This window comes from Rhamphochromis longiceps, linkage group LG7, assembly GCF_057381845.1.
Source record: "Rhamphochromis longiceps isolate RC_006_pf linkage group LG7, R_longiceps_female_GT1.1, whole genome shotgun sequence".
Lineage (NCBI taxonomy): Eukaryota > Metazoa > Chordata > Actinopteri > Cichliformes > Cichlidae > Rhamphochromis > Rhamphochromis longiceps.
The window spans coordinates 48776754-48916604 of NC_140563.1; the positions used below are offsets into that span (position 1 = coordinate 48776754).

At 40.6% G+C, this 139851-nt stretch overlaps 5 protein-coding genes across 15 annotated transcripts; 4 read left to right on the plus strand and 1 right to left on the minus strand.

The window, feature by feature from the left end:
- The first annotated feature begins 24857 nt into the window (after positions 1–24857).
- On the plus strand, positions 24858–27240 carry tmem250 (transmembrane protein 250). Its single transcript, XM_085411314.1, has 2 exons — positions 24858–25064; positions 25319–27240. The coding sequence occupies exon 2, from the start codon at positions 25476–25478 to the stop codon at positions 25893–25895; it is 420 nt and encodes a 139-aa protein (XP_085267440.1). The 5' UTR covers positions 24858–25064; positions 25319–25475; the 3' UTR covers positions 25896–27240.
- A 4305-nt stretch (positions 27241–31545) lies between these two features.
- Positions 31546–59903, plus strand: nacc2 (NACC family member 2). Of its 2 annotated transcripts, none has more exons than XM_085414002.1 (7): positions 31546–32096; positions 53783–53964; positions 54072–54842; positions 56314–56490; positions 57839–57944; positions 58173–58270; positions 58365–59903. In XM_085414002.1, exons 2-7 carry the CDS (start codon positions 53853–53855, stop codon positions 58886–58888), a joined length of 1788 nt encoding a protein of 595 aa, XP_085270128.1. In that variant the 5' UTR covers positions 31546–32096; positions 53783–53852; the 3' UTR covers positions 58889–59903. The 2 variants fall into 2 exon arrangements, with proteins under 2 accessions (XP_085270128.1, XP_085270129.1); XM_085414003.1 differs by lacking the exon at positions 31546–32096 and adding an exon at positions 52265–52739.
- Positions 59904–64873: 4970 nt separating this feature from the next.
- nup214 (nucleoporin 214) lies at positions 64874–97821 on the plus strand. 8 transcript variants are annotated; one of them, XM_085414010.1, is made up of 37 exons: positions 64874–65046; positions 65738–65933; positions 66077–66231; positions 66361–66559; positions 66653–66723; positions 66817–66880; positions 67086–67189; positions 69525–69631; positions 69803–69869; positions 70349–70472; positions 73635–73793; positions 76695–77041; positions 77084–77211; positions 77302–77429; positions 77546–77634; positions 78085–78171; positions 79849–79998; positions 80244–80402; positions 80538–80641; positions 80756–80929; positions 81211–81293; positions 81398–81484; positions 81820–82128; positions 82299–82463; positions 82810–82921; positions 83492–83555; positions 84299–84368; positions 84470–84554; positions 85078–85130; positions 85225–86742; positions 87436–87503; positions 87621–87795; positions 87999–88151; positions 92622–92793; positions 94063–94241; positions 95127–95160; positions 96700–97821. In XM_085414010.1, the coding sequence occupies exons 1-37, from the start codon at positions 65005–65007 to the stop codon at positions 96734–96736; spliced, it is 6018 nt and encodes a 2005-aa protein (XP_085270136.1). In that variant the 5' UTR covers positions 64874–65004; the 3' UTR covers positions 96737–97821. The 8 variants fall into 8 exon arrangements, with proteins under 8 accessions (XP_085270136.1, XP_085270130.1, XP_085270131.1 ...); XM_085414004.1 differs by having other exon boundaries at positions 76695–77211; positions 96700–97819; XM_085414005.1 differs by having other exon boundaries at positions 76695–77211; positions 87624–87795; positions 96700–97819.
- A 12154-nt stretch (positions 97822–109975) lies between these two features.
- On the minus strand, positions 109976–128204 carry fam78ab (family with sequence similarity 78 member Ab). 3 transcript variants are annotated; one of them, XR_014912745.1, is made up of 3 exons: positions 119872–120960; positions 110909–114379; positions 109976–110487 (listed from the first exon to the last, which is right to left on the minus strand). XR_014912745.1 is itself a non-coding variant. In XM_085414014.1 (3 exons), exons 1-3 carry the CDS (start codon positions 125645–125647, stop codon positions 113854–113856), a joined length of 1107 nt encoding a protein of 368 aa, XP_085270140.1. In that variant the 5' UTR covers positions 125648–128204; the 3' UTR covers positions 109976–113853. The 3 variants fall into 3 exon arrangements, 2 of the variants coding, with proteins under 2 accessions (XP_085270140.1, XP_085270139.1); XM_085414014.1 differs by adding an exon at positions 125371–128204 and having other exon boundaries at positions 109976–114379; positions 119872–120175; XM_085414013.1 differs by adding an exon at positions 120979–121862 and having other exon boundaries at positions 109976–114379; positions 119872–120175.
- LOC146666165 (inactive phospholipid phosphatase 7-like) lies at positions 122236–129743 on the plus strand. The gene is made up of 3 exons (XM_085414012.1): positions 122236–122375; positions 122555–123294; positions 128203–129743. The coding sequence occupies exons 2-3, from the start codon at positions 122820–122822 to the stop codon at positions 128589–128591; spliced, it is 864 nt and encodes a 287-aa protein (XP_085270138.1). The 5' UTR covers positions 122236–122375; positions 122555–122819; the 3' UTR covers positions 128592–129743.
- Positions 129744–139851: the final 10108 nt, after the last annotated feature.

The following is a 139851-nucleotide window of genomic DNA, read 5'->3' on the forward strand; positions in this document are numbered from 1 at the left end:
GCAGACACACACACACACACATCCCGCTCTCCAACAAACAAAAAACCCTTTTACGTAATGAAATTACACAGAGCCATACGTTACATCATAGGCGAGAGTTATGGGTACGTTTTACATAAAATTCACATCTGGGGTTTTGTCCGGGATGCATGTGTGCATACGGATTTACATTTTAGAGGGTATTAAATAAATGAGCAGTGTGCAGTAAAGAACGGGTGGGGAAAAAAGGAGAAGGGGAAAAAAATTAAAAAGCAACCCAATTTCCAGTTCTATCATCTCAAATCCAGACAGCCATAAATAACATGAACACACGCACACTTTCTCTTTTAAAGACTTACACACCAACATAGAAACACACACACACGTGCAAGAGGAAAGAAATCAAAGACGCATCTGTCTGGTGTGTGTTGACTGTCTCCTTTTATTAATGACATGCATTTGTATTTTTTAGCTAAAATTATTTGCACATTTTTTGGCCCACAGGAGTTGAACTAAAATTAAAGAAATATTTAAAAGACTTTAAATTTGAAGACCTCACTGTCTATAAGTATTACACTTTCCACACTAGCCTCTCCATTCATCCAGGGGCATGATCACCAGGGGGGCACAGCCCAGGCCCTTCTTAATCCAACATGGCTCGCCAGATTCCAACAAGTAAATCTCATATTTCTAAACACAGGATTATTCTTTTTCTTTTATTACTGCTGAAGCTGAAGGAGAGTTTTGGGTTAGGGGGGTGAGGCCGAACTGATGGGATTACCAGAAAAGCCAGCGGACTTAAATTTGGAAGGGAGGGAATAGTAATAACAATAATAAAAATATATATATACGCGTTCATTAAGATGATGACTGTATGAAAAATCTGAACAAAAGAAAGATCAAAAATAGTGATGGAAGGTAAAAGTAGGTCTGGCACAATAATAATCCAAAGATAAGCTCAAAAGCAGTTCAGCGGCGACACAGAAGACAGCACCCACCAATGATTACACACACAGAGAGTGCAGATTTTGCACACACACATGTCGCGTGTATGTCTCCAGCACTGGACTGTGCATATCAGCTGAACCAAAGGAGGAAGGGGGGAGAATCCGACAAGTACACAAACACGGGCGCCCAGTTAAACCACTGCTCCAGATAACCTTGTCAATGTGCAGCCCTCTGCCATTGCTCCATGCGTATATTTTCCCCATGTTCACACCTTTATGGGTATAATAACAGCACCGTGCATCGCAGTTACCGTGTTAAGAACAGCAACAAGGGGACAGAGAGGGAGATAGACTGCAAAGATCGAGGGTTGCGGGCGGGGAAGGAGATAAAAATGACCTTGCTGGGAATAACAACAGCAGCCCTTAATGTGTTGCATTACAAGATATGTGATAAAACACTTTTATGTGGGGGGCTGTAAATGCTGTGGTCTCATCACACATGGTGCCCACTCAGTGGCCCATCTTGTGCTTCTGTGTGTATGTGAGTGTGCGTTTGTGTGTGTTGGACTGGAGAGGGGTTGGTGTCCAGTGCCAGAGCCAGTTATCCTAAGCGTGGGGGCAGCAGCACTAACTAATTGCCTTTTTTCTCACCTTGGTTGTGGATTTTTTGGGGGGGTGTTTTTTGTAAATAATGTTATTTCCTCTCCTGAGTTATGCAAACCATGCTGCCACATACTAGTCTGTGTGCTTTATATTGAAGGTTTCATGACAACAATGGGCTTTTAAAATTAGCTTAAGGAGGGTTTGTTATGTTGTTGTGTTCTTTCCTTTTTCTTTTCAGGACTGTGCGTGGAGAGCTGATGAGAAACAAAAAAGAATGTGCACTCAGCGCCACCCCCTAATGGATGAGTGACGGAACAACAGCGCCCATGGATTTGGCATAGACTGGAGGCTGTTTGGACAATTTAGTTATTCAGTGGGCGGATAAATTGAGGCAACAAAAATTAGATCAGATTATCACAATACACTGTTGGAGACACCATAGAGCACCTTTTTAGATTTACCCAACGCACCAAAACCTAAAGATATCAAATCTGCTGTCACAAAAGATAAAGAATGAAAACAAACTGGACCAAAATAAAAGGTTGATGACTTAGAAATCGTTTTATGATTAACTCATTTCGAACTTTTTTACCTCTTAACTAAAACAATCTGTTATATATTTGGTGTATTAGATCTTTCTCTAAATCTTTCTTTGCAAATAATCATACATTGCTCCTGCAGTTTTTGTGTTTTTCTCTTCTTTAGAAAATGCAGACTCAAAAGCTTCCCCCATCATAACAATTAAGTACACTTCTATGTGGTTGGTGTTTAATTTTTGCAGTTACTGGTATATCTTCTTATGTTCATGTGCAGATTAGTGATTATCTTTATTAACATTAATGATTTTGTTTGATGCCTCCTGGCCATATCAATAAATCTCTTCCATCAACAGGATGTTAAAATTCAAACAAGTTTTCCTTTGGTACTTCCTTTCTGATACACCAGACACTTCGCTTGAGCTGTCTGAGCTTGCAATTGTTATTTCTCTATTTTTATTTCTCCTTTGCAACATATATTGGATTGTCATTTACTTTATACTTTTAGTCTTTGAAAAAGAAGTCTATACTGCTTCTCACCGTGTTCTTCTTGTCTGGGAGTCTTTCCTTTTATTTTTTTCTTGAGCATTCACCTTTTCCCCCCGTTTGTGGAGCCTGACACCCCTTCCAGCCCTCATATCCAGGTAGTGGAGATGTTAGGCCAGGACTTATCGATCAGACTATAAATTATCCATGCATCACCTCTCCTCTCCTCATTGCGTGTCTCACAAGCCGTCCGAGGCCTTATAGAGAGAAAAAGAGAGGGGAGGGATGGGGAGTCAAGCGAGGAGGGAGAGAGAGTCTCCTGCAAATTGTTAATTAAATACGAATCAATCCTCTGCCATTTATCAGGACGCGCGTCCACTTCACCTTTAAGAGGGGGGCAGAGGAAAGTGTGGGAGGGTGGAGGGATAAGGAAAATCAATAAGGCAGACTGAGGGGAGGGATAAGTGTTTAATCCAACAATCAAACTATATCATGGCCATTATAGAGAGACAACTGGACATTATGGGGTGAACAGGGTGGGTTCGCAATCTTTCAACATCTTTTAGCCTGCTATGTTATGCTGGGCTGGGGCAGATAAAAGTACTTACAGTACATTTAGGCTTAAATGTTGTATTTTCATAAAACACTTTTTAAAGTTTATAGGCTAAAATCTCCAACCTAAACTGCTGAGCACATACAGAAAATAAGATTACAAGGCTTAGACCCAATAGTAAAGGACATGCTTGATGCAAGGCCTGAAATTGGTGGAAGGAGCCACCAGTCACATAATCACAGGTTCATCTTAGACGCAATGAATGCCAGATAACTGAGTTTATGATCATGCAGATTTAATTCAGAGAAATTTCATTAGGTAATTGTTAAAAAAGCACTATTACTAATACTTGTATATGAATACAAGCACTACTATTAGTGTGCATTCCTTCAGAACACGATCAGGAAGTGAAAACATAGGGATCTACCTGCTGTGGCGACCCCTTGTGGCAAGGAAGAGAAGCTTTAGCTTAAAATTTTAATGAGCACTAAAACACTGTGATTTTTACTTTCCACGATAATTAAATAATTAAATCTGATAATTTTTTTTTCATTTAAAGGTTTAAATACATACCATAAAAGAATTACAGTAAACATATACACAGGTGTATGACTGTGTGTGTTTCGCTAAATAAGCACATAAGTGTAACTTACTGTGGAATTTGCGTCTGTGTTTGTATGTGCCATGTGCCCAGTGATGTGTTAATTACACACTGATTGTAAATCTGTACAGACTTTGAATACCAAGGCATCTAAACCCCCACAATCTGGAGAAGAGTGCTAAAGATAGCAGAGGCAGGAAAACATCCCTGATAGGGTTAGCACATTTACATCGACTAAATGTTTTAACACAGTAGGTCATTCTGTAGTTTAAAAAACAGCCAAGCAGACGAAAAGAATGTTATCAGTTTTTCTGCTTCTCTGTTCTGCCCCTTACACAGATGCCTATATCACTTTTGTCCAGGGAATGTGATGAAATGCTTATCCTTTGACGTAACAGCTAACATTAGCATGCTAACGCCCCAAAACTACAAGCTATGTAGGCGCAAAATACTGAAATATCAACATGCTCTTTCTGTATGTCTTCAGTTTACATTTGATTAGGCTTTGTTAGCCTTTCTAACCTTTTGTCATACTTACATGTTTGACTGGCACAAAGCTATTTTCTTAAGTACCGCTAAACCATAGTCAGCTTTCGCTTCTCCTCTCCTAAGAACCCTGGGAGCTTAACAGTCATCCAACATCTGTCTGGAGCCCAGGGAAAGGCAGAGGCCCAGATGTCAGAGAGATTGGTCTTATGGGAGTAGGCTTCTTGGCCCCTTCACTAGGCAGCCGAGTTAGTGAACTAGGATTAGAGTTATCTTGGAGCCAAAGATAGATGAACTCTAACCTCAGATTTAGGGTATATAAATATAAGTAAACCTCAGCTGTTCTGTGATTCTTTACATCACTGGATTAAAAAAAAAAAAAAGATGATATACATATGTTTTGTCCTTTTCTGATTTTCACAAATAAACTCTGTTTTCATGGTTTTCAGTGATTCATTACTGAAGGTAAGATGACCAAAAACGGATTTATATCATTCCTAATCTGGTGTCTTTCTCTCAAAAGATTTTAGAATAAATTCTTTAAAGCAATTTAAAAACTACTACTTTTAAAGCATGTTTTAGTGTGAAGCTTGTATCTCCCAATATCTGTCTGTCTTTTCCTTGTTTTTCCCCGGGTGGGTGGCAGAGCTCGTCCCAGGCAGCTGGATTGTCCTCTATTAGTGCTGCTTCTGTTCCGCCACCGTAATCCTCTCCACCGAAGCCTCGCCTCACTCCTAATCTGAGCCACAATCTCTCCTGCAGATGGTTCTCTCCTTAAGCACAGAAAAAGAAGTGAGCTCATCCCTATCTCTCCGGTTATTCCCCCGTTATCGCTCGACTCCGTCATCCCTTTCTCCCAACATTACACTCTCATTCCTCATCCTGAACACTTTTTTTTTTTTTTACTAAATAACTACCAAGTTTAGAGCACTTTCAAACATTGCCCACCATCTGTTGGAATGTTTTGATTTGTTTTTAACATTTTTTTTTTGAATCCTTAAGAAATAAAAAATAAAGTCTTGTCCACACAGTATGTTGATATAGATTAAATTTCAATACTTTACTGACTACATCTTGTCATTATTATTATTTTTTATCTTTATTCTAAAATGTCACATTTGCAAACCACCTAAAGCAATTGCTTTAAGTCATATTTTAAGAAGTTTGTATTCAAGGATTCTGTATAGCATTGCTTTCCCAAACTCTGTGGTTCTTTTACCAACTCAATTAGAGAGTAATCTCTGTCTCTCTGGAGGACTTTTACTTTTTCTTTCATTCCCTCCCAGGAGCTGGAGCAATAGCTCACAACTGATAGCCCACTCTGATCGGTTGGTCTTAATGCTGAGCCAGGAGGGGCACAGCAAAAGAAAGGGGTAAAGGATGAGAGGTGTTGAACAATAAACTGAGGCAGGGTTTCTATGGCAACAAGGAAATGAAGGCCAGGTATGCAATGTGAGTGGAAAGCCAGGAAGCCGGGGCCGTGATCAGGTGCTGTCAGAATACTTGGAAACGAGGAGTGAAGCTCGGGGTGTTAGAAATGGATTGCAGGGCATGATTCACTGCAGAGGGAGAAGCCCAGAAGAACGAGAGAGAGAGAGAGACCAAAGAGGGTGGGGTGTGTGGCTGGGGGTGGGGTGGGCTTGGAGTGGAGTGGAGATGAGAGTTGCGGCACCATTTTTCACAGCAGACAAAAACATTTGCTGGGATATCAATTTGAAGCTGCAAAGCAGTCTTCCCCTCCTGCCCTGCCATCCATCATCTTTTCGTGCTAACCACCACTTGGGCACTCCACCCCACCTATACGCCGCCCCCCACCCACACACATGCACACTTAAACAGCCTTACCCTCCATCTACCAACAGAACACATTTCAGCACACTTTCTGCAAATTCAGGCAGTTGCACAAACCATGCATGTAGGAGCTTGGGGTGCATTTATGCGCAATACACATAAAAGTGTGACCCATAGATGCTGCATGAAAAGAAAATGCAAACTAGAGTAAAAACACAGCACCTTGCTGTAGCTGGGGCTGAAAAGGCGGAGCTGGGCGGCTGCTACAGCGGCCGTCTCTCCTAGTCTTCTCCCATTAACACCAGTAGGGGAAACCCCACCCTCTGGCTGCCCCCTTATTGGCACCTTTGCCTGCACCCCATCACTCATCTCCCAGCCATCATCCATCACCCATTGCGATCAATAGGAGGCCACGCATTCATCAGTCCCTGGGTGCTGATGGGAAAGAGGAGAGTCGGCGGGGGGAGGGGGAGGGGGTGCAGTGAGAGAGCACATGGCATAAAGGAGAGGCGAGAATACACGAAAGTGAGGAAAAACTGAGGTAAAAAATGAGAAATAAAAGAGGAGGAGGAGGAGTCACGTAGGAGAAAATTTGAGAAAAGACAGGGGCAGACTGTTATAGCACCGAGACAGCAAGAGAATTCTGAGGCATCAACAGGAAAGACATGAACATGGTTGGGTGAATAAGATCTAAAAATATAGAGCCACGCTGAAACGTACAAATAAAAACGCCGTCTTGAGAAAAGATGAGAGTCAACACTGCCGCAGTGAAGGTTTGTTTAATATGGCACAGTCACATTTTCAGGTGGCAGTAATGAAGGCATCATAATGATGAGTGGCAGTCTTTGCTCTTTGAAGACTGCAGGAAAAAAATTAAAAAGATCCTCTGGGGCAAAGGCAGAAATATAACTTTAATTACGGGAAAGCAAGCACACAAACGTAAGCACACACTCATATGCAGAGCGGAGATGATGGTGCAATGTCACTGTCAGTCATTCGGCGGTTGTCACTTTCCGGCAAGGCTCTGCACTTTGTGCTGACAGCCCATAAGTTGTGCCGGCACACATGTTGGCTCAGCGGTCCCCACCCCTTCACCTCGGCTGAAGGTGGACCGGAATAGATCGCACTTTAAGATGATGGATGCTCCCTCTGCCCATAAAGGTTAGGGACGGGGCAATAAGTTACTGAGCACCGCATTCAGGGCGAGTCGTAGATGTGGCCAACAAATATACAGTAATTCTGATTGCTTGACAGCTGGGACATGAACTTGTGTGAATGCTGAACCACAGCATGGCATACTTAGGTATAAAATGTTAAAAGGAGGTTTCATTTTGCAATTCCCCGTGAGGATTCATTGATTGTATATTTCATTAGGCCTCTTTTTTTTTAAGTTTGCTGCGTGAAGTAATTTTGGATGTCTGCACACTGCATAAGAAAAATATCAAGACGTTTCAACCAGAGCAGACACTTTCACTTCAACGCCAGGGGAGAGAATATGCTTATACCAACCACTACTTCTGCTCCATTTAGTCTTTAACATGGAAACCCAGCAGGGGTCAGGGAGAGTTGTGGGTTAGGTGACATGTCCAGAAGAAACGCCACGGCCACCAACCACCTGAAGACATTTAGTCCCCAGATCCCCTGTGTGTGTGTGTGTGTGTGTGTGTGTGTGTGTGTGTGTGTGTGTGTGTGTGTGTGTGTGTGTGTGTGCATGCGTCGAATGTCACTCTCAGGTTTCGATCCCTAGGTCCCCATCTGCCGGATGCTCTCATTATTCAGGAGAGGCTAAACGCTCTTTGTACCAAGCTGACTGAGACAAAACCCCACCTGGGTAGGATAAGTCACAACAAGCTCTGAAGTGCACTATAGTTGCATGAAAACATACAAGGAGAAAGACCTAATTGTCATGTTGGTAAACAGCTCTGAAAATGTGGCTTCTGGAGGCAAAAAATGTGTAGCTCTAACCTTTAATCACAGAGAAAGAGCTGGAGTCTGAGAGTTTTTTTAAGTTGTCTACGCTCAGGAAACTAAAAGTACAAGCTGATAAAATAATAAAATGAGAAAATTGATGTTCTTTTCATATTACAATATCTTAATTAGAACAAAACAGTCCAAACAACAGCATGCTTAAAACATGCTTAAAAAAGAGAAAGCAGTTTTCACAAGACTTGATCCAGTCCTGCGAAAAATAGCGAAAAGAAAATCAAATGAATTAAGAAGGTACGTAGCAGCAAGAAGCTGTGAATCAAATGCACTTGATTAATAGATCATCAGCAAGTGTGAGCGCCTCTATAGAAGCAGACGTTTTGGCAGTTTGCTGGCTGTAGTATATGTTAACACAATGCCAAAGTCTTCCAACGAGTGGTCATCCCAGCAAGGTCAGACTGTGTAATGCTCAGAGAAACTGCAAAAAAACCCAAACAGCTACATCTCACACTCTCCAGGCCTCAGTTAGCATAACAAATGCTAAAGTTCATGACAGAACAATTAGAAAAAGACTGATAAAGCGTGGTTTGTTTTGAAGCGGTGCCGGGATAAATTTTCTTCACTGTAAAAAGAACATGGCAGCAGAGCTTAGGTTTGCAATGTTACATCTGAACAAACCACAAGACTTCTGGAACAATTTCATTCGGACAGACAAGACCAAAGCAGAAATGCTTGGCCATTATCCACAGCACCGTGTTTGATGGAAACCAAACACCGCACATCAGCACAAAATCTCATACTAAATGCCAAGCACGGTGGTGGAGGGGTGATGCTTTGGGCTTGTTTTACAGCCATGTGACCTGGGTACCTTGCAGTCAATGAGTCAACCATTAACTTCTCTGTATACCAAAGTATTGTACAGTCAAACGTGGCCATATGTCCAGCAGCTAAAGCTTGGTCCAAATTGGACCATGTAACAGAACAATGAACCCAAGTGCAACTGCAAATCTACAACAGAGTAGTGTAAAAAGAATCCAGGTGTGGCAAGTCCAAATTTCAGCCTCAATAAAATGCTGTTGAGTGCCCTTAAGAGTGCTGTGCATAAATAAAACCTGCAAACTTCAGTGAACTTCACAATATAAAGTATTTTGAGGTGACTACAACTGTGATTTGACACTATGTGAGTAAAAATGAATTGAACTGAAGCAACATTGTTAAGAAGGGTGCTCCTGAGAGACTGTCATACAGAAATTGATTACTTCAAGTTAGGCTGAGGGTGGTTCCACAAGCTATTATAGCATCTTAGCACAGTTTTTAGATGCAACAAGTTGGTATTTTCTAGGATAAATAACTAAAACCTAATTGCATACAAGCAGTTACAGACCTAATTAGCTATGAACAATGTGATTTAGAAGCCAAAGACCAAGAGATTTTCCCAAAGGAGTGGGTGAAGATTTTGGATTAGGGACTACCGTGACAGAATTACCAAGGTGTACTCATAATTTATAGGCTTAAAGGGCTTCAAAAAATTTACTAACCTGAAAACCTCAACATTTAACTTCTTCGTCTTTTTTTTATTACAACATATGGAGTATATCCCACCTTTCACTAAAGTCTTCAAGCCCCTAACAGCATTGGATTTGTTTTAGCATATGAGGTTGCTGTGTGGCTTAAATGAAGTCTAGTCCAATACTGCATACAACTGGCTATCAACAGCTTAGCAAATTAACAAATTAACATAGAAGATGATGACTTCTCCGACTTTTTACTTTTAATTTCAGCTGCTTTCACGTGGGCCAAACAATTCAGAGGCTTAACCAAACCAAACTGGACGTCACATATGCTGTCAGACTGAAACAATCAGAAGATACTGAGAGCTGTGCAGGAGTCAGCTGCAAGATGAGTCAGGCTGCTGGGTGTACTGCTGGAGTCGTGCATGGACTGTTTGGTTTGGTTCCTCATGCTGTCCAGTTTAGTTGTCCATGATGGTGAGTAGCTATGGGCCTTTTTTTTTGGGGGGGGGGGGGGGGGGGGGGGGGGGGGGAATATTGAAATTATAAAAAGCTCAAAAATGTCCTAAAAGAGTGGTATACAGGAAACACAGAATTTGACAAATGTAATAAAGGGTCAGTGTGAATTCACTACAATTCAAACCACTGTCATCCACAATCAAGCCTAAATTTATTTACTAATAAATCATGTAGTTAAAAGCTGCTGTGAAGTGGGAATTCTCACAAATAAATGCTGCCTATTTTCCAGCATAACCACAAAATTCCACTTTACCTGCCTCATCTTTTTTCCTCCTCCTCTTCCTCCTGATGATGTTTACCGCAGGCACTTTACAGGCTATGTGTTTCTCTCCCCTAAATATTTTATTTTGAGCACATTCATTGTCTTTCGTTCACATGTACCTACACACATGCACATTGCATGACCAAAGAGAGCGCACATGCACATGTGAAGGCACATACTTGTGTGTGCGCACTTGCACGTGTATCTTGCATTATCTTGTATGTGTTCCTGTGTAAATGGAGACCAGTTACAGATAATAGATGTCTGTGTTTAATATTGGAGGAGTTTGAGGTAACCGCAAACCTGCAAACCTGGGGTCACCGTGTGTGAGGCTGGACACCTGATCTGCAGCGCTGCTGAACAGCTATTGTAAAAACAGCAGACTTGGTGACTGATATCCTTAACCTGATTTTTGTTTCATTTATACTTTTTATGTCTGTGTGTGTTTTATTACCAGTGAGTACTGCTTTTACTATGTGTCAGAATTTATTCCTTAGTATATGCTAAGGAATAAAATGCAACGCTGTACCTGTCTTTCAATAAATGGCATACACGTTTGCGGGAATCCCATAAACACCAACTGACTTTATGAGTCAGCAACTAAAGAAATATGAGGTGCTGCTTACATCTGGAGCAAAAGATGGAGATGGGTGGGAGGTGTGGACAGCTAAGAAGAAAATAAGCAGTTCCAGCCAGGTTGAGGGATTAGTATACACATATAGTATAAACATCTATATTAACAAGCAGCTGCAGCATTTGATTTTTAATGCTAAGCTTATAAGAACGTAAAGGTGCCATAGTCCATACTTGCATGCATGTTTTTTATCTCACTAGATTTGTTTTATGTTCATGTAGTTTTTACTCTAAACCTATATTATAAGTCTAACTGCAAACAGGAAACTGACCTTTAATAGTCAGTGAACCAGATATTTAAGAATGGGTGTAGACAACATGTAGATCAGACTTTGCAGTATTAGGTTGAGGTTAGCTTTGGGTTAGGTCACCTGGTTTCATGACCCTTAACTTTTTGACCCTGGCATCATGTCACTGGGAAAAAGGTTGAGGTATTTCTTTCTGATAGCCCAGGCTTTCTGGGTTTGGCCAGTTAAAGGAAGAGTGGTATCCGAGCTGGGGTACTTTTGTACTTGCTGTATCATTAATGGGCCGCAGATAAAGATACGCAGGACTCCTGGCACTTTGTTACAGGTTAGGAGACGGGCTTAGAAAACCGATGCGTTTATCTTGTCCTTTCTATCTAGGCTTCGTTTTGGTCCAATTCACATGTGGGCCTGGCAGTAACCGATACATCAGTGAAGTTAGAGATAGTTGTATGTTTTGTTTTGTTTCTTAAACCTATCTTAGAAAGCTCACACATAAAATATAATATTTCTTACTTACTGAGCCTGGTTTCAAAAATCCAGCACAAACACGCCATTTCAATGTCACATCTCATGCACTCGTATTTTTTCCACTGTGAAATGATTTGCGGCATAAATCTTCTTGCATTAAAATGTTTACACGAGCTGGTCAAGAGGCTTGACAAGGCAGCACAGTCCAAACGTAAATCAGCATAAGTGATCGGATAGATTTTTCTGCAGTAATGTATCGTAGCCTTGGTATGCACAATAACTCAAGCCAAGGGAGAAGGAGCAAGTGTATCCAGCACCCAGCCCTCTGTTTGCCAAGCCAATGTGGTTGGGTCATCAAATCGACAATGTGATTGACCCATCAATTGACCCCGATGACCTTTCAGGCCAATCAAGCTAATGGTGGCTAGTGGTCCGAGCATTACTTTACTAGTTTCCTTTCACTTGAATCATATATTTGTGAGTCTGTTTACACAAAAACATGCAAACACAGGCTGACATCCAGTCAGATCACACATCCTGGGTTTCTAACCCATCTCAGTTTGTCTGTATCGACACATCCCCAACTCAGGGGCTCTCATTAGTGCTGACCTTTTTCTCTTTGCAAGCCTGTTAAAATCAAGAAGCCTTATGGCAGTTTGCTTTATGACCAAAGACTGTTCCTCTGATTTGAAATCATAATGTTTTTTGGTCTTTTTAACAATTCCCAGGCATATGGGTGTTTGTTCATATTAATCATAACAATAATAATGACTCCCCACATACAATCCAAGCTACCTCATCTGGATCGATATGTCCCTGTAGACTAAATCTCCATAAATCAATTATATAGTAAAATTCTTAGACTGGGTGTGTCCAAATTTGCTGACTGGAAGTGGGAGCTGTATTGATCTGATCCAGTATGTGGTCACTGTATCAGGTTTCCAATTATTTGATGTAATGATAGTGTATGGATTCTTAATTGACAACAGTGTGTACATCAGAGATGCCGATGTGTGGTGGACAGGCTTGTTGACTCAAGTAGGGTAACAAATGGAGACAGTTCTAAAGAGTCAGTATAGATGGCCTGTAGCAAGAGTTTAAAATGACTGTCACCTCTTCACCACCGCCATATGACTATTTCTGACACTTCTACTTTCCATTCTGGTGCCAGGAAAGCTTCATTGTTGAAGTGCGATCCCCACAGATTAAATAACAGCCATATAGCACACAGTAAACAGAGTTAAACAGCAGGCAAGGAGGAGGTAGGAGACATGTGGCAGTTATACTACAGTCAAACTAGGGAAAACTAAAGCAATTAATTTCTATTAGTTCTGTGATAAATTGACAGAAATTGCAAATCTGTTGCCATCTACATACTAAGAAATTCAAATATCTACATTAATTACTTAGATTAAGAGTCCAGACAGAACCTCATAATTTTGAAAAAGAAATTCACACGCAAATAGTGACGTAGAGGCAACTACGTCACTGTGGAGGAATTTCATAGTGATTTAACTGCAATATGACATAGCTTCTCAGCACCTCTGCATTTATATAGGAATCTAGCTAGAATACAACCAGCTGGAAATCAGTTGAGCTGAGTCCCCTCCTATAAAGGGGTATGTTGTGGATGATTTTTGTTCATCATTGCAGATTGATACAGCAGTGTGTTGAGGATGTGTCTGTTTATAAATTCAATGACAGGCATTTTGATTTTGTTTTATCTGGACATGCACTTCTTGATTTTTGTAATCTGTCATGTTGTGCCACTGCTAGAGCAGCTGGATTGAAGACACAAGTGCATGGCTGTGTTAGGTTTTACAGCCCTTTTAATGATGTATCATTAGAGAAGCTTAGAGATTCACAGAGAAAGATGTTACAACAGATTGAAAACACGAGACTTTATGGAAAAAACTTTGAAATACAAACACTCTGCAACGTAATCCTGTTTTAACTTTTTCCTTTCATATATCAGTCCTCAAGTGGTGGTATTGTCTTAGTGGCAACACCTATCATTTAGGGGAGTTCTGCAGCAGCTTCCATCTGAGAGCATAAATATAAGTCATTGCGTGATGACGTTAAGGCAGCACGCAAAAAGACCAGTGCGAAATGTATAATGGTGTCCTAACAGCCTTAACCTTAACCTCAGTCTGCAGCCATACAACTCTAAGCATGTGTTGCCTGAAAAAAAAAAGCTGAAGATGGGTGTGGTAGACACACAGTGTGAAATCAAATCCAACCAGTTTTCTGGCTAATTTTAAAATTTTCGTTATTTCTTTCTTGTTTTAAACTGTTCTCCTGACTAAAAATCAATTATGACGTAAACAAAGGGACTCAACATATGCTCAAAATTACCAATCATTTATTTAAACCAGTCATTCTTATGTTATTTCTGCTTTGTCCACCTTCAGAAGCCAAGAGGGTTCACACAACCATTACAAGTCAACTGTTGGCTATAAAAATAGATACATTTCAGTAAAATAATGGCCATCACAAAATCATCAAGGATATTGTGGCGAATGTAAAAGCCTTGTGATAAGAAAAGCTCCCAGTTTAACTTGCTTTTAAGTAAAAGTAAAGTTCACCCTACATCAGCATCTCAGCCCTCACTGTCCATGCCAATCAATTCTGTCTCTCTCCCTCCCTCTCTCATATCAGCTGAAATGAACTGCACATCTTTTCCAAACAGAGCAATTTCTCTGCCATCTGTTCTCCAACATAAATCAGGGCTTGTTGATGTAAACCTCCTCCTTCCTCAAACTCTCCCAGTATGAAGTGAAGCGGGTCTAATCCCTCCAGTCTCCCCTGCTCTCTAAATCATCCATGCATATTTATGTCTGTGCATCACAAGCTAGATAGAAATGTCTCTATATGCTAAACACAAACCCCAAGGACGTGGTCTCATTGAAGGTTTGTGATGAGCGAGGACAAAAACAGATTTTTTAAAATAGATGTGTATGGTAGAAAACTGGTAATATAGTTTGATTTGTAATATGCAAAATTTCAACATTAAAACATCCTTTTTTTCACTTTGGCTCTTACAGTTATCCCGATGTTTCCAGAAATCTGTTAGTTCACACACTCTAAGAAATAAAATGTTGCATTTACTCCACCCAGTTATGTCAACCGGTTCCACATAACTGGGTTAGTGAAATATAAAATGTATGATACACTTAATTTGAACAACAAATTTTAAGTACATCTGTCAAGCTTTGGCTAATTAAATGCAAATCACAAGAATGGTGTTGTATTAACTAAATATCATAATGTTGATCTAACTAACATGTTGACTTAAATTGACAACACTAAATAAAATCTACTCAACCAAAACAAGCCCTACTTACTCTATAAAATAAGATGTTGCATTTACTCCACCCAGTTATGTCAACCGGTTCCACACAACTGGGTTAGTGAAATCTAAAATGTATGACACATTTAATTTGAACAACAAATTTTAAGTACATCTGATAAATTGACTAACCCTAAACGAGCTCTACTGAAACTATAGGATTAAATTACTTACTCTATTTAAAGTAAATTGAATAAATCAAACACAATTTTATTCAGTTAACCCAACTTTAATAACACTTGGTGTAAAATGTGCTGAAGCAAACTTTGAGCTGTTCAAAATTCTAGATCAATGCCTTTTTCCTAAACAAAAATATCTTCACATATATGCAAGTGCATATTAAGTACAGGAAGACATAATGCAGAATGTTAAAATCAAGTTATTAAAACTGGAAAGTGTTGTGATTCCAACATTTTTAACATTAACATGACTTAATTTAAACTTGCTTCGGGTACAATGGAAAACTCACAATTCAGTCCTATAAACAACAAGTAGAAATGACTTTAGTGGCATTTTTGTCCATATTTAAAAAACCTTTTTTTTCCCCAAAACTTAAAATGAAGTCCAAACTTAGGAGCAGTCTTGTTCAATGTAGCTGGATGGTGGTAAAAGTTCAACATGAACAAAGCATGCCAAAAAGTATGAGGCCTTGCAGAAGTTCTTGCGGAATTCAAACTGAACAGTTTATAAAGTGCAAGGAGATGGGTTTGAGAATCTTGTAACCAGTTCAGTGTCCTCTATAGTTCAGTGCAGGCTGTTTCACTCAAGCAGTTTGTTTTTCAGAACTTGCACATTCATGGATAGGTTGTTCCCATCCAACTCCATCAGCACCTTCTGAAGAAATTCAAATATGTATTTCAGGTGCTTTGGGTACCTCAGATTTAGACTGTAGATTAGTCCAAGCAGGAGGGCACACCCCTTTGCCACATCACTAAGAGCTTTCAGCACAGTGTATCCTTCTATGATGACACCAATGTCCTCAGGTGTATCTGCAGAGTCTGCTCCTTCATGTCTGACAACACAGACTCCTAAAGTCAGCTGCTCCGTTTCTCTTCTTGCACTAAGATCCATATCCTTAAAATGAAAACAAAGGGGGGAAAAAGTTACTTGCATATAGATACATATGAACAAATGAGCCCACCTTCAATTTACTATCCCAAATTAAAAAAACCAAACAAACAAACAAACAAACTGATCTTTCCCCTTTTCTAACTTACCAAGAATTCCTTGAACAGGTCATCTGGCTTTTTATTTAAGTAGACACAGATAGTTTTATAGGACGCATTCCCGTCGAACATCAATGCTGATATTCTGGTGGAGATAAGAACTCAATGTGAGACAAGATTTTGGTTCTTTTCCACCTCTTCCCAAACCAAAGTCAAAAATATTAACAGATGAGTGATTAGCGATGAGTAATTAAACAATGTTTGACAACTCACATTAGTGACATTCAGTGAGGTTAATGATTGGTTAGGCACTGATTCTTCTGAGTCAGATCAACAAATATATGAACACAAAACTAGAAGCTTTTCATTTTTGACAATACATGAAAGCTTTCACTTTTGCTTTAATCAATTCTAGACTGTTCAACAATATAATTATTAATTGTACCCCTAAAAATGTTAAAATGAAATAGAAGATTAGAACTCGGCAATATGGATTCAAAATCCTATCACAATATTTTCTGGTATTTATTACGATAACAAGAGTTACAATAAAAGATAACAGTAACCACAATCACATCTGAGCCACTTTTGTTGCATCTACTGACAGACAGAACTAGCTGACCAACATAAAATGAAGGGGGAACACACAAATTGTCACTTTGATAATCAATGGAACTGATACAAGGAGTTAAATGCATTACATATAGCTGTATTACACATAATGCTGCATTTTAATGACACAAGATAAATGCATGTCTTACACTTTAATCACTGATATTAACACTAAACCAGATATCAACACGGGGTAGAATTCCTTCAAACAATGTAGCAACTTATTTGATGCATGTTTCTAAAATACACTATACATATATTTCATTCTTCAAACGGATCGGATCGCTGGCGCTCCTGGTGCTCATTACTGACACCAGGGAGCATGCGCGGTAGATGTTGGGAGTAATTTTAAAGCTGCAGTTCTTAGTAGGCAAGTTGCAGCTTAACATGAATCGTAAAACATTTTGGGAAATTACACCAAAGTGGGCCCAATAATATTTGTTAAATGCCTGACTAATAACACCTGTGAGAGGCATACAAGCTAGAATGCTAAAAAAAAAAAAAATTACCAGACATCATTTGTTTTAAAATAAAACATACAGAAGTACTCCCGAAAATGTCGGATGTTTATCATTTAGTACACATTAACCAAATATGTCATCCTTAAATGGTTGTACTTACCAAATAATCCTCAAATGGCAATGGATTTTATCCAGGCTTCTGAGCATGATGCAAGTTTCGGTTGAAAATGGCAGTTGTTCAAACTTCCACACTGCACATGTGCAAATTGAGAAGTACGGAGAGCCTGTTAGGACAATCCTCTTCAAATTAAAGTGCTGTTCATTTTAAATGAACTTTTTACGTTGAATTTAATGTACTGCATTTTGTTGTATTGAAATATTGTGTTATTAATTAAAATCAAAACAATATCCTTGTGTTTAGAGTTAAAAATCAATTGTGACATTAATTTTAACATAAAACGTTTACATAATGCTAGCAACATCAATGTATCATTTCTTAGAGTGCACAGCAGCTGTTAGTTCACTCAGCATAACAACACTGGGCTACCACACCACTAAATTTATTTCATAATATCATCTAAACTAGCTGCTTATCTCATGACGAGATAACAGTTAACATCATGTTAGCTAACGATTCCTTTGTTTCAGCCATTTCATTAGAACTAGAGATGGACCGATCCGATATTACGTATCGGTATCGGTCCGATACTGACCTAAATTACTGGATCGGATATCGGAGAAAAATAAAAAATGTAATCCGATCCATTAAATATCACAAAAGCACCTCACAAAACTTGCAACACGCCGTAACTCGCCTCAGAACGTTAGCACGTCGGAGCAGTATGCCTCACGTGATAGAGAGGCTGTGGCATGCGGGACCTGTCGGTGGTCTGGATAGCATGTGGAGCTTCGCTAGCAACCCGGCATTTCATCTCCGACAAAGTTATCCCGAGAGAAGTAAAGCAAGTGTGTAAGTCCATCTCTGAATGTTTGTAAAGCATTCCTGCGTTAAGCTTAACAAACGATATATGGAGCGACTGCCTCTTCTTGCTGCTACTTCAATCATGAAACTGCTTAATGATCAGCTGATCGGCTTTTCTGCATTTTTTTTTCACACTGCATCAAATTAAGGTTGATTACGTCGATTAAGCATCATGAGGTGGAGCGTGAGGGGTGGTTCCCTATTTTTTATTTATTTATTTTTGTTGTTGCTGGGAGTTGGAACCCTATTAGTTAGGTTGCTTAATATTTACGCTAAGTACTCTTTAAAATACCAGAATAAGGAGGATGGTGTAGGTTTGAGTTTATTAGATTGATCAGTATTGTTGAACTATGAAATATTTTTTTTTGCATACAGGTATAACAGAATAGCTTTAGTGTAGTTGTTGTTTTAAACTTGAGTATGAACTTATACAAAATGCAGCAAGATATTTAAAAAAACAGTTTTGTTGATTAAAACACACTATATCGGATTCATATCGGTATCGGCAGATATCCAAATTTATGATATCGGTATCGGTATCGGACATAAAAAAAGTGGTATCGTGCTATCTCTAATTAGAACCAAATATTATTTATACTATACCTTGTACAGCTTGACTAAAACTTTAAAGCATTTGTGTATGTGAAATAGATTTTTTTCCTTCAATTAGACTCTCAGCTTGTGAATAAAGGCTGAATGTAGCCACAACAACCACTACACCAAGAATCCTTGATCCTACTTTTAGAGCAATGGCATCTAGTTATTTTAGAGTAAGAAGCATTGACAAAGTGTTGTTAACACAAAACCACAACAAGTATGCAAAATAGAAACAGTGGGAGGACAATCAAAACCATTTTTAGACTTGAGGATGCTAATTTATCAGCTAATGCTATCTTATTTGGTTAGCAAGATGCATCCACTGATAGCATGTTCATTACAAAGTTACAATATAAGAAAATGCAAGAATTATACTCATCAAAACTGTAAAACACACCTCCTTGTATGTGTTATTTGTATTTTCTAAAAGGTACCAACTTCACAAATATGGTGGAGTGGTCCAGACTACTTATCTGAATTAGCTGAGGTAATGCATGGGCTAGCAAACAGCTATTAGCTTAAAGTAGCCACCTAAAAAAACTACATGACTAATAATGCCAGTGTGTAGTGACTAGTGAGTTAAACTCTACTGTTATTACAAAGGTGGGAAATACTCATAGAGACAAAATCCATTTTTGTGCCAGTTGTAGACATGTTTATTGCTATTTAGAAAATGGATGCATGGATAATAACATGGACTCTGAACCTAGCCTTAGGTAGCTATTTAAGGAATTGCTGTTCTTTGCCCTTGCAGTCAGCTATATTTTTATCAGTTGTGGTGATCAACAACTCCTTCCTCATGGTACATTAGTTTTCATTCACGCTGTCATTTTTGTCCCAATAATTAATTAACACAGAAGCGATTCTACAATCTGATTCTCACTTTCCCTCCACACACACCTGACGTAACTTCTGGTGCTGTTTCACCATGCCCCCTGCAGGTCATCATACATGCAAGAGAGCCCTTTTTTTCTATGTCTGAGCCTCCTGACCCTCTCAGTCACCCATACAGATGTTTCCACATCCGCTCATAATCCAGCCTAGTACACACATGCCAAGGATTAACACCAGCCTGGACCAATCCAGCCACATGTGTCTGAGGACAGAGAGCAGGACAGGACAACAGAAAGGTGTCAAAGTTAACAAAAACACTGCTTCTGACACATTAACTTTTTAGTGGTTGCATTTTGGATGTTTGCTCCAGTGGTTACGAAACACAACTCACACAACTTTGAGATACAATAGTTCAAAGTAATATCTGGCCAAATAAATCTGTACCGCAACAGGAGCAGGTTTTAATGCTAACAGATGGTTTGACAGGATTATGAAAGACACAAAGGATGCATGCACTTAAGGGACACACATGCACAAGAGATGATGAAACACCGAACAGGCTTGTAGCTCCTTGCTTAATGGTAATAATTCATCTTTATATAGCAAAGCAACTTGGAAGCAGCCGTGTGACCCAGCTGCGTGTGTCATGTTTTATTTTAATTGGTTTAATTGGGTAGTTACTTTTCTCTCTCTCTCTCTCTCTCTCGCTGAAGCTTGGCATCCTGTACTGTCCTGGAAGTCGGTCGTTTGTTAGGGCCTTTTATCACATTTTCATTTATTACATTTATTTATTTATTTATTTATTTATGATTTGCATTTTTCTAGAACTAAATGATTACTCAACATAAACACATCCTCAGACCAAGGAACAACTGCACACACATTTTGTCTATAATATGTGGCCAAACTTTCATCTGACAGGCCCAATAGATCTTTCTATAGAAGATCCAATGAGCTTCTTCATAACACAGCACAGTGCAAAAAAATGGCTTTGATTAAACTTTCACTAATTAAAGTCTTCCTCATCTTATAAGCCCGACTAATTGATTTAATTTGTCTTAGCCCAAACTATTGGCTGTGACCTCTACTTAGTTAATGAATTAATTGATTTAGACCAAGAAGTCAAAGAGGATTTTTGACATGTTGCCCCTTTAATCTTGCTTACTCTGGACACTCTTTGGGTCATAGAGGCAGTGTATTGGTGGAAGGTTTTGAGGGTGGGAGGTGGAGGGCGGATAGCTTCAGCTGTGGATTATTTTTTCCACTCCACCAGGATGCAATTACAGAGTAGATTGGGCCTTCTGCAGTTTGTCAGTGGATGAAGGAGTAGCCAGAGCGAGGACATTTTAAAAGCACCATCCCTCAGGTACTTGTAAACTTAGAGGGGGGGAAGCAGAGAATATTACCCCTGACTAACCTCCCTCGTGAAGAAGAGGCAGCGCTCTACCTCTTCTTCGTGGTTTGGAAGAGAAAAATATGAGTCAGTAACATTGCCATAATGCAGCAAACATACATTACAGAGGCTTTTGAATGTCCTAAATCAGTAGCATCTACTTTATTGACATCATTTTTCTTGGTAATGGTAAGATACATCGGAGCTTCCTCAGCACATGGGAAGTTATTAACCAGATGCGGGGGGAAGCCAACATCTGAACTTGGCACCATTTGGTGGGTGGCATTTGCAGCTGTAATGGCACTAAATGTACTAATTTATGAAAGAAGGCAATAACATAGGAGGTGGGTTTGTTCAGAAGAGCCTCGAGGAGGAAAAGAAGAGATAGCTAAGTGCCGTGCCCTTTAGTCAGCCATGCGAGGGGAAACCTGGAGAAATAGCTCCCTCCAGTGGTGGTAAATTAAAATGTTTTCCTTCTTCGGCTGAAATCCAAGCTGAAAAGTCTCATCCAACAAGGAATAAATGTTTCAGAAAATAAAAGCAAAGGAATGAAAAGTGTGACACACATTTATGTAAAATGATCAAAAAAGGTTTCCAAACTAAAACTCTGCTTGCTCTGTTTAGTTTGATTTGTAGTTTAAGTGACTGATATCAATTAAAAATAAATGTAAATTGCATAAGAGTGAGCTGAATAAGATTTTGAGAGCTAGTGAATGTGTTTAAGATGCAGTATACTTGGTTTTCCACTAATGAAAGTTTTATTGTTTTCATATTTATCTTATTCTGCACTTTAGTTTTCACACGTGTCCCTTTCTACTGGGCCAGTATTATTTATACCCAAGAACAGGATATGTCTCTTTGCTTTCAAGACCTTTTTTTTTCTCTAAATGTTCACAATTTATCTTTTAACAAGAACCAGAGAACCAAAGCGCATTAAAAGTTTAAGTCTCAAGAGGAGTTAGGGAGAAAGATAGGCAGGAAAGTTTCTCACCAAGTGGAATCAGTCCAATAACCTGTGCTGCAGGTTTTGTCCCCAAAGAGATCCAAAGACCCATTTCAAAGCTTGGTAAAAAAAATAATAAATTTTTTTTTAAAAAGCGTGTACAGCTAAAGGCGAACTATTGGATACTTATATGACTGGGTTGTGATAAAATTGTCCATGAAGAAAAGTGTGGATTCAGCCTCTATCCCTAATGGGAATAACATGCAGATTTAAGGTTCACATTTCCAGGGGGTAACATTTTTTTTCTATTAAAAATGAGAATTATCCTTGTTTTTCACCTGAAGCTTGCACAGAAGTTGTCTCTCGCTAAGCCAAAGGTCACATTTATACATTAGCGCTAATGATTACATGAGCAAATGATGATGAAATGCAGCATTCAAAGCTTCGCTTCCAATAAGCGCTACGGCAACGACCCTGAGCTTTTAAGAGCTCTTTAAGAGAAAACGTTCTTGGTAAATATCTCACTGAAGGAAGCAATATAGGCATCTGTAGAATACAACAATACTGTCTGCAACATATAGAATATGAGTGGGTTTAAAGGCTGCACTAACTTATCTATGCCCACACACAGTTGTGATACAGACGGAGATTATACACAACAACTGAAATGCAGGTTTTGATAAGAACAGATTTTATTGTAATTACAGTGTAACTTTTATCAAATATGCGCACCATGGCACCTTGAAGAGTGTGCTGTAAAATGTATGGTGCCGTTTTAGATTTATTAAGTAATACAGAGAAAAATTGGGGGAAAGGGAGATCGGCGAGAGACATTTTTTGATTCAAGGAGTGAAGAGAACCACTACAAACTTATAATGGAAAGCGCTCCGATAACATTTTGTGCCAGTGAGCACAGAAAATACTAATTTTAATAAGTATACGGCCGTTAAATTTGTAAGGTCAGAGCTGACTTCAGACTTTGGCTACCACTCAAATTATTATGCTATGGATTTCATTACTAAAATCAATCATAATGCAAAAGAAAAGCACACAGATTCGTATATTCAGCCTCGGTGACAGCTTAATGTTTGTTTGATTAAATATTATAGGTTTGTTTTTCTAATGTTGCATAATACACCTTTAAATTCTTAGCAAAGTGACCCAGATCCCTATTAACAACTGTAATAAACGCCTTTAAAAAAATTTAAAAAATACCCCTGCATTTATTATGACTTATGGTCACCTGCTGCCATCTGGCTTGCTGACAGATACCAGAGATGTAATCCTTGGGCTGACCAATAAATCTGCCCAGTGAAGGTTACGTGATATACAGAGAGACTTGACCATGTTTATGTGGCACACAGCTTATGAGGACGTCCAAATGGACACGCATAGCAACAGTGTGTTTGGTTTGCAGACTGCCCTTTACAGCGTCTTTTTACTAAAACGGCCGAAAGTCACAGGACTCCAATTTGGCTTCTCTAACACACACGTAGGTTTAATAGGTCAAGGTAAACTAATGCAGTCTAATGCAACAGTCCTAAATGGTAGCTTTTATTGCATTTGGTGTGGTAAACAACACACCAATCAGATGTTATTGTGATTTTATATATATATATATTATTTAGCAGTATTCAGAAAGGCTGAAAATGCTTTTTTTAATGCACTAGCTGTGTTCTTGCAGTTTTATATTTTCATTGACATTACATTACTCACATTGTTATAACTTTGATTATAATAGGGGGGCATTTGTCAAGGGCAAGATTTAAGGAATTCAGAATATTTGTGAACGGATCTGATTAATGAGACATCCAGGTGACTGTGAACACACAATTAGATACAGCATTTCTTGCAGTTTTGCTCTATAAACCACCACAGTGGATTTCAAATCATACACTATGTGACTGTGATTGAAGTGCAGACTTTACGTGTTAATTCAAGGAGTTTTATGCAAAATTCTGCATGAACTTTTTAGAACTGCAACCAGTTTTATACACAGTCCTCCATTTTCAGATGCTCGAATTTAATCGGCCAAACTCACATCAATGTTTATCTCTTATGATCATTTTGGTGTTAGTTACTCTGGGTTTCATCTGTCCAAAGTTTGTTTGTTTGTTTTTCAGAACTGTGCTGACAACGTTTCCGACAAATACAATCTTACCTACTTCCTTCCTAGTCTTGAGTGTAACCAGTGGTTTGCACTTTGCTGCAAACCCTGTGTATTTCCATTCATGAAGGCATCTCTCGACTTTAGGCATTGACAATCATACGCCTACCTCCTTGTAGGAGTTCTTGACTTGTGCAGTTGTTTTCCTTAACCATGGAAAGAATTCTGTCATCATGCACTGTAGTTACCTTCTGTGATCTTTCACACCTTTAGGTATTGCTGACCACTTCTTGAGGATGTACTAAAAAAAATTTAAACTTGGCCACTCCATATATATATTTTATGTAAAAATAAAAAATAAAAAAACACCTTGAATTAAAACCAAAACACTGCACTTCAATCACATATTATCATTGCTAATTTACAATCCATTGTGATGGTGTACAGAGGCAAAACAACAACAAAAAAGAAAGAAAAACATAATAAAATGGTAATGTGATATTTCCTGGATCTTATTTGCACACTGTAAGGACTGAAACATATCCAGGAACTGTGTGCTGCTTTTCTAAATGTTATTCATGCTGAAGAAATGTGGTCTAAAGGCCAAATGGTTGTGAAACTCTGACCCTTGAAGTTAGCTTAAACTAATACTATTAGCCTTCGAGTTGTAGTAGGCCTACACACATATCTACAGTCGACATATTACGCAAACCATACGTAATACTTGCCTAATACGCGGTTGCTAAAATAACTGCAAAGCAGCTGAACGTTACATACGAGCAAACAAGCACAAATCTAAACCAAGCTCCTTTTCTTGAGGAGCACTTCCCCTTTAAGTCGGCTTCTGCCGTCACAGCAGGATGACTCGTATATTTTGCGACAGGACGTAAACGCGCCGGCTCGCTGCCGCCTTCACGGTTTATCTTGAGAAAGAAAAAAAAATAGGAAAATAAAGCTTGTATGCATGTTGCTGGAAATTTTAAATAATGTGACGCAATCCTCTGGACGTATGCGAGTCAAACAGCCTTGATATTTTGTTTCGTTGTGGAGGAAGACGTCTCGGTGTTTCATGTAAGATTCTGCACTGTTACTTAGCTCTAGACCACAATATGAAGAAAGGATGCTTTGGGGTTGCATATACTATGCTGTGGCTATGTTTTAATCACCCAAAAATGATCACTAGCTTAAGTTTTTTAAATATACATAGGTCTTTTTCAACGTGCATATCTATGGGTATTGTTTGCATAAGCTTGCCTTTCTTGTAGGTGTGTGTGCCGTTTGAATGTGCATTTAAAAGCATGTTAACCATCTTAATTTCTCCACAGAGCCTTGTTCCATTTTTAAAGAGAACCCCTGACTGACAGCAGAGGGAAGCGAGCACCCTGGATCCCCTCCCCATGAAGCTGACTGCCTCCCCTGAAGCAGCTTTCACATCTGGATCAAGGACTCCAGTGCACTTTGTTGGGCTCCTGTAGCCCATCCATGCCTGTGATCCCCATCCCACGGCGGGTGCGCAGTTTCCATGGCCCCCACACCACCTGCATGCACTCAGCCTGTGGGTCGGCACACACTTCCAAGCTAGTGCGGACTAAGTACAATAACTTTGACCTGTACCTGCGCTCACGCTGCATGTACAGCTTCCTCCGCTTCTTGCTCTACTTTGGCTGCAGCCTGCTGACCTCTCTGCTCTGGGTGTCGCTTTCTGCGCTCTTCTTCCTGCAGTACATCAGCGTGCGTGTGCTCCTGCGCCTGCAATACAAGCTGTCTGTCATCCTGCTTTTGCTGGGGCACCGGCGACTGGACTTGGGTGTGCTTAATGACCTGATTATATACAGCATGCAGATCACCATGTTTCTGGTGGGGGGACTCGGCTGGTGCTTAATGGTGTTCGTGGATATGTAGCTCTGTCATGAGAAACATGAGAAATGTGGCATGTGATAGGAATGTTTTGCACTCAAATACTCTGTTTTATATTTGACTCTGCTGTAGTCAGAAAGGCGCAAAATCTCATTTGGTTTATTGTAGATAAGGTTACAATCCAATAAGAAGCATCAGAAGCATTGATGCGATCTTTAAACCAGCCTGCGTGGCTTAAACAGTTAAATAGTTGTTCTTTTAAAAAATGTCAGTCCTGCATACTTCAGAGAAGTTAGAAATGTCAAAAATGAGAGTGAGACTTGTGACTTTATATAAGTTATTGTTGTATTTTGTGCCATTTGTAAACCGTCTTAATGGACTTTAAAGGACATCTCGTCTAGGAATGTGTTTGTTTAAAGTCTGTTGCATGGAGGAGTGACTTAACAGATGACTGATGTGCATCGTGACTGTGGATGCACGTCAGTGATCTGTGCCACAAAAAAGTCATGCTGGAGCACAAAGAGGATGTCATGATACTGTGTATGAATCAGTGCATTTAAATGATGTTGTGTATAAATAAAAATACAATGTAAAATAGAAAGCACAGTTTTTTAAAAAAAAAGAAGTTAAATGACTCCACCTGATGAATAAAAAAAAAAAAAAACTTCCCTGGATTCAAATTTGGCCACTGTCTGTTGATTTGGTGCTTGAAGCCTTTGCACACTCCTGTGATTTTTAGAATGCTCCCTGGAAGTCTTGTTCCCGCCCGAATCTGGGATGTGCACTGGATCTTCTTCACTGTGTCAAAACAGTGACGCTTTACTCTGAGTTAGAGTTTAAGGAAGTGTTCAAAGTAATAAAAATCCAAATCTGGTGAGGAGGGCAGATGGAAAGCCACAACTGTGTTGGTATGACCAAAAAAAAACCCCCAGCTTTGAGGTCGCTTGTGCTGAATGTCCTCCCTTAGACAGTCTGACTCCTGGGGGAGGGGAGAGGAGGCGAACTGATGGTGCACAACCTCGTGAGCGACAGGAAATAAGCAACACCTGTGCTCCTAGTTGCAACCAGCCTTCAGACTTGGTCTCATAGCTAGATGACAGATGATGACACAGGTATTGACGTTCCCTTTCTGCGCGAGTTTAAAGCCTGTGGAGGGGGCAAGTGTTTAAAACGTAGGACTTCCAGAGAGCAATCTGAAAATAGCAGAAGTCCTGTAAGTGATGGAGAGGTGAACAAGGAGATGGCAGTGGCCAAATTAAAATCAGGTAAGATGTTTTGGGAGTTTTTTTGCCTTGAATGTGCTGCATCAGAAAGTTTTTGTTGTGTTTTTTATATGTTTTGGGCAAAATAGGGCAAAGGGTATAGCCTGAGTCACAAACATTTTTTTTTTAAAGCTGTTTAATAAATTCTTTTTTTCCATGAGCTGGTTTGTGCTTTACAATGCATGGCCAAATGAATGTGTTTACTGTGTAGTCTAACACTCATGACGGCATGCCTCGAGCTGTGTCATAAGAGTGTGTGACAGTTCAAACTGAAAACAGCTTTGGGTCAAGTGTTCCATCAGTCGTTCTTCACATGGTCTTGGAGCTGCTCTGACAGACTTCTCTGTTTAGCTTCCTCCAGCACGCAAACACCAACCACAACTAGATCCTGCTGTTTGTGCCAAGCATAACAATGGAGATGGCTGTGCCCCAATCACCTTATATAGCCTCATTTTCACATACCGTGAAGTATGCCTTACTGGAACTAATGAAGGCACTGAAATGAGCACTTTAATTCTAAACCTGGGTTTGCTTTGAAGATTTTAACTATTTTTTGTTCTTGTCATGCACAAGCATCAGGTTGGATAGCTATGATTAGGAAAGCATGCAAAAGAGGCTGGAAGTACAGAGCGCCAACTTTAGATTTGAACTTTCAACACAGTGGCTGGTGGGCTGACTGAGACATGCTTCAGACCCACAAGGCCTATAAATGGCTAATCAGAGCAACAATAAGCTTTTGTTCATTGGATCAACACATCATATGCCTCATGTTCTGAGCCAGGTCAGTGTGACAGCCCGAATTACACAGAGAACTAGAGAATATGAATTGTCCCATGATGCCAACATACTCTTTAGGTGGGCTTGATGATTAAGTCATTCACTGTTCAGTTTCATTTCTTCATTCTGTATGAAAAGCTGATTTATTTATTTTTTTTGCTTAGACTGAATGACTTCTCAGTTTCGCCGACATTTGCATTTGTTTCTATTTTTTCAGCTCTTATCTTGAACTTTTAACCCGGCCTTTGTGAGAAACGATAATATGGAAATGCGTACGAAACACAAGATCGGGTTTTGTTGTCGGTGCAGAAAGTAAAATATCGTGTTTCAACATTCAGCTTTGCAAAATGACAGTTTACTGGAGCAAACAGCAAAAGCTGTCATTTAATTAGGCTACACTTAGGGCTTTTACTGGTTTGGCTGGGCAGAAAGCCACAACTGGGAAAAACAAAAGTCCTTGTAAAAATGAATGACAATAGGTGTGTGCTTAAATAACAAAAGATCATTATACCCCTAACCTTAGGAATATTAAAGTGCTACCACAGACTTTTATAACATATATAAACGTATATACCCTTATGCTGAAATAACACAGGACTAAGTTATTTGTCATCATGGAATAAGTTAGTGTATGTAGCAATGATTGTTAAGGAAACTAATTGAAATACGTTTAAATACTTACACTAACTGTCCTCTTTACTAGCTAAATCTTGCTAGTGCTAGGTTGGGCCCCGTTTTGCCACCAGAAAATGTAATTCTTCGCAGTACAGATTCAACAAGGTGCTGGAAACATTTCTCCAACTGTCATGAGTACAGTACAGCAGTCATGACTACTGCTCTATTGTGCTCATGAAAGTGAGTACAGTGAACTCATTGTCATGTTGAAGAAACCAGTTTGAGATGATCTGAGCTTTTGACAGCGCTGGAAGCTGCTTCCAGCAGAAAATGGATACACTGTGGACATCATGACCAATAATACTCATGCAGGGTGCATCATTTAAAGCATGCTCAACTGGTACTAAGTGGTCGGAAGATTGCCAAGAAAATAACCACTGCCCTGTTAAACCACCACAATTTATACATGATAGGATAGATCCATGCTTTCACGTTGTTCACGTCAAATTCTGACTCTTACATCTAAATTACAAAGCGAAATCGAGACTCATCAGACCAGGCAATATTTTTCCAATTTTCTGCTGTTTAGTCTATGCCTCTGTGCTTCAAGGTCTGATGTGTTGTGCATTCAGAGATGCTCCTCTGCAGAACTTTGTTGTGACAAGAGATTATTTGAGTTCCTGTTGCAGCTCCCTCAGCTCGAGGCAGTCTGTCCCACTCTCCTCTGACCTCTGGCATCAACAAGGCATTTTCACCTAGAAAGCTGCCGCTCGCAGGATATTTCCTCTTTTTCAGAACATTTGTGTAAACTCTTAGGAATGGTCATATGGAAAAATCCCAGCGGTTTCTGAAATACTTAGACTAGCCAACAACTACGCCATGTTCAGAGTCTCTTAAATCACCTTTCTTCCCTATTTTGATGCTCAGTTTTAATATGCCTAATTATACATGTCATGTGATTCGCTAATGACATTTGCATTAATGAGCGGTTGTACAGGAGTACCTAACAAATTGGTATATATATCTATATCTATATATAAATACATACAATACTATCCCGTAAGAAAGTGAAAATAAAAAGAAATATCAAATGTTAAATTTACAAAATGCCTGCATGGATAAACATAAAGAGTTGGGTTGATAGAGATGGGCAAAAAATGGGGAACGGGTAAGCTGATTTACACCTGTAGATATTTATACAGCTGGAAAAAAATGCCCAAGTGCTGACTAATTTAATTAAGTGTACGTTTTTGTTATATAAGTATAGTGTAAGATTTTACAATTAGTGGAATCTGGTCAAATGAAATGTGCCTGGTTGGTATTCTTTCAGGTTATAGCAAGCACATTTTCCTTAATGATTTATTATTGAAATAAATAAACCTTTGGTTTTCTATGTTTCAGGTGCATTTTACTCAAAATTATAGTTTAATGTTTATTAAAGTTGACAAATCCATTTTTGAGGGCAGCAGTTAGATATCTACACTCGTTCTATCCAGTTTCACAAAGACACGTACAACTACTGCATTAATATTTTCTGTTTTTCTGTCTTCTGACCTCTAAAGATAATCCAGCCAACCTATAAAATTAATTAACTGGTTGAAAAGGGAGAAGAACGACTGACTCATATGTATTTTGTAAGTAAATGTAAACTCATTTTACATCATACAGCCCTCTTTGAAGTGGACCAGATCAATAAAACTAAATGATGGTGGTTGAATTGAGGAAAGAGAATATGAAAAAGATAGTTCCAAGTAGTTTGAGATATTTATTCATGTGTGGGTTATCTCTCTCATGCTACAGAGGAAATACAAAAGACACAGCCTCTCCACATTTACATTTGTACCCGCTGTTGCTCCATAAATCTGGTACCACAAAAGGTTATCTCACAGAGAGCCTCCTCTTTGCTAGGATCCTCCTGACCTGTACTCTCCCAGTGATGCTGGTGCCATTACAGAAACAAATCTGTCATGTATGCTCACATACAATAACAGCTTTATTAGAAAAAACAGTACTATATGTTGACCCTGCAAACATGGCCAAAGATAGAAGCTCTTCATACGTCCATCGGTATGTGCTTGGCTCACATGTGTGTTCAGGCCTGTGTCTATGCTGTGTTTGCTGTGCCTGTGTGAGGTTATGTGTGTCATGTCTGTGGAGTGTATAGATGAGGTGCACGTCTCGGTGGCTGTGTGCTCATGCCTAGATGAGGTTATATATGTACCTGTGTGTGTGTGTGTGTTTATCTAAAAATAAAATGTGAAAGAAAACTCATCCTCATCCCTTTCCACATAAAGGGTTCTGGTAGATCACTGCACAGACTAATTATACTATCCTGTAATTATAAATTAATATATAAAGTTTTCATTAACTCACAGAAATGTCCTTGGCAATCGGTGTGGGGTCTTTATCATTAGGAAAAGCTGTAAAACTTGTGAAAATACAGTTAAAAGTTCAAAATCTATGCAGTCCTTTGCATTTTCTAAAGAAGTCTAGTGGGCCGGATTGTAGTCTGTGCCAGGCCAGTTCTAGCCCCTGTGCCTTATGTTTGACATCCCTGATATATGTGTGTATGTATAAACTACAGTTAAAATCACTAAAATGCCCGGTAAAATCACTGATTTTAATTGCTATTGCAGTGTGTAAATTTACAAGTGAAAAGTAAAAATGTGATTGGACGATCATAAAATAACTCAAATCAACAAGGTAAATATAGTATAACATTGTGAAAAAAATCTAAATAAACGAATATGGCGATTTCATGTGGTAGACTGGAGGCTCCTGCAGTGATTTATCGTGCTGTGACACCGTGATACAGGCCTGCAGTAAAGAAAAGTTGACTTGAGGTCACACCGCCAGCAGTTGGCGCTTATAATTTAGCAGAACGGCACACATGCGCATCATGTAGCCCGGACTGTCATCGCATAATGACACGTGAAGTAACCACACATGTAGACGACACCGAATGGGGTCTCACTGAGCCGTGCAACCCTCCCCTGCCCTACTTATAGCCCCCCAAATGTGCTCCCAAGTGTGTTGTCTTTTCAGGAACACGTTAGTGGCGGTGTGGAGGCGCGCGAACCTGTCCGGTGATCTCGTTAAAAAGTGTTCCGCAGCAGTCTACACCTTTAAAGCCCGCAGAGTGCAGCGAGTTCATGTGTCCGTAAAGGCGCACGATATGACCGACCGCTGCTGCCGACTGCCCGTTTGCCGCGTAGACTACAGTAGGACAGAGTACCTACAGTAACCTGGCGGGTCCAAAAATGTCTGTGTCTTTAAAAAGAACTATTTGCCGAGTGCTGCATGATGTCAGGCTGAATGCAGTCCGTATACTGTTCATGTGAGCTGCGTTTACTTCCTGCAAAGGGACAGAAGCGGGCAGAGAAAGAGAGAGTGGGATAGAGATGGGGAACGAGCGGCCGGAGATAAAGTGAAAGAGTGAGCCAGCGGACGAAAGGAACCGGGGCCTGCTTCTTCTTCTTCTTCTTTTTAAAAACAAAACAAAAAACAAACGCCTTCCAAACTTTATAGGCTATAAGAAGAAAAAGCCTGCCACATCTGGGCCAGCTGATTTTATGGAATAACGACGCATCGGGTAAATATACACCCCCCCCCCCCCCCCCCTTTCTGTGTGTGTGTGTGTGTCTCTCTCTCTCTCTCTCTCTCTCTCTCTTGGCTTTATATTTACTGAGCCTGATTCGTATGACGCATAGGTTTTACCATGCAGTACTCCCTCGTTTCCCCCTCTCTCTTCATAGCTACATTTAAAAAATATTTTATCTATTTATTTTTGCCAGTCGGAATTTCAGTTATTTCGGCCACCTAAAACTAAGTTAGCGCCTTAAACTTCAGTCGGAAAATGTGTAACCGTACCACGCGCCTCTGAAGGAATTTAATCAGGTTGATAGTAGTTGTTGTTTTTCACCCTAACCTCTTCTACACCCCCCCCCCCCTCCCTCCCCCCAAAAAAACCCACCCAAAATTTGCAGTCTAATGATAATTTTGGCCATTGCTTTTAACCACAGGAACTGGTGTTGTCATTAGTTTCAACTGTACTGAGTGGTGAAAGTGGCAAGCTATTATCGGTCTTGCGTCACGATGAGGTAAAAAAAAAAAAGGAAAAAAGATAAATCTCCACCCATAGTGCATCTATTGTAATGCTATAGATTTGAGAATCACAGGACGGATCGAGGTACTGGTGTTGCAGATATGATTTTATTGGTTGTAGTCGCTAAAGAAAAAATCTATAGGATATCAGCTTACATTTTCATGACTGTTGTTTCAAGGTTTTCTTTTTGGGGGTTTATTTTTCGGGTACAGTCTGGTTAACACTTGGCCTCTTTGGCTGACTGGCTAGCTTAGAAAAGTACATGGCTGTTAAAAAAAGGTGGGGATGAGGGGGCTCTGAAGTTTATGTTTGGCATATATGGATTGAAAAAAAATATATGTTTATATGTTATTTGTGCATGCTGTTGAATCAAATCTGTCAGCCGTGGTTCCATTTACCTTACTTGAACCCCCAGCAGGAGCCATCTGGCTATACATACAAAACAACACCACCCCCCTCTTCTCTCTCTTCTCCTTGTGTACATGGGTGCAGTGTGTGGCTACCCAGCATGTAGCTTGTGGTAGTTTTCTTCATTTCCTGTCACTTTTCCTCCCCCAGTACACACGCTTTCTCTCTGTCGCTGTAATTATTATTGTCTAGTCCACTGGTGAGTCAATTGTTTGTTTCTTAAGAAGACAAAATGCTTTTTTTCTTCTTTTAAAAAATCTTAGATACATTTTATCGTACTTTTATGGTAACGTGGCAACAAGTTAAGCAATGCAGCCTACTTCATATTAAGCTTCCATGTCCTCAACAGGTGACACTCAGGTGGGGTTATTAGGTGAATGAACCCTTTCAAACTGCAGTGTAACTTTATGTTTTAACACCCATCTGTTTCTGTGTATATATAAATATATAACCTGTGGATATAAGAAGGTGTGAAGGTGCATTGCACTAATTTTAAGCTGCCCTTTTAAATCATTATGCATCCATAGGTGTACCTGGTTGCCCTAAGACAACACAGAGACAGATTTTTATGAGGGCAGTTCATCATACCCTCCCTTCATTACGAGGAAATCGGTTCACAGTAATGTTAGCTCACGCTGACAAGTTTTTATGTCCAGCCTTTAAGATAACATACATGGAAAATGGGAGTCTCCCCCCCCCCCCTCGTTCTCTATTTCTCTGTGAACGGAGGCCCTCCGACACCAGTGGTCTTTGATTTGGGCATCTGCCAAAGGGTTCTGATGGCTCTCAACAGCTGTATTTGTCTGTGTGTGTGTGTGTATGTGTGCATGCATGTGTGTGTGTGTGAGAGAGAGAGAGAGTGTGTATGTATTTGCATGTGTCAGTGAGTGGGTTAGTGTATGTATGTGTGTGTGCCTCTGTGTGTGCTCTAGCTGTGTCCCGGGATGCCCTTCCTCCATAGGCCTCTCTCTATACAGCATTCCACAAGGGGGCCGGGGGCTGTGCGGGTAGGGAGTGTCAAGGAGACAGCGAGAGAGATTCAATAAATAAAACTGATGTGGACACGCTGGCAGAGAAAAGGCCGAAGGAGAGGGGAAACGGTGAGACTTTTTCCTCATCGCTTGTCAGACCTTTAAATTAAAAGGTCCTCTGCAGCAAAGTAGACGTTCCCAGTAAATTCTTCTGTAGATTTGCAAGAGATTTGGGGGTGGCGTTAACTTCATCACTTGATCAGTGTGTAAAGCAGTCGTAGAAAGCCACCTGGAGGTGATTTCCCCTGTTATTTCTTACACAGCAAATATTTAAGTAGGGTTAATCCCAAATGTAATTTACAGTAGCACGCTGGCTGGCTTTAAAGATCATCTTAACTGCAGATTTGTACCCTGGCTTTAATAAAGAAAAACTAAACAAGGGCACTGTCGACTACATGAAAAATCAGCAACCATCTCTAGTGCGGCTTCATTTACTGTGTGCGTGTGCGCGTGTTCACCCTCATGCTTGGCGCACTTTCCTCTGTATATGCGTGTAAACTTGTGTGGGGAGTGTGTTTATGTGTCTATGATTTTCCTTTCCTGAGACAAGCATGAGTCATTGCTGATGGTATGCGATACCAACAGTCATACATTGTATTCTCATAGGTTACTTCTGTGCTTTCTTGGTAACACACATGCTACTTGTTCGAGTTAAACCCTGATGGACGAAAAAAACCTGCTCCTACTGGTATGTTCAGGCATGTAGGCTGCTGTTCATGGAACTGAGGTTTAAACAGTTAAGAGTAACTGTGAAGACATGGCATTTCTAGTAAGCGTTCAGGAATTCTGGGTAAGATACGCATCGGGTGGTCACATATACATTTTTCCTTTAGCTGAATTTATCTACATACACCAGCACATGGTGACATGAATTAAATGTGGAGGTAAGCTTGTTTGTGCTCAGACTTTAACATTCATGCGTGTATTTGGATCTTTCTGGGGAACATGCAAATATTTTTGCCATGTAGTTTCTCCTTTTTGTGGTGTTTCTAAAGAATACTGGAGTAAAGTGACTCCTTCCTCCCTAACCCAGTACTGCTAACACTGTAAAATTGACTTTGGTGTTTCTTGCCAACTAGATGTGCATGTAGAGGGTAAGTGAGGAAAATAATGTCCTTATGCTAATAGTAAGTGCTTTAAAATAAGCAGTCCCTCACACTGATTCAGTAAGGGAAAGCAGTGGTCTATTTAGGGGCCGGTTAATCCCCCCCTTTTTTGGTTTTTGTTCAGATTCCCTATCTGTTTGGTAAGTTTTATCCATACTTGCTCAGGAAAGGAATCGCCTGTAAATTGTTGGTAGTTAGATGCATCTTATGTTAGACTGCACCCCTTCCTCATTGTCTGACTTAAGATTTCACCCTTGATGCTGGCGGACCTTAGCAGGCTCCTGCTTTCAAATGTAAAGCCTCAATTAACGTTGCACACTCCAAATGCAAATTATACCTCAGCTAGGATGACGGCATAAAATGTGCTGTACGGCTAAACAATTTAAATACAGTAGAGGAAACTTAGCATTCGCTGACTTCTGCAGAGGCAACTGCCACATGGTAACTCGCTCATTCAGTGTGCCATCCCTCTGGTTTTTAGCTCTGCCCTGATACAGCTGTCAAAAGCAGCATGGGTGATTAAGTCAAAGCAAATAATAAAAGTAAGCCTGTAAAAACAGGAATTGGGGAAAGACGTGGAAATTCTAAAAATACAGGCAGGGCATGTATGATTTGTAAAGCTACGTGTATACGTAGTGTGAACTTTGTTCAGACACGCCGGTGCGATCCGCCAAATGCACTGATTGTATTGCCACTCTGGATCAGATGACACCATAAGATGTGAAACTTCCATCAAAGACGTGTAACAGCCTAGCCCGTTTTGACATCACGACCGGCTGGAAAACAACACGGCTCATTCACAGGCACTCCTAATTTAAAGGAAAGAAGCACGAGGGACAGGATTTTTTTTTTCTTCTTCATAGCTTGTGGGTATGTAAACACATGTGTATGTGACAACTTATTTTTGCTAAAAAGAAAGCGGGTTATGTTCTCTTTTAGGGATTAAACAGAATGGCAGCAAGGCGATGGAGCCAGGGTTTATGTAATGTGCGCAACTAGCGCAGATAGTGAGAGTAAAATGTGCCGTCACAGTCAGCGCAGACTCGAATGACACAAATAAACACTAGAAGTATACATTCTGAGTTCACGAAAAGCAGGTAAATGCTAAGCAAATTTGTTGGCCCCAGTGACCAGGCTTTGTCCTCATACTTCCTCATCGGGGAGAGAGTGAAGTTGGGAGTTTCATACATTACGGTGTGTTTGCTGTTAGCTACAAAAGGCGTTTGCTTAAGTTGTTTTTCTCGTTATGTTCGCTCCCAGTGCATGTGAAGACCTTTAGACTTCATGCTAAAGTGGGCACAAGAAGGTTCACATTTCTTGTCTTGCTTCACCGCTGCTGTTTTACAGCTCAACTATTAGAGTGCCACACGTTTGCAGCACAAAAGGTATTTGCCAAACCCACTAAACAGGGTTGGGCAGTTCCTCGAATCTCCTGCTCATTTCATATGTAATGAGGCCAAGTTTTTTTCTTGGAAAACACCAGTAGGTTTGGCAACCTTCCTGCCTCTCTCTCGAGGAAAACAGATTGACGGATAATATATATCTTCTGGAGGTATGTGTGGCGTTTTTCTTTCTTTTGTTTTTCTTTTGTGCTCTATTACTGTACTAAATTTATTTTGTTATTCTCAAAGTGCACACAGAAGTAATAATGCAGCTGAGAACATTTTTCCACACCTATTGTCATTTCCTGTGAAATTACACAACATGCATGTTCGCACAGGGCGAAATAATGCGGGACCAAATGAGAGGGAGAGAGGATCAGCGAAAGCCATTAGGAATCTTGAAATGTTAGTGATTTGGGCTGCTCTGGCTCACTAACTGCTTTTCAGGAAGCCTTCCAAGAATTTAGACAATGAACAGTAAACATGGCATGTTCCTTAGAACAATTCCACATTAGATCTCAGAGATCACGTGTCTGGTTTTTTCTCAGAATCGACTGCCCCCACACCGCACTACACTTGCAGATAACTGTAGCAGCTAAATCTCCTGCTCCCTGTGTATGCACTGTACTTACACTTGACAAGGAGCTCTCACAAACTGACAAATGTGCACAATTTCTCCCTCTCTCCCTCTCTGTGTCTCAGAGATTTCTTGTAAGTGACATGTTTGGCCGTTGGCATAATGCCTAGCAAGATCACATGGCATGAATGTCGTGCTTGTGTTGTGTATATGTGTGTGTCTGTGTGTGTGTGTGACAGAGAGAGACTGTGCATGTGTGTGTGTGCATTTGTTCTTGAGTAGAGAAAAAAAAAAACCCGAAAGGGAGCATGTGCACATTTGATTGTTCCAAGTATTTTCAGCATGAATAGAAGCACGTAGCCATGGCAGAGAATTACGGAGTACCAAGAAGTATGACGAGGATGTGTTTCTGAAACGGTCATGGGATCACATTCTCAAATAGGATGGAGAATCTGATTTTTTTTCCTTGATGGTACTTCATAGTGGATGCACTTTTTCACTTCACTTGTGGCGCTGGGCCGTTCAAAATTCATTAAAGCTGCGTAGCCTTGTAGGGAGGCTTGTGTGGCGAGACCACTTGTATGTTTTCGCTTACAGTATCTCAAACTTTTTTTTGAGCCACCCCACCACCACCACCCCGAAAACCTCCGACCCTAAATTCTCTTTGAAAGTGCTTCATTATAACTGGAGACGGAGACAGTAGCAAAAAAAAGGATTGAAAAGGATTAGAGCAATTTTGTCAGATTCTCAGACTCCCACTGAGGGTACATTAGACTTGCTGTGAAAGTTGAACCTGTAATTCAGAGGGTGACGTGCGCGCGCACAGTCGCATGCATAAACCCAACAGAATCACACACTCGCACAGGAGTAGACCAGACTGAGAGAGGGAGAGCCAGCGAGAGAGCACCGTGGATGGCATTTATCCTCGCAGCCCCCCACCCTGCACACACACACACAATTTTCCATGCTCTTTCACTGTGTGCTGCGCATAATTAAATTGCTGCAAACTTCAAGCCTCTCTCAAGACTCCTGCCTGTAAACAAAGCTTGCTAATTAGAGCGCAAGGTAATAAGCGAGGGGGAAAGCACCCCCCTCCTCTGTAGTGATGACCTGTCCTGCATGTGCTCTTCATGTCTTAACAGTCGGGACCGAATCCTGGGAGGGGCCAGTGGAAAAAGACAGCAATCCGAGGCGGGTCGTTTTCACAACACAGCCCACCCTCACTCCCTCCCTTTTCCAAAGATAACATGTGCAAGCAATTACTGCTAAATCACAACTTGACTTACCTGATGATTTCACGACATTGGGCAAGATGTAGAAACCCACTTTTATTTCTTGACTTTTTTTTTTTTTAGGGTTTCAGCTCAATTCAGTTCAGTTGTATTTATATAGCACCAAATCGAAAAAGCAGTCACCTCAAGGTGCTTAATATTGTAAAGTAAAGATGCTGCAGTAGTACAGAGAAAACCCTAATAATCAAATTACCCCCTTTGAGCAAGCACTGGGAGACAGTAGGAAGGAAAAACTCCCTTTTAACAGGAAGAAACCTCCAGCAGAACCAGGCTTAGGGAGGGGCAGGCATCTGCTGGGACTGGTTGAGGGTGAGGGGAAGATTGTGTCAACTCTAGGAATTCCTCTTGGCTTGTGCTTACAATGACTGTAACGATTAGCCAGTGTTGGGAAACGGAGTGTTAGAAATAGCCGGCTTCATTTTAAAAGTCCAAAAGAAAAGGCCATCCCTTTGCATCCGTAAAGGCCAATCATCATCATGTTTAGCTTGTTTTCCGTTCATACAAAACATGGGACCATCATCCAGCACATTAGCTGAGATATATATAAGAGCTTGACTTTTTTTTTTTTTCAAATGTTCATTGAGTCAAGGTGACTATTTCCTCATCTTTGGCCTTGCCAAGCAAGACTCTGGCATGTATAGCCTCGACCTACCAGAGTGGTTTCACTGATTGTTATCTAAACCTCAGCAAAAAGCAAATGCTCTAAGCCCATTGGTTCTCACAGCGTGCTCTCTTAAAGCTGCTGCAGGTTGGCTGCAAGACATCATTTGCTGCAAATGGATAAAACGGTTTAAGATAAAAGTTACAATCAAATATAACTGATACAGTTGTTACTTTCAGAACTAATAAAACAAAGGCCTGGGGTTTTTGTTACACATTATCCGTCATTGCTCTTGTGTGATCTACAAGTGTGTGTGTGTGTGTGTGTGTGTGTGTGTGTGTGTGTGTGTGTGTGTGTGTGTGTGTGTGTGTGTGTGTGTGTGTGTATTTTGTGAGCATTGACAGGGAAAGAGCTAAAAATGGGGGCTATAATAAGGGGAGAGGAAAGATGCTAACGAAGAATCGCTCTCGACAAGCAAGCCAGTTAAAGATCAAACTAAAACTGCTAAAACGCAACTAGTCTGGTGGGTTTATTGAGATTTCTAACTGGGCTGCAGGATTGTGAAGTTTGAGAAAGGCTGATCTAAGGAGGAGAAACACTCTCTACTCATTAACAAGCCTCATGTCCATTAACATTGTGAATAACTGGGCAGACAGAGAAAAGTATTTTGAAGAAAAAAATTCCAGATATGATTTTTCTTTTTCTTAACGCTGTCTCGAGGAATTATATAACAGCATGGCAAAGGACCCATGCATCAAAAGGCAGATCAAACTGATCGGTTCCTGGAAACCTTACATGATGTAAGCGCATTTCCTATATCTGCGTGGCCAACACCTATGCTTCTACACACATTATGTAAACTCCAGGGGATTTTCATGATGCGAGATGGTTATTTCAACGTTCTTTACTCATTTCTTGCCTGAGACAGAGATAAACAAGCGTAGGATCAGCCACAGCCCACTTCAGTGCTTTACTAGTGCGATGAGGTTACCCAAGGTTACATGCTATTTGAGCACATGTGTGCTAGGCTTGGTATGGTGCTCACTGGAAGGTTCTTAGGTCACAGGAAAGTGTGTGTGTGTGTGTGTGTGAGAGAGAGAGAGAGATGTTTGGTTGGGGAAAGGGTGGATGGGGAGGGGGTTGCGTATAAGATCTCAAAATAAACGTGTGCTGCTGCTGCTAGACCAAACCATCTTTTGTGATACACTTTTTTTTTTGGCATGACCTGTGGCCTGTGCTTGGCTTTCCTGATTCTGTTATCAAATGCATTTCAGTCCCCTGCTGCTTTATATATTTATTTTTGCCTCTTGTTTGTTTTTTGGTTTTCTTGTTGTTGTTGTTTTTTTTTTAAAGTTATCATTTGGTCTGCTCTAATTGAAAAATGTACTTGGGGCACTCAGTCGTTGCAGGGACTGCTTTCTCTGTATGCCTTCGTCTGCGTGGGTGTGTTTGCGTGTGCATGTGTGAGTTTGTATACTCCTGTGTGTAGACAGTGGGGCACTGATGCTGAAAGATGCGTCCTCATTTTTGCATTGCACTGGGCTCCTCTGGCAGCCATGTTGGGCTTCTCTGATGTCACACATGTGCCACTGTAGTCAGTCAGCTCAGACACAGCAGAGCAGTGTGATCAAGAAGCTGTGTTTTGGGGTTTTTTGTTGTTGTTGTTTTTTTTGTTTTTTTTCTCCAACCCTCTGTCTACCTTTGTGTCACTCTCTTCCTGTCACTCTGTGACTCGCTGGTTTGCTGGGAACTTTTTTCTTTTTTTCTGCTATCGAAGATCCCTCGTAGATTACAATTTTTTATGAAATTGTTTTAAAAAAGTGGTGGTTTTACTAGGTAGGAGGTTTTTTCGTTTTTTTAAAAACAACCGCTTTTACACTTAAAGGTGTGAAGAGCCTTCCAGAGACCTGATCGCGTGTGTTTTAAATTTCTCTCACCTTGCATGCCCCTGTTTGATTGACACCCTTGACGCAGCTGTTATCCACAGTTTTTTTTTCTTAATATGTGCAGAACCTTTTCACTGAAATTGTCTTATGCAGTATGTCGCTTGTTTCCAGCAAGTTAAAAACCAGCCTGCTATAACCTCTGAAAAGAACATTTATTTAGACCCTTGCAGACAAGTTCATATTTGAAATCTGGAACTGGTCCTCAACCCTTAAATTAGAGTCTGGATAGCGAGTTGTAATGTCAATAGCAGACCCTAAATATGTCCACATTGCTTCTCATTTATCTTCAGATGATCTTGGTGTTCAGCAATGCTTGGATCAAAGATTCATTGATTCTGTTGCATCAGTTCAAACACTGTATTTGTATCTGCTACTGCGCTGAAGGCCAAAAAAAGGATCGTAGTCAGTAGAACCAAAAGGAGTTCCTTGAACTAAAACAACAAATACAACTCCTTTTTTAAACCATTTGGCTTTGCTGACTAAGAATATTTGGAGACAAAGATGATAATAATATATGTGGTTTTTTTATTTATTTAGTCAGTGAGATGTTGACTTTTATCTGAATTACTGTTAAAAACAAGATAAACGCCTACAGATTGAATATGAACAGACACCAAAAAATAACATCTGCAAGTGATGTACCCTCACCGGCCACTTTATTGGGTACACACTAACTCCTAATTAGGGATGGGTATCGTTTAGGTTTTATCCGATACCGGTGCCAAATCGGTACTTTTGAAACGGTGCCGGTGCTCAAACGGTGCTCAAACCGGTGCTTAAAGAATGGAGAACTCAAAATTGGTCCAAAAACCTCTCATGTTCAGCTGGTTTTTGTAAAAAGATAACAATGTTAGCCTTTTCTGCAGCTATGGGGCATATATGGTATCACTCTTGGCTGGAAGCAGTGCTTAAACAATGGAAAAAACACAAACTTTATCCAAAAACTTCTCATGTTTAGCTGTTTCCCACTTTTTCTTTGGTCATTTTAGCCTTTTTGGCCAGGGTGAAGGGAGTATCTGCCATCAAACAAGAAGACAGCCGCATGTAGCTATGATGATGTTTGCTAGTTCACCTTACATGCATTAATGTAATAACGTGGTTAGCCTACTCAACGTAAATTACACTCGAACAACATTAAGCGACTCACGCAGAGAAGAACGGCTGCTGCTGCATCATCCTCATCATTTCTGCTACACTGGCAGGGCTAGGGGCCAGGACTCTCCTCTTCGTGTTTTTGGGGATGTTGCTAACTCCGGGTCCGATAACAGGCAACCCACCCGCAGTAGATGTGCTCGGTGTAAGGTCTCGCAGCAAGCTATCAAATACAGCGCATTTCTTGGCTTTTAAAAAAAACGCTATGCGTCGCCAGGTGTTTCATCGGATTCGAGGTGTTACCTCCTTTGACAGTATCACGGTATCAGCTTAAAGCACTTGTTGCAGGCTGCTGAGTTTGCATATTTTGCTGTGAAGTACAGCCAGACTTTTGACCGCTTCGCCTTGAGCATTTTTAATCTGTAGCTCTGCTCTAAAAGAACATACGTACCTGGGCCCGCCTACTATCCTCGGAAACGTAAAATGATTGGCTAGAAGTGTATCACAGCTCAGGAAAAAAAAGCACCGAAATAAAGCACCGAAATGTGCGCTGCTTTTCGGTCTGGTTACTACCGTTTATGTCAGAACCGGTGCCATCATGGCACCGGACACCGGTACTCATCCCTACTCCTAATAATAGGTTGGACACCCCACCACCACCACCTCCCCACCTTTTTTGTCTACAGAACAACCTTAATTCTTTGTGTCATAGTTTCAGCAAGGTGCTGGAAACATTCCTCTGAGATTTTGGTCTGTGTTGACATGAAAGCATCACACAGTTACTTCAGATTTATCAGCTTTACTTCCTGTGAATTAGGGCTGGGCGATATGGCCTAAAATTCATATCGCGATATAATTTGAAGCATGTGCGGTAATGATATATATCGCGATATATTCTTTTCTTCTGTATAATGTATTTTCCACACTATAAAGCACACTTAAAATCCTTTAATTTCCTCATAAATCGAGAGTGTGCCTTATGTATGAATTCTGGTTGTGCTTACTGACCTTGAACCAATTTTGGCGTGCAGAAATCTGTTAAAAATGTTTTAGTACAACTTTAGTAAGCCGCACTGCTTGATGGATTGTCAGAGCATTACGGCTGCCGTAGTGAGGAGCTTCGCGGAGTAATCTGGGTCCAAAACTCCATCCATTTCTGGTCCCAAAGTCAAACGAACACTGAGAGTTAAAAACTGTCTAAATTCTTTAATCTTTAATAAAATCATCAAGATATTCACGGGATATTTTCTCTTTTTGGGGTAATTCTATTTAAACCTTATAAACTGTTGTGTCTTCTGTCCCGTCTCCCTATTGTTTTGCTTTTTGTTTCTTGTTTACCCTCACCTGCAACCGGTTGCGGCAGATAGCTGCCGCTCCCTCAGCCTTGTTCCGCTGGAAATTTCTGAGGTGACTTTTGTTGTGACTTTTTTGTCAAAATTTCTCTCTGAAATGAATTGTAAGAACAACCGTGTCGCATAAATGACATTTTCTTTCCCACTCTGATGCTCAGTCTGATCTTCAGCAGGTTGTCTTAACCATGTCTAATGCACTGAGTTGCTGCCACGTGACTAGCCGAATAAATAATTGTGTTAATGAGCAGTTAAAAAAGCGTACCTAATAAAGTGGCCAGTGTGTGTACATCAGAGTTGCACATGTATGCTAATTTTGTTTGCAGTATATGCAGTGAGTAAAGGAGTACCAATCAGTCATCTAAGAGATACTTTTTTAGCTACAGATACTTTTTTTTTTTTAAAGCATTATTGAGCAAAGAAAAAAGAAAAAAAAATTAGCATCATTACCTTTATTACAAAATGTGGAAACAAACCGGAAATAAAAATAATATCTCTCATCCCTTCATTCAGGATCTTTTTCAAAATGTTCAGGATCGCCAGTCATGATCTTTCATGTCCTGCTGTTTTCATTTCAGTATGGAAATCAAATCATGCCCTGGAACAAATGCATAGGCAAGATACGCATAGACTCACAACCATACAGACTTCCTGTGAAATCTAACCTAATAATAGAGCTTGTGTGACAGATGGTGACACTCAGCAGGACATCTTATGGCCAGTGTATCCCCAGACAATGGTCAAGCTAAAGAGAATATCCAAAGAGTATCTAAGGCAAGACAGCTGGCCAGGTGGGCAAAAGTGAATTATGCTGCTTCTTATATACAAGCTGGCATAATAGATTCCCTCTAAAAGGTCCTGAAAATGTCCTTAATATTAAGAACTGACAGGAGAAAACAAATATGTTAACATTTGATTTTGAAATGAGATATGTTTGATATTGATGATTGAATACTAAATGTGTATTGGCCTATAAAAATTGTTCCCATGCCACCTCTAAAGTAGAACTTTCGGAATTTCGGGATATATGAGGAAATACCGAAGCTATCCTCAGGCAGTATGTCAATAACCACCAGTGTACTCAATTATCTGGTGCCTTGTAGCCAGAAGTGCTAGCACAGCAACGGTGGCAAACCTGATTTGTAATTGCACTTGTAAGAATAAATTACGGTATCAAAGCGCTCTCGATGCAGGGATCAGCTATAAAACCAATTAGCTCCTTCAGCCAGTACACTCCCTGCCATGGCACAGTTATAGTTTGTAAATGAGCACATTAGAGATGCCACAAACGCTTGTCCCGAGAGTGAACTGATGTCCTTGTCAAAGCAGAGTCACATGGCAGGGCTACAACATCCCTATTGCGAGGCCAAGGACAAATTGTGTTTCTTTTATTTGGTATTCACTTCTGTGAGCTTGAGCAGCAACACACGCATCTACCTTGATACGCTGAAAAAAAAATGTATTTTTCAATCTGCTGCTTCACTGATAAAGCCAGACTAAGCCATCCACAGATATTGCAAGTTTTAGGAATACTTAGCTAAAAGTAATTGTGTTTTTACTCACTCGTAGACCTTTGTGGACCTCGGTGTGGTAGCTGCCCAGCAACAGGTCCTCCCTTCATGTGAAAACTAACTTTAGAGTTATAACTTTATAAACTTAGACTTATTGCTTCCCCAAAAAGTCAGATTACCCTTCCTTCAATCAAAGAAAAAAAACTGTTTTTCTGAGCAGTAATTGTCCGATTGTCTCTAATGGCGTTTTTAAGCTGTAATTGGAGATGATTTGCATTCCACGGTTGACACCAAAGTCACTTTGTTCTCTGTCCATTGACATTTTTCCTGCAACGTCTTGGCAATCGATGAAATCACCAAACAAGACAGGAGAAGGAAAAAAAAAATCTGCCTGAGCCCATCAAAACAGACACTTTGTTGGCAGGAGATCAGTCTGTGCCAGTGTGACATGACGTCCCTCGGGCTCATAGAAAACAGTCCCAACAGTCACACACTGCAGCTGCAAACCACTCCCAATGTAAAGGGTTTCTATCCCAAAGACAGAGATATCACATGATAGTCATAAGCGCAGTATACTCTATCCTAGCGTTTACACATTCAAGTGTTGTGACTTAACAATCTCACACTGAATCATTTCTTGCTTTGTCGCGCCCTCACTGTCTCTCTCTCTTCCCTACTTTCTTCCTGTGCTGCTTACGTAGCTTCCTTTTAAGTTGGAAATTGGGGGAATTTTTGGTCTTGTGTCAGTATTTGGTCAAAATATCTCCGTCTTGCGTGAATATAGTTTCCTTAGCACACTAACGTCACACTTATATGTTGCTCTAAACTGGAACGGCCCGCGGGCTCCTGTGGTTGTCTAATATGAGTTTATTCTAACTGGAAAAAAATCCAACCTGCCTCTTTTTCTTCCCTTTCTTTGTCATTTAAGGATTTACCTTGCTAGAAAATGACAGTCTGGGAAGCTTATACCGTGAAGCTGACATTTTAGAGTGAGTAATGTTGAGCGAAGGTCGGATCTCTTTGGATTGGAACAAAGTGACAGTTTATCCATATGGCCTGGCTTTGTCTGTTGCCCTGCTTGGAAAAATTGGGGACCAAAGCGCATGAAATGAGATTACACAATATGCTAAGTCTGCTTTATGGCTGTCACAGTTTAAATGGGAATATTAATATTACAGATGATCAAGTCTGCTGCTTTTTTTCCAACTTTTAACTTTTCGTATGCCTTTTCAAGTATTCTGCAGTTTTCTTGTCAACTCGAACACATTCTCTTTTCAAGCTTTACATTTCTGTCAGTTTAGCTCATTTCCCTATTCCTCTCTTTCCCTGTGACTGTGCTTTGTCAACTTCTCTCTTGTTCTTTTCTATTTGCATCTTTCACACACTCGCTCTATCTCTCCCTCTCTCTCTCTTTCCTCTCCCCTTTTATTCATTTATCCCCTCACCCCCCGGCCTTTTATCATCTCTTAACCTAAAACGCCGTTATGTACCCGTCAGTCTGCCATATTTATCTTTCAAGCACTCCTTTATATATCTATAAGCAGTCCATGCAGTCATGTATATTCAAGGGTATGTGGGTTGATGTTTGGTATACACAGCCGGTCTAGTGTGCTAGTCACCAGAGTTTGGTGTGATGTAGTAGCCACTGCTACTGTTTGTTTGTTTACCTCCCACAGCCACTTGGAGTCCATTAGCAATGCCTTTGCCTCAGGAGGATTACACACACACACACACACACAGATACTGTATATTCTCTCTCTGTCTTTCTTTCCCTCAGTCTGTCTGGTTATCACAGCGACTACAGGCTAAACTTACAGGTATCCCCCCCCTGTTACAGGAGTTATTTGTCAAAGCTTTTTCCTTAATACTGTGCTCAACCACTGGGAAATGTAAGCATTAACTTCATTCATCGCTGGCATCTTCCCCTGAAGCGGTGCACATGATTAAGATATGTACATTTCTGCGAAGGTGTGTCCGTGTTCGTGTTTACCTCCCTTGATGAGAGTCGATTATAATGGATGGAGTTGTACTTATCATAATTGACCCTTTAGCTGTTAGACTCTGGAAGAGAGTAAACAGTATCTACTAAATACAGTAGCAGCCGGGAATGCAGTTGGCAGGCTTGATCCGTAGATGCTTTCATTTTGTCTCTCTTACCGATTTTACCCGTACTTAATTTTTCAACAAATGCTAGCCACAACAACCCTTTGGGCAGTATGTTTTTTTCTAAAACCTCTAGTCTAAACAACTGACAGTTAGACCCATATGTGAAAATTTTTGAACACACCTCATTACCTAGAACTCCTGTTGTTCAGTCCAGCTCCAGCTGCTTTGCATTGGCTCTGATCTTTTTGACAGCAGTTGTCAGCATATATTTGTGTTTCCAAAACCCCAGAAGATTCAGAATAGTCTCACCTTTTTGCTTTGAATTTGGTCTCTACCATCCCATTAAATGTCTGCATTGTGGTGGAAAGATGGCGGAAAGATTTTAGCTAATTAAGGCCTCACTTACACAGGCTTAGAAACTGGTTGGCAACTCTCTGGCAACCTCCAGGTGCAGGGGAAAAATGTGTAAAATGTACCAACCAGTTGCTGAAAGTTGCTGGCTGTTGCTAGATGAAATCGAAAACTGGGTGCTGGACCAAAGACCTGGTTTTGACTGCTAAGATCATTAGCAGATTGCCGTTTGCATGGAAGACATCGATTTGTCTGCAGACACTTGCTAACTACTAGATGAGCAGCAGTGCAACTTTAAAGTGCGATGTGGATTTTCGAAAGGCACAACTTTTAATTTGAAGGAAAATGTTTCTTTGCCACTTGGAGAGTAGTTGCAGAGTGTTTACTGACATGTCGGCATCTTTCACTGGCAACCGCAGCAGTGTGCTAGCAAATAAAATAATTATAAGCAGCACCATGTACCACAACAACCAGCAACTGGTCAAGAAATACACATTGTTCCCAGTGACATATCTCTTGGCATCACTGGGGCTTTAGCAATAAGTTTCAGAGCAACTACCATCAAATTCCAGCAACCACCCACCAACTGGTTGGAGAGTACACATATCTCCCTCATGACCAGTTGGCAGATGGTTGCCAACTGGTCTCTAGGCCTTTAGCAGACCAAAATAAATGACTGCTTTTGTCAAAGCAATGCTGTGAGTAGGGATAGGGGACCAAATGAATAGTCTGTCTGTCACTAAATCTAGTAATGATAACAGTTATTAGATTTATTTTTCTCTTTTTAGACACATTAGTGCATCTTTACTGTAAGTGACAAAATGTGTGTATACTTCAAATTCTTCCCGTCATGGTAGTGTTCAGCAAATCCAGTGTAAAAGGGACTTTACTTTGAATACAAAATCATCCAACCAAAAAACAAAACAATGATTATTAAAAAGCAAAGTGCGAAAAAGTACTTTTTAATATTTAATTTGACCAAACAATTGTGATATGTTATATTTGGTTACATCATCCCACCCTCATATGGCTTGTTCTGTGGGACTTTTTGCTTCACACTATCATTTCTGTGCAGACAACATTGCAGTTAAAAACTGGAATTCACTGCTATTTTCTCCTTCGTCAGACCACAAGTTACGTTATTAGTGCATATTGAGTGAGTACAAGTGGAAAGATACCAGACAATATTCAGCCCACAACAAATCATTTCATATTTGTCTCTTTGTTACGTAACTACATGAATCATGGGGAGATTTTCTTTTCTTCTTCTTTTTAAGAAAAGATGATTTTGATCCTGACTATGTGCAGACAACTTCACCCAGCGGGGTCTGTACACAGAGAATGATGTTGCATTATAAGCAGTGATAAGCAGCCTCTCTCTTCCTCTCTCTATTTCTCTCGACATCCCATAATGATACTCAGACAGACTCAGGCAGACACCCGCTCATTCCCGATTGGTAGAACTGTTGCCAGGGAGCGTTGCTGTCTCAACGTGGATAGAATCTGTTGTCTGGTACACTTTAAACATGAGAACAACTGCAGGATCTGAATATTTATAACGAGGGGACTGTTCATATTGAGATTGTATAGTGGCAACATAAGCAATGGAGGACGGATGTGCTCCTCCTCGGCTCGTTTCAAATTTTTGATTTGAGTTTCCTTTTTTTTTTTTTTTTTTAATGAATTTCTTTACTTCCAAAAACATGTTTAGCAATGGTATTACTTCTCTGTGCCTTGACGATGATGCCGGCTAACGTATTTAAGTGAGGATTTTTGTGACTTGCATCATGTGAACCAACTTCACTTTAAGCTTAAACTGTTCCACAAAGTAATAAAGGGTTAGTGCATTCAGGGTTGTTTGTGACTTTGATGGTTTAAGGTTTGAATCTTACAGCATTGTCATTTGGTAGAGAGCTCTAGTATAAGTAGTAGTTAAAATCGGCGTGTGTGTGTGTGTTTGTTTGCCATCTGGCGAATCGTCTCATTTCTTCATATTATTCAAATATGCCTGGACCTGCTGCTACAGTTAATAACACTGTGCGTAGGTATGAATTCTTGATTAAAATGGATGTAACACATTCCAACAAAAAACAGACAAGCGCCATCAGAACAGCATTCGAATCTCATATCTAAACTCACAAACTGTGCCTCACACGCACACACACAGACACACACATGCGCCTGATATGAAGTGCCAAAAGTCACAGTCGGATATATTATGATGACTATAAAAACACGCCTTGGTATGCAGGAAACTTTGACATGGAAATGCAAACATACGGTAGCAAATGAGGACACAATGTACGGAGAAACACACACACACACATAGTGACTCGTTTGGCAAACAAGTTGAGGGAGTCGGTGCCTTATATTTTTTTCATCAGTGATGTGCAAAGTCTATATATAAAGCAGCCATAAGGAGGTTGGAATTTGCATGCATGTTTGTGTGCGAGTGCGTGTGTGTGCGTGTGCGCATTTGCATTTCTGCATACTTTTGGGCTGTCATGATGCACATGTATGTGTGCCGTGCCTTTTGTTTCATATTCATTCGTGCATACATTTTCACAGACATGCGGCTGTGTATATGTGCAGTGTGGCACTCCACCGTCCTGTCTGCCTGACTCAACATATTCTCCGCTCACTCTCTCGCCCCCCTCCCCATACTCACCCACCCACTTACCCGCCCTCCCTCTTCCTCTTTTCCCTCACTCTCACCCCCTCCTCTCCATCCCGCTCTGCCTGGCTGGCACGTACATGCATGTCTGTAGACTCTGTACTGTGCTTGCTGCCGTGGCACGCGCCAACCTCACTGCAATGCAGCCCTGTGTGCATTAATTGGCAGAGAGACAGTGGGTACGTGGTATGCAGGGCGGGAAGGATAGAGAAGAGAAAGAAGGGCGGTGGGGATGCGGGGGGGACGCAAGAGGCGATGTAAGGACACAGTAGTTACAATAACCGGTGGATGGATGGGCCGGTGGACAAGCAGTCTGGCAGGTTCACAGAGGGACAGACAGACAAACAAACAGAATGTGTATTGCTGAGTGTGCACAGGGAGATTACCTGTGTGTGTGTGTGTGTGTGTGTGTGTGTGTGTGTGTGTGTGTGTGTGTGTGTGTGTGTGTGTGTGTGTGTGTGTGTGTGTGTGTGTGTGTGTAAGAAAGCAGGAGAGTGTTTGCAGATTTGTTTCTCCTGCGTTTCACTGTGCTTTTTTTGTGTGTGCTCACTCATGTGTGCCTATATGTGCCGTGCAGATATCGCACTGCTGGGCCAAAGCTCTGTAAACCAAAGTCTGACTCACTGCATTCAACGCTTTGTGATATCCTCCCTTTCATATTTCCGCTGCAACTGAAGAGTAAAAGTTTGCTCAGTTTAGCACAACTTTCTCCACTTGAGGTTTCTTTGGCAAAGAATTGAGCACAATGTGCCTTGATAGTTTTTGTAGGGGGGGAGAGAGACGTGCTCACTTTCAGAAAACCTCAGCATCAGCTTGATGTTTTTTTGTTTTGTTTTTTTCTTTAAGATAAGCGACATGCGCTGAAAGGATGTCTTCATGTCTCGTCACCTATAACACAGCACGGCACTCCGAGAAAGCTGTCTCCTTAGTGTTATTTGTTGTTTTTATAATTTTTTACTCTGACATGTAAAAATTACACAGCATTCGTTCGTGTGCGTGTGTTTATATGCACACACATACTGTAAAAAAACAACAACCCATTTTCCTACTCATCCGTTATGCATTTATACCCTCCCACACACATCTTTCTGGAACTTATCCTCTCTGGTAGCTGTTGTCCTTCTTTTAGCGGTTGTCCTGTCGCAGGCAGTGACATCTGGCTCCTGTCCTCCTTCATCCGGATCAAGTAACATTTAGGGAAGCGTTCTATGGGCTGGCCAAAAAAAGTACCCAAGAGAAAGCAGAGAAATGTCACCTGAACAAGCCGAGCCACCGAAGCGGAGGCGTAAATTAATCATTTAATTCATCAATTCATGTAGAAATACAAAATAGTCTTGCGTGAAGACAGCACTTCTCTCTGTTTATGTGTAGGTGTTTGGCAGAGATGTCCTTGCATGATTCAGAGAAAATACACAACACTTGCTCAAAAGTAAAGCCTCTCTTTTCTTTTCCTTTTTTTTTTAAACTATTGTCTTACAAAGATGGTACGAATAATGGGAAATACCCTGACACTGGTGATTGTTTTTCGATCAATCTTTTCAGTTCTACATTTAGAAGGATTTAAGGTTCACTGCATTGTGCACGCTATAGTTCGAGTTTAATAAAGCTCTGCTTTACTGAGATGTGACGCATTCTTTCCAGACTTGCGTCAAACTGGGCGCTCACAAGTTTCGCTATTCGATGTCTCCTTAATTAATGGTGGATGTGACCCCTGTATGTGCTTCTCATTTCTCTTTTTTTTTCGTCTTAGTCATTCTCCCCCTCATTCTGTTAGACTGTATATACATGTCTGTGTCCAAGTAGCAGAAGTTGCTTCAACCTAATTGTCTTTCTCTACTCGTACTGTCCTCAAATGACTTTCTCTCTGTCTCAACTCTCCCTTCCCGCCCTCCCTCCCTTGATTCTCTTTAGCTCTGCCCAGTCTCTGTCTCCGTCTGTAACTGTAGCCTGTGTTTTTCTCTCCCTCCCACTCCCTGCGACGTATAGATACTGCATTGATCAGACACACGCGCGCAGACACATGCACGGGCGTGCGCTTGCGCACACACTGAGCCTCCCACTCCTTTCATCATTGATTCGCTCTGCTCTGCTCTGCTCGGTTCTGCTCTGCTCTGGCCTCTCTTTCTCTCCCCCCCCATTGTCTTTCTCACTCCCCCCCTCTCTCTCTCTCTCTCACTCACACACTCCCCCTATCTACAGCGGCACTTGTTGAATTCAACCCTTGGAGAACAGGGAGAGGGGGAGAGAAACACAGAGAGAGAGCGAGATAATGACGAGGCAGAGGGAGGCTTTGAGACAGTGCTAGAGCAGACAGTTAGCAGGGAGAATAGGGCTTTGGAGGGTATAGAGATTGTAGATAGGCCGAGAGAAAACAGACAGAGAAAAGTCAGTCAGCAGAGAGAATCATCTTTGAGTCACTAGGAATGACACTTTAAGTGAGAGAAAGAGTCGACCAGACGGAGTACATCTGAGTGCTCTCCCTCCGTCTCTTAACTGCTCCTCTTCTGTCCTGGTCCTGACTGCTGCTGGCGTGTTTTGTGTGTGTGTGTATGTGTGTGTCAAGGCTCCATGGTGTGCTTTAACCAGAAGACTGGCTTACTCAGGTCAGAACTGTCTGGGATAACAGAGTGAGCACTCTTTTTGTGCATTTGTGCATGTGTGAGAGACTGTTAGCAGAGGAAAAGGCATGTTCTTGTTTCTCCAGGTGAGTGCTTGCGTGCCAGAGTACACAGTAATTTCCCTGTGCAGCTTTTACTGCATGTGCGTGTGTGTCTTCATGCATGCAGGCTTTTATGTAAGTAAGCCACAGTGCATGCCTTTCTGTATGGAGTGCATGAAGTGGGAGAGTGTGTGTGTGTGTGAGAGAGAGAGAGAGAGAGAGAGAGGCGGTGACATCTTTTTCAGTTTGTATTCCTGGAAACTGTTCTGCAGCATTGCTCAATAATGAAACTAGTGCGTATATGTATGTATGTGTGGGTTGGTGGGAAGACAAAGGCAATTCTAAAAGGTTCAGGGCTGGAATGAAGGTGCAAATATATCTGGAGAGTGTTACTGAAAAGGACTTTTTATTTGTTTTGTTTTTTAAAGTTGTCTTTCTTTGGATTGTTGTCTAGCTAGATCTGAGAAAGAGAACAACTGCCACGGTGTCAGCGAAATCCAGGAAAATCTATGACATGAAAAACAGGTTGCATTCAGTGTGGGGTTTATTTCTGAGAAAAGTTAAGGCGTACAGGCTGTCAAAGTCCATGCTGTGGGTAAATTGTTCTGGATGCATTAAGAGCAATACATGGAAGGAGTGCAAGGTTCTTGGAATTTAAGTAATGTAAAACAACATAGCCTAAAGGTATTTCACAACCTTCTATGCACAGTAGGCGCAGCATTGTGTTCGTGTTTTTTTTTCTTTTTTTCTGTGGAGTGACTCCTCCTTTCTCTCTCCTGCCTCGACTCTCTCACCCACTATCTCTGCATATCCATCTTTCTTTCGCACACCTCTCACTTCTCCCTCAACTGTATGCGTGTTCTCACTTCATCACAACTCTATTTTCATTCTTACTCTTTGCTTTTTCTAAGAGAGAGAAACAACCTGAGAGGATCTATCTCTCTCTTCTCGCCCCTCTGCCTCCCTCTGGCATGTCTTTTCATCTTTCACGCGTTTGCTTTTTGCTCCTTCATTTGTCAGTGCCTTTCTCCTCTCCAACGCATTTACCATACCTTTTTTTTTGGATTCCTTCCGCTTTGTTATTACAGATGCCTCTCTCGGCGGCAGAGTCTGCAGTGAATATCTGAAGCCCCATCTTCCTTCCACTCTGTGGCCATCATGTCCCAGCTGCTCCATGTGGAGATCCCAAACTTTGGAGCTACGGTTCTGGGTTCCCTTAATGAGCAGCGCTTGCTGGGACACTACTGTGATGTATCCATACTGGTTAAAGGTCAGTTGGCAGAAAAATGTTAATGTTGCTCTGTTAATCACAGATTAACTTGTACAAAGTGCTAACTGTCTTCGTCAATGTTCTCAACTTCTTTTTCCCTCAACCAGGCCAGGCTTTCAAAGCCCACCGGGCTGTTTTGGCCGCCAGCAGCCTCTACTTTCGTGACCTCTTCAGCAGCTCCACCAAGACCCAGTTTGAGTTGCCTTCCTCAGTCACACCTGCTTGCTTTGAGCAGATCCTCACTTTCTGCTACACAGGGAAGCTAACAATGGCAGCTAGTGAACAGCTGGTGGTCATGTACACAGCTGGCTACCTCCAAATTCAGCATATAGTTGAAAAAGGCATGGACCTAATGTTTAAGGCAAACTCACCTCACTGTGACTCGCAGACAATGGGGTCCTTAGAAGAAACGGTATCTGAGCCACAGAGTCCTTGTAATAATGGCAACGGCCTGGCAGTGGCTGCCCTTCTAGGGACCCCGGGATGGTCTTCGACTCTGCTCATACCGCAGCGTAAGATTAAAATTGAAGGAGGTGAGCCCTTGCCCCTGACTGTACCTTCAACGCCAAGTAAGACTTCGCCTTCAGAGCTTGGAAGTAGACTGGGGAGGGCCGGGCCGCTGTTCTACACAACAGCTGGAGGGACCCCTATCCCTGGTATGCCTGCTTTCAGCCTCCAGGGGACTAGTGGCAGTGGAGCTGGAGGAGGAGGAGCAGCCGGCGGTGACAGGTCCAGCCCCGGAGCTTCCAGTCTGCCCACAACCGACAGTCCCACGTCCTACCAGAACGAGGATGAGGAGTTTGAGGAGGAGCCCTACGATGGGATCACAGAGGAGACCTACAGTCATCTTTATGGACGTTCAGCCAATCCCTACGGGAGTGAGTATTGTGTTAGATGTTTCTAAAGTCCTTAACAATGCTTATTAGTATATGAAACAACAGTGGCATGCCATAAGGAGCTGTGCTTACAACACACCCCCTGATTTTACAGCACTTCGATCCTTAAAGCACATACTATCAAAGTCCAGGACTCTGATAAAGTCTCAATGGCAACTTTAAATTTGTAGTCATGTCAAGTCTGATTTGGTGCATTACTTTCTCAGCTGCCCTCGGCTCATATGGAGGAAATTAATTTGATAACAGAGCGATCTCAAAGTAAAACTTGAGAGGAATTGGAGAAACTAAATGTGGGGTTTATCCAGACCTCTTATCTGTTACAGGTTGTGCAAAAAATTAAAAAAACAAAACAAAAAAACTAGAACCTGATGCACATTCATTTCATCCCAATTACCTTATTTAATCTTTTATGCATCGTGTGTCCTGTGCATCTTTGAAAAGCAGGTTGTTGTACTTCCAGTGTGTGTGTTTGTGTGTGTGCATGTGTGTGTGGGGGGGTTCTTTCAGCTTAAAGATAGCTTTATGGAGTTATGATTGAAGTGCTTCGTGACCAACAACATCTTCCTTATCGCAGCTACAGCAGCCGGACCGTACCGCTTTTCATTATGGCTTTCTGCCACATTTTTTACACTGGTGTAGATTTTTTCAATACATGCAGGTGTAAATGGTTTGCATTCACATAAACACACCGACGGGGTACCTATGGATAGTGATAAACTCACACATGAGTACACATACACACAGATTTCGCTCTCCTTCATTCTTCACATCCTGCAGCTCAAAGGGAGGTTTGTCAAATTCTAGGGTTTCACATATTTATGAAATCCATTCTATCTGCAATCAGTCAGAGCACCCCAGGGTGACATTGTAGGATATTTGAGAACCATGCACATCTTTCCTCTGTGTGTGTGTGTGTGTGTGTGTGTGTGTGTGTGTGTGCGCACGCGCGCAGATGTGTCTGCACATACAAATTGATTAATCTACACCTTTCGCTATGTGCATGCGTGTGGCAGTTATTGGATTAATTTCTTTTTGTTTCATGTGTGTGTGCGTGCAGGACGAGTATGCATGTGTATACACTCACAAGCTGTCTTAGAGGTTTTGGGGTGAAAAAAAGAGTTTTTGAATAAGAACCCAACACTCAGCTCTGGATATGTCCCCCCCCCCTCCAAAACTAAAGATGCTGATGCTGCACAGTGACTTGTCTAGGATGCATCTGCAATGCTCTAAAACACTCAAGAAACACAACAAACTTGTATGAGATTACTCCAACCTGCTTTACTAATTAAATTTCATAGCTTCTATTTTGGTGTGGATACACAGGGGTAGGCGTGGAAAACAACTTTGTTTAGGGTGTTTTTATTCCAGTAAAGTGACGGATACCAATGTGTTTTTGTGATGTGAGATTTTAAATAAAGTTTGCATTTCGGTTCTTTATCTCTTTTTTTTTTAGTCCAAGACAAGCCGGAGATGGCGTCGATGCCCTTGTCCTTGGAGAACCGCAACTGCGTGCTGATCCGCAGGGACCTTGTGGCGCTGCCTGCAAGCCTCATAAGCCAGATAGGCTACCGCTGCCATCCTAAGCTCTATACTGAGGGGGACCCTGGAGAGAAGCTGGAGCTGGTGGCGGGTAGGCACGCACAAAGCAATCACAAGTCACTCACAGCACATTTAGATGCTAACATCTTACCCCTGCAGAATTTCCAAGGATTCGCTTACACACCAAGTGAGTTTGGAAGATATCGAAATTGGATTTAAAAATGAATTTAACTAAATGAATTGAAAGTCATAAATTCAGAAGGATGGAGAGCTCATTGTCAAAGTTTAAAGTTACCGAAATCTTTTTAATGAGACTTGGGCAAAGAGCACCATCTATTAGAGAATTTACCCACAGCCCTGTGACCTTCATTCATAGTGAATGTAAGGGTCAACTGCATGTAATCAGCCCTCTTTGTCCGATATGAGACTCCTACCAGAGAATTACTGCTCATTCACAGCAACTTGACTATGCATAAGTGCTAAAAACATTTGATTAAGACTGTTTAGTTAAATTATGTTTACAACTCAGTGCCGTTTAATTGAATTCATATTCCTAATTAAAAGGCTGTTTGGGAAAACATAGTCTGACCCATGTTAATCCACGGATCAGGCAAGGGTCAGGAAGCCGGCGCCACGTCTCTGTCTGTCAGACTGAAAGTGCTAAAATAAAGCTGCAAGTTTCTTTGCAGAGATTTAAGGCTGAGACAGAAGGACCATCTCTGCACCCATCCAACCATCTCTGCAGATATCATCAGTCTTTATGGAAGAGTAGCTAGACAGAAGTCACTCTGGAGTAAAAAGCATATGACTGCCTGCCGGGAGTTTGCCAAATGGTCCTTACAGAGCTCTGAGAGTATGAGGGAAAAGTTCTTTTATTTATTTTTTATTTTTTGGTACAATGAGACAAAAATTGAACTCTTTGGTCTGGCTCCCACATCACGCTCTTGGCACTTCAAAGAGAACAGGTACAACTCACCGTGTAGGCAATACAGCTTCCACAAAGGAACGTGACAGAAAACCTTAAATCGATTTGGTGCCGAATCTCTCCAGACAAAAGAACGACATCTGAGTACTTCCCAGCGTAATTCACAGAGAGCTGAGCACAATAATGCGCAAGTCGTGGTGAATAATCCAAAACTCGATTGGTGTAAGGGCTCATGCACTGCTGAGGAAGGGATGACGCTGGAAAGAAAGCAAAACGGAGTCATTTAATAGTGTGCTGCTTTTGTCACCGTCTGTTCCTCTTCTCTAATTTCTGACTCCATTTTGTTTAAGTCCATTAAAGATCTCCTTAAACTTTGACTTCAAATGTAGAAAAAGGCCTCAAAGTGGAGTAAAAGGTAAAAGAAGCAGAGAGGAGGGCCTTCAAAGATAAAGGAAAATGCTGTAATGTCAGCGTGTTTCACACAAGATTTTTTTTTTCTTTGTTTCCCACACAGGTACACAAGTGTTCATGACTCGAGGCCAGCTGATGAATTGTCATCTATGTGCCGGCATCAAACACAAAGTCTTGCTCCGCCGTCTCTTAGCCACATTCTTTGACAGGTGAGCAGAGAAATGTGCAAATAATGAACAAACTGTTTAAGTATTTCGACTCTTAGGCTTGACTTCTGTGTATGACTCCAACACTACTGCTGTTGTCACAAACCAACTTTCACACTCCATCTGTGGCCATGTTGTGCAATGCGGTTTGTTATGTGTGCTCCCATGTTTATCTACTGTATGTGCCTGTTGCTGACTCTGCCCCCTGGTGTTGACTTTGCATCCCTGCAGAAACACTTTAGCCAATAGCTGTGGGACGGGCATTCGCTCTTCTACTAGTGATCCCAGCAGGAAACCCCTGGACAGCAGGGTCCTCAACGCTGTCAAACGTAGGTCATACTTGATAGAAGTAATGGAAGTTTCAAAGAGGGGCAGTTTGTGCCACGCTGACTTTTGCTGTATTCTTTCTTTCTTTTTTTACAGTCTACTGTCAAAATTTCAACCCTAACTTCAAGGAGAGTGAAATGAATGTGATTGCTGCTGACATGTGCACAAACGCGAGGCGGGTCCGCAAGCGATGGTTGCCCAAGATTAAGTCCATGCTGCCCGATGGCATGGATGTGTACCGTGCAGGAATGGGCATGAGCGCTGCTATAGGTCTGGGTCTGACGCTGGGTGCCCCTCAGTCAGGGTTACCCCTCACTTTTGAGGCCGACTTCAAGACCTTAGAGCAAAGGTTGTATCCTGATCGTAAGGACCCTCTCAGGACTCACCCACCCCTGACAGAAGGCAGCCCCGGGTCTGGGGCGGCTGGAGCAGAAGCTGAAGATGAAGGCGAAGGAGCAGTCCAAGAGGAACAGGAGGAAGACGAGGATGAAGCTAGGTTAGAGGGTGTAAACAGATCACTGGGGGCGATCCCAGGAGCCGAGGCAGGCAACTGTGGCGACACGCCGGCTGAGCAGGAAGCAGAAAATTTTGGACACGGTGCGAGGGTGAACGGACAGTGAATGTCCTTTTTAGGCTGTCTCTTACATTGTGAGAGACAGCCTCTTCTCTTTGCTTGCTCTTTTACAACAGCTCGTCCGCCACTCTTCCTCCTCTGTGCTTCCTCAACGGGAATTTCGCTCAGCACAAGAAGCCGCACTCACTGATCTTACTATACAGGAATCTGTCGCACATGCATGCGCACACGTGTGCTTGCGTGCTCCCATAATTGCCGCTAGTGGAAGCAGAACACTGTTCTTAGAAGTAGACACAGGCATGGCATTAGCACTTTGAGAAAGTCGACTCTTTCTGCTCCGCCCGTTTCTTGGTACACTCAGTATGTACTCAGTGTTTTGGCATCCGCAGCATTATTACAAAGGCCTGGTAGCAGAACAAATGGCTGAAATGATTCATCATTCAAGTGCAATACAAAAGCAACAGCTGCTTTGCCGGTGTGGTACACTGATTTGTAAAATGATTCCATTTTCTTGGAAAGCTGCATCAGAAACTAACCCGCGTAACCTTGGGGAAAACAGATCTGGAAAGAGCAATGTTGACCTTTATGTTAGTTTACTGTATTTTGAACGTGTATGAATGTATAACAACAACAGTTTTGCAATTTAAGGCCATGTACTGTGGTAGCTCCATTAAACAAAACGGTTTTCTCCCTATTAAATAGGCCCATCATTTAGATGATCAAATTTTTTTAAGCACTCATGTCTATAGTCCACAGTCTAAAAACAACTCTATCACATGGAGTTGTTTATTCGCGCATATTTGCCCATGACATGTTGAATTAGGTTGTCAATGTGATGCCTGTGTCTGCTCCAGACCACTCCTCCCCAACCACACATGCATACAGATAAGACATATTTCCTAACCCGTGGATAATAGCCTTGAATATCTGCGCCAATGTATTCAGAATACATGGTCTATAAAAACAGTGCTTTTTAACTCTGGGTAAAAATCATTCTCTTGTGGAGATACAGAGAGAGACTTGAACATGAACATGCACTAAAAAAAAGAGAGAGAGAGAGAGAAAGAAAAAATCCGAGCTTGCATGCATTCATACAAACAGTGGATACAAAGAATTCTCGGAAAAAAAAACACCAACAAAGCCACAAACCTGCATTGAAATAAGATAACAGCTGCCGTTGCCTGGAGATACGCTATTAATGCTCAAAGAGGACTCTCTCCGTTTTCCGCTGGACCTGACCGCAGTCTGACGCATGTTAGAACTGATCCGGCTGTGACCCAGGATTTACACAGTAACAGTTGGAATTTCTTGTTGTTGTTGTTTTATTTGTTTTTTGTTTGTTTGTTTTAAACTAAAGAGTGTGCTGTGCCCATGAGCAGAGGAGACTGGATATATGGAGTAGTAAAGAAGTGCACTACACTGGGCAGTAGAAGAACGAATGTTAGAGAGAAGCACTGTTCCACCTCGGTAATGTTGTGGTGGTGGTGTGATATGCACCGATACTACGCAGTCCTGCTTCCTACCTGGCTGTTTGTTTGTTTGTTTTATTGTTTGTTCTTTTTTTCTTTGGGAGGGTGGGTAAATTATTGAATCAAACTTATACGAGCAATTTATGCTGGCTTATTGCATTTGCACTCAAAAGAAGGTAAAGAGCCGAGATGCTGAGGGAGGTAACGTGGACCTTTTTAATTGAGAGGCTGTAACGACAACACCTGAAACGAGTCTCTCTGACAATGACTGTTTCTACGTTTTGGAAGGGGGGTGGGGGGAGCAAAGCAATGTCCAACAGGGACTTTAAACCTGCATTCGTCATACCTGATTTCTTCTTTTGATATCTGTTTTTTGCCACACAGCCTTTCTTCATTGTGCAATGCATAGATCTTCCCTGTATCTTTTTTTCCCCCCTATCAGCAAACGAAAGCACAGAAAAGACCGTTCATTTAAGTAAAAGAGAAGCCACCAACATTTGGGGGAAAGTGGGTTGTGATAGGTTAATTTAAGAACTGCCGGGCTTAGTACTAATACTATTCTCAAAATATATGCTATGCCACTTCATGAGCGGGGCCAGAGTAGTCTCTGTTTCTGCTCTTGTTTCAGCGTCTGTTAGGGGAAGTTTTAAGATGGCCCTGCACAAGAAACACAGGGTTACGATTGCACTAGGTAGTAACAAAAAGGTTCATAGCGCGTTTATTTTCATTGGGAATAAGTGCGATCTGCCGTAGATAAAACAAGACTGTGACACGATGGCTGGGATGATGGATGAATGTAATCTGTAGCACTGCTGTGGTGAGGGTCCAAGCTTTGATTTGAGTATAGTAAATTCTTCAAAATATGCCATAATATAAAATTAATACCGACTGTGAGGCTGGGTGGTGTTTAAACCTAAAGCTTTATTGATATAGTGATTTTTTTTATTTTTTTTATTTATTTATTTTTCAAACTGCGAACAGGTCTTCCAGTGTAGTGAACATCGTTATGTGCAAAACTGAGCAAGGTTCACATGCAGTGCAGGCTTTTTTTCCCTCTGTTTGATGTTTTTTTAACACAGAGATTTTGTAAATTGTACCTTCATATCATATGTTTATTATTCTTACAGGTTTTTCTCGCAGTAAAAAACAAACAATATTCAGTTGTCTATTTGAGCCACTTAAATGTCTGATCACTTCTAGTTATGCCAGTCAGAGTAACAGACTTGAGAAATGAATATGTGTAGCCTTTATTTTGGAAAATATAGAAAGTAGCTGTTATAGCTTCAGAAAAAAAAAGAGAGAGAGAAACCTTTCTACTCAGTTAGTAAACTGGGCAATGAGTGTGATATTCTTTGTATTTAATATTTCTCTCTGTGTGTTTTTGTGTAAAATAAATCTTTGATCCTTTTGAATAGGAGGACTTTTGCAGAGATACTAAATACATGGGGAATATGAAATCAGCTGCAATTAAAATAAAGCAGTAAATAATAACGGGTGGGAAACATGGATGTGTTCCACTGTAGTATTAAAGGGGTGTGGAGCAGTGCCTTAGACTGTGAATGTGTGGGTGTGGATGTGTGCCATTACTTTGTGTTCAGAAGCAAACAGGACCAAGGATCTACTAAATATAGCCAGATAACACTTTTTTTGGCCATTTTTGAGTTTAAAATTAAAAACTAGTAATCTTTTATTCTAATAAATGATATTAATGACATAGTCATTTATTCACCTTACATTCTTGCTTTATGTTTTCCATCATGTTGGCTCACCAGCCCAGTATTACATATTTACAGCACAGCTCTTAAGGAATCTGGTTGAACACCCTTGGAAGAAATTCAAATGAAATCTCATTCGTAGTATAGTCAAGTATAGTCAAATCTGTTCATCAGTTAGTCACATTTAAGGTGTGGCGGGCTTTTGTTGTTGTTGTTTGGGGGGGGGGGGGATCTTTCTTTTTTTACGCACGATTTCCTTATCACGCGCTGGTTTTGACCAGCTCATTCACTTTTTCTGCCCCGCTGCAAAACAAAGCCATCAAAAAAACCCAAAACAGAACAATAATCCTTTAAGACCGCTTGGGGTTTGATCCTTTTCTTGTGCAGGGTAAATGAACGATGTTGCACTATAAACGGAGAATGTCATGGCTAACCCTTGGGAAGATTGACGTGGCTAAAAGAGAAAAGTCCAGTTACATGTATGTCATGTATCGGACGTGTTTCTCATTTATATCATACTTTTTGTTTTTCTTGGATGGTTATTGAATAGAAGGTATTTTGTTGCAAATAACTTCTTCCTCACTTTGCATCGGGCTCTGCTCACCCCCACACGGACACTGTAGTTTTTTGTTCCAGTGACTGGCTCATCATGAAAAACAATACATTTATATGCAAAGAGACACTTGTACCATAAAATGCATGCCATTCGCACACTCACCGCAACCCAATGAAACCTCTGATCTTTATGCACCATGTATTTTATGCTGAATAACTCTTGTCAACTGTTAGTAAACAAAGATCGAGGTGTCCTGTGGTGAGCAGGGCTGGATTTTTTTATTATACAACCTGGCCTTTCGCTGAATGTTTGCATAAAGCTGAATTTCTTGTATTAATGACAGCAAAGTAGTGACAAAGAGTGGAATACAGAGACTAAGTACACAGTTCAGTATGTTCACAGCTCAGCACACTCAGAAGAAAATGCACTGAAGGTTTGTTTGTGTATTTACGTGTCCTTGTACATAACGCCAGCACTTTAGAACTACTTGGAAAGGTGAAAGGAAAAACACTGAGAGCAACCGGGTGTTAGGCAAATGAGGAGTAAATGCAACTTTTAAAGCCATGTGTTCAGAGCGCTGACAATCAGAATAGGAACGAGACCCAAAGTGCACTACGGGACATATGGTATGACTTGCTATGTGCTCTTGCTGTTTGCTTTGTCTTTCTTCAGCTTGCTTCGGTCTGTGCTAGCTTCCTTTCCAGAGTGGAGGGACATGGTGATGTTATCTCCAGCCTTCTTGGTTATAAGTGTGTGTCTTTAAAACCAGGACTGAGTCAAACTTTGGTGCTTTGCAAACAGAGCTGGACACGGACCATATCTGTCATGCTCTGGTAAGCATGTTCTGGACGTGGTCCTGAGCCCAGGTTTTGTTGATAACCCCCTTTGATGGACAACAACCCTACACCGATCATGGTAATGTTCTTCACTATCAGCTGGGTTTGGATCAGGCAAACTGGGATGGGACAATTTCAGTGTTGATGCCGCTTTATGTTTCAAACGAAAAAGATGTTTATGCGCCTTCTGACTCAAGCATCAATAATATATACAACAGAAATGCAAGTTGCCACTTTTGATGTAATCTACCTTTCATTCCCATCATATTTGCCATCCCCAGTTTTAAGTTGTATAGTCCAAGAGTACCCAATTTCTTTAAATGCAATACAGAAAAATCTGCTTTCTAATAAAAGTCCTTACTTCACCATATACTGTCTTTTGTCTCTCTTTGCATTTGCCAAAGTACCTACAAAAGGATGCACTTGAAATATATTTTTCTCTGGAAGTTGCGATTTATTGTAGATCTGCATGGCTTCAAACATGTAAGTAATGAGATTCCAGCAGAAAGAAGACAAATTAGTGACAATAATAATTCTCACTGTCTGTGCCACCGAGCTGTGAAATTCTTGTGTCATTAAAATGGTGTTAAATTTTGCTGGATGAGTCACTGGAGTTCCTTCAAAGATGAATGTAACATACAGTATACAGCCAGTTTTATTTCATGAAGGCACAGGTTTAGAATTGCAGGCAACACTGGATCGATCCAAATCAACCATATTAACCTAAGCATTTCATCTATGATATATAAATATGTGTATGGGGGGACTCTTATTAAGCTACCCCTCATTCTTTCAATTTTTTAAAATTTATTTTGCTATGAAAATGAGAAAGACTGAAGATGCAGCAGTTTATTGAAACACGCATGATTATATGGTATGTGAGGTGAAAGAATGTGTTCAACTCTAACAAGATTGAAAGTCAGTATTTGGTATAACTACTTTTATCCTCGAACACAGCCTGAACTCTTGTAAATTCTTGAACTAGTCTTCAAGGATAGCTCTCCAGGATCCTCAAAGGACAATCAGAGCTCTCCTTTGCTGGCTTTTATTCCATTCCCTGATAGCCACCAGTCCATTTAGATAATTTATGCTGAAGCTTCGAACAGTAGAATTATAGATTAACTATTAGCCAACACTTATAAGTTTGGGTTAATGGCTCATGGAAATCACTTTGTTGGTGGAAAAAATGTTATTCTATTACTGTAAAAAGTGGGACCTTTTTAATAGTAAGTAAAAAAATGCATAAAAGTTATGTTTTTGTATACACACACACACAAAAACACAACTTTTATGCATTTTTTTTACTTACTATTAAAAGGGTAAAATATATACCTTTAATTATATCTAGATAATTCAACCTTTAATTGCAACTCTTAAACATACTCGACTGTATGAGCTCGTGTTCTCTCAAGCTGCTCTGGTATCTACTCGTCATCCTAGCTGGTTTTTGTTTTTTCAACGGAGAAATCGCGCGGCGTGTGTTTAGTTGTCCTGATGTAGCTAACCTAAACTTTCTGTGGTACATACTAGCAAGAAATAAACGAACACAGCAGGTCTTTTGGAAGAAAAACCCTCAAAATTTCACAATGAGTGACGATGCGGACTCCCCTCCTGAGAGGGAAATGAAGGTATGTCTCTGGTAAAGTTGACTTCACAGGTTAGCATGTGTAAGTTACCGTGTCAGTTCACCCTTAATGTAGTGGCTAGTTTAGCTAGCTGGCTAGCTAAACAAGCCACTTGTCGTGGGTTATGTTTTCTGGTTTAGGTATCCTTATCCTCACGATATTTACTGAACTGTAATGACTATTTTGATACGATAAAACATTAAAGACTTTCACAGCGGTTTAAAAGCGTTTCAATTAAAAGTAGTTACTGCAGTTTTATTCATGCCTTATTTTAGCCCGCTACTTAGGGTTAGCACCGTAGCCGGTGTGATGTTGTGCTTGTAAAGTTAAACGCCGCTGTGTTTGGTGGATTCGTCCTATTAAATTATGCATTTGTAAAATAACGTGTTCTAACACACATTGCATTTTTTTTGTTTAAGTTTTATATATTGCTGTAACATTACAACAAGCCTTGCACCGATTGCTAACACGATATGGTAACGTGTTAGCATAGTTCTAATTGAGAGGCATTACAAACATTTTGGCTTTGAGATCACCCTTCAGGCTCACCAGCTGTCTTGTCAACAATGTTTATTTAAAGTGTGTATTATTCTGTCTCGAAGACGCTGCGTTTGCATTTACCGAAGTGGACCCACAGTTGTTAACAGTTCATAACAGGTCACCATGAAATGAAAGTGTTTGCCTTTCGTTTTAGGATTTTCAGTTTCGTCAGATGAAGAAAGTCAGAGTGTTTGACCCCACCGAAGATTTGCCAAAAGACAGATCCAGCCTCCTTGCCATCTCAAATAAATATGGCTTAACTTTTGTGGGGCTTGACAGAACTCTCAAGGTGTACTTAACTCGAGATATTCTGGCTGCTGATAAAGGTGATGGCAACTCCAACGAAATAGGTATGAATACACATGCAGTTTTAAATAGTGCAATGATGACAGGTTAAAAACACAATGTTGTCATGACAGATACACCACATGTTTCATGTCATTAATAATTTTTGCTGTTTCACTGTCCACTAACATCTTCCTCCCTATTTTAGTCAAAGGAATACCAGCACTGACTGAAGTGACCGTGGAACTAATTTTGCACCACGTGGCTCTCAGTTGTGATGAGCTCACACTGTCCATGTGTGGCATGTCTGAGGAAGCTGGCTTGTTGCTCACATTCTATGATGTCCGCACGTTCATGAACAAGGTAGTTATTTCAGTCTGTCTACCTAATGTGTTAACACAGTCGAACACCGGTTGCCAAATTTCACCTTGTCTGGTAAATGTAATCATGTTGTCTGATATTTGTTTTAATTTGCATTCCTTGCTTTTCCAGGGAAAACTACAGAAGCTACCATTTGCATCGCACCAGCCAGCTGTAGCACCTGACGTCTTAGTGCAGGACCTGAAGTGGAATCCTGCGCAGGTGTCTGTGTTGGCTGTCTGCCTCTCTGATGGCACTATAATGATTTTGGATGTTACTGACAGTGTCAATGTGCAGGCCAGGCTGCCTTCTTCAAGTGGAATTACCTGCAGTGAGTGACACTCTTGACATAATTGGTAAATTTATCTGCAGTCCATATCGCTGATGTGGTTCAGTAGTTGTTTACTTGCTTTGTTTACCACAGTTTGCTGGAGTCCAAAGGGAAAGCAAGTTGCAGCTGGAAAAATGGATGGTACAGTCACACAATATACACCAGTAAGTTATAATAAGAAGAATTTTGAATTAAAAGCAAATTGCTTAACAGTCTTTGGAAGCTACAGGAACAGATTTTTCTCCTCTGTTCTAAAGGGACTGGAGGAAAAGAAAGTTATCCCATGTCCACAGTTCTTCACCCCTGGCGAAACTGTAAAAGGTAAGGTAGCCATACCTATGTATATAAAATTAAACTATGAAAATGGTCCGTACACTAAGGTTTTTATCTTGGTGGTGATAGATTAGTAATAGATTGCAGTGATTCCATAAAATATTTCAAGTTGTATAGGAAAAGGAGGAGCTGAGTCTTGCTGTTTTGTTGATGTTCCAATGTCTTGTCTCTCTTTCCTATTTGTCTCTCACAGCTGTGGATGTGCTGTGGCTGAAAACCTATGTGTTTGCAGTAGCATATGCTGCTGGAGATGGCTCACTTGAGACCCCCCCTGAGCTAGTGTTGATCTCACTCCCTGTAAGTATGCCTGGCATCGTTTTATGATTGATTTTTATCTGGGTTTATCAGGTTTAACAGACTGGTTCTACGGTCGAACTGCTGATCATAGTATGAAGCTCAGTTAAGACCATTCATGGGTATCGGGGGGAAAAAAATCATCACTGCAGCTCAGTTATGGAGAGTTAAATTTATTATCCACATTTTCATCTTGAATTTTCCTTGCTTTCGTTTCTAAGTTTTATCACGTAAATTTTAAAATTTATTTATTTATCAGTAACTTGAAAGTGATAACAATGCAAGTAACAGAGTTAAACACATGTATCTAGCAGATTAGTTATTGATCTGTGAAGTGTGTGAAAAAGATGATCCAGGTTCAAACTGTAACAATTCAACTTATACTTAAAATATAAATGCACAGCAGTTTTTAAACATTGTTTACAAATATATTTGTGTATTTATGCTTGGAGTAAATACATTTAGATTATGGTTAGGAATTCATTAGAGCTGCTTTTAAGTCTGAAAATCTACAAGTCGTTTGATCACAGTCATCTTTATTCATAAATATTCACATCATCCCCACATGAAGTGAAAGAGAGCAGGAATGATCCAGCAAACTGATCATCAGAACATCTAATTGTTCATCATTAGTGTTTTATGCCTCCAGAGCTTTATACAGGTTTTAATAATTAAACAGGGATTAATACAGAAATGTTTCAGTGCAGAGAAAATGACCAGAGAAAAAAAGCAAAGAATAACAGTGTCGATTGTTTTCAATGGTTGCCATTGGCAGCCATGAGTACCAAAAGAAACTTCACAGCATTTTTGCATACAGTATTCCTGTATGCCTGGCACAACCAGTCTGGAGGCATGTCAGTGCAAGCAGGTCAGTCAGTGGAGACATTTCTATGACACATCTGTGAAGGAACATAGATTTCCAGATGGTAGAAACAAAGATTTAAAACAAAAAACTTGCTTATTCCTATGAATCTGTGATATATTTATTTATTTACTTCTTAGGCTTCCCTTGGGTTTCAGTGCATGTAGTTCTGGTGCTCTGATGACATCACAGCTGTGCATGCAGTGACCAGTGCTTTGACCATAATTGGGCTTTTGTGCTTTCTTTTCATATTTACACTACTGTGCAAAAGTATTGAGTCACCAGTCATTTCTTCATATTTTGCTCCCAGTCAGCTACACTTGTAGTTTTTTTTTTTTTTTTTTTTAATGACAGAGAAAGCGTTATGCAGGCTCTCTGAAGGTATTTCAAGGTTTTTCTTTGGACATTGGCTGCTTTTCCACAATTTTTTTTTTCCTGTCCAGTCCTTGTATCTGACCATTTTCAGAGGAATGTTTGTTTGTGTAAATTGAAAAAGGCAACACTGTATCAGTCATGGATTGACCTCCTCAGTGCCCATTAACAGTGTGGAATCATCTTAACAGACAATTTAACAAAACGCAACCAACATCCAAAGAAGAGCTTTAAATGGCCTTTAAGCGACTACTTAACCTCCTAAGACCCGAACTCTTCCATGGCATGCATTTTTAATTTCTCTTTGATATTTGGGATGATTGGCACCTGATGAATGTAAAAACAAAGAATTACCAGATTCTTTTTTTTTTTTTTTTTTTTTTTTTTAAATTTTTATTTTTTTACTTTTTGTTTCTGAGAAAAATGAGATCCACATATGAGCATATTTGTTTAAAAATTCAATAGAACAGTGGCAGTATAATGTCCTCGTAAGTGGATATCAGGCCCTTGTAGAGCAAAATGTAGTATTTTGGTCTAGACAACCCAAAATGTGATGTCCATATTGTGGACGCCAGGTCCTAGGAGGTTAAAGAAATTACAAGAAAGACTACATCAGAGAGTTCAGGCTGTGATGAAGAATAAAGGTGGTAATACCAAACTGTAAACCTTCAAGCTTGTTAAAATTGTACAAAGTTTGTTATATGCTGTATTTCCATTTCTGTTTGCAGATGTTCCAATAAATTGCTGCACCTGTTTCCCATGGGTAGCTTAAGGCATTTTAACAGTGTTAATGTCCAATCAGTTTTATTTATAAAACTCAAACTTGTATGTGTGTTAGACAGCTTTACAGTCTGTATACCAAGACTCTTGAGGCCCACTCATCCCCCTTAAATTTGTTTAACAGAAAGCAGATTTAGCACAAAAACCCCCCCCAACCCTGAGACACAGTTTGATGTCACTAGCTGACAGGTTAATGCACATAAATTACTGTATGCATATTGTGGTTCTTTTTCTGCAGCTTACATTTTTGACATAAATTACAGTGCTACTGAAGTATGCCACTTCTCTACTCTAGATTTATTTATTTATTTATTTATTTTACAGAAGAAGGATGAGAAAGTGGAGCCAAAGTTTCTGAACTTTGGTGAATTTGTTTTTGGAAGCTGTACGGAGCGTCAGCACCACTACTTCCTCAGTCACGTAGAGGACTGGTAAGACTGATCCCAACTGATAGATTTGCTCCAACAGTGACCTGAAAGCCTGATTACTTATAAGCTAAAACTCATTGTTTATGCCCTGAAAGTTTTGTGCTTTGTTTGATGTTAAGGTCATGGTAAATTGAAGCTTTGTCTCATTGTTTTTATTTTTTTTCTTTCATCCAGGGACCTTGTGTTTGCAGCATCAGCAGCTTCCATTGAGGTCAGCGTCATTGCCAGACAAGACGATAAGGTAAACGCTAAAATGTGTGAAAACGTTTTAGGTTTGTCTAAATGTAGAGATAAATGAAAGTGGTCTTGAATGTATTGTCATTTTTCTACTTTGTCTTTACATCCGTTTGTTTTACTCGGTTAAAGTAAAATGCTTCCAAAAAATCGAGGAGGGTTGCATAAGTGTTACAGCAGCTTCTAGTCAGTCACAACACTTCTAAATAATTTAGATTAGCTAAGCTCCCACCAGGTCAAATATCCAATGCTTACCTGACTTTTTTGGTGACAGTTGAGCAAGCTTGTGCTTTTGCTGAATTTTTATCAATTAGGTAAACCAATAATTTTATCTGAGTGCTTCAACGTTTTAGTGAATTAGACTTGATGCTTTTAGGAACTGTAAATACCCCCACCCGCCCAAATCTATTAATTTTCCTTGGATTTTGTTTGAATACTTACTCTCTGTAAATGGTGATGACCATGCCTTATTTTTACCCCTTTTAGATGTGGGAAGTTTGGCAACTAGAAGATTCGAGCAGGGCTGAGCTTCGAGTGACTGAAACAAATGAAGACACTTTGCCCCTTGGCTTAGCTATAGACTACACCAGCCAGCAGGAAATCCACATAAGTAAGTGAATATGACTTTTTATGTATTTAGTTGCTTCACTTGTCTGAGCAGAAGTTAATTTCATATATAAAGATTATTACTGTTGTTGTTGTTTTGCCTTGTTTTTGTTTGTTTGTTTCTCTTTTTGTGGCATAACCTTCATAAGGACTTGGGTTATGATTCATGTTATTTCAGAATATATCAGACTTGTTGACTGTGTCAAATAAGCATGACCAGTCTGCGTACAGTACAATAAAGGTGATCTGTCTGTGCTACAGTTGTTGACAGAAATACTGCTGTCATTTGATTGAGGAAATGTTAACAGACATAACAACTGTAATGCCTGACTCAATGGAATCCCAAAAAACAAAGCAGGGTAGGGCTGCTCGATTATGGCAAAAATGATAATCACGATTATTTTCACTGAAATTGAGATCTCGATTATTTGACGATATTTATTTAACAATAACAATGTATTGAATAATGGCTTTAAAGATTGTCAAAAAATAATATAAAATAGTGTGCAAATACTGATAACAGTGCAAATGTTTGCAATATAAAAAATAAATGGAAAATGTAAACATCTATGTTCAGTGAACTTTGCAGTGTTGCTCTGTGGTGCAGCTACGACACCGTAGCAAAGTTTACACACTGTGTCTACTTGATCCACTTCTGACTCCGCGAACCCATAATGTTTCCACACCACTGAAGTTTTTTTTTTTTTTTTTTACCTCTCTTTTCAACCAACGGCAGTCACTCTCCTCTCCAAATAACTTCTGCTTAGCTTTCCGAGCTTCCCTTGGGTCCTCTTAATTGTTGTGACGTGTGTTCGAAACGCAGAGCGGTGCGCTCGATTTGTCACACGGAGCAGCGCGAGAGTAAAGCACGAGGGAGGTGCTAATAATCGGCTCAGTCATTTTTAATGATCGTTGAAAGCCCAGATCGTAATCGAGATTAAAATTCGATTAATTGAGCAGCCCTAAAGCAGGGTTTTAAAAAAAATGAGTAAATAAAAAAATCGTTACAATGTTGCCGTCTCTGCTTAAAGTCACTTTGAAAAAACAAAACCTTGACCTCATCTGGCACCTTGCCACGTAGATGTACACCTTTCACAGTGCTGGTGCTAGAAATGAGACCCAACACAGTCAGTGAGATTTATAAATATCATTAAGGATAACATTCAAGTTTAGTGAATAATCATGGATCACGATTTTGACATTTTCTATCATGGTAGTCAAAGCTTCTAAGAATTTGGATCGACACTGTTGGAAAAACGTGTGGATTGTGTGGGAAAAGTAATGCAGCATTTTGAACACTGGCGAAGCAGTGCAGTGTTAGTGCTCACCATGGATTTATTGTGTTTACGCTGTGAATCTGGTGATCAGTAGTGAGCTGTCTTCTAACTTGTGTCAGCAGAAAACTGTGGAAATAGATGGAAGAGGAATTAATGACTCGATCGCACCATAAGTCAGCAAAACACAGAGGCTCGTGTTAGTTTCGAGTGAATTTCTTTTAGCAGAGACAGGCGCATTATATTTGGTTGACTGTGGTGGGTGCATAGTTTCTAATTCTTTTTTTTCTTCTTCACCAAGACACATAGTGACAGTCTCTTGTTAAAGAATCAGACAGCTGCGGTGTAAAATAAATGGCCTGTATTTTTTCAATCCAGGGGTGTGAAAAACATCATTCAGCCCTCTTACCACGCTCTAAAGATAGGCGACGGTGCACGTCTCCTCTGCCACCAGACAAAAGTTAATTTGGTCATTTTTAAGTTTAGTTTAATTTAATTTAGTCGTGTTATCTCTTGTAGCGCATTCCCTTGCCTTTGTTTCAACTTTAAAATGTTTTCTGGTGAGAAGTCCCCTAATGAGCCAGTGAATCTTAAATCTGTCAGGTTTCTGTGTGCATACAGCATTCACCGCAGTGCTGTATTGCAGCATGTGTAAAGAATAGTGATAAGCTATCGTCTCAGTACACTGTTTTATCTTAACTGGCCCAGTCTGCCAGACATTCACGTAGAGCTGCTGTTGCTGTCTAGTCACATCTCTTCCTGTTCGCTCTACGATTCCCTCCCTCCCCATTACGGGGGAAAAAAACCCCTGCAATTTGAGCAACATTATGACATGATTGTAGTCTGATCAAAACCTTGATCTAAAGTTAGACATTAGGTTGGAAAAGCAAAGGGAGAGTAGGAGGGAGTTATCTGTAGGGAAAAATGCACTCATTAAAATGGCTCACACAAGCTAGAGGACCATAACAAACAACAAAGCCCAGACAATCCTGTTGCAGAATGCTGATGAGGTTTACCGTGTGCCTCTCCCGTCTGTTCGCTCCCTCTCACCCTCTCTCTGCTTGCGTCTCTAAAGCTTTCAAACTTTAGTTTCATAACAAAAAAGCATTAGATACAGTCTTTTGAGGTGGGGTGGGGGTGTATGCTTTCTTTTTGTCTAAAACTTTAAATCGCACTGCTTCTTCAAGTGTATTTCTTGGCATTTTATTTGTCAGTGTGGGTGTGTATTTGTGTGTGTACATTGACACTGATTATCATGCATGTAGCTCATGGGTCAAATAGGTGCAAAGTCGGTGGATATTAATGACGCGGTCAGAAAAAGCAACACTTTTTCATGCACTCATGAACAGTTATACTTGATAAATACAGTATTTTTAGATATAAAACGTGGTCATAGAGAAAACAAAGAGGACTGTGTGTTCAGTGTACTTTGTTGGCATTTCTGAAATGACTAGTATCAACTCTGACTAATGCATCTTTAATTTGTGTCGTGAATAGTCAGTTTCGTTATTTGAATGGTGGTTTAGACATGATTTGCCATTTTCTCTGCAGCCCACAGCATACTGCGAGGCTTTGGAAAGGGCAAGAAAGTGGGTGTGAGGAGCAGAAAATGTTTCAGGGTTTGGCGAGAAGAGAAAGGCATCTTACTCTTTTACCGAATTACAAATATTAGGACAGTTGTCTCTGTAACTGACTGGAGTATCTTTTTGAAATGAAGACTGGATACTTTTTTTTAACCACTAGAGGGCGTAAAGCTCCAACTTCAGTCAGACAACTATAGCGTGAACCTACTGTCTTAGTACTCAAATGTTCTTAAAACTTTTAAATATATTGTGTGGAGAACTGCTCAGTGTCTGACTTTGTTTATATCCAATCTTTCCACTCCCATAAAGCTGATGAGAAGACCTTGCCCCCAGCGCCCACAATGCTAATGCTTTCCACTGAGGGATTACTTTGTCCATTTGCTCTACTCAACCTCAATCCAGGGGTTAAACAGCTAGTCGTGGCTCCTTCTAATCTGGCCTTGGAAGGGGAAAGACTTCCCAAACCTGGTGAGAAAACCTGTGAATTGGAACCATGTTTGCCTAAAATATTTCTTCAATGTCCTAATGTATTGATAATGTATTGATTGCATAGTGTTTGAATTGTTACAGCTCCTCCTTTGGGGATTTGAAGTGACTATTTGTGCTGTTTTTTTTTTTTTTTTTTTTTTTTTTTTAAATTAAAGTAACTTATAACGTGCTGTGTATGTGGCTGAAATGCACATAGATTTGTCTCTATGTACAGCTCAGCCACTGTATTCAAAATGTCAGGGAACACAGAGACTTCCACAAACCACTCCTATGTATTTTGATGGATTAATTCGAAGTTTATGAGAATGCACCCGTTTGTTGGAAGACATAATTACACACTAATCAAAGTACATTTGTGAGTACTGCATTCTTTTTTTATGTTAAATAAACTAAACAAAATGACTGACTTAATCTTTAAGGAAGCAGATTTTCTGAATATATCCCTCTTGTTAATTTTGATGTCTTCTTTATGTCTTTAAATGTTTGATAGCTGTAAACTGTGTTCATACAACCACTTAAAAAGCAACCGAACACAAGTCATGGCAGCAACTCTGTGCATTTAGGCATGTAGACATATTGAGCATCAGAATGAGGCAGAAAAAGTGATTTCAGTGACTTTGAACAGGGCATGGTTGTTGATGCGTGTCGGGCTGGTCTGAGTTTTTCAGAAACTGCTGCTCTACTGGGATTTTGACACACAACCGTCTCCCAGATGATGCAAAAAAAGGCAAAATGAGCACCAGTTGTCTGGGTGAAAATGCCTTGTTGATACCAGAGGTTGGAGGAGAATGGCTAAACTACTGCGAGCTGATAGGAAAGCAGCAATAACTGCTTATTATAACCAAAAATATGCAGAAGAGCATCTCTGAATGCACATGTTGAACCTTGACGCAGATAGACTACAGCAGTAGAAGGTCATGGCGCTTTCAAAGCCCTGTCAGCTGAGATACTGAGCCTACAATTCACACAGACTCGCCAAAATAGGACAATAAAAGATTGGAAAAAATGTTGTCTTAGTCTTAAGTTTTGCTCCAATGTTAAGATGGGAGTGTTGGAATTTGAGTAGTTCTCAACTAGGGCTGCCACGATTAGTCGACTAGTCACGATTACGTCGACTATCAAAATCGTCGACGACTAATTTAATAGTCGACGCGTCGTTTGAAGCTTTGTAAGATCCCAAAAGACGCAGGAATAAGTAGTAGGATTTAAGAGTGTAATAACGGACTGAAACAGAAGATGGCAGCACTGCATGTACAAGGATGCCAGCTGCCGTTAAACCCCGGAGGAGAAGAAACTGTGTCCCAGAATTCATAGCGCAGCCCAGCTCAGTTTCCAACAATGGCGGCAGCTACTTAGTTTTAATGTTACTCTTATTATTCTTTCTGGTCACAAAATAAACGTTTAACATATTTTATGTTAATGTAGCTGTGTAAACTTGAAATATCTGCTCAGTTTATCAAGACACCACATATTTTCAAAAGCGCTCCGACATTTTCAGAGACGTCTGTTACCCACTAGCTCGATAGCTAGCCGGGGGCAAGGCTCACTAGAGCCCGTGAGAACACCGGACTCCCGGCAGATTGTTTTCAAACCCACCACCGTCTTTCGCTACTCAGGTTAAACATGATATATAAGTCACTTAGATAACTTAAAAATGTTAGTGTTTGGCTTTTTTCAGTATTTGTTCCTGAGTAAATCGGTTTGGCTGAGATCAATGTTATAGTTTTTACACAGCTGAATAAACGTCAAGCAGACAACTGATTATCAGAAGTGTGAGATGCTCGAGAATTTACTCCGGTGTCCTGTTATATTTTAGATAGCAAGGAGCAGACGGCTGAGTTTATTAAACTCCACCGAAACAATCTGCAAATTTCATTTACATTTAATAAACTATCATCTTGTCTTTATTTTTAGTTACCACATACCTTAAACACTTAAAGCTGTAAGCTAATGATAGTTATATAAGAGCAGATGCTGCTGGTGCAATAAGCTGTACGTTTTACGTTCAATGGATGATGATCTGATTAGTCGACTAATCGCAAAAATAATGGGTGACTCGTCGACTATCAAAACAATCGTTTGGGACAGCCCTATTCTCAACCCAGTTTATCTCTTTATTACCACAGTACAGCCATCATCTGCTGGCTGCTTCCAGCAAACAAAGTTCCATGTGACAAAACTCAGATAATCTCCACCTTATTTCATCCGATCTCTTGAGTTCATGTACTCAAATGGAATCTACAGTCACCAGGAGTGACTCAGTCCAGTATTGCACCATCTGGATGTGGAGGGTTTGCATCATGATTTGACAAATCTGCTGCAACTGTGTGATTATTATTATTATTTTTTTTTGGTCATTTTAATAATATGGGCCAAAATCTGAGGAATTTTTCTGGCATCCTTTTCTAAAAAAAAAAAATCAAAGTAATTTTAATGGCAAAAAAGGTCCTACCCTGGATTAGCAGGCTGTACCTAATATAGCAGCCGTGTAGTGTATTATTGGTTCTAGTAATATTTAGTAAAGAGTTTATTTCTCTATTTTTTTTGGTTGTTTTTCACATGTTGTTCACTGACATTTGTTAAATGTGACCAACTGTTTTTACCATGCAGTGAGCTTTTACTACATTCTCAAGTGCCTTCTATTCTATGAACAGCTTTTTCTTTTTTTGGTTCAGTCAGGTTCACTCATAAAGGGGTCATTTCTGCAGATACCTTTAAAAACTGTCAGAAATGTGATTTTAAAAATGTTTTTTCACCTTTCTACTTTTTTTTTTTTTTTTAAACTAGTAGCTTGTGCTTGTAGACAAAACTCACACTGCTTTAAATGTGATGAGATCAAATAAAAGTAATCTTTGTTTGTTTGTTTATGTTCTTTCACAGGCTCTTTAGCAACCCAACCACCCAAAATTGCTGCCTCAATCCCATCTGCCCCAGCAGCATTTCCAAGCCTTGGTCTTACTCCAGCAGCTGCTTCCAGTTCTCCATCCCCTGCTACTTCTTCTGCCGCTGCACCGTTCAGCATTGTTCCAAAAGCTCCTGTGTCATCAGCAGCATCAGGCTTCACTTTCTCCATCCCAACTACCTGCTCCACTTCAGGCCCTTCAGCTTTCTCCCTGGGGGGTTCTGCACCTTTTGGCTCAGGGTCATCCGGCTTCTCTTTTGCTTCGAAACCTCCCTCTGACACTCCCTCTGCACCTTCAGCTTTTTCTTTCAACAACCTTTCTGTCAAACCATCAGCAGCACCAGCTCTAACTCCTCAGAGTCTTGCTAAACCATCAGCAGCACCAGCTCTAACTCCTCAGAGTCTTGCTAAACCATCAGCAGCACCAGCTCTAACTCCTCAGAGTCTTGCCATCCCTGCGTCCCAGTCTGCAGTGAAACTGAATCTAAATGACAGGTACTGAACTATCACGTGTTTTTCACAGTATTAGTCCTAAGATGTCGATTTTTGTCTAAATGTTTAAAAATTGGTCTGCTTTTTCCAAAGATTTTCAACAGTGGAGACTACACAACCTCCTTTCTCCTTTAACTCCCCACTGTCCAAAACGGTTGCCACGACTTCCAGTAGTTTAACTGCCCCTCCTTCTTTGGCCAGCAAACCACCAGCTATTTTAGGTAAGAAAGGTGTTGTATTTAATGTAATTAAATTTATGTTGTAGTTTTTCTTACAAAGGTCCTCTTGGAATCTTAATTGCAAATGCATGTTGTCTGTTGTTCCAAATGTGTATCAGCTCCAGTGCATCCAGTTCAAACCAGTGTCTCTCCAGCAGTTGTCCAGAAACCTTCTCCTGCTGTCCAGACCCGTACCCAGGCTCCACAGGTCTGATCTCTTTGCTGCGAAGAAAGTTTACTGTTCTTATATCAAATAGGTTTCTTTCAGTGATGTGGTAGACTTTTTCGATAGATTAAAAAAAACAACCTTTTAATCACAATTCACCAATGACACAAAATGATGATGATTGGTGTTAAATTTGGTCACTCCCAAAGGAGGTGTTGTCATATAGAGCCCTGGATACGTAAGCAATTAACTAATTGCAGCAAAAAATATATTCACAAATCCTAAATAAAGTAACACAAAACAAACTTCTGTTTAACTGTGCAGTCACTGGTTGCTACTGGCAACAGACTTCAACTAAAACAAAGTGAAACAGACAGATTAAAAGTAATATCAGATGACAGGCATTTTGATATATTTTTTTTAGTTCAGACTGTTTTTTGTGTTTGTTGCTGACAGTGAAAAGTAACTTTTGATATACTTTTCATGAAAAAGCAGGCCGGTGTCAGTGTGAAGGCCCTGGAGAAACAGCTACAGCAAAGGAAAGACTCTGATCCCATCATGGCTGGCATATTGGAGGAGGTGAGACATATCATGTACTGTCATGCCATGTAGCAGTGGTTTGTCGGGGAAGAAATGCTGGTTTTGTCGTGTGAATGCTTTAAATCTCTAATATATGGGTTCTTGAGCTTGTAGAGAAAAGAAAGTGATAAAATGAAATGCACCATATCAAGTGTGGACCTCAATCAGAATGCTTTTTAATTATATAAACTAACAAATAAATTATATAGAGAACATATAATACTACAATATAATTATACCAAATACATAATAAATAAATGCGACTGAGCAGAGTTGAAGGTGCTATGATTTTCACTGTGAGTAACCAGGAGGAAGAGGATTAGAAATGAGTGTTAGGGGGGACAATTCAGGTTGAATGTGTTACTGACAAAACTGTCCAGTATATCCACTATCTCACCTCTGCACATGTCCAAAGCATCTCAAATGATGTTGAAGACAGAGCTGCCAGGCAGGAGGAAAAGTCCTCAGAGGAGCGTTATAGATCCAGTTAGGGCTGTTCGATATAATGATATATATTGGATGACGATATAGAAACGTCTATCGTTTCATTTTACGCTATCGTTTGTTTCGTGCTGTCGCAAAATAAACTGTTTACGGCAATATTTTTTCATCGTTTTGATGGTCACTGTAGTGGCTATATTAATTTCTTAAAGTTCTCTCTTTCTCTTATTTAATATAACCACACTACAACAACGACGGTAACAGCATCGCGTGTCCGCTTGTTTGTTCCACGTAAACCTTTCACAATAAAGCTCAAGATCCTGTTGAGACTTTTCAAAATAAACTGAATCACGTGAAAGAGCAGATTATTTACGGATGAGAATTAAAAAAGAGCCGCCAGGTGCTAAAAAATAAACCTTAGACTCGAATGTTAGAACAGGCTTTTCCCCGCAGCACGCCGTGTAATAAATACTCACAAAGAAAACGGCGGCTGTTACAACTTGTGTCTAAAAATGTATCGTTTCATGCATCGGTTAAAACACTCGACTCCAGCTACATGACGCGCAGCTGGAAACACTTCCTGCAAGACGAGCCGCCCGAGATTCACAGAATTTACAGAAAATGTTAAATTTCTGTGATTTATATCGTTATCGGACGATAAAATTCTTATACCGGGATATGAGATTTCGGTCATATCGCACAGCCCTAGATCCAGGGCATCCAGAGCGTTGGTGGGACAGAGTCACATGCTAGGGACAGGGTTAAATGGAGGCAGATCATCTGCTGTATGAACCTGTAAAGCAGCTTGAAGAAAAAGAAGAAATGAATACATTATTTGTTTAATTGAGCTAAGTTGTTTCTTGTGTTTCGGGTGCTATAACACAGTAATTTCCCAACATTTGGGATCAATAAAGTACCTTCTTATTATTCACATTAATGTTATATGGAGGGACAAAAGATAACAAACAAGTACATATTAATGTCATTATTTTATAAGGATACATCAGATTAATTATGTGCAATAATGTGTTTCGATAAATAGAGCAATAGGCATAGGTACATTAGTTGAAAAGTTATATCACCAGCTTTAATGGTGCAGGTGTCTAGTTAGTAACTAGTTCCAAAGACTTGACATACAAAGTTGTAGGATTTACGAAAAGGTAGTGGACTTTATTCAGGACACCACATGTGGTGTCTGGCAGAACATTACTAAACATGTCTCTGACTTGCCATCAGATCGCACACTTCCAGAAGGAATTGGATGACCTTAAGGCACGAAGTGCAAAAGCTGACTTTAAGGTTGGTGCTGATGAGGAAATGAAGGAGTTGAGGAAAGAGTCGGAAGACCTCCATATTTTCACCCTGGAAATCAAGGAAACTACAGAGGTAAGACAATGATTGAAACGCTGAGTCCTGTTCACAGACTGCTCTTCTTCCTTTTAACATTTGATGTTGAGAAAGCCAGTAAAAATCATTTCGAACAACCTTAAATTCTGCAACCATAAGACTTCAACCACTGTGACTTTAGAGTCCTGTCTGAAGCAGTGTTTGGAAGATGGTGTCACTCTAGGTTGATAAATCATTTAAAACCTCCTTTCAAGCCTTTTTGTGTGTGTGTCTGTAATCTTTAGTCACTCCATGGTGACATTGGCACACTGAAAACTTCGCTACTGGAAGGCTTTGCTGGGGCAGAAGAAGCCAAGACCCAGAGTGAACTGAGCAAAGACAGAAATTACAGACAGCTACTTTACAAAAAGCCTCTGGACCCACGCAGTGAGGAACAGCTCAAGGTGAGAAATAAAATGACAGATTACCCCCAAATTGTTTGCATGAATTGACAGTTTTAAGGTTTTACATATTCTTATAAAAATAATCTCCTTCATCATGTATATTTGATCTTTTTTTTTTTTTTTTTTTAAATTCAGGAGATTCGAAGGCTATACCAGTATGTTATGTTCACTGTGGAGGATGTTAATGATGTCTTGGATGTGGAATGGGAGAAACACTTGGAGAAGAAGAAAAAGCAGAAGTGAGTTTTAAAGAAAATGGCAGATAATCCCACCAGCAGTTTGTGTGTTGGATAGAAAGAGAGAATAAAAAATTGGATGGAGTATAATTTGTTATTAAATAAATCTCTTTACAGACACATGGTTGTGCCTGGACGTGAGGGTCTGTTCACTACACTGTCCAACAATCTGTACATCATCAACCAGCAGAAGAACAGACTGGACCAGCTGGTTAAGGAGCTCAATTCACTACGCCTCTACAGCAAAACAACCACTCCTGCTAGAAGTCCTGTGACAGCAACGACAGCTAGGTAAGGCCTGGCTGCAGAATGTGGGGGGAAAAAACAGGGATTTAAGAGGATATTAGGAGTTAGTTATGTGCGGTAGTTTAAGGAAAGACTTAAGTTTTAAGTTAACCATTATCTATGGTTTATAAGTCAGTTTTTAAGTTATTAAAAAGGGTTTTAGTCAGCTTAAACATCATGTATGGTAAAGAATGGTTCCAAGCAGCATTCCTTATAATGTATGGATGTTCACATGCTTCCATTTGCTCCTATTGGATAAAAACACCATGTTTTTGTGTTGTTATTAGTTTGGAAAATGACCTTGAGACTTTAAGAGATGCTCTCCTGAAAACCAGGCTGGACCCTACCCCTTCTAAGACCAAATCTCCAGGTATTGATTTTTTTCCCTACCGTCTGCATAAAAACAGCACAGGATATATTTAATCATTTCAGTATATTTTTCAGTATATTTCAGTATGTATGATGTCTCTGCAGCTGTCAAGATATCACCAGTTAAACAGTCCCAGCTGCGCAACTTTCTCTCAAAGGGACAGATGCCTCCTGTCCGCTCAACTGCACCAGGTACTAGAAATTTATGGTTACATGAAAGTTTTATCCTAAATGTTCAAATGATTGTGGATTTCGCCTTTTGAAAAAGTATACAAAAAGCCTGATTTTAAAGTAAAGGGATGTTAATCAAGCCCTCTTAGTGTGTTTCATAATAAATCATAGTAAATGTGAGTGCTAATTTCATGTCGACAGTAGCTTTTTCCTCACAACTGCAAATGCCAAATTCAACACCCGCTTCATTTCAGTGATATTAATATTGAAATCCCTATGCTGATGCTCATACTGTGGAATGCAGCAGCACCTCACATATTGGAATTGAAATGTATTTATTCATTTTTCTGTTTCAGCCAACCTATCTCGCTCAGCCTTCCTTTCACCTAAATACTACGAGGACTTGGATGACGCGAGTTCAACATCTTCCCTGTCCCAGTCCCTGGAGCCTCACCCGCCTCACTTGGAGCAGGAAGAAGAGGAGCTGCAGACACGGCCCCCTCCCATGTCCTCCATACCTCCAACATTGTCCACCCCCCGCCACCCAACCGTTGTGAGGACCCCCTCTATCCAGCCGGGCTTCGGAGCCATCCAGTCCACCCCTTTATCTAAAATTCAGTCAGGACAGGGTATGGGCTTTGGACTCAGCCCTATTGCCAGCCCCAGTAAGTAAATTATACCAACTGTTGCTGTTCATAAAAAATTACGAGGACGCATTCATGAATCATAAATGACTTCAAGTTATAATGCCATATTTTACTGAACATAAAGTAATGTCGCTAGTCTTAGATGTGGATATTTTTTGTAGATATTGATTACTGCATTAATATTCCAGTTCCAACAAATAAGATCAACCTCAGCGGGGCTGAGAGCACGGCTCTCGCCACAAAGACAGTCAAGCATGGAGCTCCACCAACCGAGAGGACCGCACCCATCACCATCTCTGCCCAGCAGGCTGCAGCCAATGCTGCTTTACGCAGACAGATGGCCAGTCAGTTGGGTAAGTAACATTGTGCAGCAGTCAAAATGTATTTATTTGTTTTTAAACAATGAGGAAGATGTGCACATTTGTTTTTAGCTACAGTGGGCATTTGGGGATCTTTTAAGTATTGTTTTGTTATTCCCTCAGTAATTCACCAGGGGGAGACAAAGACTTAAAGAACAGATAATATGTAACTGTTAGCTCATTACCACATCCTGCCTGAGAGTAATTTGCTAAAATGTTTCCATGTAAACAGAGCAGGCTTAAATAAACCTGGAGACATTCAGTTTGATTGCTTCTGTCTCATCTGGTACCTTTTTTTCCAGCTGTGAATTGCTCTAATATGCATGTGTTTATATTCCAGCTGTGATCAATACTTCACTGACAGAGTCCACCTTGAAGACTGTTCCTCAGGTGGTCAATGTTCAGGAGTTCAAAGACAAGGGGACTCCTGTGGTGGTTCCTTCCAACATCAGGTAAAACCTAAAACGAAGGTCACTTCTCACCTTCTCACCCCCACTCCTTTAAAGGCAATTGAGGGAAAGCAGATAAAATGTGTCAAGGGTAAACTACAAATACGGCAAGACTATAGCTTCCAAATAAGATAGTAAACCCCAAGTAGAAGTCTATTTGTTTTTATTTTTGGTCAGTGTTACAAACTATTCCTCTGTATAACTGTAAACGAGATTACTGGCATTACCTAAGACTTATTATTTGTAGCTATTAAAAAGAATCAGTTAGAAAATCAGTTAATAACCAATTCCTTAAAGATTAGCAGATATTTAGACATAGGTGTGGGACACTTGGATGTACTTGATCAACATGTAGTTGAAACATTTTTGATGTATTCTTATTTTAATAATCACTAACATAGTCAGTAATATGGGGGTGATACTATAGCTTAACTGGGTGACCAGGCAAGAGATATGGTAAAGGCTGCTGCGAGGGACCCTTGCCATAAACATACCACTAAATAATGTAAATTTAAAAATATTTTTGTGCCATGTGAAAACTGTGCCCTCTTATGGTTGTGTTGATGTCCCCAGCTCCTCGGTACCAGATCCAGGATCTCAGGTCTTTGCAACAGTTTCTTCCAGTCAGGCCAAACGGGTGAGTAAATCCATCACTCACCAACCTGTCATTTTGTCTTTGACTTTCTTGTTACTGTTACTTGGGTGACATATTAATTCAAATTAAATAATCTTCACAACACAAATCTCAGTTGACTTGCATGTGAAATATTTGAAACCATTTTTATCTATATTTTAAGGAATAAATAAAAACTTTAAATTGAAAAAAAAAATCATGTAAAAAAACTTTACCTTTCATGTGGTTTTGTACTTTTCCAAGGAGTGCCACCACAAACAAGTGTCTTCAGTATATTTTTATGTGTCCATGTGCTAAATAGTAAAAGTTATTATAAAGGTATATTCATAGCTTTATGTTCGTCTTCTCACAACTTTCAAGAACATTCAGCATGTGAGAATTCACAGTTTGCTGACAGTTTTTCCTGTGAAGACCATTATCAAGATGGGTGAGAAATGTCCCACCTCCCACCCATGTTGATGTTACAAATTACAGTTGGGTGACAGGGGTACTCCTCGCAGAAATCCTGTTCTTGTGTAGCTCCAAGTTCATGTGCTGCACGATTACCTATAGACATTTGTTTTGTTTTTTTCTCTATATCTGCCTTAAGTTTATGTCTTAGTGGACTTGAGCTTTCACCTGAAACAATCCTGTGTGTGTTATATTTTTTAAATCGTGAATGCATCATAGTAGTGTTGTTTTTCTGTAAGGTTAACAGTTAGGCTGTAATATTAATTTCATACATGTATTTAAAACTGTCTCGGCAGAATCCTGTCCAGGGTGTCCAAAAAATGCCTGCAGAGACTACAACCATCCCACAGAGCAGTTTTGTTTTTGGTAAGCACTGTTACTTACACACACACACACACACACACACACACACACACACACACACACACTGTAAAATCCTGACATTGACTATAAACTTTTTCTTTCAGGTCAGCCGTCCAAAACTGATGCTTCTGTTGCTACTCCTAGCTCAGCTGAGCAAACCAGCAGCAAGGGTTTTTCTTTCAATTCAGTGTGAGTTGATGTTTATAAATATAATATATTTTTAATGGCCCAGCAGTATTTTATAGATTATACACTATGTTTGTGATTATTTTTGTTCAAGTAATATCTATCCACTTATTAAGACTAAATCATTATTTTTGTCATAAAAAGACACTATAATAGAAAATGTTTTAAAACACATTCCTCTAAAGGCCAACTTATTTTGTAACCTGCACTCGGGGGTGTATATGAAATGCATCCTCTCACAAAGGATTTGGGCCCGCTTACTAAAGCTTTCCATCAGCTTACAACTAGGCTTGACTGGGTGGTAATAGCTCCTGGAGCAAAATCATAAGTTGTGTACTGAAAGAGTTCTCTAATGTAATCCAAATCTAGCCTAATAGGTGAGCAAGTGTTTACATGGCTGTATTGCTGAGATTGGCTGGTTAATCCAGCATTTTTCACACGTAAATATGTCTTGTTACAAAATATAATGAGCATCTCACTGTTGCTGCATTTAAACTTAAATGGTGTTTTATTTTTTTTTTTTCAGGTCCTCAAGCTTCAGTTTTGCTTCAGTTACACCAGGAGCTGGAATGCCACAAGGTACAAATGATATAGCAGCTTGTTAGGATAGATGTAGGAGCTGTGAGATTACTGATGCACATTATTTCTGTTTTTCTTTCTCATGTTTCTCCAGTGAAAGATGCAAGTAAATTCTCTTTTGGTGGAAATGGTAAGATGGTGTTTGGCCAGGCTGGAGAAGAGTCATTCTCCTTTACCTCAAAGTCCACCTCCCCTGGTCTTGGCACTGGGTCTCCCACTTTGGCTCCAAACGCAACAGTTGAAGGTGCTAAACCCACCTCGACCACAGCCACTCTGAGGATAGAGCCACAGCCTCCAAAGACAGCTGGTGGCGAGACTCTGGGCATTTTTTCTGGACTAAGGGTGGGCCAAGGAGAAGAAGCTAAAGATTCCTCCACCAAACCTGCTGTGGCAGCATTTACATTTGCGGACACTGGACTTGGCAAGGGCAAGGGAGCGACACAGTTTAGTTTTGGAACAGGTCTTCCAAAATCTGGAGAAGATTCTTCAGCACCAGACTTGTCCGAAGGGACCCCGTCAGGCAGTCTGTTTAAGCCTCCTGAATCAAACGCCAAGCCAGCCTTCTCCGTTCCACAGTCTAGCTCAGCCAGCTCAGCTTTCGCCTCATCTTTCAGTAGTCTTCTTGCAGCTGCACCAGAGACGCAAGAAGAACCAAAAGCTGTTCCTCAGTCTTCAGTACCTGCTTCGCCCCCTATAAAAGAACCTCCCACCAGTGAACCTGAAGTAGAGAGCACCAGTCGTCCTGTGATACCTGAACCTGCAGCACCTGCAACCACCCAGACCCCTGCAGTGTCAACACCTGCTCCTGCTTTGGCCGCACCTGCCCCTACCCCAGATCCTCCCTCGACTTTCACTGCACCAAAAGAAGTAAACCCTCCGGCACCATCCAGTGCCCTGTCCACAACAGAAACCACCCCAGAGCCATCTACCACTGCTACTGTACCCTCTTCAACTGCTGCCACCGCAGCACCTGTATCTCAGGCAGCACCTGTATCTCAGGCAGCTCCACCAGCATTCCAGATCCCCACGTCTGACAAGCCAGGCTCCATTTTTACTCAGCCCGCTCCTGCAACTACAGACAGTAGTTCTGTTGGAGTCACACCAGTTATCAACACAGCTGCCCCAGCTGCAGCTACTCAAACCTCTACCGTTGTTAGTAGTGCAACAGTGACTGCTGTGAATAACGTGTTTGGGCAACCTGCTGCACCTCCAGCTTCCTCTGCACCAGCATCAACAGGATTCAGCTCAGCTGGGTTTGGTACATCAGCTGGTTTTGGCAAATCTGTGTTTGGCCAGGTTAGTGGCTTCGGCCAGCCTGCAAGCAACACTGGAACATCGAGTGGATTTACTTTTGGACAGTCTGCATTTGGAGCGACTTCTAGTAGTGCAACTACTGGCGGAAGTCTTTTCGGTGCTTCTACTGCTACCAATGCAAGTTCTTTCTCCTTCGGGACGAGCGGTGCTAACACAGTAAGCAGCACTGGCACTGGGCTGTTTGCACAAAGCACAAACCAGGCTTTTGGCCAAAGCTCTGGATTTGGACAGGGATCTGTGTTTGGGAGTAACACCACCACATCCTCATCTTCAGGATTCAGCTTTGGACAACCGTCAGGTGAGTCCGATTCTGGACGTGATTGGATCAACTTCAGAGCTTTTAAAGAAATCATTGGCATCTTTATTTAAAACTACTGTAAGTTCTGTGGCTTTTTATAAATTGGAAAAATGACACCAAATGTCAGAAAGAAATTGGTATTGAAAATTCTCTCATTTTGCACCCGCCTAACAGAGACCACACTGTGTCACCGACATGATGAAATGATCAATAACCAGAGCTTCTCGGCTGCATGCTGTTCAGTCACATTTGACAGTGATTATACTAACACTGTCTGACAGCTTATGAACTGTGATGTCTGTAAGGTTAGTGGGCAGTGGAGGATGTGCAAAGTTTTACACTCGCTCTGGCTGACCTCCACATGTTGTGGTAAATGTGGCACTTGTGTTTGAAATGGTATCATCTTGCAGGAAAGATTTGTGGTGTACTGTCAGCCTGAGTGGGATGGCGGGTGTTGTGCCATTCCCAAAGCTTCTATAAATTCTCAGAGCAGTATGAGAATGCCACAGCTGATGTCAGTGCATTAACTCAGCAGTTAGTCCCAGCTTGGCATTCCTGATTTCATACTTTATGGGGGGGGGTCCCACTTTTCACTCTGTAGTGATGACTATAAAATGGGCCTGGCATCAAGGGCCAAATGCAGTAATCTGATCTTGTCTGTGTTAATTGAATTTGTCTTTTGTTCTCAAACAGGTTTTGGCTGCTCTTCTGCCAACCCGGTGTTCGGCCAGCAGTCTAGCAGTGGCAGTGGATTTGGACAGGTATGACCCATCTTTTTTTTTTTTTCTTTTTTCTTTTTTTTTGTTAAACCAACTTTGGGAAATTTCTTGAATTCCCTTTCTTCTAGACAAATTTTTGAATTAATGTTTATCTCCCAGCAGCAGCCGTCATCTGGGAGTCTCTTTGGTTCCAGTTCAGCCAATACAGCAGTCTCATCTGGTGGTGGAGGATTTTTCAGCGGCCTAGGAGGCAAACCAAGCGAGGACGCTGCCAACAAGAATCCATTTGGCACCACCTCCTCCACTGGAGTGTTTGGACAGTCTGGTCAGACAGGTAGGCTAAGATGTAATAAAACTGCAGATTAACTAGAAAATTTGAACTGTAGTTGCCGATTTATGTCAGGTTCAGAAATATTTTCATCATTTTTGTTCAAGACTTTGTTCTGAGTCAGCGGTAACTACTTTGTCAAAGAACAAACCAAATAAACCCAGATCATTTTATTGTTGTGTAATTACATTTACCTGTCCGTCTTCTAGGTACCAACAGTCTCTTCGGTAATAGTGGTGCCAAGACCTTCAGCTTTGGACAGTCCTCCTTTGGGGAGCAGAAACCTACAGGGACCTTCAGCACTGGTGCTGGAAGTGTAGCATCCCAGGGCTTTGGCTCATTCTCTACACCATCAAAACCAGGTACAGCTTTCCTTGTAATTTTAATGCATTTGTTCTTCACTCCCTGCTTTTTAGTCTTGATATATTTTCACACGTTTTGAAAGTTGTGCATAGCTAGTTGTAATTCACAGGTAACGTTTTATAAGATTTATTGCTGCTGAGATTTTAAAACAAGACTTGTTTCTATGTGCTGTTCCCCATTGCTTTGGAAAGAGCGTATTTTTGGTGAAAACTGAGAATTTTTTTGTTATGTTAATTTAAATAGATATTATAGACATGAACACAGGGCTTGAAAGCAGAGTTTAAAAACTGTCAATATTTCATTTTGGATTTGCAGCTAAAAAACATATGTGCAAACTTTAAGACATATTTAGGAGTTCTTGTAAAAGTACAAACATCGACAATAGAAGGATCCTTTCTGTCAGACACACACAGTAGGCAACAGAGAGACAACAATGAAGACATCATGTATTTTTTTTCCCCTGTTCAAGTAATATCTATCCACTTATTAAGGATAGACTAAATCATTCAGTGGTCTTTCTAAACTAGATCATTTGGTGCTCTCCTGCTGGTGGCTGTATTTGTACATGAGTAAAAGGGAAGGTTTAAAAGACAGTAGTTGGACCTTCTATGATCCCTGGTTTGGAGACGGTGGCACAGGCAAAAGGACAGAAGGCAGACCTGGAGGTAGCAGAGCTGAAGATGCTAAGATTTTGCTTGGGAGTGACAAGGAGGGACAGGACTAGACATTTGTATATCAGAGGGACAAGTGAGGTTGAGCCGGTGGTTGACAAAGTCAGAGAGGAAAAACTGAGTTGCTTTGAACATGTGTAGTAGAGGGATGGTGGGTATAATGTACAAAAGATGTTGAATTGGCAGCTGCCAGATGGGAGGAAAAGATCCAGGAACCAGGAAAACCACAGAGAAGATTAATGGAAGTAGTGAAGGAGGACATGCAGAGGGTTGAAGTGACAGAGGTGGATGCTGGGGATATTGTGAGAAGATGGAGGCAGATGATCCGTAAAGGGAGCAGCTGAAAGAAAAGGATATGTCTACATTATGTATATCATGATTTAAATGTTTCTACATTTGTTAGTCACACCAGAAATACCAGTTGTTAAGCTAAATAATGCATAACAATAATGATTTCATTTTGTAAAACAACAGTTACCTGTTTGTTCAAAGCCGTAGCCCATCTTTTTCTGTGATGGGAACTTGTAAACAAGTGAGGTTGGAAACTATGTCGATGACAAAAGTGCAAACCAGTGCATGTCTGAAACTTTGATGTAGAAAGTCAGTCACCGTATGTCGGCTGTGTCAAAGGAAACTGACATATAACCATGCAACTGAAGCCGTGTGTAACCACACGATGCACGATTATGTGGACAAGAGAAGAGAGCTACTGATTCTACTGCTGCAAACGTTGGGCGGGGGGAGTAAGCATGAAACTGTGATTAGTTCTTTCGCATTTCTTTCCAGGCCCTGGCTTAAGGGCTCTGGTTCATTGATGTGATAGTTCAGTGATAGTTAGATGACTGCGGTAGAAACGGTTTTAATACTTGGCAGCCAGTTCTTGACATTGCTCTCACCTTTATCATCTGAGCTCTTATCTCCTCACCCCTGAGGACAGAATAAACTATGAGGTTGTCAAAAGCTCCATTGTTCCCCACAGAATATTATGCAGTGCCAGTCTTCTCCATTGCCAAGTCACAGTGTATGACCTCAAAGATCTGATGTTTATTTGAATCGATTCATATTTACGACACAAATGATGCGTTTAATCTACAACTATTTATTTATAATGAAATGACTGCAGTGTCTTCTTTTTTCATGGTAGTGTATCCAATCTCAGCTTCTGCATCTGACATCCCTTTTGATCACTCAAAAGCAACTATATATAGTAACTTTTCATCACTCTTTAACAACTGCCTCTTCACAAACAGACCATTTTCCCAGTGTCTGGACACTGAGGTTTTGCTCTCCCATAGGAAGAAGATGTGTCAGTGACATCACGTCTGTTAAGTAAAGGCAATAACACGTGTGAATAAGCTTTTTGTATAAATAGAAATTTGTTATGGGTGAAAATTTTCCTATAACAAATGAACTAATCCATCCCTATACCATCATGGATGATTGCCTTTGCAGAGTGCTGATTTCAAAAGTCAGATGGTTTCTTATACTCTTTAACCTGGGTACACGATGAGTAGGACTTTGAAAAAGAAATTCAAATTTTATTTTTCAAATCTGTCTCTCAATCAAAGCAAACAACAAAGAGTCATTTAAACCACATCTTAACTGCTCACGCTACCTAAAAACTTTCCATTTCTAAATGAGGAGAAGACTGAGGATGTTGCTTTTGGTCGCCCCGAACAGCTCAGTAACTCGCTCGCACTTTTGGCACTTTAGGGTTTTAACCTTTAACCTTTTACCAGGAATTTGGATCTTATTTTTGACAGTGGTTTCAAATTCGACGGACAGATTAGCTCTGTGGTCAAAGCAGGGTTTTATCAACTCGGACAGTTGGCCAAAGTCAAGCCCTATCTACCTTGAGAGAGTTATCCATGCTTTTAATTGTATTTGCCCCAACTATTGTACCTCCCTTTTTGCAGGCCTGGGTCACTCTGCTATCTGAAGTTTACAGTTAGTTCAAAATGCAGCTGGTCGACATCTTACAGGGGCAAAAATGTGAGAGCACATTGCCCCAGTTTTATCCTGTCCTCATTGGCTCCCTGTCCCTTTTTTTTTTTTTTCTTTTTGAATTGATTTTAAGATGCTATTGCACACCCCCCCCAAATTTATCTGAGCTTTTAAGTATCCACGCTCCACTTAGGGCACTAAGGTCTTCCAATCAGATGATTTTGGATGTTCCCAAGACAAGGCCATTTTGGTTCTAGGCCCTGTCTTGTGGAACCGCCAACCCCAAAACATCAGATCTGTTTGTAGTGGAGAGACCTTCAAGTCTTTACTCAAAACTCACCTGGTCTTCCTGGCTTTTAGCTCGAGTTGAGTAAAGACATCTCAGTGCATTCCTATTTTTATTCTATTTTTATTTTAGCGTATTTTATCTATTAATCCTTGTGTTTTGTTCTCACTGGATGAACCTCTAAAGCATTTTAGTCAAGAACCATGACCATGGGATAGTTTTCCACTTCTGCTCAATGCATCTTAAATTAAGCTCAGCCTCTAACAGGCAGCACTGCGTTCGACCCTCATTTAGATATGGTTTTTGGTGACTGATCAATTGGTGACTGATCACAGCATTCAAAGGGTTCCTGATTTCCACCCGAGAAATGTGCGGTTCCCATGCTGCGCTGCCTGAGGGCCTGAATCTGTTACAGTGTTAACACAAAGAGACAACCACTCACGCTCACTTTCACACCTACTTTCAAATTTAGAAACACCAACTAACTTAAACTCATACATGTCTTGGATATATAATGTAATTTCCTGTAAAAGTTGAATTCCTCATATTCTTTGCACTCTTACTTTGAGAAACATTTTAAATGGTTCAACACATTGGTGAACCCCACCATGTTTTTCTTAATCTATCGAGATGATGCGCTGATTATTTTCAGTCAATTCTTGGAGAACTCATTATTATACATTTAAAAGTGGTCTTTATTGTGTAAATCACTTCTGAATAGAGCTGGGGCGCTATGGATAAAAACCAGTGCAGGCGTAGTTAAATTCGCCCTTAGAGGGCTGTTTTAAACCAGGAGAAACCCTGTCTACATCACATTGTAGTTTGTCTGAAAACATCATGTAAATTTAAAAACCGATATGCTGATACTTTGCTGCTCGTGGCCATGAGTAGTCATAGTAGTAGCAGCTATTCAAGCTGTACCTCAGAGCCTCTGGGATATTGGTAACCCTCAGCACACTAATTCTCCATCACTGGCCATGCAGGGGGAATGTATTCTTGTTACATTAGCTCAATCAATTATTTACTGGGGCATGCTGCTAGCCAGGCTGTAATTTCAGTACACTCTTTCTCTCCTGCCAATCAGAGGCTTTGAATTGGTGTGAAGTACTCATCATGCTTATAACAGTTTACTGCTCCAGAGGCTGTGCACAACAATACTGTAAATGCCCACACGTGTACTCAGGTAGCTTCTGATGAGTTACAATAGGGGGATATGCAATTTTTTTTAAAAAAATTTTAAATTTAAAACATAGCTAAAATACTTTTTCTGTCTTTACCTAGGAATTTATTTTCCTTTTTGGAAGTGCCAGCACTAAATTCAATTTATGTTTCTTCATATGAGTCCAAGAAGAACTCTAGATTAAATTTTAGTGTTTGCAGTAGCTTTGTTAAAGGGAAAAAACATCTACATGGATGTAATGCCTGATGTAAATAAGCCACTTAGCATATAATGTTATAAAAGTTACAGAAATTGCTTCATGACTCACATTTCTTCTGTATTTTCTTTGTAGAAAGAACGCTGGAAACCAAGTAACTTCCTGCTCTGTTATCCTATTTCCTTCCTACAGGTGGCTTTGGCAGTGCTCCGGTGTTTGGGAGTCCTCCTTCTTTTGGGGGTTCCCCAGCATTTGGTGCTGGAGCATCTTTTGGCTCAAGCCCTTCATTCAGCAGTCCTATTGGATCATCGGCTGGCAAAGTGTTCGGAGAGGGCACCGCGGCTGCCAACATGGGAGGATTTGGGTAAGCAAGACGAAGTCTTTTTTGAAAGGTTTGATATGGAAAAAAAATCCATCGTTGTGTAATTAAAGCTGACTTTAGAGCAACCTAAAGGTTCAGCCACTTTGATTCAGGGTGGCTGAACCTTTAGCTGAACTTTGTTTATAGAACTTCTATCTGCATCTAGTTTGTCTGTAATCTATTTTCTTTGCCTGCTCTGATATTCAAGCGGAATTAAAGCGGAAAATATTTTCAGTAGAACAACCTTTCATTGACAAAGTAGTGTAACAGAGAACTGTTTTTTTTCTCAACCCACTGTTGCAGACAATGAGTATTTGAAAATGTCATTGTCATCAGGCTATTATTGTCATAATAGGCGCCTTTCAGTGTTCTCAGCACTACAAGACAAACCAGCTGAAAGCAGCATTTAACAACACTATTAAAAACCCCATTAACATTTAAGTGTAGAGAAACAAAACATTTTTATTGGTCTATAGAGTTATATGAGGCAAATTTGGGAAGTGAGGCTTAATTTTATTACTTTTAAACACACACATTTCTATCTAATCTAATTCCAGCAGTTCTGACTTCAGGCAGGATTTCCTGATTATTATGTTTTTTAATCCTCCCCTCCTCCTTATCATTTATACTCTAATGATTTGCATTAACCTCTGGTGTGTTCACATGTGCATGTGTTTTGATACCAGCAACCATGGTTGCCAGCACAAAACAAACCCAGCTCTGTGCCAGACTAGATTATTCCCTCCAGATAATCTCAATCTGGGGTCATGAAGCCTGCAGATTAAACTGACATGCTCTCTCTCTCTCTCTCTCTCTCTCTCTCTCTCTCTCTCTCTCTCTCTCTCTCTCTCTCTCTCTCTCTCTCTCTCTCTCTCTCTCTCTCTCTCTCTCTCTCTCTCTCTCTCTCTCTCTCTCTTCACTGTTTTGCTTATTCTTTTTTTCTCTCCCTTGGGAGTGAGCGGGCGTTGGGTCCTGTAGAAAGGATTAATGTATAAATCCCAGCCTGTCAATCCTCACATGCCAAACAAGTAAAAAAATAAAAAAATAAAGCTAAACAAATTCACATTCACTATCTTGAATGTTCTGCTTTGTTTACATGTTTAACTAACCAATAAAAACATCTTGGACAAACTATTTGCTCACATGTATGTGTGTTTAATTATGAATTTATGACTGTCAGACCAGTAACCTAATATTGTCAAGCATTTTGTCTTACCAGCCCCATTCAGGTGTGGCTGTCTTTTTTTCAGTTGTAACTTTTGCGTTTTACAGTATCACAACCTCAGCACCTGCTCCGGTTTTCAGGTTTGCCCCACCTCCTAGCACTCCGTCCTTTGGTGCACTAGCCGGTCAGAGCGCTCCATCATTCGGGAGCCTGGCCCAGCAGGGACCTGGGTTTGGAAGTCAGCCCAGCAGCTTTTCAGGTTTTGGACAACAGCCACAGCCAGGAGGTGAGACTACTACTTTACCTGAATTATTTTTGTTTTTATTTTTTCCCCCTTCCTCATCATCTTCAGCTGCCATCTTGCCTGCTATCACTCTAGTTTATTCCCTACAGTGAGTCACTCAACAGCGCCATTCTTCCAGCAACTGTACAATTTTAGCCATTGTACAGTGTTTATCACAAGTTTCTTTACTTTAACTGTCTTTCAAACTTGAAAAAGGAAGGTGGCTTTATTGTTGTGCAATAGAAATTTCCTGAGTATTGCGACCAAACAAGTGTTTTTGTTGTGTTAATTACACTTTTAGGGTAGATTGTGCATCACATGAAGATTTTAAAGTGGTCAATTTCCTCATTTGGCAACACAATGCAAGTTTGTGCAAAACATATCCAAGGAGTACTTCCCTCTCAAACATGATAAAGACAAAGGATGACAAAGGATGGATGAATACATTTTATGTTTCATGGGCTAATGAGACAGAGAGGGGTTCACTGTAACACACTGTATGGTGAATTTGCCTGTCCTGCACATCTATAAACTTTCACTGCATTACAGCTGTTACAGGTTTCTTTGCCGAGATGACTGGTGTGCATCCCTCTGAGTTTTCATGCATGCAAGATCCAAATTATTTTTCCATGCACTCATTTCTTTGATATTTCTCTCCTTTGTTTCAGTCCTCTGCTTTATTTTTTTTCTGAAGTTTTAATGGTATTGTGGATGCACACTATACACAATATGCATACTGTACATAGGACTGTCCACTAACCCACTTCCAACACATAGGCACACAGATCATGTGACTCACGCTGTGAAGTGAGACTTCCATTAGTCTTTTTTTCCCACTTGCAGTAACAATTACCAAATTAATCATGTATTTATTTTTTATATTTTTAGCATTCTCTGGAAACACCTTTGGGTCTGCAAACCAGTAAGTGTGGTCCATCCATCTAGTTTTAATTAGTCTTTTTGTGTGGTTTTTTTTTCTTGTGTGTGTTAATGTGAACTGATAAGTAGACAGACCCACATTTCTCTGTTCCTCGCTGGCAGCACTGCATTGTGCCTGTGGTATTTGAACTCTGCTGAAGCTTCCATCTTGCACCGCAGTGCTCCCTATAGAACCTTTCAGGTTTAATACCACCTCATCTAACCTCATTTCTTTCCTCTTTTCCATCTTCTTTCTTTCCTCTGTTCCTCATAATCGCTCATATTCACCATTATTTCACTGCATTGTCTTACAGTAAATTTTGAAAGCAATTATTATAGGAAAATATTGTTTTTAGTCATATTTAGAAGATATTCTAAAAACTACCCAATGCTGCACTTGCTAAATCTATAGCACATGAAGGGTGTGTGGGTGTGGCTTTTCATTCTCAGCCCCTGTGAAGCTGGTGCTCCTTACTTGGCTGTGCATGGTTTAAATGTTCAAGCAGAGCTTTCTTACTAATTAAACCTAAAACTAATTAAAGTGATTATTTTTTCCTTCACCTCCTCTTCTCTATCTCCTCTTCTTTCCTGTCATCCTTCAATTTCACTTTCTACCTTTTTATACTGCTTCTCGCTTCATTTTCCATGTGTCACATGGCAGCCAGTGTTTCCCCGGGGTGTGTTCCAGTGGAATGCACTCTGAAGTGTGCAGGAGTGTGTGAAGACAAGGCTTAGTCTATTGGACACATTCACATTCTGTTAATAATCCTTCTCTTTCAGTCTTTTCTGCTTTTCTCTTGTGTCTGCCTTCAAAACTGTATGCATATTACATTCTTTGTACAGACAGGATTGTTGCCAAGTCAAAATTGCCTTTACTTTTATTTCTCAAATCTACAAGCGTTATAATTTTTGATTTAATAATATTAACAAAAAAACCCTCTACTACAATGACACTGGGGAAAAAGCCTGAATTAAAATGAAATCCATTCATGATTATCAAGAAATTATTTGTAGGAACCTTGGATTTGTGTTTAAACCTTAAAAAGAACGAACAGAAACATTCCAGTGTTTTTATTACCCTGTGCTGTGAAAAACTAAACATCTCCATTGACAACTCTAAAACCAGTTTTGAAAAGTGTAATCATTGCTAACAATAAATCATAATCCTACAATAAAATATGGCTCTTAACAGCAGCTCTCTCCAATGTAAAAACCATTCATCATGTGCACTTGTCATTGCTGCCAAGACAAAAGGCAAATGCAGGAGTACAAAATCAGACACTTTCACTGAATTCAACGCGTTTTTTCATTTGATTTATTTCACAACCTGCCTGGAAAAATGCTGCGGAAAGCAATTAGGACGACATGATGTCAAATCTATAAGAACACTGGGTGGGTGCGTGGGTGGACAAGATGTCATGGTGTCTGTGTTTTGATTTGCTCGTTAGAGGTCATTTTAATAGTCCTGCTGCTGACTTTTTAAACATTCAAAACTCTTTCTCAGTAATGTCTCTCCCTCTCTCTCTCTGATCTCTTTTTACAGATCAAATTCTCAAACATTTTCCAGTTGGAGAAGCTAGTTTTTGTCTTTTAAACCACCTTGAGCTACTGTAGATGCCACTGCGACATTTCTTCTTCTTCACTTAAAGCTCTCTGGGCCATACATTGGGAGAAGCGCAAGGCTGCATTGTGTTTGGGTTGGCTGCTCATAGAGCAGACACATGTTATAACTTTTTGTGATCTTAATATTTTCTTGGACACAGTTGAATCAAGTTTTGACATGTTTACAAGTAAAGAGTGTATGGTTGTCTTCATTGTCACAATATACACACATCAAGGGTTGTTGCCTTACAAGTACAATTTTTGCACTTTGAAAACATGACTTAAAAAAAACCCTGAGCTTTACTTTCACTCTTTAACTTTGTAAAGCTGTTAAAACAACATCCAGTCTACTTTTACGTTGCTGCCAATGCAGACTTTGACAGATTAGGTATGTGTGAAAAATGCAAAACTTGGAGGTGTGTATTTAATAGCAAAAACTGATTTTAAATTTTGACTTGTTGAAATAAGACGTTTAAAAAAAATTGTTTTTTGTTTTGTTTTCCCCCCCACTAAATCCATCCCTCGGATGTGTATTTTTACATGGAAAACTAAGAATAAACCAAATATTTCAAGTTTTTTTTTTGTCTACGCTTAATGTGAGCACTGGTAATAATTTGTCTTGCTCTGTTTTCCCATGAAAATAACTGTAGCTGCCTGGATAGGAATCTTTGATGTAAGGTGGTTTCAGTGCCATTGCTAAAGGTGTGTAAAATCGAGCACCGGTCCATGCAGCCTGCCTTTTACAAGGATTTGTGAAAGAATGTGTGGCTCTTAAGAGTGTGGTGCTGTAATAGGATTCCTTTATTTTAGGCCCTCCTTGATATTCCGCGATATTCGACTTCAAGTACTATTGTTACAAAGTAGAATCGTTAAGGAGCTACAGAACCCAACCATGAAGTGGCAGACTACATAAACTTACTGATTGGAGTCACAGAATATCTAAAAGTTGCAGCGCTTTGCTGACTCAATCTTCTGACATTAACATCGGCACAAAAACTGCACCAATAGCTTAATGGCATGCGTTTCCATGGATGAGCATCTTCTGTAGGAGTAATGTACAGGTGGCCCATTACTTGTCTACAAATTGTAATATGATTATAGCTGAGAGGAACTTTCCACTCTCATGCCATAAGTATAAAAACAGGCATCATCTGAACATCGGTCTCTCTGCTCAGTGACGTTCATTGACGTACACTGACCACAATATAATTGTGAGGAGAAAACATAAAGCTACACTTTAACACGAGTGGGTGGCATGAAGAACAACATTAATTAGTGAACCATGATATGTACCTTATTTTCTTCTTTGCTTCTGGAAGGATTCCACATACAGGAGCTGAAGGTGGCTGTGGGCAAATGTTGAGGGAGGTATCAGAGCCCTGATGTTTGTGGCATGTGGCCCCAGGAAGCAGAGTAACATTGTTAGCTTATGGCTGTGGAGGATATCACTGTCACTCTGTCAGCCCTTATCTTGCATCTCTCTGCAAACGGATGGCAGAAGTCCTGGTGGGCCTGAAGTGGCATGGGAATGTCAGGGTCATGGCATGTGGCCTGTAATAGACACCTGCTAAAAAAGAAAAGCCCATATTCTGTCCTCAATAGATAAAAAGAGCAGGCTGGAGCCTTTGATGGCTTTGGCATCCACAAGTGAAGAATAAGTAGCTATAAATGGATTTTATATGCAAGTAATTGGTTAATGAACAATTGAACAATGAAGATCCAAAGAAAATATTCAGCAATTACAATTTTATTTTGAAGAAGAATTCGATTATCAGCATTACACACATGATCGCACCGAAGCCTCTTTGACATCTCAGGTAAAGATTGATAGTTGGACACGATGGCAGATTACAGCAGCACACGGGCTGTTGCAGAGCCTGAAGTCTGTAATGCTTTCAGCTAAACCGGATGAGCTTATGAGATTTTCAGCACCCACTCCACAACTGGCCTCAATGAAAGCATTAAAAGAGGAGCCTTTATTGTAATTATTATTATTTTACCACATGCCTAGCCGAAATACTCAGAGGTGGTGTCTAATGTCATTGTTCCTGGGGATAAGGAGGGCAGGAGAGTCTCACACTCGGGAGGTTGGCAGCTGTCTTCATGGAATCCGGATAAAAATAGTTTAGTCCAAACCAAACACCCACCCATCCCTCCCCCAGCCCCACCCTCATTCTCTGTTGTCTCCCAGCCCAACCCCCCATTCAGTGATGATTAGCAGCTCCTGAGCACATATTCATCATTGCTGCATGAGCCTCGGTGTGTGCTCGTTCGAGTCTTTAGGCATATCTATGAACAGAGTGCTATTTCTACAGTAAATGCTGCTGATTTCGGTCACTAAAGTGGCCCAAGTTGTGCATATTTTAGCAGCTAGCCTGTTTTGAGTCCCTGTTTTGCAAGGTTAGGGTTAACCAAGGCTTTTGTGAGCAGCATCTCTACTGAAGGAGAATGCACAATATGCCCTAATGGGTAATCGTGTTTCTGCAGATAATCCAATAATCCACTAACAGACAACAGAGACCTCACTTCCTATTTCTCCTGCCTTCTGCATGCTTGCTGACTTTGTGGTGCACAATGGATTTATTCCTTAACTATGCTATTGTGAAATATTTCAGTATTTAACAGAGAAACAATCAAAAACAGACCACTTGGACCATATTCATTATGTTATGTTAAAGGGGATCTGTCTGTAACGGCTGTCATCAACAGTTCGCAATGTTGGTGTGTTAGTCTGACATTTTGTTCCACACTAAAATATCTTGACAGCTATCCAATGAACAGCCATGAAGTAGGGCACAGATATCGATAGTACTTTGAAGGGATTCAATCCATTCCAATCTCTGTGGTGATTCCTTGGTATTTTCTCCTGTGCCAGCAGTGACATAAACGTTTTCATCCATAGATCAGTGCCAAATTTTTTACAGACATTTAGGATTTCAAGATAAATCAATTCAAGTGAAATCTCATAATAACTATTGGATATTTTCTTTTTATAAAAATGCATTTTAGGCATGTAGACATGGTCAAGGGTAGTGTGCCTAAGTTCAAACTGCATCAGAAAGGTTGAAGAAAAGTGATTAAAGTCACTTTGAATGTGACTTGAAATGATTGGTGCCACAGGTCTGACTACTTTAGAAGTTGTGTGTGTGAAAATGACAGAGTAGCAATCTGCAGGGTTTACAGACTGGTTTTAAAAAGAGGAAACATCCAAAAAACAACAACATTGCATAAAACTGCCTTACTGATGCCAGAGATCAGAAAAGAATGCCCAGACTGCTTTCTGCTGGAACATTCAGATGGTCAGTTCAGAATTTGGTGTAAACAACATGAAACATTAGTACCAGTTCATCATTATTTAAGTGCTTCAGCCTATGCGAGTAATGCTGCTGACCATGCCCATTCTTTTACAGACACAGTGTGCCTATCTTCTGATGGCTGCTTTAAGCACAAAGCTCAAATCATTTCAAAGTAGCTTTGTGTAGATGGTAAGTTCGCTGTACTCAAATGGCCTCGACAATAACCAGATCTCAATCCAACAGAGCACCTTTGGGATGTGGTGAATCGGGTAGATTCGGATCATGGATATTTACCTGACAAATCGGCATTATGTTATCGCGCCAGTATGGATCCAAATCCCAAGAAATGTTCCCAGCACCTTGTTTAATCTGTGCCTTAAAGAATTGAGGCAGATATAAAGGCAAAAAGGAGCCCAACCCAATAATAGGAAGATGTAGTCTGTGTAGGGGTGTGGGTTCTGAAACTCTGCACATCTCTCTTGTATACTCAGGAACTGCTATCTTGTACTCCAGGGTTTACTATTTGTATTATTAGATTGGATCTTTTTTTTGTGTGTGTACACCCACTGGTACTCTTATACTTATGAGGTGGGAGTGTATGTTCCATATTGTCTTATGTTCTTCAAAAAGAAAACGGCATATTGTTCAATTTGTCTTTTGTAAAAGTGGATGCAGAAAATTTAATAAAAATATCTAGGGGGAAAAAATAATGGTAAATGGCCTGTATTTGTATAGCGCCTTTCTAGTCCCTAAGGACCCCAAAGCGCTTTACACATCCAGTCATCCACCCATTCACACACACATTCACACACTGGTGATGGCAAGCTACATCGTAGCCACAGCCACCCTGGGGTGCACTGACAGAGGTGCCTAATAGGAAGATGTACCTAAAGAAATGGCCTGTGATTCTATAAAACCTTAAACTTAGTTAAAAATGTCACATCCTGATGCCTTAGTTTGTGACTAAATGTCTGAAGATGATACAATTATATTTGTACATGTAACAATTTTTCATTTAAATCTTGAAGCCAGACGGACTCAACAGGGCATGGTTACTGTTACTGACAAGGGACTTTGTAAAACCAAAATAAAGACTTTTTCTGAAATCAAATCAACCTGTGACTAAAAACTGAAGAAAAGACAGCATTCTGTCAGAGATGCCTAAAGCCAGAATTCTCCCGCTAGCGAAATAAGTTGGTGAATATAAGCACTAAAACTTGTTGAAAAGTGCAAACTCTCAAAGCTGCCAGCGTGACTGTAGGCTCTTGGTCTTGTTTAGCAGCTTTTTCTGCTTATAGCTGAAAGTTGTCTCATTCTTTACCTAAATAAGTCTTGCAGTCATTGATGTAGACTGCAAGAATGATTAAGCGTTTTTTTAAAAACAACTCACTGGTACAAGCTCAGCTTTTACTTCATACTCTGATTATATTAGATATTTTCATTTTTTCTTGAATGTTGTCACAGTTAAATAGTTTGAAGCGTCGGTGTGTGGAGCCAACTTGTACACCACTGAACACTCTACTCTTTGTTTCACTCTCATCACCTCCAGATGTTTTTGTCCTGCAGTTGCGGCAGAAAGCAATGGTCACTTTATGCCTATTTCTTAAATGCTAACAACCGCTTTGAGCACTGTAGCAGCACACCGATGAACAGAATGAGTGATAAACAATATCTGAGCCCCCCCCCCCAACCTCTCAGGGTTTATCTCTTTTTGTTTTTATTACTTCCCTACTTCAGCTCCAAATCTCCTCTCCTTTTCCCCCTTCTCTGTCTTTAACTCATTCGCAGGGATTATGCAAGGCCTGTGTCATCGCTTAATCGCTTATCTTGATACTTCAAAGGATTTTTTTCCTTTTTTTTTTTTTTTTTTAATTCTCCAAGTTCTAAATTCATGCAAATTTCACTTAGTCTTCCAAGTACATCCAAAGTATTCAGGCCAGCGCCTTAGCCGAAAAGATCAGTAACATGTGAAACCACAATTTCAACACTTACACTGCATGTGAGTGGATTAGTGAGGAAAGGCTTTAAGCTCTTACCTAATAGACATGATCGTGGATGTCCAGTGTTGCATCAGATGTTAGAGGCACTCAGGTTTTTCAGAAAGGCCAAAAGGCTTGTAACGGCTACTTATGACAGCTGCTGCAGTGAAGCTTTCTGGTGTTCCCCTTTAAACATCATTTTGACCTCACCGGTTTTAATATATGAATGTTTTAGAAATATATCCACCAAAAAGTATTCTTTATTTTTGGGTCTTTCTCACCCTCTTTTTAAAAATCCTAAATAGAATCTTAAGATATTTTGAGGAGCCACTGCAAGTGATCTGGTGTTACAGGAATTTTTATTTGGAGCATATGCATGGATCTATCAAAATATGACCTTCTCAACACCTTCATTGAAGTGTATCACATGAAGACAGGAGAATTTTTTTTGGTGAACTGGATCCTCATCAGATCAGCAGACATTACAAATTCATCTTCGAAGAGTCTAGAGTTCACCATTTCACAGTCAGAGATCCAAAAAAAGAAACCTGAAGACCATTGTTACTCTCCCTGGGCACCCAAAATTACTTCAGATTACTCCAAGACAAGAATGTCAATCACTTTACATCTTTACTTTTACACATTTACTTTTATATGAAAAGCTTAACTACACATTTAGTCGGTGAGAGATCTTCATCTAAGAGCAATTTCAGCAGCATGTCTCCGTTTTTCTACATGATAAAGATGAAAGAAACCTGTCAGCATGACTCTTTGGGCTTAAATTGTAAGACATAAATGTGTAAAATTATCGAAATCAATAATTTAATGACTTTGGTTTATTATGAATGGACATGGGGGAGGTCCTTATCAGCAGGAAAAGCTGTAAAACCTGTGAAGATACAGTTAAAAGTCAAAAAATGATGTCTTCCTTCCCCTTTGTCTAAAGCCACCCAATAACCAAGATTAGTCTTTGCCGGGCCAATACCGGCTCATGGATCTTATGTTTGGCACACCCACTTCAAGAGGAAGGTGTGTAGATCTCAAAGAAAACCAGGGTTAATTGTAAAAAGCTGTAGGCCTCTCTTAAAACACCAAATGTATGTTTTGATGGGGCAATCATAAAGAGAACACTAAACGTCTGTCATTCATACAAAGCAGAAGGCTGTTGGGGAATCGTTCTTGAGCAGATGAGACCAAAACAGAGCTTTTTGGTTTCATCAGAACTTTATACTTGAGGAAATAATATTCCCTTTAATGTATAAGGTGTTGTGTTGTTCCAGCCGGTGTAATAATGGTATTATGTAATTCTGAATTATTGCCAGCAAATACTAAACAAAGGTCACAACGTTATTCTGTGACCTGAACTTTAAAAGAGAGGACACACAAGTCATTCAAAATCGGCTCTAAAAAAGATTGAATGTTGTGTAAAATACACATAAAAACAGAATGCAGTGATTTGCAGATCTTATAAACCCATATTTTATTCACAATAAAACTCTCTCAGGCAAGCTTTCTTGTAATTTCTTTAAAAAGTCTTCAGGAATAGTGTTCCAGGCTTCTTGAATTATATTCAAAGCTCTTGTTTGGATGTCTTTTTTTTTTTTGGTCTGTTTTCTGTCTCAAGGATCTCACACAGCCTCAATAATGTTGATGTCTGGGCTCTGGGGAGACCAGTCAATGTCTAATAGTGCTCCACCGTGTGTTTTTCAATCTAGCTTTGCTGTTACTGCATTGACGGTGTGTTTAGGATCATTGCCATGTCTGACTGGCAGTGGTGCTATGAAAATTATGCCGTTGTTTTCCACATGGTCCTGCATGGTGGATGTGTACACTTTTCACATAATTTGTTCAGTTTTGACAATAGTCCACTGACCTAAAATTCAACCCCAAACAACACACGTTTCGCTGACAGTTTAAACCAGAAGTCATATATTTGGATTCATTGCTCCATATGATCTGTTGCCACCGATTTTCATTCCAGTTCTTATGTGAGTTGGGATTCCTCTGCCCTTTCATCCTGTTTCGTTTCCCTAAGGATGGCTTTTTGACAGCCCCCTTTACACTGCTGATGAGGCTTCATTGTAGATGGCTCAACTGAAGAGCCAGATGCATCTCTCAAGTCCTGTGTTGGGTCTTTGCCTGTCCAAATGTGTTACATTTGTCATGTTTCACAGATTTAACTGAAGAGTGGGACCAAATCATGTGTTTTTGCAACAGGCTGCTAGTAACAAAATGCCTAAAGATAAAATTTTAAATTGTCTTTGCTATCCAATGTGCAAAGAAAAACTTTGAAAGCCCTATTCACCTTTTGTATTTCTCACAATGTTATCAAGATTCACTTTTGTAAGTACTATAATAAACTGTACAAGTCCTATATATATCATTATATAAATTATTGTTTCTGTTATTAAATAATGCATTATTAATTTACTGGTTATAAATGAGCAATCTTGTAATAAGACCTCTCCAGACTGAGAGTCATTCCTCTGAGCGGTTCAATCATTTATCTTGTGGCGCATCGTCTATTTATTAACTGCAAATGTTAAATTAATTTAAAAATGAACGTTTCATCAGTTGAATTTTTCATTAGAACATTTTAATTGAATTACTACAAGGTAGAAAAAAGCCCAGGCCACTCACAATGTGCTGTCGTTTATAGTTGTTTATATCACCTGCCTACTGGATTTCCAGGCCTTCTGTTGGGGTCAATGAAGTTGAGCTACCGTGAGGAGAAAAATTATGACATCAAAGCGGAGCGAGTCTCGTGTTTTATTAATGTGAGCTTAAGGTTTTAATATTAACAGAAGTTAATGATGGACATGTCTGATGAGGTGTTTAGAAGTTGAACTCGTAATTGCACAAAGGCTCTGGATGCATTCCCTGCTCGAGTTTACTACAACATGTTGGAGGTGTGGGGTCTGTCACATGCTGTAATTACACAGTAGACAGTTAAAGCTTGCCCTGTACTTATGTATCCCTGCCCGGTTTATTTTATGCGATGTTCAGCACTCAAACAGCATCATTAATTTAAATGGAAAATTCCACAATGGTATATGCTAAGCAGTAATTGTCCTCATTCAAGGCTCAGCTGGACAGCCCAGATGTACATGTTTATAAATCAATCTCTTACATAATTGTAGGGGTTGCAGTGTGTTTGTCAGGGCTAAAGCTTAGCAGTGATTTATCTGCTTTGTTGCAGCATTTTGTTTTTAAATAGATGTTACGTAATATTTTCTGGATGGTTCCTGCAGGCACTGAAAAGTCTTAAAAAGTACTAGATTAAGCTTCCTCCATAAGGGTCAGCTATATGCTTTGATGTTGCTAGTAGCAGCTAGCAGACCCCGCATCTTAAAGTGATAGATTAAAAATGAGCCAGTATTAATTGATGCTCACAAACACAGCTTAGGTTTCTTGGCATATCTGGGTCCTTGTTGTGTCTCAGCTCCTCACCCTGGAGCTTTTTTTAAATATTAGGTATATCTCCAACCGTTGCCCTTTGTTGTGTAAAGCCGTAGCTTTGTGGGAAAAAATCCCAAGTAACATATAACATTTGTTTTTATTTGTATTTTTCTTTTATTATATATTAAATCTGTGGTTGTTTTTCCTTAGATAAAGCCTACTTTGTGTGAATAGGACATGTTTGAGTGTTCCAATAGAGTAGAAAAGCATTTAGTGTGTCCAAACCATGAGAATCAACATGGTGCAGTTGTTATAAATATGTACACCAAGCTAGGACTGGCTTTGATCCTCTTTTGCCTTCAGAACTGCTATAATTCTTTGTGCCACAGATTTAACAAGGTGCTGGAAACATTTGTCAAAAACTTTGGTCCATATTAACACGACAGCATCACACAGTCGCTGTATATCAATGATGTGAATCTTTCATTTCACCTCATCCCAGAGTTGCTCTATTTGTTTGAGATCTGGTGGCTGTGGTGATGATGCTCTTCTGCATACCTTGGTTTTAATAAAGCATTATTTGAGTTATTGTTACCTTTCTATCAGCTCAAAGCAGTCTGGCCTTTCTGCTCTGACCTCTGGCATCAACAAGGCATTTTCATCGAGAGTACTTCCATGTGTTTGTGCAGGGACGTCTCACTAAATCAGCAGTTTCGGAAATACTCGGATCAGCCCATCTGGCAACGACAACCATGCCACATTCAGAATTGTATTAATCACCTTTCTTCTCCATTCTGATAGTCAGTTTGAAAATCGTCAGGTCGACTTGACAATCTCTCCATACTTAAACGCTGGCATCGTTGGACTATTAATAGAAATGTCTGGTTCCAAAGATAAAGCGATGCAGTGATTATTTGGTATTACAAATAGGGACAGGTGGATACTGCAGCACCCTCACAGAGACTCTGAGCCGTGTAAATATAGCTGTGAATGTGCAGTTCAGGAATGCGACCGGGATAGCATTGACAGTCGAGGCTCAAACTGACTCAAGTAACTGAACACACACAGAGGCTGCTGGACAAAACCCTTTTTTTACACATGGCCTTCCACGCGTCACTCTGGCGTTTCTTTAGTCTCCCGACACCGCGTGTAAGATTTTGTTTCGTAAATGGACATATTTTGTTATTTTAAAGCTGGACAGTCAGTGTCCTCCATTGCAGAGGTGGTTCTGAGATATGGGGTCACAAGCGATGAACAGAAAATTAAAAGAATCCAACAAAGGGCTGTGAGATGTCCTGTGAGACTCGTGGCGGAGGTGAGAAGGGGAAAAATCCATACTGTTCAGCATATGTGTCCTCTTGCATACAAATTACTTGACTAAACTCGCACATTTTGTGCTCATGGGATAGAAAAATAATTCCAAATCCAATGAGAGTTTTGAATGTCAGAATTTAAGTTGATTATTTCTCTGTTAACTGTTTCATATGCTTTGAAGATGAAATCCTTTGGAATTTGGGTTATGTCTATGCATATATACCTCCAGTTTGGATGACCGAACACATAAATGAGTAAGGGTGAAGACAAAATTTGTCTTATTGACACAAAAAAGAAAGAAAGAAACCAGTAGTAACTTTTACCTGCATAGCCGACGCAGCTAAAAGCCCCACTTGTAAGAGCACTTGTGTGAACTCTGTTGTTGCACTGCATAACACTCATTCTGTCCTTGGGCATTATAGTTTATTCCAAGTCAATCCCTCATGCTGCAAAATCCTCAAATGCACCAAATATGCATTAATAAGCAACCAAAAGTAGTCCCTAACCAGTGCACTTGTTTTTCTCCTATTTAAATAACATCTTTAAAAAAAAAAAAAAAAAAAAAAAAAAAGGTTCCTAGCTGTTCTTACTTATACAAATGCAACTATTTGACAGTGACCCATTTTTAAAGATTTGTGTGACGCAGACAGGAGAAAAGTAAAAAAAAAAATAATTAAGAGATGGCATTGACTGACAAAATGAAAAACACAGATATTCCCAGCTTAATATTTTATAACTGAAAATATTTAAAAAGTGGGTTTATTCATTCATTTTGTATCTCAGATTTCTAAATCCGTGTGCAGCTGTGGTCTCCAAATCCAAACAGTCTGCATCGGAGAGCTTTTGATCTGCAACGGGAATAAGTACGATGTATACCCCTGCACACCATTCATGTGAAAATATTCCTATCGTTTTATGCAGTTTTGGAGTCTTTCCAAAATTCTTTTTGAGCTAATATTGTGCATACAAAAAGTTAGAAATATGCACACGGATTTTTCTATAGGATACATAGAGCAATTTGTAGAAAGAGCTCTCAACTCTGCAGGCTGAGAACAAAGTCCCCTGCTAGAGGTTAAAAAAAAAAAGAAAAAGCATGAGCTTCATGCACTAAACAACAGTAAAATACAAAATGGCTTGAGAGAATTTAGTACACACTCAATTATTTACAATGCAGTTTGTGATTTGTAAAATTCAGCATATTAATATGGATGATTCTGTGTACACAAAGTATTTGTGAGGTAGTTAAGAACATTTTCGACCCACTTTTTCCTCTAAATACCAGTATACGTGTGGAAAAAGGCGTACACTGGTTTTTGTGTGTATTTGTGTCTGTCTATACATCTGGCCCCAGGTGTTCAGTAGTTTCAGCTCTACTGACTGCAAAGAATCTACAGAAAACATTTGTGTTTGCTGCTTTCTTAAATCAAATTCAAGTGAAAATGATATACTGTCTGAGCACACGAGCCCATGCCATATTTAACTGCATTCTTGGACTTTATCTTTTTAAATCACTTCTTGTCCTTTTTTTTAATGTCCCATATTTACTTTGCTTTACTGCCATCAGCAAAATGTGACATAATTGCATACATAAAGTAGTAATATCCATACCAGTGTTACAAGAATCTACTGTGTGCTCAGCTGTGTATGTGAAGCCTGGGGGATTTGTGCGTATGCATGCAGGCTTTCAAGATTTTTTTCAGTTCAGCTCTTAAATTCTGCCGTTCTTAGTTCTGATTCAGAGCATGCTTGGTCCTTTTGATTTGTACACATTGAAAGAAAACACCATCCATCATAGAGAAAAACACCCCGAAGTGACACACATGGATGAATGTATGCTGGGCAGCAAGGAACCATCAGCTCAGTGGTCTACTAATAAAATCAATACATTTATCAGTGGAAATAATCAGCTTCTTTTTTCTTTCATGGTAAAAAGTACAAGAAACTACACCCTCTTTGAAGTGAAGGTTTTTACATGTGAGGACTGAATACGAATAATACTAGCAGGTCTTATGATTATGGAAATGCAACCTGAGATGAACTACAAAACTTATGTCATTACTTATTTAACAAAAAATAAATAAATCCTGCAGAAGCATTGCATTACTTTCATAGTAGGGGCCAGGTGCTGCAAATCAAATGCACTTGATTAACTGAACCAGTGTATGCATCTCTATAAAAGCAGAATTTTGGGGACTTTGGAGTATTCAGGAGTGTGTTAACACAATACCAAGGAGGAAAAACATCAGCAATGATCTTGAAGAAATAGTTGTTGGTGCCCATCAATCTTGGAAGGGTTATAAGACCATTTCCAAACAGTTCGACGTTCATCATTCTATAGTGAGGAAGATTATTCACAAGTGGAAAATATTCAAGACACCAAATTTCCCAAGAGATGCAGGCCTCAGTTAGCATCTTAAATGCCGAAGTTCATGACAGCACAATTAGAAAATGACTGAATACATTTTTTTTTATTTTTTTTGTTTGGAAGGGTTGCCAGGAAATGATTCGTTCCTCCAAAACAAACCCATCTTACAGCTTATGTTTGCAAAGTTGCATCAAATAAGCTACAAGACTTCTGGAACATTGTTCTCTGAACAAGTGAGGCCAACGTGGAAATGTCTGGTCTTAATCCACAGCACCACATTTGACACGAAAACAAACCCAGCATATCAGCGCAAAAAATCAGCGCTATAAAGCACGGTAGTGGAGCGGTGATGATTTGGGCACCTTACAGTCACTGAGTTGACCATAAACTCCGTAAACCAAAGTATTCTAGAGTCAAATGTGAGGCCGTCTGTCTGGCAGCTAAAGCTTGGCAAAATTACAGCAGAACAAGAATCCCGAACTGCAAAACTATAACAGGGTGGCTTAAAAAAGTCCAGATCTCAACCTGATTGAAATGTTTAAGAAATTTGTATAAAGTGACATTGTGTGATGTGTGTTGTTCATCTCAGGTTGTATTTACCTTATCGTAAGACCTGGTAAGGACCAGATAATCCTTTATTAATTCCTTATATATCAAACTTTAAGGTGTCCTTTCTTTTTACCGTGACTATATAGGATTCCTCACTGAATTAAAATGTATATAAAGATTATAATTTGCAAATAAGTTTTCAACATCTGCAGGTAACGAATAGCACGTGTAAATAAAAAAAAAAAGCCAGACTGTGCATAATATTTCTACATTTTATTAGGCATGAAAAAGACCTCTTTATATTATATATATATATTTTTATTTTCTGAGGGTTTGTTTCCCCAGTGGTGTGCATTTTCACAGTTTTAAATATTTTACCAGAACTGACCCATTTTCAAGTATTGGTGTAAAAATCAAAGCGGAACAGAAAAAAATTCCCAAAAAACACATTCGGCCTGAACTGTTTCAGTGCTGTATTTCCAGAAAACAAACCAAAAAGAAAGGAGGGACACACTTAGTTGCTCCTATTATCTTTTGGGCTACATTTAAAATGACGACTTATAATCGCTGACACGAGGAGAACAGCACAATGGAGCAGCACCTGTGGAATACTAACTTTCGTGGGGTATGGCCAAAAGTAAAAGCCGGAAAATGAAGGCAGGTGGTCCTGAGTGTGAACTCAATTTGAATTTAGTTCACTAGATAACTAAATAAGGAAATGAAACAAAGCTAGCAGTCCTCACAGGAACTGTAAAGGGTGTGGGTTTAGGAGAGGAAACACTCACTTGGCACAGCCCTACTAGCATGGCTATATTCATAATGTTTCTCTGGAAATACAAACGTGCATTCAATAAAAAAACAACCAAAGAAACAGGTCTGTCACTAAGTGCCAAGAGCTTTTTGAGTTCACATGTCTCTAAAAACAATGCATAGTTTTGGCTTTGTCCAATTTTGGCACCTTTGTTTTTTCACTATTTGTACAGCAAAAGTACAACATTGTGGTTTTGTTTTTCTGTGGCTTAGTCAAGGAAGCACATACAGCATTTTTGAAGTTTCCGCACAAACACAAAACACACATTTTCATCTACACAAAGCTCAAAAGATTGAGACACACACAGAAGACAATTGGTGCCCTTTGCCTTCAGTATTACATAAATGCTGTTGATAGCTGGCAGGCACCCACTTGGTGAGCCCAGTACTTTAATTCTCTCGGATCTTAATACAATACAATTACAATACAATGTTTACATGCTGCGAAGCATTTCCTGTTTTCTAGTAAACAGGCATGCTGCTGAATATGGCTTGTGCATGTGTTCAGACGGTCCACGTGCCGGGCTGATAAATGAGTTCTCACTGCCAATGTGACACTGCTGTGACAAACAGATACCAAGCCAGGCTGGTCCCTTCGCCTCGGGGTGATTTTGTGTGTTTGTGAGGGCAAGCTCATTTTATGACAAGGACACAACCTTCCCTGCCCTCTGCTTATGTGTGTGAGTGAGATGGGTGACTAGAGAGAGAAAGACAGAGGGAGGGTCATGACTCAACAACAGCATAAGCACGAGTGAAACTCCTCATCTTGCCTAAATCCTCCCAGCGGGAATTAAAGCACACGCACACACTGAAAGTCAGTGACTGTGTGTCAGCACTTAATTACATTACACGTGGTCCAACTTGAGTACGATCATCGTACACCGGTCATCGCGCGGCTTTCCGCGGAGCAGACGGGCCGCTTATTGCCCGAGAGAGGTCGGTGGGTTCGCAGCATGAGCGGCATCACCTTCACTACAAGCCACAAGCTGAAGCAACTTGACATCCAAGTTCTCTGAAAATGCCAGCGTTATTTTTAAGCTGCTGCAAAGATCTAAGTTGGATCCGGTTTGTTGTCACCTTCACATTCAGCGTCCCCCGCTCCCCACCCCTCCACCCAGCCGCCTGCTCTTTGCTCGAGGTAAACGCAGATGTTACCCGTCACCTTAATTAAACTCCACTCCTATGTGGAACAGATCGTGATTATTTACGTTTGTGTGTGCCTGCTTTCTCAGTGAAAGTGGCTGATGTAGGGCCACTGAAGGACCGGACCAAGTCTGGTGGTATACAGCGTATGATGCTTGGACTCTGAAACAGCAGCCCAGTGACCTTTGTGAAATGCACGAGCAGATCAGACTTGAATGCAGATGATTTCTTTAGTTGGCGCTGAACACACACAGACTGGGGAGGGGCGGAAGGAAATTGCAAGATGCTTCGAACAACTGGAAGTGAAAAACTGTCTACACAACCCATAGTATATTTGGGATACCATTGATAAGTAAATGACCCCTGTCCCCCTCCTCCCTTATTGCCAAATTTAGCCTGTTTCTTCACGCTTTTGCAAGCAGTTTCAGTTCACCACCAAAGCCCTTCTCAAAGATTAGCACTTAAATACGCATCGTTTCATCGACCGTCGATCTTTAGCTGACCAGAGCCACTTCCTTATGTGTGTGTGTGTGTGTGTGTGTGTGTGTGTGTGTGTGTGTGTGTGTGTGTGTGTGGGGGGGGGTCGTGCACCACCAGTGAAATAAAAAAAACACGGGCCCCACATTTCTGCAGCGAGGAGAGAGCTAAGGAGAAGTGGGTCATCTATATGCCAACTGAGCATCGAACTCGCATGCCTCCTGCTCTGCTTTTGCAGCCTCGACAGCAGATGAAAAAAATAAATAAAAGAGGCAGAGAGGAAGTGAATAAGTGAGCGAGTGGGAGGAGGAGCACTGGTGGTAGATAAAGATTAAAAGTGATTGAGGGTGAGGGACGGGGGGGGAACAAACAGAAAAATCTGTTAACATAGAAGACAAATGATTGGATTAAATTAGATGGAAGGCAAATTAATGGCAGCAGCAATAAAAATGCGATGACAAAAAGATTGCAGGAGCAAAAAATAAAAGACAGACTGCTGTTTTCATTGACCACTTATTAAAAAATATTTCCCTTCTTATTTATAACAGATATTGATTGCTCAATGTGAGCAATGTGATAAGGAGGAGGCGAGACAGGATGGGTGGAAAAAAAAGATTCGAGAAGGGAAGGAAGTAACAAGGGGCCCTGAGATGGCGTAATATCGAGAAAAGAGAACTTGTTTTCTGCTACTTTGCTAAAACAGTAAAGGTTTGAGTAAAATAAGTGAAATGAGGTCAGCTGTGGAGTTTTTTTTATGCTCAAGTTGTTATTGCATGTTTTTGTGTTTATGTGTGTGTGCTGAGGGCTGCTGATGAGACTCGCCTCTCTGTATGTCCATCTGCACAGAGCATCTCCTCTCTTGCATAAAGCACTTGAAACACAGCTCAGCTAGTTAGCTCAGTTGTGTAACTGTGTCTGTGCATAATGCCAGTTGCGTTTGTTAAGACAATAGATTCAGCAGGTAAATGAAACCCAGAAGCCAAGATCTGAAACCCGAGTTTTTCCTCAGTGCTGTGGTTCCTGTCCTAAACCCACACGTGCCAGCGCCAACAGTCTGGAAGGAACGGGCATGAGTTTACCACATACTGCATTGCACTTTGTTTAAGGCTAAGAAGTTCGCAGTGGAAAGCAATGTAATGTAAGGCAGCATGGATTGAATGTCTTGCATGTTTGTTTTTTTCTTTAAAAAGTACTAAAATCTAGTATGTCACCCAATGCAATGTGTCATGTAGAGAACACAGCAATAACATCAAATACAATTAAATACGCTTCTCTTCCAGTCCATAAATTAAAAAAACAAAACAAAACACAACTGATGCTTGTTCATGACCTTTGTGCATATCCACCTGCACACGCACGGTCATAGAAAAACTTCAATCTGCCCTGGACTCCCAAACCCTACGTCGGTTGGCTCAAACAATTATACAGTACTGTAAAAAAATAAAACAAATGCTCTCTTTCGTTTTTGCAGTTTAGCACAGTGAGACCCGACCAAGTCTGAAGGTAGAATAGTTGCATTTTCTCCGGTTTCAAAAGTGCCTTTAGAAAGTGTTCAAGCCCGTAGCTCAAAGCAACAGCTGGTCTTTTGTTTTGTTTTCTGAGAGCTGGTTTCATTTTCAAACATGAGAGAATATAGAGACAGAAAAAAAGAAGAGTTAAAGCAGTGAGAGCTGGTGAGGAGCAGGAGTAAAAGAAAGAAACTAAAGAAGATGATACTGTTAAGGTATCCAAGGCCAGTCAGTGAAAGTCAGAGGGAAAACAGGTCAGTATTTAGGTGGGATGACCACCACAGGGTCACCAGTCTTTGGCCGCCACATCAGCACCTGGGCGTCGTTGGCATTGGGCTTGACCATGGCGTTGGGGGGGATGGGCTCATTCTTTCCCAGAATCTGTGGCTGTACCTGGGCCACGGGCTCTTTCAGAACGGCCCTTTGACCCAGCGGCTTCTCCGGGTCCACTTTTATGTCAAGCCGCATCCTCCAGCGGATCGTCTGCAGGACCAGCGTCTCTGAGGTGGCCTGATTGATGGCCACGAGCCAAGTCGTGAAGCTCTGGTCGCGGAAGATGCTGCTGAGCTGAGGCACATTGCTGTCGCTGACGGGCACTCCCCAAGTCACGCTGGGGTAAAAATTGTCATTCATACTGACTACGAATTTGCTGTCCTTCTTGGTGGGGCCTATGACGGTGCAGGTTTCAGTAGTGTTTCCGTACCACGGGTAGTTGACGCCGTCTGAGTCGCTGATGGCCTGGATCTTGCTGTCACGTAGATCAGGGAGTTCCCAACTTGACCTGGAAGTTGAAAGGAAGCACAGATGAGGATTCACAGACACTGATCCTTTATTTAAAATCATTTGTTTTTGAAGGGAAAACTGGATGTAAGCACATGTAAAATGTTATATAATAATGCTTAACAGGGTATGAAAGACGCAGCACAGTAATCTGACCTTTTATCTTAGGTCATTTGACCCCTTTAAAACACTGATAAAAATGATGAAGAACAGTAAATACATAATAAATGGAACCACAAGTGTGGCCTCCTCAGTTGATAGATTTTTCGGTCTATCTACCAGGACAGGAACAGTAAATTGGATCAAAGTCTCACAGTTGGATGCTTCCAGCAGTAACGTCCTGCTGAGCTGGAACCCAATACAGTGATGAAATATTTTGACATGCACAGCGGGCGACACCGAACGACTTAAGCGACCCTGCACCTCTGCTCTGTCCACCTATCGACTTTCCGCCCGCAGCAGGAAAAAGATTACCTTTCGTTCAAAGAAACCGAGGCTCAGCAGAACAGAGATAACAGTGCGATCACCAGCCCGCATGACTTACTAGCCTGCTACGCCTGGCCTCACATTGTGATTTATGAATTCACCCAGGGGGGTTGGTGAGATTAGCATGTCAGGCATGGTAATAGCAGGCCCGTGTGTGTCTGTGTGCAAATGTGCATTTCTGTTCTGAAGGATCCCTTCATCCTCTAATACGATGCCTCCCAAACATTTTGTAGCAACTCTCCATTTTGTCATGAACTCACACATTTCCTCAATTCAAATTATTTGACACCTTCTGTTGAAAATTCTTCCAATTCATCATTTATGACTGTATGATTTACGGTAAACCTCAAGCTTGTGTTTCATTGAGTGTAAAAAGAGCACATGTATCGGAGGAGGATTAACCTAGAGCTGCGGGCTCATCTACACGCTGAGGAACTTTGATCACGCCTGGGGAAAGCACTGCAGAGATAGGGCTTACTTCCTGTTTGCGCCTTCACTGCCTGCTTTGTCACAAGCAAATGGCCTCCCATAGGTCGTGTTTGTGACACAACCGCAGACACGCTAAAATGATTCACCCACTCTTTTTTTTCTTCATTCTTTTTTAAAGAGCTGCTAGGCCATTTTTTACACCGTGACTTGTGAGCATGTCAGTTTCTGTATAATGTTAAGTGTGCAAGACCATAGATACAAATATCTAAATTATCATCTATATTTGGAAAGCAGAAAAGTTTTAACATGTAACTCTCAGAGTTAGCGTGAATAAAGACAGACTCTGTTTCCCAGACATAGATTGAGATGAGTGTTAGACTAAAAACTTCGTTTCAAAGGAGAAGCTCGCTGGATTTAAACGTTCAGTCTAGCCTTAGGCCTAATCCATGTCTGAGAAAATGGCTAAAAAGGTGTAAATGGCTAAAAGTATTACAGAAATACTGAATGCGTGGTGATAGAAGGGCAATAAAAAAAACTTTTAAAGAAATGGATCAGTGGAAAATTGAGCAACTTGACCAAGATACTGAGTTTAACTGTATGACAAATTCTTTGCAAAAACCCCCACTTTGAGTATGCAGTAAATGACATCTGGTTTATTCACCTCTAATGAATGAATTGTGTGATGTTACAGAAGAGGTAGTTTAGCTCATGTGGCAAGTCTTAAAAAAACCTGTAACCGCTGCTGTCATAAAGATAGTTGTGATTCCCTCTCACCTAGAATTCTTCCGGTCTTAGGCCTCGTACGCTGCATGTCAAAACTGAAAGCTGCCTACCAAAATGTGTTCTAAATAAGAATCTATTTAAAACTGAATTATATATGAAAAGTTGAAGCTTTATGCCGAAAGAAAGGATTTTAAATAAGCTTTTTTGAGGATTTGTCCATGCACTGAAAAGGTCCCATCACAACTGCGAACAAAAAGCAAGCAGTGGAATTGCTTATTTCCTGTTTTTGCACCTTTGCTCTCACACTCGTTTGCATGTTGCGGGCAAATAGTTTGGAAAGCAGTCTGTTTGATTTTTTAAAAAGAAAGAAAGAAATGATAAAGACGCCCAGGAAATGCTTCTTTTCCCCCCCTCCCCCACGGAGACTGAAGACTAGGAACAAAAGTAAAGACAACAGGGTGTCAGAGCAATCAACAAGATAATTGCATCATCGAGCTTCACCGTTTTCTGTGAAAATAAATGTTCCTCCCATGACTGTTATGTTCTATATTCAACAGGGATACGATTTCTTTCAAGACGTAGCTATAATAAATTTGATTTTTTTTTTGTTTTCTTTGTGCATGTCTGTTATGTTTTTTTTCTGAATACACACAAACTGTTCAAACTCGATAAACTGCACCTCGTTAAAAGCCCATGGGTGCACGGGGGAGAAGAAGTGATGGATGCAAACAGAATCCCGAGCACATCATCCAAAGCCAGCAGAGAAATCAGCAGCATTACCATCCTCGGCTGTTCTGTCCAATTACAGTACACTGAAGTTTTATTAGCATCAAAGGAGCTACTTAGTATGAGAGTCTCAGCAGCGGTAGCAGACTCATCTCTTACAACCTAAGTGTGCCTTTAAAAATGTACATAAGGAATAGCCTTTTCTTTCATTGTTTGTCTTTGCAGGAAAGAAATGCTTAGCGTTCCTAACACTGGACAATGATTTAAAGTCAATGTTCGAATGCACGAGATTCAAGGATTTTCCCTCTGTAAACACTGCTGTACATCTGGGTGCGCACATTCTAACACCCCTATATACAGCGCAGTGCTATATATACATATACCATATCTGTTACAGTCATGTAGGGTAATTCAAGTCAAGAGTGCATTTACTACACACTCACTGGCCACTTCATCAGGTACACCAGTTCAACTGATCATTAACGCAAATATCTAACAGTTAACCACACAGAACCAACTCTGTGTTTTTAGGTGCGTAGACATGGTCAACACAATCTGCTAAAGTTCAAAGTGAGCAACAGAAAGAGAAAGAAAAGTGATTTAAGTCACGTTGAAGACTTTAAACATGGCATGGTTGTTGGTGCCAGATGGGCTGGTCTGAGGATTTATTGATAATGGTCTGAGAAAAAAAGGAAAAGCAGTGAGCGAACTTGTCTCTTTGATTCCAGAGTTTGGAAGAATAGCCAGACTGCTTTGAGCTGATAGGAAGGCCATAGTAAATGAAATAACCACTTGATACAATCATGGTTTGCAGAAGAGCATCTCTTAATGCACAACAGGTTGAACATGGACAGCAATGGGTTACAGCAGCCAAGACCACACCAGGTGCCATTCCTGTTAACTTCTAACTGAGGCTCACCAAAACTGGACAATAGAAGATTGGAGAAACATTGCCTGAACTGATGAGCCTCGATTTCTTTGCAACATTTGGGTAGAATTTGAATCCAATCCAATCCTGAAGGCAAAATGCGTCCAAGCTGGTACTAGCATAGTAGAACTAATGAAATGGTTGTGAGTGTACCCTTATGTGGTTTCTGAGAAGACTAAAAAATGTGGTAAGTGGAATTATATATAGTCATGATATCAGACATTACCAGTAATGTCAAAAACAAAATTTACCAAAATGATATTATCTCAACAGCTATGGAAAATTTGAGAAAAGCATAATGCCATCAGTTTGTCTTCAGCGTCATTTATTTTGTTTTCTGTCTGTTTCGGGAACGTGGCGTTGGTGACAGCGAGCTTATAGTGTCTATGTTTTTGTCTTTTTATGGTGGGAGGTGACAAACACAGGGGTACAATACCACCACTTATATGCTGCGTAACCAGATAGTTACAGGTGCTAGTTTAAATGATCATACATGTATTTGCATTTCATCTATGTTTCATTCTCATTACTGGTGTATTGCGAAAAACGTCTTTTTCAAGTTCAGCATTTTTAAATGCATGCATGGTTTTGAATGTGGGTTTTCTTCTCAGCATGTATTTGTATACCATTATCTAAAAAAAAAAAAGAACTTGACAAAAGATGGAACGTGTAAAATCTAGCCAGATAAAAGGGCCAATAAGACCCAGTGACACTGAGTTTCAGAAAGTAATTGGGCTCTGTCCCTCTCTCTGTGTCATACAGGCCCATACTGGGGTGTGGGGTGTCCGGGACGGGACTCTAATCTTAGTCGTGCAGCACCCAAACATCCTCTGCTGCCGTGTCTACAGATAAAGCACACGGATCAACTTGCGTTTGCCTATCACATGATACAAGACAAACCCTACGTATGTAAACACTCGTTCTGAGAAATAAAGGAAATTAGATTAGATTAGATTAGATAGAACTTTATTAATTAAAGAGCGAGCGAGACCTTTTTATAGTCCCTGGGTGAGATGAGCACAGTTAAAAGCAGCATTTGTTCATGTTTGCTTTATTAATAACGACTGATGAAAAAATAACTCCACTCCAAGGAGGGGGCATCAGAAAGGTTACAGCAACTATTATTTCTCATCAGTGTCCCGCACTCAAACACGTGTAAGCTCTTGAAGGTGTTTGCAGCCTGCAAGCATATGCTTAAAGCCCATGTGTTGTGGGGACAGTCAAGCTATTGATTATTAAAACACACTCACAGTTATCTTTTAAGTTCTTTAAAACTGATGCTAATATGTGACGTTCCGCTTGCATGACACACACGTGTGCCCTTGCTGAACTGGGAGAACCACATGCAACCGTAGGCTAGTTTCACTACTGTGAAATATTTCCTCTAAGAAGTAATTTTAGCATTATTTGCAATATAAACCAGAAACTGAGATATTCTTACAATTTAAACCATAAATTACACAGGAATTAAGGTTCTGGCTCTGTTGGGTGGCTGGCACTAACTCTTTCTGCTACTCGTCTTTGCCCGTACTTAAAGAACTCAAGCTCATTTGCTTATGTTAAACTTGTTAAACCTTTTACCTAGACGTCCTTTCAGTAACTGTTCCTGGCAGATTTTTTGATCCAATTAAAGTCTTCCTACTTGGACTCTTCACATTTTCAAGATGTAAGCACTCCCAAAAAGTTGTTATAACAGTGTCAGCTTTAAGTCTCTTAAATTTTAACTTCTCTTTGTCACATCTGTGAGCTAAATAGTTTCAAGTTCTGAGCTTTTGCTCAGAACTTGCTCAGAACTAAGACAAGTAGTGAAGCTGTGATTGTTTCCCTGTGTTGGGGTCGTACATTAGAAAGCACATTTAGTTCCTTAACATTTGTGAGCATTAGATACTTTCTTTGGGGTTTTTCGTGGATTAAATCTAGAATGGCAAAATAATCTGAATAGTTTTTGGAAACCAAGCTCACAGTTGGCTAACTGGAATAAAATTCATTTAATTAAAAGTAGAAGAGCCAATATTGACCAAAAGTGTCAATAGCAAAAAATGCCACTTGCAAACTAACTCAAATGACATATTTATTCATCAGCTGGAATGATGTCAAAGGTGATTTTTCTTTTTTTCATATTTGAATCTCATCCACATGCGTTCAACGCGCTGTCATCCCTTACACCTGACCAAGCAACAACAAGACCCGAGGATACTCACATTCCTTTGTCCCCATACGTGTTAAAGAACTCCATGTGGTTGCAGGCTTGGATCCAGCCGATGGTCCACGTCTCCTTAGCTGCTACTGGTGGCACCAGTATTCGGGCGTTCGCTCGAAAGTGCGGCGTCCGGTAGCGCAAGACCACGCCGGATGTCTCGTCGATGCTGGTGGGGTTGGAGTCGATAGTAGCGTTCAGCTCCAGGATGACGATGCTGTCTCGGAAACTCTTGGGCTTACATCTGATACTCTGGATGCAGCCCATTGCATTAAATAGCAACACAGTCCACAAGAACGTCCAGCAGTCTGGAGGAAAGGAAAGACGCATGGAAACAAGCAAACGATCACCACAGTTGGTTCCACATCATGTTTCCCCAACAGAGAGAAGAAAAAATGGTTTACCAGCACAAAGAAAGTATTTATATGAAGCAATGTTTCTCACGAAAAGCCATGCATTCTTTTTCTTTTATCCAAAACTACAAAAGAAGGCAGGCCTAGAAAATCTTCACAACAGAGCGCATGCTTCCCAGTGCGTGAACGCAGCTTCACCAAAACAGGCTCTGGCACCAGAAATGTTCTTAACCGAGCGCAGATGTTTTCATGCTGCCAAAGTTACAAGACACTGCCACACAAAGTTCTGGCCTTTGGGCAAAGTGGGTCCATTTGGAAAGGTTCGTGGCATGTATGAGCTAAATAATTAACACACGCAAAAAAAAAAAAAAAAACTACTTGTGTTACAGCTTGGCATCAGATTCTCCTTTGCGTGTGCACTCAAAAGATATAACCCTGTGACTGCGTCCAGCTGGTGACGAGAATCCTAATCACAAATATTGGAGGTTTTCAAGAGTGGACGCCCACAGTTTAAAATGCCTCTAGTGTAACGCGGAGCAGCCGAAAGTCCGTTTAACAAAAGCGTAAAATGTTCCACCAAACTTAAAATATTGGCTTCAGTTTCTCATAAGGAAAAGTACCATTGAACGCTACATCTGCGAAACAGAGGTTCTGGCAGTACAATTACGAACTGAGGTCTGTTTTTTTCTTTCCCGTTTTTAAAGCCGACAAAGCAACATGCAAAAAAAAAAAAAAGAAGAAGAAGAAAGAAAGTCTACCTATAAAACAATTCACTGGAAAGTCTCCACTGAATTGTTTGGGGCGAAATCCTGGAGAAATTCAGCGTAAACGGCGGCTCGCACAGTTCTCCGGTCACAGAGGTAATTCCGTTATCTCCTTCCACAACCGATCCCGTTATTTATTTCTTCGTCCCCTTCTCTCCCTTTTCCTTCCAATTGCAAACAATTTCAGCGTCCCGTTAACAGAGGTAGCATTTCTCCGAGCGCTGACAGTCTGGTCGAGTTTGAGACTGAGCACCGCAACATCCAAAAGGACGGCGCCGGGTCAACTTTTGCGACCATTCCACGGGATCAGGTGTCAAACTGAATAAAAATAATAATAATAATATATAGATACAAAATATGTATAATGCAGCTCTGATGGAAGAAATTCCAACTGTTACATAGTTCGACCGAGCGGACAGCTGCAGTGCTCCGAGAGATGGGCTGCAGTTCAGCCTAAATTCCTGCACAAGCTGTCATTTCTCCGCGCTCGTCCCATCTCTGCCTCGGCAGGTTCACCCCGACACGCATTGGTCTATCTGAGCTGCCTGGGAAGCAGCTTTTAGTAGTCTTCCTGACGACACTTCCGCTCTGCGAGTGTTGCAAGCATGCTGGGAAATGGAGGCTAAAGGTCCCTCATTTTGAGAAGGTTATAATTATAACTGATAACATATAATTAGTAAGTGATTTTTGAGAGCCTAAAAGAGCCCCCACAGGTAACTTAAGACGCGTGTCCGCTCTCTTTGGGTGGTATTGAAAATTTGGACACAGACAAATGAAATCATCTTTGTGGGGTTTTTGGAAATGTCTTTCCACTGACTAATCAGTGGATCACAGTCAGCTTTAAATAAATTATAAATGATTGATAAATTTTGATTTATTTATGTATTTTGCTGTAGTGTGGCAGTAGCAGACAACAAATGGTCTGATCGGTGCGATAAATTCTGTAAAAATGTAGGTTGTGTGCTCATCGCTTTTTCTTTTCTTTTCTCTTTTTTTTTTAACCATTTCTGAACATTTGAAATTGTTTCCGTGGCCCTCCATAAGCCCTGCCCCCTGTCTTTGTGTGTAATAAAGCCGAATGCGGGGTTTCTGTGAGTCCTGGCGCTGTCTGTTTAAGCACCTTGGAGAACTCCGCTGTTGGCGCTGGAGCGCAGCGCCCAGGCTGAATCGGGAATCGTGCGTAAGCTACGTCAAATCCGCCAGGAACAATCAAACGCTACACTGCCTGCGCTGCGCTGCCTTGTCTTTTCCCTTTTCTTGTCGACGGTTTGGTGATTGTCAACTTTCCTCTGATTTTGCGCGGATCGCTTTATATACGTGAACGTCCTCTCTGTATATCGGAGAGGATTTAGAGAGATGTGCGCGCTCCCGTGCTCTCCCTTCTTCGCTCGGTAAGATGACAACGCCGTGTCTTTCGTAGTCTCTTTACACAGTGTTTTTCTTTCTTCTTTTGTTTTAAATTTGCACTGAGCTTGATTTCCACCAAAAGCACGCGCAGTGAGGCACCTGTTAGTGGTGTATCGGCGCGTAACGAAATGTTCATGTTGTAATTTTTATCTCCGTGCTTTAGATCGTGTTTCTCTGGATTGGACGGAGCAGATGCTATTCAATACACTCTTCCTCCCCGCATGGCATAAACACCACAGACAACGTGCATTCCAGCGTGTCTAAATATATCTATTAAGGCCACAGGAGGTGGGGGAGGAGTGGTGTAGGGAGGGGAGGGGGGTTTATCCTGGGACATTTCACTGTCTTGCACCACTTGCATTATCTTCTGGAGATTGGCAATCGGTTATTATAGCCACAGAAGAAAACTTGGCCCCAACACCCCCAGTATGCCCTCCAGTGTGAGATCCAGGGCGCGGGAGAGAAACAGCGTCCTGGGCAGACCTGAGTTTATGTCCCTCAACCATCAGCCCCTCTGTAGCGGCGGGGCCCCCGCTGAGAGCCGAGGCAGCTCAAGGCGACTGGGTCAAATCAAGCACCAAACAAGTCAGCAGAGTGAAGAACCTACCGACAGAGGCAGCAGGGACAGAAGAGAGTCCACCAAAATGCCAGAGGAAGACTGCATGCAGCTGAACCCTTCCTTCAAAGGAATAGCAATGAACTCCCTGCTTGCCATTGACATCTGCCTGTCCAAGCGCATGGGGGTGTGCGCCTACACGTCGTCCTCCTGGGGAGGCTGCCGCTCCATGGTTGCCCTGTTGGCTCTCACGGGGCATGGCATCACGTGGATCATTGGCACTATCGTGTGTCTCACACGGAGTAATACCCTGGCTGGACAGGAGGTCCTAGTCAACCTGCTGCTGGGTAAATGCCACACCACACTCACCAACCTCTGTCGTTCAGTACCCAAAATGCACCACGCAGCCATACCTGGCACCCACAGTGACACAGTGTCTTTCCCGCTTCTGTCCTTCTCACACTTGAAACCAGCCAGCTGTGCCAGAAATGAGCTTGCCAAATGAGTTTCAGTGTATTCGTCCTCCCAGTGCAGGGGTTTATTGACAAACAAGTGTGGGTGACATTTTCTGAAGGCACATTTCACAAGTGTTTATAGACTGATTCACGTCTGCTTAATATTACTTGAACTGCTGCTTTTATAGTAGAGCAATGAGAATCTCAACATTTGATACCTTTTCCCAGTTATCAATAAGCAACAGAGAGGAAAACCTGCAAATTCAGAAAGAAAAAGACAAAATATCACCTAGTCTCAGTTTTTTTTTTTTAGTGAAGTCACAACTGCGTATTGAGGTTCCTATGCAGGCAATGTAACCTTTATCATTTTCTCATCTAGTAAATCTTCAGTTTTCCGGTTTGGATTTAACTTTCAAGTATATTCGAATCAAACTGGTAACACAGCACAGTCTAATACTGTCAAAGCAGTCAATCATTCAAGCAAAAGTTGTCTTTTGCAGTACGTTTCTGTCAAATTGTATCACTCAGTGATGATTACTCAGAACCTTCTGAACCGTCTTCATTAAAACATATGAATCTGAAATCTGTGGGCAAGATTCTTTCCACTGCAGGTTTTCTGGTTCCTATTTGTACTCTGTTTGTAGTTCGAGTAGACTAATCAACTGACCAACCACGTCTGAGGTGCCTCTGATTGCATATAGCGTTAAACTGTATGTGGCAAGAGCAAAAGAGAGACTTCATCTGCTGAAACTCAACCTGGAAACTTCCTTTCTTTGATCTGTCTGCATTCGTTGGAACAGGAAGTAGACAGGAAGTTCTTGTTGTACTGAAAGCCCGGACAAATTGACCCATGCCCCCAAAGGCAAAATCAGCAGTCATACATAACAATAACAACTTTATATGTATAGCACTTTTTAAAACAAACAGTTACAAAGTGCTTCACAATTTGGATAAAAACACTTAAAAAAGTCTAAATGGTTACACATGCAAACACAGAGTCAAGCCCACAGGCTTTCATTCATTCCTACATACACACATGTTAGCAGAACAGAAGGTCACAGATAATGGGCAGAAGATTAAAGATCTGCAGTTAAGAAGGGCAGTAACTGCTGGACTTAGAGGCTTTGAGGGCTGTGATTTAGAGGGCAAAGGAATTAGATGATTAAGTCCGGAAGTAGAAATTTGATGAAAATGAGACAGTTTGCTTCTGTGCCTTTATAATTACAGGGATTGGTAAAAAAAACAGCAGCATCAGTGAAATATGAGGTTGGTGAAATACTATAACTGGGTCTTTTTGTTTTAAATTGTGATCTTGGTTTATTAAAACGGATAATGGGCATTATGAACACAGGAGGGCAATCCGGCATACTCAGTTGGTGAGGCCTGAAAGGGGAGCTGCTAAATAAAACACAACTAATCATTACCAGACTAGCTGCTGTCATGCCAAAAAGTGATTTCTGTTTCTGTGTTTTTCATGTGTAATATTGTTGTTTATAATGGCAAATAGGCTGTAGTGAACAAGATTAAGAAAGAGGTTATATATAAAATTAAAAAACTGCCTGTTTTGAAAGCGTCTTTATGATTCTGACATGACATTATAATCTATCCAGTCCTTTTTGGCTAATTAGAAAATCTTTATGGAACTATTATCTTATATTTGTTGCCCTCTTGGCCGGCTCACTCTTGAAAGGGACATTTCTAACGCCAGTGAAACTTTTAACCCGGATAAATGCAGGATAGAAAAAAGTCACTTTGCCAAAAGCTGATTGCAGCTTCTGTCTTGTGACAGGAATTTGCTCTGTGACCCAAAATAACTTTATATGTTAGACAGATTATATACCAACAAGTCATTTACAACAATTTAAATACTTTTTTTTTCTTTTTTTTTGCCAAATTGGGGAAAATCAGTTTTTGGCATGACAGATTAAGGCTGTTTGTTCTTACGCAAGAGAAGTGCATAGTCCTTACTTTGTGCCCAGAAAGGAGAATGCTGTAACTGTAGCATCCTACGCTGGGATGAGGTCCGTTTATTTGGCTTCATGATGGGGTTGCCGGCCGCTCTGGTGTCATCAGCCACCAGTGGTGGAAAAGCTGCAGTGTTATCAGGCATTGTTTCTGGGTCCACACCCGCTTGGCCGTCCACATGGAGTAAGTTGTCATCAGGCATTGCTGTGTAGCAGCTGGAGAGGTTCAGGCTGGGTGGAGAAACAGCACCACTCTGATCCCTCAGGCAGCTATGGACCATCACTTCAGCCCGGGACGACTGATGGGTAGATATCGAGCAGGAGGAGGGCTCAGGACCGGTGACAGTGTCCCACAGCACAGTGTCCTGGCTGCATTGAGTGAAGCAGACTTTTTAGTTTGACCATGCGTCACATCTATGAAGCTGGACAACAGTGAGTCCTTCACATTAAGTTCTTTCAATTCGAGACCCTTCAAATATCCTCTTTTGAAGTTTTTATTTGTGTTCATGAGCAGTTTATCAATGTTTCCAATCAGGGTTGTCATGGTACAGTGGAACAGTATGTACAAACAATGCAAAGGCCCAGGTTCCTAAGAATGGGTTCACACGTTGCTCTTACAAGTCCTGTTACTGACTCAGTACTGGGTTATTGTTTCCATCAGTAACTACATAAAGCTTTACTACAGCACATTTAATATTATCCTGCAGCAAAATTTTGATCTCACTACATCAGATCAGAATTTTCTGAAAGTCTGGGGGACCTGTGTGTATGCTTGTTCATGTGCAGGCATGCACACATAAACACAGTCCCAAACACAGATTAAAGACCAAACAGAAACACAAATCTTGTGTAGCTGTAGCTGCATTGAGCTCTGAGTGGGAGCTATTAAATCTCTGGATTTGGGACACTGTTGAATTGTGTTTGGGACTTTTTTTTTTGCCCTAAGTGCTTGCTCAATATTTGTTGGTTGCAGGATAATTTCTGGTCTGTTGAAGTCTGTCAGGAGAAAATATCCCAACATGGTCAACAGAGGGAAGAGGAATTAATGTTAAATACTCGCTGAAAGTATATTTTGTTTTTATCTATCGGGGAAACTAATCGGCCATGACTGGTCTGTCGGGATTAGTTTGATTCAGCCCACTGTTGCAAACACGTGGTGCTGTGCAGCGTAGAAATGTTTCTCCTTTAGGTTTTAAGTTGTTTTACTCGCACGCAACCTGGGACCTTCTCAAAGACTATTAAACATGTCAGAGACGTGTCTTAGCTGTGGAGGGGATGTTCCTATTTTTATCAGGTGTGGTTTGTGTGTGTGTGTGCGGCTTTGTTTCTACTTTTAAAGTACTCAAGTTTATTTCATGTTATATTATCATCTATATGGTTCTGTTAAGCATGCAGGTAAGATTGCAACATTATTGTCAGCATCCATTTCGCTGCTATTACAAGGATGAATGAGAGAGAGTCCGGTGTGCTCTGAATAACCATCTCTCTGTGCCGAGGCCTGTGTGCAGGGTGACAGTAACAAACAGACAGGATTAGGTCATGCTCACCCAGCTGTTGTCTCTAATTAATTTTTCATCATGCTTGATGGAACAGATAGCTCAGTATTAAGCTTTATGTTTCAAGGGGCTTACCTGTGTAGCCCTCCTTCCCTTCTTTTTGTCTTTTGAGAAGCAATAAATGAATGGTGTTTTTTGATGTTAAACACATATAGACAAAGCATTTGTGAAGTATCTCAGTGTTGCAGCGCAGGGTATGTCTGTTTGAGATGAAAATATGAGATATCGCTGGTTTTCACAACGGAAATTTCAACAATCTTTCCACTTTTAGCTGTTTAGGTGGATTCCCCAAAGCTCTTAGTTTGATTACCAGCTCGACTTTCACTATATGTCACCCCCCTGCTCCTTTGTTCTTGTATTTCGTGTCTTTCTCGCATTGTACTTTCCAATAATGGCAAAAATGGCACAAAAAACATTGTGCCTCCATGCCGCCCCCTCCAATACAAAAAACCTTATATAAATACATGTAACCTCCCTTGTTGAAAAGTAAATGTGAACAACAGCAAACATAGAAAAATGGCTTGCTGTGGTCATTACTGTGTTTTACATCTATGTAGAGTATATAGAGTATATATAGAATACGCGACAGACTGACTACTCCTTCTGTTTCTCAGCAGCGCGTAGCAGCCTGACCTACTGTCTGCTCACGCCTGCTACACTTCCTAGAATCGGAGTTTATTTATTAGAGCAGTATAACTAGTACCTCACACACTTGACAGTTACTTAGCGTAGGCTTGGTTTAGTGAGTGTGAAGATGGCTTTAAATGGCTTTATTGATGGTCAGAGTAGAAATATTTTTGAGGAGTGCTGTGGAGTTATAAAAGGCGTCTCCGAATGTCTGGTCATGTGAAGCAAATGTTACTCGCTGGTTAGTACTAGTCACCGAAATATCTACTTACACATTTACTACAGTTGTTCTGTTTTATGTGAAGACTAACAAATGGACCAATAGTTTTATAAAACTGATTATTGAGTTGATGTCCATTTGATTTTTTTTAAAAGCTACATCCATCCCCATTAATCATCTCACACCTTAGAGATGTCCAGTTAGGGGAGACAAAGTAAAACCACTCACAGTGGTTGTTTTTCCACAAAATGATCACATTTACCTTAAAATCAATGTACATATCACCAGTAACACCTCTATACTTCTCTGAATATGGTTTCAAGCGATGATCTTTTACTTGTACCATGATTCAAGTCAGGTACTCCTTTAACCATTTTCTTTGACTTTCACTGCATATTCATACTAACTGTCTGCTTTCTTTATTTCATGATAGCCCTCATCCTTGACGTGATGACCGTGGCTGGAGTCCAGAGATTGGTGAAACGGAGAGGACCCTGGGAGATGACACCGAGCTTCCTGGACTGCATCGCCATGGACGTGTACTCTTTCCCCGCTGCCCACGCCAGCCGAGCTGCCATGGTCTCCAAGTTCTTGCTGTCCCACTTGGTGCTGGCTGTGCCGCTTCGCATCCTGTTGGTGCTGTGGGCCTTCCTAGTGGGCATGTCCCGGGTGCTCTTGGGCAAGCACCACCTAACAGATATGGTGTGCGGCTTTGCGCTTGGCATGCTCCATTTTAGCCTAATGGAGACGGTGTGGCTCTCATCAAACACCTGTCAGACTCTTATTTCCATAAGCACGCTGAGCTGGAGCCCCTTTTTCTGAGCTTTTTACTAGCACACATGGCTTGTTTAACCTTGCAATATCAAACACACAGACGGGTGACAAATTAAAGGAAACACTTGGTGCCAGAACAGCCTTATTGCACCTCGGCTTTGTTTCAACAAGACTTGCATTCTTCTGTTCATGATGAAGGCTCAAGTCTTTGGGGTTTTCCTTTAAATTGTCACCTATGCGTTGGTTAAAGTTGCAAAGCAGGTTTTCGTTGCAGGCTGCAAGCAGGAACCCACTAATATTCGGATCCAGATGCTGACTTGCATGCAATTCCTAAACCAGGAAGCTCGCAAGACCTTCATAACGCTTTACAAGTTCTAGTATGACACTGCTTCATAGTTTTAACAAAACACTAACAGCCACAAGCAAAATAAAATATCTGCAGACTGGCTACAGGTTTTCTTGAAAGTGTACATGAAGGAAAAGTGGTTTGGATTTTTTCAAAAGACTTTCATTCATATTCATTTATTATTTAACTTCTATCAAGGACACCAAACTCCATTGGATCTCATTTTTTCTCTCTTTTATTTTAGGAGAGTTAAACACAGAAGCCACAACTGAACACTGAAATTTGGAGTTATATTGTTGTATGTAACATTCAAGTATATATGAAAGTAAGGCAGTTTGGATAGTCTACATTTCTTATTTCTTTTGCTCATATGTTTATCATATTTGAAGTTTTTTTTTAATTAATCTGTTTATGTACAATTATCACCCAGAATTTTTTTTCTTACCCTTTCAAGTTTAATTTCTATCAATGTGCCATTTGTGATTTAATGAGTTTAAATCATTTTTAAAGCTAATATTTCTCCACAGCACTTTCATTAATGATTCATTAAAATCTCTAAATTAGCTGATCATAAACTGTTTATGGCAGTGAAACTATTTCTATGCCTCACTAAAAACAAGTGCATGTGTGTGGGAACATATGCATACGAAGCAGAAGCAAACATTGGTTTGAAATATCAGCTGTGGACATGTTATGCCTTTTTTTATGGCTTTGAATGAACTCTGCCATCATTTCATTGGTTTAGTATGATTAAACAGTTTAGTGTACGCGAGTATGTGCTGTACAGGGATCTGTATATGATGTTTTTACTATGTTGTTCTATCTCAATAAAATGAAATGAACCGTTAGGAAAATGTAAATGTGTTTTATTTAGTTTTGGTAAGAGGATGCCACTAGCAGTCCAAATTTGTTGTTTTCATGTATATGTGCCTGTGGGTGTTTGGGATTGCTGCTCTATTCTGTCTGTGATTAAAGATTTGGGCAGATATGTCACAAGCAGAATGTGGGGAAAAAATATTTATTACAATTAATAGGATAAATGTTGTTTTCTGTTTACCAGTAGCTTATTTGTCTGCTCTTAAGACAACTTTCCAAAAAAAGTAGTTTTTATTACTTCAGACTTCACAAGGATTGTAAAATGCCCCACAGCTCAAGAAAATTAAGTTATGGATTTCCATAGGGATGTCATACGGAGAGGGCTATTCATTTGGAAAGACATTTTACACCATTTCTTTCCAGATGGGGTGTTTGCACCCACTATATATATACATATACAGTGGACACGTTTCACTCTTTTTCAACCTCAGCTCTTTACATGTTATAACTTTACTCTTCTCTGTGACTTGCCAATGGATAAACAACAGCAAAAGCATGAGGGGCTCACAGACCAGTTAATAATAATAATAATGGATTGCTTTTATATAGCGCTTTTCTAGGCACCCAAAGCGCTTTACAATTCCACTATTCATACACTCACATTCACACACTGGTGGAGGCAAGCTACAGTTGTAGCCACAGCCGCCCCGGGGCAGACTGACAGAAGCGAGGCTGCCATATCGGCCCCTCTGGCCAGCAGTTACACCACACATTTTGCACACTGCCTCCATCCACAACAGATGAGATGGAGATAGTCAAGACAACCTGCTGACATTCGAACTGAGCATCAGAATTTAAGTGACTTTAAAATTGGCATGGTTGTTGGTGCTAGTCACGCTGGTCTCAGCATTTCAGAACTGTTGATCTACGGGGATTTTCCTACACAGCCAGCTCTATGGTTTACAGAGGATGGCTTGAAAAATGATGATATCCAGTTAGCGCCAGTTCAGGACAGAGGAGAATGGTCAGACTGCTTTGAGCTGATAGGAAGACAAAATGACTCAAATAACCACTCACCACAGAAGAGCATCTTGGAACGCACAACACGCCAAACCCTGAGGCAGCTGGGGTACAGTAGCAGTAGACCACTCCCGTCAGCTTAGAACAGAAACTGGTACACAAGCTCACGAAACCAGACAGTAGGAGGCTGGAGAAACAAAACATAAACAAAACAAACTTCCTTGATTGGATGAGTCTTGAGTTCTGCTGATGACGCACCACGTCACAAAGCTCAAGCTTCTTAAACCGGTTTCTTGAACATGACAGTGAGTTCACTGTACTCCAATGGCCTCCACAGTCTCCAATCCAATAGAGCACCTTTGCGATCTGGTGGGACAAGAGACATCAAGGATGTGCAGCCAACAAATGGTAAATAAATGGCCTGTATCTGGAGCAAGTGTGTGACACTGTCATGTCGATATGGACGTAACTCTGAGAACTGTTTCCAGCACCTTGCTGAATCTATAGCATGAAGAATTAAAGCAGTTCTGAAGGCTGAAAGAGGGGGTGCATTCCAATACTTGCAAGGTGTGGCTGATGAGTGTGCATAACATGGACACTACAGCCTCCCATCAACCTAAAATTACTTAATGAAAAAGAGATTTAATTTTTTAATTAATTTTTCCTGTATTATTACAATTATAGATTAAAATGCTCTGGGTGTATGGCAGGCCACAGTCTGCCTTTAAATATTAATGAAGTATTTAATAGTATAATAAACTCAATCACGCAAAGCCATAAAATGAAATTGCACGACTGAATATGCGACATAAATTAATATTTTAATTTACACAAATTAAATGGGACCAAAAATAGACAGGAATATCCAAGATTACGCTTACTCGACAGAGTTTTTATCCAGAAAGCACACTTTAATGTGCCGATTCAGACTATTGTTCATACTTCATACCCTTATAGCTCTCCTGTCACACTGTTCTTACCTTAGAGGATTTTTATAGGAAACCGCACCAATGCAAAGGAGTGCGCTGTGAAACCAAAAGCAGGAATGAAAACTGATTTCAAAATCAATCAGATTCTCACCTTAATGTTTTTGGAACTGAGGATCTATTGTGAAACTATATGTGCTATTTGAATATTTAACCAAGAGTTTAAGACAGTAAGTGTTGTGCAGAACAGACAGAAATAGTTTCTTGGACATATATGTTGATCATGGGTAAAATGCTGTCATGCTTCAGTGTGTGACTGTGAATGTTATACACTGAAGCATGAGCATGGGGACTAAAAACAACTGCGGTGCAATAGGCCATAAAAATAATACTGCAAGGCAATGAAAAGAAGCTATGGGGTCATTTGCAGCTTTGTGCAGCTTTAATAAAAAGTAACAGGTTAGACAGGTGCGCCCTCTAGAGGACTCTCCTTGACTACACTCCAGGACGTCATATCCAAATACACAGTGGGCTGTGGTGGAATATAGTCCAACCTTTTCCAAATCACCTTTATTTGACTGTGATGGGAAAGGTCAGGATAAACGATTTAAAGGGCTTAGGAAAAGAGAACTGTGGTGCTCAGAGAATCTGACTTTGCTGAACACGACTGTGCAGACAGATGGATACAAAAAGTGCATCTCAGATTTGATCCCAGGAGTTTTACCACATTGTGTCATGCAAGGACAACCTGGTGAAGGTGTACTTATTATCTTTGTGGCTTGTACCCCACACACCTATCCTGAACCCTAATGCTATGTTAGCTTTTTATGTATTTATAATATTAATTCACACACTTGGGCTTGCATTTTTATAGGTTTACTGCTCACTCATAGCTTCATCGAGCTCACATCTGCACATATTGCCACCTCTGAGTCATCAGTTAACCTAACATGTATGTCTCTGGACTGCAGGAGGAGAACAGAGCATGCAGAGGAAACCTGCCACATAAAAAGGGCTCCTCAGTGAAGGTTTGGAGGGAGATTTTCAGATGCGTATATGGGCCACGGCTGTCTTTAGTCTGCTTTATACCATATTTTAAATTTGAATTCAATTTTATAGATTTATGTTTGATATGGATCTCATTCGAATTTCTGAGTTTCAGAAACTGCCTTCTGCTGGAAGACTCCAAGAACTCATCAATGAATATCCGCGATCCATGATTATAAAAACCAGCTTCTTACCAGGAGTTCAAATAGCAACTCCAAAAATTCAAAACATCCCAGAAAGAGTCAGAGATGTGTGTATCTCTCCATATGTAAAATGCTGCGGCACGATTTTTAACTGGGAGAAGGAAATTTGATCACATCACTCCGATTTTGGCCTCTCTACACTGGCTTCCAATTGAATTTAGAATCCGTTTAAAGTCCTTTTATTGGTTTTTAAATCTCTAAATGGTCTGGCACCTGTTTATTTGTCTGACTTGTTGAAGCCCCACGTCCCCACTCGTTCCCTTCGGTCAGCTGAGCTGTTGCTGCTTTCGGTCCCAAAGTCACGGCTGAAACTTTAGAGGAGACCGAGCGTTCTCTGTTGCAGCGCTGACGCTTTGGAATAACCTTCCTCTCCATATTAGACAGGCTACATCAGTGCCAGTTTTTAAGTCTTTATTAAAAACCTATTTTTATTCCCTGGCTTTTAACTCTGTGGGTTACTGACATTTGTTTTATTAACTTGATTGCTATGTCTGGTTTCTGCTATCTTATTACTATATGCATATTTGTATTGTACAGCACTTTGGTCTACCAGGTGTGTTTTTAAAGTGCTATATAAATAAATGATGATGTTGATGATGATGATGATGATGATGATATGGCATAACAAAGTTATGGTGTGATGACAGAGACCCAATATTGTGCATGTTGTGGAGATACAGAAATTCTTTTATTGCTGCTATATAACCTGCATCATTATAACTGCATTAATAAGATTCTTTACAGCATTATTCCATTTAATAATATTTCTTACAGTATTGATATTGCATTAAAGTTGTTGATTGAAGATGTCCATTTGAGGATCCTTCCATTATGTTAACTTTTATTACAAGTACGGTTAGAAGTATTTTATACACATTGCATATTTGTGCTTATTTTGAGTTGATGTTCGGTTCATTAAGGGTCTTAAGCTTCACTGGCGTGACTGTCCAGGTGATACATGCTGAGGGAAACTAGAACATAGAAGGATAACTGCAATGCATGCTTACAACACATATAATCTAGGAATGTGTCATTTGGAGTTTCACTATATTTTATTCTACTTGGCAACAGATGACCAGAGTCAGAGGGCTTGAAGTTTATTACCTTGTATGGAAGGTGTTATAGAAAAGAGAAGTTCTATGTCTGTTTATAGCTATTGAAGATGCACAAGATGTACGATTAACTGTGACTAATGTCTGGAACCTCTTTCAATTTTTAATCTGTCATTGATGCCATTTGGGGGGGGGGGGGGGGGGGGGGGCGTGTACCCCACTGCTTTATAAGTGTCCACAACATGTATTTTGGGGGGCCTCCGTGGTTTGTGACACTGCTCTACATTGATCGATTTCGCGACAATGTGGAATGAATTCCCTCATCGGTTTGAAATACAGTACTGCATTATCAAGCAGGACAGCCCAGTGGTGATCATGCACTGCTGATCCAGTGGCCTCAAAGGGATTTTTATTTCCTTTGGCGATTCAAAAGAATTTTTGTCTGTGCTCATCTCCCATCATACAGAGGCGCATAACCTTTAACACTCTTAAAGAATCTCTCTTAAGTCTTTTTTTGTACATTAGGATTCCCATCTTCATCAGTGTGTGCAGCATGATTCAATTGTTTGCTCGAGCTTCGCTGTTCTCACCTGTGTTCACCAAACCCAGCATATCTAAAACAGTCTGTAAGAAATGGTTCTTTTAAGAGAGTTGCGCGTGTGTTGAAAGATCCTCATCATTTCCGAGGTTGGTGACTGGTGGATCAGATATATCACTGCGGTTTTGGCATCCAAACAAACCAACATCCTGGAAATATAAGTTAGAGGGACACCACAAACTCATCACCCACATCATACACAGTTGCACTGATCAAACTTCAGTGATTTCATTCTGGAGTTTGAATTTACTTTTCTGGTCTAAGGGTGACTGGATCTGGGTCCAGTCTGTTACAACTCAAACAATGAGTTATTCCTGTTTTAAGCAAGTTGCCTCCATTTGATAAAATGGCGTGATCACCATGTGGGATACCTTAACACCATGCAGTTCAGCATCCCTCCAGCATCCTGCGTTTCTGAAGCACAGTTTCTCAGCAGGGGGAAGTGGAACATTAATATGGAAAAGAGCTCAATCACCAGATTGTTTGCTTCAGGAAACAAGTAACTGTTTGACTATTTGACAATTGTTTTTGACTTTTAATTATTATATGACATTTGCTATTACGAATGTGCCTGAACCCGGAGTACTTATTGCGTTCAGCAAAAGGAAATATTGTTATCTGGGATGCTGACAGCACAGAGGTTCTGCATTATATATCAGAATCCATGACAAACTCATGAGCACGGAGGGAAAAACGAGGAGGAGATACGGGTAATCTGCCGCTGAAAATGTCAGAAAAATATCTCCATGCATGTCTGAGATGGGGTTAGCCCTGACACTACAAGTCAGTGTTGACAGAGCCATCAGATGGCTACATCTATGGCCAGTCAGTGTGGCAGTGCAAAGTGATGGGGCATATATTGGGGCTTGTGTGTGAATGTCGGGCTGTGGACAAACGTAGGTTGCTGTGTGGGCTTTTTTTTGGAGGAGACCAACGGGAGCACAATGATACCCAATTCCCAGCAAAGGAAAATGCTGATGAAGAGGAAAAAGCAAAAGCAAAGAGGAGGCAAAAGTCTCTCAAACTTTAGAGTTTCCAGCAGCACCCCGTCAATACCAGACTTTACAGAGGTCTTCGAGAGAATAAGTGAGAAATTACATATGAACACAATGCTAATATTGAAAGTCATCGTGTTAAAATGTTGAATAAGATAATTTTTATGTTATTATTGTTGTTGTTGTTTTTTAACAGTAATCGCCAACAATCTGTCTAGAAGCAAGTCTTATCATTCAGCACCCATCATAAAACATAGTTTGCAGACTATCCCAAAGTAACATTTGAAAAGACCTTGGAAGCCTTTTTAGATTTTTAGTCAGGAGTCTCATTGCCGTTTCTCTCTTCGTGTTCTTTTAAAGACGGTGACGGGCACAGACGCAGCGGCTCACTGCGCCTCATGTTCGGTGCTTTATTTTTTATATTTTCTACGTGTGTATGTGAATGTGTTTTTTACTACTCTGCATCGAGTAGAGTCTACTCAGTAGAGTCTACTTACAGTCGTCAAGACCTTCTGAGTTTGGGATTACGCTGTGCAAGGAACATTACGTCAGACTATCACCACTTCCACGGCATTCCGGAGGACATAATAAGAACTCCAGGGTCTCTGTGGCTGGTTCTTCCCAGCGGCAAGCCAAAGAGGAAACGTAAACAGAGGAGGCAAAAGCGTGGCTGCAGGGCGGGCCCGCTCGCACGGCTAAAGAAACAACCATTTAAGCCACCGCTGAGTATCTCCTCTCCGACGTAGTCAGCGAGTGTGTACGGGACAGCAGCATCCTACTACTCACAGAGACTTGAGCTATTGAGTTAGCAAGCCGCACGGTCCACCATCACGACAGGAACGGCCACTCCGTTAAGAACCAAGGAAGGGGTTTTGTCATGAATCGCTGTGTGGCAGGCAAGCAGGAGTGGTGGACCCAAAATGCAGAACTCAGACACGGAAGTGAAACTTAAGGCGCAGCTTTATTGCTGGAAAAAACCTCGTACAAACTAAACTCACCAAAAGAAAACCAAAAGTCAGAACAGAGGAACCAAGGACTGAAACACTGGAAAGAAACACTAAACTGGAGCAGGAGACCAAACACTGGGAACATAGAAGCAGAACACACAGCTAGTTGAGGGTACGACACGACAGAGAGCACAGGAAAACACAGGGCTTAAGTACACGGGGAGTAATCAGGGAATGGGCCACAGGAGGGAGACACAGCTGGGAGCAATAAGGCTAACGAGACAGGGGAGAGGTAAAACTGAACACACTGACATGAGACATGAACTTTCAGAATAAAACAGGAAACTGACACAGAGAATCAGACAGGACACTGAACATGACAGGCAGACTCATGAGCAGACACAATAACACCATGGACAGACAGAGGGAACACAGAGAAGTGGGAGCAGGCAGGCAAAGAACAGAAACCTAACAAATGGCAAAATCACAACAGAATACACACTCGGAATGAACAAAAGCATAAGGAAACACAAAACACTGAGTCCTCAGACTCAGGACCATGACAGGTTTATACATCTACATCAATGACAGCTGGTGCAAAAACACAAAGACTGTAGACCGCCACTGTTCCCCGGATTTGGAATATTTTACTGTGAAATGCAGACCATTCTACATACTTCGCGAGTTTACTGTCGTCATGGTAACGGCCATGTATGTACCACCCGATGCTAACGCTAACTCGGCCTTGGAGGAGCTGGACAAGGCAATAAGCAGTCAGCAGAACTCCCATCCCGACGCAGTGCACATTATAGCTGGGGACTTCAACCATGCTGACTTAAGGTCAGTATTCCCCAGATTTGAACAGCATGTTAAATGTGCAACAATGGGGAAAAACACACTGGATAAAGCCTACAGCAACATCCAAAAAGGCTACAGAGCAACCCCTCTACCACATCTAGGTTTGTCAGACCACATATCCATGCTGCTGATCTCTGCATACACTCCTTTTAGGAGGAGAGTCCCCCAGCCAGAAAGACTGTGAAGGTGGCCAGAAGGTGCATCACATCAGCTGCAGGACTGTTTTGAAAGCACAGTGTGTTTGAACACCAGGACCTCGAACAGCACACAACATCAGTGCTCTCATATATTAACTTATGTATCAACAGTGTTACTGTGACAAACATCTCCGAGTGTATTCCAACCAGAAACCTTGGATGACTAAAGAAGTCCAGGTCTTGCTGAAGCAACGTGACGCCACTTTCAGATCCGGTGATGTTATTGCATTACAGTACAGCCAGATCTGAGCTGAAAAGAGGTATCAGAGAGGCCAAGGCAGCGTACAAGAGGCGGATTGAAGACCACTTCAGCAACAACTCACGACAGATATGACAGGGAGTTCAGAACTAATCAACTACAAACCTGGCAATACCACATTTACTGAGGGCAACGCGATGCTTGCGGAGGAGCTGAAGCACGCTTTGAGGTGAAGGGACTAGAGGCAGCAGGAGCTAAAACATCAGACGGCAGCAACAGCCCAAGCCTCATGGTGCAGGAACATGACGTGAGGCGCACAGTGAGGGCGGTGAACCCCAGGAAGGCCGTCAGTCCAGATGGGGTGACCGGAAGGTTTCCAAAAGAATGTGCAGACCAGCTGGCTGGGATCTTCACTAAAATTTTCAATGCCTCACTGTCCCAGTCCTGCATCCTGCCATGCCTAAAGTCGGCCAAAATTGTCCCACAGCCAAAGCGTACCAACATTTGCAGCCTCAACGACTACTGACCAGTTGCTCTAACACCTGTTATAATGAAGTGCTTCGAGAAACTGGTCCGACGTCACATCATGTCCTGCCTGCCACCCACACTCGACCAGCTCCAGTTCGCATACAGAGCTAACAGATCAACTGAAGACACCATTGCTACAATGCTCCACACCACCCGCTGGATCAGAGACTTCCTCTCAGACCGTGTACACAGAGTTAGAGTGGGGCCTTATCTTTCCTCAGTTCCCACCCAGACAATGCAGTCATTAAGTTCGCAGATCATCTCTGGGGGAGACGAGACGGCATACAGAGCTGAGGTTAAGAGGCTGTCAGATTGTTGTGTAGACAACAACCTGGATCTCAATATCACCAAGACAAAAGAGCTGGTAGTCGGCTTCAGAAGAAGGAAGGCCCCCGTTGATGCAGCCTGTCAGCATTTTCCATTTTCAAGTTCTTGGGTGTGCACATAGACACAGGAATCCGATGGAGCTCAAATACCTCGGCAGTTTTAAAGAAGGCCCAACAGCATCTCCATTTTCTGAGAATCCTCAGAAAAATGGACCCGAAGAAGGAGGTGCTGATCGTCTTCTACCGCTGTGCCATTGAATTCTACCTCCCTGGACTTTTTTTTTTGTGGGGGTGGGGGGGGACAACAATAACAATAATAATATTAATAACATGGTGCAATAATAACAATGTGCAATAAACATACACTTATTCTTCTTTTTATTACTTAAGTTACTGTGTTGTGTTGTATTGTACATAGTGCCGACGTGGGACAGTTTTCCAGTTTAATTGTACTGTTGTACTATGTATGACTGTGCAATGACAATAAAGACCTTATCTCTTATGTTTTTGACAATGCTCGCTTAATAACACGTTTGTCAAATACCCGGCCTTCCTTAGTAGGCTTTCAGGTCTGTGATTTATTTCACTTTGAAGTTAATCTGGTCTTTAATCAGCATTTTAAAGAAAGGTTTCTTAGTGTTTCCACCAAGGACTATTCATTTAAGCAGCCAAAATTGCTTTAATGCTGCTGGCTATTTCATTTTTTAAAGAACTGTGAGAATAATAATAAAAAGAAAACAGCTTGTAACAAGCCAGACTGCATAAGGCAGCTCAAGGATGAACTTCAGATGATGATTCAAGACAATGGAATTTTTTCAAAGGTCTCTGTATCCGAAAACATAAACTTTTCTCTGTTCATAAACGTGCGCACAGTGTACTCTTTGACATCCCTGTGGTAAAACACGTTGGTATTTGTGTAACAAAAGTTCTGAAAGAAATTGATTAATGTAAAGACAGATTTCATATTTTGGTTAAAGGAATAGAAGAAGATCACATGGATGTAGTGAAACAGGACATGCAGAGGGTTGGTGTGACAAAAGAATGCTAGGGTGAGGTGGAGCAGTGATCCAGAAAAGAAGTTCTGTATTTCTTCAGTGCATAAAGAGGAGTACATCCATTTTTGAAGACACCTAGAGGAACCATTAGCCTGCTGTTACACTCAATTTATGATGAATCAATGCCTCCATCATAAAATTACAGGTGTGAGTCAAATTATAACATCTCCTAGTTGTCTTGTTATTTTGTATTTT

Coding starts and splice junctions, on each gene's coding strand:
- tmem250 (XM_085411314.1), top strand. CDS start 25,476: ATGCCTGTGATCCCCATCCCACGGCGGGTGCGCAGTTTCCATGGCCCC.
- nacc2 (XM_085414002.1), top strand. CDS start 53,853: ATGTCCCAGCTGCTCCATGTGGAGATCCCAAACTTTGGAGCTACGGTT. Junction 57,945..58,172: donor TTAGCCACATTCTTTGACAG/GTGAGCAGAGAA, acceptor GCATCCCTGCAG/AAACACTTTAGCCAATAGCT. Junction 58,271..58,364: donor GGTCCTCAACGCTGTCAAAC/GTAGGTCATACT, acceptor CTTTTTTTACAG/TCTACTGTCAAAATTTCAAC.
- nup214 (XM_085414004.1), top strand. CDS start 65,005: ATGAGTGACGATGCGGACTCCCCTCCTGAGAGGGAAATGAAG. Junction 66,560..66,652: donor TTCAAGTGGAATTACCTGCA/GTGAGTGACACT, acceptor TGTTTACCACAG/TTTGCTGGAGTCCAAAGGGA. Junction 69,632..69,802: donor CTCAGTCACGTAGAGGACTG/GTAAGACTGATC, acceptor TCTTTCATCCAG/GGACCTTGTGTTTGCAGCAT.
- LOC146666165 (XM_085414012.1), top strand. CDS start 122,820: ATGCCCTCCAGTGTGAGATCCAGGGCGCGGGAGAGAAACAGCGTCCTG. Junction 123,295..128,202: donor CCTAGTCAACCTGCTGCTGG/GTAAATGCCACA, acceptor ATTTCATGATAG/CCCTCATCCTTGACGTGATG.
- fam78ab (XM_085414014.1), bottom strand. CDS start 125,647: ATGGTCCATAGCTGCCTGAGGGATCAGAGTGGTGCTGTTTCTCCACCC. Junction 120,176..125,370: donor TTCTCCTTTCTGGGCACAAA/GTAAGGACTATG, acceptor CCTTTCCTCCAG/ACTGCTGGACGTTCTTGTGG. Junction 114,380..119,871: donor ACGTATGGGGACAAAGGAAT/GTGAGTATCCTC, acceptor TTCAACTTCCAG/GTCAAGTTGGGAACTCCCTG.